This window comes from Lygodium microphyllum, chromosome 25 (genome assembly GCF_053477565.2).
Source record: "Lygodium microphyllum isolate KBCC chromosome 25, Lygodium_microphyllum_v1.1.10, whole genome shotgun sequence".
Classification (NCBI taxonomy): domain Eukaryota; kingdom Viridiplantae; phylum Streptophyta; class Polypodiopsida; order Schizaeales; family Lygodiaceae; genus Lygodium; species Lygodium microphyllum.
In genome coordinates, this window is record NC_141159.1 from 94,746,407 (window position 1) to 94,890,585 (window position 144,179).

Genomic DNA, 144,179 nt, shown 5'->3' on the forward strand with positions numbered 1-144,179 from the left:
CCTCTGTTGCTCCCGTGTCCTCTTGCATATCTACCTCTATTCTAATGGTTTTGGGACTGATTTTGTGGCTGATTTTGTTGTCCTTGATAGCCACCTCGACCTTGGCCTCTTGCATTACCACCATGGCCACTTGTAGCCAATGCATGCTCTTCTCTCTTGCCACTAGAGGTACCACTTGTGCTTGCAATGAGCCTTTCTTGATCAATCTAGTTTCCTCATTGATCAATAGGGGAATGAGACCATTAAAGGTTGGTATAATCTCCCTCACTTTGATACTCTCCTTGCCTAGACCATGTAGGGCATATTGCAACCACATCATCATCATCAATAGTGACTCCAATATTACCAAGCTGGTCCCTAATGCTTTGAATATTCAAGACATAATCCTGAATGTTGCTTGTTTTTCCTCTCAACATCATGCAATTCCTATTTAAGTTGCAACTTTTGAGCTTTGGTGCTTATCTTAAACAATTTGGCTATCACATCCCATACAACTTTTGCAATGGTTTTGTCTTGTATGTGGCCCAATATGCTGTCCTCATCATCACCTTAAAATTGATCCAAAAATCCCAAAAATGAGCCCCAAATACTTGTCTTACCTCTCTCGAGCTCCAAGGGTGGAGATACGGGTGTATGGCCTAGCCTATAGTGCAATATCTTTCCTTCTTCGCTCCAAGTATTTTGTATGTCTTATTTCTCCTTCTTTATGAATGCAAGTGCCACTTTATGCCCTCCAAGGATTCTTCTTGGCTATGGCTTGCTGCTCGCTCTCAAATGGTTGGATTCTTTGTCTTCACATCTACTCAATAACTTTGAGCATAGATTTTCCCCAAGTGAGAAAATCACACACCCACTCAACCCGTAATGGGCCGCTTTGGTACCATGTCAAGAATGTAACACATGTATCATGCACTCATACATAGCAAACAAGATATGGCGGAAGGGAGCTCCTTAGGGCTTGCTCTCTTCAATTATTTTGGTGTGTTCTCACTCTCACACAGAAAAAATGACTAAGCGTGCCTTATATACGGGCACCACACATACATACTACAAATAGTGTGAGTAGCATAGTGCTACATGTCTTGCTTATTTATAATATGCATTGCTCCTCCTTATCATGTACAACTTGGTAGATATAGCCTAACATCACATGTGCCAAATATGTCAACATTGCATAATGAGACCATTGAGGTTAAACACAATAAGAAAACACCTTACAGAACAACTTGCATTTTTTGGTGCAAAATTAGGGGATGTTCCCTATATCCCCTACCTCAATCATTGGCTCTTATTGCTCATGTTGCTCATTGTCAAGAAGTTGGGGGTTTTTCCTTGGACTTCCGAATTTTTCTTGGGCATGATTTCAGGTAGAGATGATCACTCATTGACTTATTGTTATGGACATACTTGTTGTTCATAGTTTGGGACAGTAAGCTCTTGAAGATTAGTGCTTCTCGGATGCTTATGCATTGAAGATTCAATGCTAAGATGATGTATTAATGCTTGAGAAGGCTTTATGGATTGGTTAGAGCTTGCTTTGCTTAGCCATTGGAAGAGTTATTACTGTAATGCCTTGTGGGACAACAAGCATACAACTTGAATGCTTGTATAGTTGATGTATATGATGCCTACATGCTACCCAAGGATGCTACATGCACACATGGATGCTTGTCACTGATGTATATGCATGGTTATGCTCTTGTTGAGCTTTGAGATTTGGTTTTAAGCTCAGTTATATACCTACTTGTAGTGGCTACTTGGTTCATTGGTTTCACAATCATGGGCTTAAAGAACTCTTGTATGTATATGCTTCCAGATGTATAGTTGATGTATTTGGGCTTCTTGGATGCTATGAGATCTCTATATTGAGCTTACTTTGACATTCTAGATTTGCTTCAATGGGAGTATCTTGGCATTTCCTTTTGTAGAGATTGGTAGACAGTGAGAGTTTCTTGTTTGTGTACATGCTTAGTTGGTTTATGCATACATTGTCCTTGCATAAACATTGTTTAATGTGGGTTGATCTACTTTTGCTTTGGATACTAGGCACTTATTCCTGTTGATATTTTACTCCAAAGTAATCTTCTATATATATATATATATATATATATATATATATATATATATATATATATATATATATATATATATATATATATATATATATAACCACAACTTCATTTGGAATGAAATTTTGAATTTGGTAGTTCTAAAACTTATTCCCTACATTTTAGGGATGCTTCATGTATTCTTAACCAATCACATCCTAAGGGCAATGGAAAATGTTGACGTGGAAGGAGATACACTATATGATACAATGTTTGACTTGCTAATGGTATTGACACTATGGCTTGAATGTACGAATGATATAAGCTTTAAGAGCCTCCAAAAAGGACTGAAATGGGTTTAGCACCTTGTGTTTTAGGATTTAATTTTTGTGCTAAGGATGGCCTAATTGATGAAAACAATGGTCCTAAATCTAATAAAGTTGTGATTGTTGTACTACAATTATTAGAGCTACTAGGTGATTCTGTGTTTGAATGTTGGAGGCTTGAACATGTGAATGGTTGTGCCTCATTATATATTCACTCAAATGTTTTCTTGAATTGCTATCATCATTGAATCTTCTTTATTGAGTTGAACATTTTGAACATGTGTTCACTTGGTGTTTAGTCTCTTACAATTTTTTTTTACATGCCCATATTTGTTGCAATAAAAACATTTTGGCCGACCTTAGGCATCTCTAGTTGGTAACGTTCTTTAGTTCGCTATTTGAGAACTTTGCACATCAATATGCATTGGTGTTTGACTATCTAATATTACTTTTGTTTAAATTTTTGGTTAAAATACTTCAACATATTTTATAGCCTATTTGATTCATTGTGCTATTTGTATAGCTTCTTGTAAAGATCATTTGATCTTGTGCTCTTTGGGAGACATTTAGATGTAATTGGTACCATAAAAAAAGCAATTTCATAGATTTTGACATTGGTGATGGATCCGGACCTGTAATTATTTGATCAAACTTATTAGCAAATAGTGCAACTATTTCTCTTGATAGTTGTTCACATTTCCTCAATTTGTTTCAAGGAAGACTCTATAGTATTTTGATTTGCAAAATGTCTTATCATATGATTGTTTTAGATGTTGCCAAATTTCTTTTATGTGATCTGGCTATTGAACATACCAGGTGTTTGCTATCCCTTCCAACAATGTTCAGTTTTCCCTTGTTTTTGTTTGTTTATTTAGGCATGGTACCAATCTTGCCACATTGTCAAAATGATTTAACCATGAAAGAACATTCTTTGTTTGGAAGTGCTACAAAAGAGTGTGGCCTTACTCTTAGGTTGGAAGTTGAAGATTATTGTTGCCACTGATTGAAAGAAGCCACAAGTTTGTGATTCGTGGCATTCATTTGGTGCAACATACAGCTTATTGTTGACATCATTTTCTCCATGTAAGTTGCCACTTTTGGCTATGTTATCATTGGTTCATCCTGTGAAGGATAATGTGGACTGTGAGGATTGCTATTGTGCTGTCTCTATCAAATTTCTATAGTACCACACATTAGCAAATAGTAGAGTGTAGAGCAAGAGTTCTTAATTAGTCTATTTCCTAGAAAAGGCTGTACATTCATTCTTCTCCACCCCTTTTATGTGGACACAAGATAATTGCCATCCTAATCATAATTAAATTGACATGATCGTGGTTAGTTGATCATGATATGGTGTCCACAATGTATAAGAAGTTGAATGTGTTTAGAAAAACCAATTAATTTTGAGTTTTTAATCTCTTTGGGAGCTTTCATAGGCTGTGTGTGTGTGTCTCCACTCTCTTCCTACAAATTGGCAATTCTATTTGGGTTTTGAAATGCTTTTAATGGAAGGCTTGGAATTTGAAAGACGTCTCAAGGGTGTACCCAAGGTTTGAACTCTACCCACCGAGTGCACACGCACATGCACACGCTCACAAACCACTCAAGCTACAACCTTGTTGACAGGTCTTGTAAGTTTTAAAGTCATGTGGACTATTTTGTAAACACACAAGTGCATGCAGGATAGTCATATGGATTTTTGGGCGTGCAAGCCTCCTCACAAGTCACGTGCATGGTGGGACCGGAGAAGTTGAAGAAGCCTTGCGACATCACTTCTTTCTTTTTTTATAAAAAGAGGGGAATTGGGAAAGCAAGACTCCAGAGTCGAGCGTCAACAACCCGCCTCACTCACGCTCCAACAAAAGGGCCTTCGTGACGTGTCAACCGACGGAATATTCCCCAACCCCAGCCCGCGGCCCGCAGTAGAGAGGTTCATAAAACGACGTTACCATCTAGAGCGGATAATTGCCTTGCAAAATATCGCAGAAAAAAGTAATGAGAAACTATTAAAGCGCGCTCGCTCTTTTTCAATTTATTTATTAAAAATAAAGAAGCCAGAGGTGCTGCATGAGTCTTCGGGGTGTTGGGAATACGATCTCAAGGTCTCTTCATGGTCAAGGCGATCACACACACACCTCTCTGTCTGTCTGTCTGTCTCTCTTTCACACACACACAGACAGACGCACACAAGTGCTCCATACGTGGATATTTAGAAGGCTGACTCAATTCTCCCTCTCGTGAAGCCCCTGCACCATGGATTTTGGAGGCTGGCTCGATTCCGATCTCTTGTCTTCTTTGTAAGTAGTGTAGCCAGAGAGAGAGAGAGAGAGAGAGAGAGAGAGAGAGAGAGAGAGAGAGTGTGTGTGTGTGTGTGTGTGTGTGTGAGTGAGTGAGTGAGTGACTGAGTGAGTGTGAGAGAGAGTGTGTGTGTGTGCGTGCGTGCGCTTTCATGCGTATCCCCTTTGCACATTGATGAATTCACGAACAATAGTTTGATAAAAGAATGTGTCCGTGTTGCTTCTACCTGGTAGCATCAGTCCATTCTAATTGTAACTATAAATTAACTTAATCAGAAATCATTGGTTTGCCCGGGGAGTTTTGGGGGGGGGAGGGAAAGAAAAATGTGTGTATGGTGTCATGTTTGCTAGCTTCTTCTGCAGGCTAATCTGGGCTTGATTAATTGGCCTTCAATCCTTGATGCAGGCTTTCTTCAAGCGTCAACCGTGAATTGAGTACCTTTACTGTATTTGTGTCACGCATCCCGCCCATCGATCCCAGTACAAGCTCTCTCGACATCCACACACGCAACCTCGTGAGCTGCATTGAAGCTGTGGTTGGAAGGGGGAGCGTCCTCCACTGCAAACTCGGCACAGAGAGGAACAGTGACAGGTTCTCTGGTTGGGCGTTTGTGCAATTTAAATCTGAGGGCTCCTCAGCCTATTGTTGCAGCTTGGCTCGCTCTGGCCGCTTACTTTTCCACTCTTCCAAGCTTGCTGCCCGCCCAGCAGACATCAGAAGCAACAAACAGAAGAGCAGGAGGAGGGGTGTGAAGCCAAAGGCAACCACTCTAATCTCAGGGGTCACCCTGCACATGGGGTGCCTCCTCAGGGACGACCAGATGTGTGTGCTCAAGAAGTGCTCTCCCATCACTATTGAAGCAGACAACTCCAGGCGGCGGTTTCAAATCATTCTCAAATACCAACTCAAGACATACAAACTAGAATGGCGATTCGGGAGCCTTTATGAGTTACGTAAATGCAGAGTTCATGGGCACCCCAGTGTATTGCTCAAGGTGTGCAGAAACAACATTGGCAGTTCATTGTTAATCAAAGGGAATGAGCATTACTTTTAAAATTGAATAGATTGTTTATGGTCATGGCCCAAGGGAAAAGGTGTCAGTTTCCAAGCTGCTTTTCATCATACACGTGTGATCTGAGATTTTTCTAAGTTGCTTTTCTGCATGTAGTATTGTGTGGAGTGGTGCACTAGGGCTTTCTTTAATAAGGGGTGGGTAATAGTTTTATCTACTCTGCTCAAGTGTTATCTATTTTGTTCAGTTGGGAAATAGTTCTATAAATTCTGTTCAGATGAGGTGTTAAGAGTAAGAGAGGAAGAAATAGCTACATTCATCATGGGAAGAAGAGAGGTTCCAAGTGTAGAAGGGTTGGCTGAACTCTCAATCTCAGAGTATATCCTTTATCTCGCTTTATAATGGTGCATACTGTTTGAGTTATTGAGAGAAAGAGAGGAACAAATAGCTACATTCATCATGGGAAGGGGAGAGGTTCCCAGTGTAGGAGGCTTGGCTGAAATCTCAATCTCAGAGTGTATGCTTTATCTCACTTTATAATGATGCATACTATCCAAACCTTCTTCTTGCAAATCTACTAATGAGGTAGACTGCTTCACAAGTCTAGTTGCTTGGTCTTCACACCCCCTTTATCCAAGGTACAAAGGTAGTTACTAGTCCTTGAGGCTAGCAGTGAATGCCCTGTTTGAAAAAAAAAAAAGGAAAACAAAGAAATGGTGATGTTCATGACAACCTGGAGCTCCAAAATAGCTCAAGGTTAGAGCAGCAGCTGCATGCAACCCATCACAGAATTATGCTCAAAATATCAGCATCATGGCGGATATCCATGGATAAGTCATGTTGTTTTGTGATGTTGCAGTATGGAAGCAACAAAGAACACACAGACATAAGATGAAGATTAAAATGAAGGAAACAAAAGACTGATCTGAACGAAAACAAGGAAAGATGAATACACAACCCCTGCACTTGTGGTCACTGCCATGTCAGTGAGGGCACCAGACTGCAAAAGCAAGAGAGGGAAGACCTGTCTGAGGAGAGAGGTGAAGAGACGGTGGCTAGAAGATGACTGTGGCACACCTAATCTGTCTAACCTGCATTAAATGCCGTTCAGAATTCTGTTGAAACTATCAACTGCCCACAAAAGAGGCCCCCTGCCAATTTAACACCATATTGGGGAATATGGGAATTTCCCATAAGTTTGGGAGACGAGGTTGAATCTTTGAGATTTGCCATAACTTGAACACTATAACTCCAAATTAAGCGCTATATAGCTCAATAGATTCCATTTTTCAAGCGCTTTCCAATGATAAGTCATATCATATGGTTTTGAGAAACTTATAGGCATGTTATCCAGGTGCTACCTTTTTAGTATTAAAAAAATGGGAATTGGGAGACTCCCAAACTCATTAATATTGTGTTATTTCGAAATATGACGCTGAACTGGCCTGGGAATGTCCACCCTCCTGTTTGTTCTGATTTGGAGCCCAGGAATGGCCATGAAGTACAGAAAAACCATGTCTCCTGCTGTAGAAGAAAACCATGCAGGCTGTAAGACATGCTGGACAGGATTGAGATTGCCATGGACAAGACAGAAGCCCTAATTTCCATCTGATATGCTTATGATGAATGTTGCTGTCATGAAAAAAGGACTGATGGTCAGAGAGAGTGTCACAGTGTCAAGATTGTGGGAGAGAAGGAAGGAGTCTCACTTGTAGCTTTCTTGCTTGCACAATGGGGGAATACACACACAGGTAGAGGCTGAAAACAGTTTTCCTCTTCTTAGTTGTGTAAGCCAAAAGAACTCAAGTACAAAAGAAATAGAAGAACCCTATATGTGGGTCTCAAACCAAACTCAACTAACTAAGGTGGCATACTAACTGAGCTACGAACTAGAGTAGATAAGGATAGCTGTCATCTAGCTATTATTCATGGGCGGTGTACCAACCGCATCTGCAGCTAACAAGTCGGTGACATAAATGCACAACGGTCACCCTGGCATATTACGAGTGGAGCTTGACATCTCAACACTCCCCCTCGAGCTCAACCCCAATTCCTGCACACCAAGCAGGTCTCTGAACTTGCGCAGCTTCTCTGCGCCCAATGCCTTCGTGAATATGTCAGCTACCTGATCCTCTGTGCTGACATAAACTAGATCAATAAGACCTAGTAAAACCCTCTCCCGCACATAGTGATAATGCACCTCAATGTGCTTTGTTCTAGTATGATAGACTGGGTTATTTGCCAAGTGTATACTGCTCATGTTGTCACAATAAATGACAACTGGCCCATCTGTAGGCTGATGCATATCATAAAGTAGCTTATGCAACCAAGCTACCTCACATGCAGCCATTGCTGCACCCCTGTACTTAGCCTCTGTGCTCGACAAGGCAACTGTAGGCTGTTTCTTGCTGCTCCAAGTGACTGCAGCACTTCCAAAAGAGAACACATATCCACTGGTAGATTGTCTATCAGAAATACTACCAGCCCAATCAGCATCAGTGTATCCATGCAACTGTATCTGAACCCCAGTCTCATAAAATAGTCCATACTGCAATGTGGACTTCACATACCTGAGTATGTGTCTAGCCGCATCCAAATGTGGTTTCCTTGGAGCCTGCATAAACTGACTTACCAATTCAACAACATAGCTCAAATCTGGCCTGGTAATAGTCATATAAATCAAACTTCCTACTATGGGTCTGTACATAGTAGGGTCTTCCAGAAGCTCACCTGCATCTGCGCTCAGCTTCACATTCTGCTCCAAAGGAACTGAAATAGGCTTACAACCTGTCATCCCATATTTGGACAGCATGTCCAGTCCATACTGCCTCTTGGTGATCTAATCATCTCAATGCCCAAGAAATAACGCAGCTCTCCCAAATCCTTCATTTCAAACTTCTGCTTCAATAGCATTTTCACATGAAGGATATCTTCATCACTATCACCTGTGATAATCAAATCATCAATATAAATGACAAGCAGCATAATACATTTCTCTGTTTTTCTCACATAAAGTGAGAAATCTGCCTTGGAAATCTGAAAGCCAATAGTGACAAGATACTGTCCTATCTTGTCAGACCATGCTCTAGGTGCTTGCTTCAAGCCATACAAGGCTTTCTTCAACTTGCAAACAAACTCAGGATGAACAGCATGCACATAACCTGGTGGCTGCTCTATATAGGCCTCTTCTTGCAAATCACCATGCAAGAAGGCATTCTTTACATCCATCTGATGTAAAGACCATCCCTTTGATGCAGCCATAGCAATGACTGCTCTTACGGTTGCCATCCTTGCAACCGGACTGAATGTTTTTTCATAATCAATGCCATATGTTAGTGCATACTCCTTAACTACTAATCTTGCCTTGTATCTGTTCACAGAACCATCTGCATTGTGCTTCACCTTATAAACCCACTTACAACCAATTGCATTCTTATTTTTAGGCAAAGGTACCAATTCCTATGTAGCATTTGCTTCCAAGGCATCCATTTCTTCATCCATGTCTTTCTTCCACTTTTCTTTTTCCATGGCTTGCTCAAAAGAAGTGGGTTCTGGTTCCTGTATCACTTTGACCATATAGGCATAGTGAATGGCTGTAAATCCATCATATTTCAGCCTATCCACAGGATACCTAGCTCTAGTAGACCTGCGCAAAGTAGGTTCACTCCCAGATGCTCTCAAAACATCCCTGGTCTTCCTTACTCTAGGTGTAACAATAGAAGGAATACTCAACTCATCTTTTTCGTGAAACCTGTATACCACTATCTGCATTGTTTTGAGGAGATTCTCCTGATCTCAATCTGCTTGTCCATGGCGAAGAATGTGAACCACTGCTAGAGGACACTTCAGGTCCACTAATATTTTGTGACTGCTGCTGTGAATTCTGTGCAGTATTACCATTTTGTGCATCTACATCATCAATCACATTTACTGGTTTATACCAGCTACTCATCTTATAAAAAACATCTTTGCTCACTGTAAACTTACGAGTAGAAGGGTTATAGCATCTATACCCTTTCTGTTGTAGAGAGTAACCAATAAAGATGCACTTCTCAGCTTTTGGATCCAACTTGGATCTCAACTCATCTGGCACATGGACATAGGCAATGCAATAAAAAATTTTCAAATGAGAAATATCTGGTTTCCTACCAGTATACCTCTCCTCTGGATTCATCCCATGTATTGCTGCAGTGGGAGTCCTGTTCATTATGTAGACTGCTGTAACAACTGCTTCAGCCCAGTAAAAATCTGGCAAGTCTTTTTCGTTGAGCATGGCACGAGATACCTCTCCAATATGCCTGTTTTTCATTTTTGCAATTCCATTTTGTTGTGGGGTATGACTGCATGAATATTGTTGCTTTATGCCATGCTCCTGCAGGAACCTTGCAAACTCATTTGAGAGGTACTCTCCCCCTCCATCTGACCTAAGGCATTTTATTTGCAGGCCTATTTCTTTTTCAACCATAGCTTTAAGAGTTTTGAAATGCCCAAACACTTCACTTTTCTTTTTCATAAAATACACCCAAACTTTTCTGCTATAGTCATCAATAAAAGTGACAAAATAATGATAGCCTCCAATAGATGAAGCTTTAGTAGTCCACACATCAGAGTGGATTAATTCCAATGGCATCTTATTCTCTTGAACATGTCTAGGAAATGGTTTCCTTGCCTGTTTTTCAAATTGACAGGCTTCACATACCTTATGCATTTCTGCAACCTTGAATTTAGGCAATCTTGCAACAATATTTTGGGCTTGCATTGATTTAAATCGCTGTACATTAACATGACCAATGCGTTTATGCCAGATATCAATATCTGCAACTACACCGGTCCCATGTGCAAACATTGCTGCACTCAATTCAGGCATGTTTGCTTCCAACGTAAACATTCTGCCTTTCTTATTTCCTTTTGCTATCAAGCGACCTTTATTTTTTATATCCTCAACAAAGAATCCGTGAGAATTAAATCTGACCTGCAAGCCCTGCTCAACCATTTGACCAACAGAAACCAGGTTCTTGGTGATATTCGGGACATGAAATACATCCGATAGGTATTTCTTTTTCCCATCCTACATAGACAAAGGAATTTTTCCAATCTGCACAATAGGATGTGCAGTATTATTACCAGTCTCCACAAATCCTGGTTTTTCCATTTTCCTTGCATCCTGGATCCATTCTGCATGACCTGTCATGTGGTTTGATGCACCTGAGTCAACATACCACACATCGTTGCTTTCTTCTGCACTTGTCACAGAATTGGTCATGTGCTACACCATAAACAAATGCTTATTTCTGTCATCACCCTGTCTACTAGAAGATGCATAATTCCCTTGTTGCAATTTTTCATTCATGTGTCATTTTGCTTTTTATAGCAGTCTTTAGCCATATGACCCATTTTACCACAGTAGTAGCATTCAACATTGCTGTTTGCATTTTTGCCTCTTTGCCATCCACCACGACCTCTTTGGCTCCCCCTGCCTCTAGAGTTACCACGTCCTCCTCCATAGGATTGGTTTTCTTGAGTTTGCTGCATATTCTGATTTCTACCATGGCCTCCAGATCGGCCTCCTCTACCTCTGCCTCTACCTCTTCCAGCATTTGAGTAGAAGACAGCTTCTTTTGAAGTTCCTCCTGAAGAAGATGCACCACCATTTCTCTGCTCCTCAGAAATTAGAAGAGCAATCAACTTCTCAAAATCAGGAAATCTTTCACGGACGGAAATGGATGTTCGGAACTGTGCATAATCCTTTCCTAGACCATTCAAGGTTACAGAAACTAAATCATCATCTTCCACTGGCGATCCAATGGAAGCAAGTGCATCTGCAATCTTCATCACCTTCATGTGGTAGTCATTGATGCTCATACTGTCTCTTTGCACATTGTGAAACTCTTGCTTGAGCTACATTTTCCTGGCTTGCGTATTTGTGCTATACATTTTTGACAAAGTATTCCATGCCTCCTTTGGCGTACTTGCATCCTGAATATGCACAATCATAGAGTCTAAAATACTAATAGACAGCCAGTACATAACTTTTTTGGCTCTCTCATGCCATCCTTTAAATGCCTGCATTTGTTGTTGATTGGGAACATCAGGAAGAACTGATTCTTCTTCGTTTCCTGCAACGAATTCCCAATATCCTTTTCCCATAAGGAAATTCGTCATTCTAAACTTCTATGCTTGGAAGTTGTTCTTGTCAAGCTTTTCAGTGACAATCTGTGAAAGAGAATCAGACGCCATTACAGAACACTACAAAGAATTCTGTCACTGCAAAAAACACAGCTTCAGTCTCACAAGGGCAAATCTGCAAAACTGATAAAAGTGGTATTTGACCACAGAGTCACTTCCTAGTGACGATTTTGCATCAACAGGCAACAAGGATGATTCTGTAACTCCCAATGTCTTTGCGTATAGGCATACGATGCAATTTCTACAGTAACTTTTCACCGACCTGTAGAACAATGGTTGCACAGCAAAAAACAGGGCCTTTTCCTGAGTGCGTGCGGAAAACTTCCGCCTCCAAAACAGGCCCCGAAATGGCCTCAAATAAAAAAAACAGGGTAACCAAAGGCTAAAGCCCTTTCCCGCAGCATATACTGCCCTCTTGCTTCACCGCGAAGGGCGTCTCAATCTGAGACAATGCACTCTTGCACTTTCCGGCTGTGCTACCTGCAGAGACTTGCTCCCAAACTCGAAAAATGAAAGCAACACTGGTCCTCTTACCAGAACGCCGTGAACTTGGTTTGCTTTCTTGAGCTCCTTACTACGAACCAGGCTCTGATACCATGTCAAGATTATGGGAGAGAAGGAAGGAGTCTCACTTGTAGCTTTCTTGCTTGTACAATGGGGGAATACACACACACGTAGAGGCTGAAAACAGTTTTCCTCTTCTTAGTTGTGTAAGCCAAAAGAAATCAAGTACAAAAGAAATAGAAGAATCCTATATGTGGGTCTCAAACCAAACTCAACTAACTAAGGTGGCATACTAACTGAGCCACGAACTAGAGTAGATAAGGATAGCTGTCATCTAGCTATTATTCATGGGCGGTGTACCAACCGCATCTGCAGCTAACAAGTCGGTGACATAAATGCACAACGGTCACCCTGGCATATTACGAGTGGAGCTCGATATCTCAACACACAGCTCTAGATGTCCTTACCTAACTTTGGTAGTGGCTTACAACCGAGAGATAAACATAGAAGACGATAACTGAAAGTGGTTATGGAACTATGGTATTTATAGTATTTACTGGAATTCATTATAAAAATCATCTTATTTTCATAGTGAATTCTAGTAAATATGGTATTTTACCCGAGCTCATTATGGAAATAAGATGATTTTTAATTTTATTTATTGTTGATTTTGTCTATTTGCTGTATTATATCTGACTTGTTGCACGAGTGCACATGTGACACTGGTCGCATTATGCATGGTAGATAGATGGGAGAAAATTAATGTGCTTTGTGTTGTGGTGAGTGGATTATTAGACGGGGTTATGTGGAATAAATATTTTTGGGAAACGCATTTTAATGCATGGTAATATTATATTTTTGTAGGGTCTTAGAAGCATAAGGACTTTGCATATGTATATGTACAATTGATTTATTGTAAAAGCCTAGAAAGACTAAAAAATTATCCTTGGATGTAAAGCTATGGAAATAAAAACCGGGTAGAATTTAACGCACATTGCACTCTCTCGATCTGTTGCCACCACGTCAAACTTTGCATAACGGTGCGTTCCTATCACCTCTAGCATCACCAACCATCCTGCCATGCGACGCATCCCCATCCTAGTGCCTGGTGCTATCATTTGCTCCCCTACTACGCTTTGCACCGGTAGTCCCTTGCCTTGTCCTTCTGCAGCTCTCTCTCTCTCTCTCTCTCTCTCTCTCTCTCTCTCCTCCCCAACCCTCTATCCACTAGATGAGAAACACACCATCATTGTATGTACTGCTTTGGTCTCATAGGCCACATTGGCCTTTTAGAGACGTTAATATACTCTCTCTCTCTCTCTCTCTCTCTCCTCCCCTCCCCAACTCTCTATCCACTACAAGCCTACTAAATTGCACCATTGTTGGGTCCCTCCTCCCCCCTCTCTTGGTAGTCTCTTTCTCCTTGGGCATTCGATAGCACACTTGAAAGGTTCCTTGTGAATACTTACAATGAAAACCCTTGGTCTGACGTTGGAGCACTCGACGAGTGCCCCCTAGATACACGCCTTGTGCGTCACCCTCATGGAGGAGCAGCTCCCGTCTGTTCATGCCACGTAAAGAGAACTAGAGAAGAGTGCGATTTTCAGTAAGGTTGTTGGGCACTCTCTATCTAGGGTATAGCTCTGTGATTGACTCCTTTCTACCTTGTGCAGCCACCGGTTAATTAACACAATCTACATTGTTCTCAACGCCAGATGGCACGTGAAATTATTTTGCAAAGGCTCATATTGTCTTTGTAGAGATATTTGAGGATGGGAGTCTCATTCACATTTATGAGTTGTCTTGCAACGAGGTGACTGCAAAGGTCCACTTGTCACACATGAGTACTTCAATTCCTCCTTGGATTGCGGGTAGTGGAGCTACTCATCATATGACCCTCGTCTTGGATATTTTCATCTCTCGAGTCCCTGCAGTTGGGATAGTTCATGTTCGCAATAATTCCTCGGTCAAGATTTAGGCTCATAGTTGTGTCTGTTTTGCCATTGAACGGGTCCAAATTGCGCTACACTGGATGATATAGACTATGTCTCTCAGCTTGGGGTGAACTTGTTCTCTCAGCTTGGGGTGAACTTGTTATCCGTTCAACAGCTTTGCCGGTTGAGTTGAGTAGTCTTCTTTACAACGATCACAGTTAAGGTCCTTGACTCTTAGATTGGTTTTAGTGTCCTTTACCACGACTCAGTTTGTTTCTGAGCCTATAGCGGAGGGCTCTAAGTTCCACCATTTCCAAGCTTTAGCCACTGCAGGGGAGTCTATGGACACTCAGCATCTTTGGTATTTTCGCTTAGAACATCTTGAATATGACTCTCTTTGAGTTGTTGTGTTGCTAGATGGTTGAGGGCCTTTCATGCTTGAAGCTATCTTGAGATATTTATAAAGCATGTTAACTTGGAAAATAGTACCATACCCCATTCCCTCAGTAGTCCACACATAGAGTTAAGGTATCTCTTAGATTGATTCATGTTGATCTTTCTCGGCCGACATTCACTATTGCCTTAAATGACATGTTGTACTTCTTTTTGATAGTGGATGATCATTCTAGATACATGTAGGTATACTTTCTCAAGCATAAGTCCGATGCATTTATCTATCTCTTTGCTTGGGTGCTGCTAGTTTATAACCAAACTGGTTTGTCATTGTTATGGGAGCATTAGACTAGATGCAAGATTTGTTACAAGAATTATGATTACAAGATAATCCCACGTAGGGGCATAAGGTACAATGATAACTTAACAAGATACGAAAAATTCCTCAATCTAGGACCGTAGGTATAAACAACAGGTCTCGATAGGATATGAAGGATCCCACGACACGGTACCATATGTATGAATAGAAGATATCAGAATTACAAGATCTCCATCGACGGGGATGAACAAGATACAAGACGGTACTAGACAAGATCTCATACTACATGATTTCAAGGTGACAAGACAACAGGAGTATAATGGAAGTCAAAGACAAGACTAGATATCATGACTAGACAAGAACTATAACTGGAACTCAAAGTTACTTACTTGGAGGTCTTGACTCCTTGAGCTCCCAAGACTTGCATTGTCAAGACTGAGGAGCTCTATGGTAAGCCCCTTCTTTTATAGGTTTTGGAGGGCGGCTAAAGATATTCTAGAATGTTTCATGATGATATCATTGATGATGCAAGCAATGACATGGCATTTCTTCTAGAAGGTTCTATGATGACATGGCAAGGGTGGGTTTGTATGGTTGGCTCAAGGATGTCCTGTTAAGGGTGCATTCGTATGGATTGTGGATTCATATGGCACGAGCAAGAATTAATCCGTGCACTTGATCACGGCATGTCCGTGATATCACCCCCTCCTCTAGCGACGAGTTCCACGAGGAGCGGCTTGGTGGTTTGGTCCAAGTTTCGTGGGATTCCTCTTGTGAAATTCTTTAACTTTAAGAGGTGCTCTTTGGAGATATTCTGTAGGTTCCCAAGTGCGATCGTTGATGTCATATTCTTTTCAGTAAACAAGATATTTCAATCGACCTTGGGAGATCCTAGAGTCTAAGACATGCTTGGCCTCAAATTCTTCATGGTCTTCAATCTGGACAGGTAGTGGGGGATTAGATCTCTCCCCTCTCAGTGGTGAGCTATGGTATGGCTCGAGCAAGGAAACATGAAAGACTGGGTGGATCTTCATGGTGCTAGGGAGTTGGAGTCGGTAAGCAACTGGGTTGATCTGGGCTACGATAGTGAAGGGCTCAAATCTCTGGTGGTCTACCTTGGTGGAGGGCCTTGTTGTCTAGAGGTTATGCTTGAGTAACCATACTTTATCACCAACTTTGTATGCTGGATGTTGGAGAAGATGCTGGTCCGCATAGTGCTTGTACTGATTCTGAGCCTTTTGGATTTGTTACTTGAGTTCTTAGTGTATATCTGCTAGGTGTTGATCTTTATCTCGGGCGGTAGGGTTCTTTACTTGATTGGAAAGATGTACATCCATCCTTGGATGCTGGCCATAGTTTGCAAAGAAAGGAGTTTGCTCGGTAGATGCATGGATACTATTATTGTAAGCAAACTCTGCAAAGGGCAAGAGCTCAAACCAATCATTTTGATGGTAGTTGATGATGCAATGGAGATATTGTTCCAAGACTTGATTTATTCATTCTGTTTGATGATCTGTCTATGGATGATTGGTTGTGGATAACTTAGCTTGGACTCCAAGGAGGTTACAAAGGCTCTTCCAAAAACTAGATATGAATTGGGGACCTCGATTGCTGATGATGTCGTCTAGGAGTCCATGTAATCTGAAAATGTATCTGAGGAAGAGTGTAGCGGATGCTGTGCCTGTGATAGTCTTGGTGGTAGAGATGAAATGTGCCATTTTTGTGAACCTATCTACCACAACAAGAATGAGTCATATTTGTCCAATTTGGGAAGATTTGTTATGAAATCCATGAACAGAGAAGACCAGGGTCGTGCTGGAATGGGCAAGGGTTGCAGGAGGCCATGTGGTTTGTGACGAGGTACCTTGGCCCTGTTGCAGGTATCACATGATTTTATATATTCCTTAACTTCTTTCCACATCTGGGGCAACAAAAAATCTCTCATTGTTGGCCAAATCATCATTCGGCAGGGCTTCATGGAGATTAATTGGATCAAGGTAGGGTCATCTTGGTGAAAACTGGAGATGGTAGCTAGTTGGAGGTGCTCTGGCTTGAGTAGTATTGCTCATTGTTGATCAAAAGCTTCTTCTCCCTTCTTAGGTGCCAAGTAGGATCTTCTTGATAAAGCATCTAATTGACATTGTTGGCGTATTGGGCGATAGGTGATGACAAAGTCAAACGTAGATAAGAAGTTACTCCAGTAGGATTGTCTTCGATTGAGGATGCGGATGGTCGTAAAGTATTCTAGATTTTTGTGATCTGTATAGATGATAACTTTATGGGCTGCACCCTCTAGATGATGACACCAAGTATCAAAGGCATCTACAATGGCAGGGAGTTCTTTGTCATGGATCTCATAGTTTATCTCTGGAATGCCACTGGATGCATATGACTATCATCTCCATGCTGGGAGAAGATGGCTTTAGTTTGATGCATCGGTCTCCAAGAAAAATGACTTGGTAGGATCTAGATGGACTAGGATGGTGAAAGTTGTTAGAAATCAAGCTCCAACCGTCAGTTTGTCTTGGTGTGTAACCGACATCTGTGACAGCTACTGTATACAGCTGTCTCCATGTGACTACATTAAATAAGTCGGGTTAGTAGTTAGTCAGTGACTTGACTAGAGTTAGTCAGTCTAGTTTACTTTACATTGTATTGTGTGGTTTAGTATTATTCTGCATAATGAAGAAAACACAATGAGAGCCTGAAGGCTCATGGATATGGAGTTTTCCCTGTCTCTGTCTCTCATCTTTGAACATGGTATCAGAGCACCCATAAGACTGGGCTTTGTGGAGTAGAGCATTGCAGAAGATGACTTCAAGACTGACCTGAAGGGCTGGAAAAAGAAGAGGACTGACTATCATTTTTACCATTTGGTCACACAGAGGTATGCATTGTTAAAGGAGACTAGCCATTGATCAAGAGGTTGTTGGTGACCTTGCTGGAGCATTTGAAAGGCCTTATTGAGCCTATGCAAGCCTTGTATAGGCTCATATTAGTCATCATGTACAGCAGCAACCCCTGCTCATTCTGCGTGAACTGCGCCTGTAGGGCAGAATGGACTACAATGTGTGAAACATCAAATGGGGCACATGAACAAGACCCATTAAGCATGAATGCTCACTCTTGAAGGTACTTGAAGAGTACAAGAAGCAAATGCTTGTGTGGGAGCTCTATTATGAGCTGGAGTAATCAGACACAGACCTGTAATCAGTTCTGAACTGCTGTGAAAATGAATGGACAGCATGCATTCTGTCATTATTGACATACAGGAGCTTTGTGTTACACTCAGAAGGCATCATTAAAGCACAAGAATGTGTCAAAGCATGTATACATTGGATCTAATGTCTTGGAGCTGAGATTTTTTGCTCAGAATACTCAGATCTGAAAGCCATTGACAGGCTGGAAACTGTTATTAAATAGTGGACAACAAGCATCACTTTCCACTGAAGCATTACATGCTACCTTGGGCACCCGTCATCTACATGAGGTGACATATGTATGCTGAGTTCTTAGAGGATCAAAGAGAGCTTTGGATATTACTGAATCCTGAAGTTTTGGAGCTGAAGCAAATGCAAGTTCATCTTCTTGGCTGAATATAGACTGTAAATGCAATGTATGACTTGGCTCATTGAAGGCAGGAAGCCTAGAGTTACCCGCATAGTCATGTATTGACTCTGTCACACTGGAGCAAATGTATGACATGATTTGAAGACATTTTGGAGCTGCTTAAAGCTTGTTATGCTGATTTTTGGTTGACTGCAACCTGCAACCAAATTAGTTGACACTTGTACTTGCTGTTTATGCACTGTTTTGTGCTTCTATGCCTATGTATGGCTTGACACATGTACTAGCAGCTATCTGGGAAGTTCTGGGACATGTATGACATGTATGCATGTTGTTTTTGGACTTGAAATTGTTGCTGGTTATACACAGTCTACAATTTTCAGACTGCATCTTTGGTCCTTGGCAGTGAGGTTGCAGGAGTTTAAACTGAAGCAAATACATAGCATATGTATCGACTGTTTTACCTACGGGTTAGACCATTTGTTTTGGGACTTTTTTGGGTTATCAGTGGGCTGAAATACCCTGGTTTTTTACTGCAATTAGTTGCAGAAAACTGTCATAAACTATTGTGGACTGAACTTGGTCAGTCATACTTATTGGTTTACAGGTAGTTAAACATCTGACAGACAATCTATTGCATCATGGCTAATGCACATGGGACTGATAATATCACTTAGATAGTTGGAGAGAAGTTAGACAACAAGAACTTTGCATTATGGAAATTCAGAATGAAGAACTTTCTAGTTGGCAGGGGTTATTGGGATCTATGTACAGGAGATGAGGCTGCTCCTGAGTTGCCTGCAACGAATCCAACTAATGAATAGAAAAGAGCTCATAGGCTATGGAATGAGAGAGCATGCAAGGTGCTGCATTGGTTTTCTCTATGTATATCTGATGCTATGGTAATTCAAATCACTGGATGTGAGACTCCGAAGGATGCTTGGGACATACTGATGAAAAATTATGGAACCATGACACATGCACGAAAGATCCAGTTGAAACAACAATTCAACAACTTGTCTAGGAATGGCAGGAGCATCCAGGTGTATACCACGGAGATTAAGACCATAGCTGATCAACTTGCTACCATTGGCTCAAGTGTATCAGAAGATGATATGATTGCTGTTGCCTTGAATGGATTAGGGAAAGAGTACAAAGCTTTTGACACATCCATTTCTGTTAGAGAAGAGCCCCCTACCTGGGAAGAGCTAGTTGCTTTGTTGCTGCATGAGGAGGTCAAACTTGGTTTGAATACAGGTTCTAGTGTATCTCAGAGTAGAGACACTGTGTTATACTCTAGCCAGCGTGGCAGAGGATTTAGAGATTGTGGTTCATTTCGAGGTTGTGGTGACACTAGTAATGCTTATGGACAGCAACAGCAGCAGGGTAATTGGCATGGTACAAATACACAAGGCCAGCGTGGATCTGGCGGGTTTAGAGGCAGGGGGAGGTCACCCCGAGGTAGAGGTGGTGGATCTGGTTCATGGCAGTCATCTGATCAGTCCAACGGGGACAAGGATTGCCATTATTGTGGCAGGTATGGGCACATTGCAAAGGATTGCTACAAGAAGCAGGGAGATATGAAGGCAAAGGGTAGACAGCATGGGCACTATGCATCTTCCAGTGGTGCTCAAGTTGATAGACTCTTTGCCATGCAACATGTATCCAAAAATGCATCGAGACATAATAGAGATGATAGATGGTACATTGACTCTGGAGCGTCAAACCACATGACACCGCATGGAGAGTGGTTTGATGAGATGGTTGCAGGTACACATGGTCATGTATGTACTGGGGATGACATCCAACATGACATAAAGCATAAAGGGATTGTTCCTCTCATGATGCCTGATGGCAAGAAGAAAGGCCTGTATGATGTATTACATGTACCGACCATAACAAAGAATCTTTTGTCTGTGGGTCAAATGGCAGAATAGAATCTGCAAGTGAGATTTAACAAAGATGGATGTTTCATTGAGGAGTATGGAAATGGCTGCAAGTTAATTGCCAAGGGCAGAAAGGATGGCAGGATGTTTACATTGGATGCGACCATTCCGGGACTTAAGGCAGCCATGTTTACTCGTGATGAGAGTGCCATTCGGGATGTAGAGATTTGGCACAACCGGATTGGACATGTCAATGTACAAAAGCTGAAATCTATGCAGCAGAAGGAAGTAGTACTTGGATTACCTAAATTCAAGTATAATGACTTTGGTCATGTATGTCCTGCATGTCAGTTTGGGAAGCACGCACGGTTTCCTTTCATGAGACATGTAAAAAACAGTACTAGGCCTTTACAGTTGGTGCACTCTGATGTCTGGGGTCCTTCACATAATGCTTCATTTGGAGGTGCACGGTATTATGTCTCATTTATTGATGATTTCAGCAGGTACACTTGGCTTTATGTTTTGAAGCATAAAGATGATGTGTTTGATGCATTCAAAGACTTCAAGAAGCATGCAGAAAATGAGTTGGGCTGCTACATATCCTGTTTGAGATCAGATGGAGGAGGTGAATATGTCTCTAATTACTTTGACAGGTATCTTGCTAAATATGGGATCAGAAGACAGCTTACTTGCAACTATACACCGCAGCAAAACGGTGTTGCAGAGAGGAAAACAGGGTCCTGATGGAATGAGCTAGAGCTATGCTGAATGAGAAATGTCTACCAAATGGTTATTGGGCTGAAGCAGTGATGACTGCTGTCTATGTACTGAATCGAACCCCTACAGCAGGGATTCATGATGTCACTCCATATGAGAGGTCGTATGGTCATAAACCTGATATTTCGCACTTGAAGGTATTTGGCAGCATTGCATATGTGCATATACCAGATGAAAAGAGGAAGAAATTGGATCCTAAGGTAGTGAAGAGTGTGCTTGTGGAATATGCACAGGAACGGAAAGCTTATAAGTGTTATGTACCTTCTATGCATGAGACACTCATAAGCAGAGATGTGGTATTTGATGAGTTAGGATCCTGGTATGGGAATCCTGTTGCAGTGCCTACTGATGGCTCACCTAGTATGAGTCGTGCTGAAAATACTCCTGTAGAGAGTACTTCCATGAGTGGTCCAACAGGTGATGTATCATCTATAGTGAGTCCTTGGACAAGACGATTGCGTAGTCACACTATTGCATCCACTGACACGGATATGTCAGTGAGGGGGAGAACAAATAAGGGAAAAGAAAAGGCTTTTGAAGATGTAAGAGGTCCACTCACTGCAGGTTATGAGTCATCTAGCAGTGATAGCTTAGACAGTGAATTGGGGATTCCATCTATTATGACGCCAGGTGCTAGGCAGAGTCGTTATGTGCCGCCTCATGAGAGGCAAGCTCATAGTGAGCCACAGCTCAAGAGATCAGAGAGGGTCAGACGACCTATTGATAGATACACTTACACTGGATATTCAGCCCGTCATTATGCTTATATGACGAAAGTAACAGGTTTTAGAGAACCAAGTAAGTTTGATGAGGCAGTTGCAGATGAGGATTGGCGTGCTGCTATGGATGAGGAATATTCAGCTTTGGCTGAAAATGGCGCATGGGATTTGGTACAGTTGCCTGAGGGCAAAACACCTATTGGCTGCAAGTGGGTGTATAAGGTAAAATGTAAATCAGATGGATCATTGGAAAGATACAAGGCCAGGCTAGTTGCAAAAGGGTATGCGCAGCAGTATGGTCTTGATTATGAGGAGACTTTCAGCCCTGTAGCAAAGATGGCTACAGTTAGAACTGTGATTGCTTTGGCAGCAGCTAGAGGCTGGAAACTATGTGGAACAGCTTGAAGGCTATGTGCATCCAGAATTTCCAGCATATGTATGCCGACTGAAAAAGGCATTATATGGGCTGAAATAGGCACCCAGAGCATGGAATGCTCGCATCAGCAGTTATTTGAAGCAACATGGTTTCTGATTGGGTGATGCTGATCATAGTTTGTTTGTGAAGAAGACAGATCGTGGTTATGTATTCCTAGTTGTCTATGTTGATGACTTAATCATTACAGGAGATGATGAAAGCGGGATTGCTGAAGTAAAGATATGTTTACAGGCTGAGTTTAAGGTCAAGGACCTAGGAGAGCTGAAATATTTTTTGGGGATTGAGGTTGTCTCTACACCTCAAGGCATATGGCTGCTACAGAAGCAGTATGCTCAGGACACGTTACAGAAATATGGTATGGCTGATTGCAAGCCTATGGATACGCCTTTAGAGCAGAATGTCAAGTTGCAGATTGATGTTGGGACAGAGATTGAGAATGTTACCATGTACAGACAGATGGTAGGTAGCTTGATCTATCTCACGATCACTAGACCTGACTTGAGTTATGCTGTGGGGCTGATGAGTCAGTTCATGCAGAAGCCTCGCAAACCACACTTGGATGCAGTCAGGAGAATTCTGAGATATGTAAAGAGTACCACAGATCATGGGCTGTTTTATGCATATGGGAAACCCCTTGACTTGATGGGGTATACTGATGCTGACTGGGCTGGTTGCACTTATGACAGGAGGTCAACCAATGGCTATGCATTTGGATTGGGTAGTAGTATGATCAGTTGGCAGAGTAAGAAATAGCCTACAGTTGCACTGTCCAGTACGGAAGCAAGAGTATCGTGGTGCGGCCTTAGCGGCCTGTGAAGCTATGTGGTTACAGAAGTTGCTGAGTGACTTGGGAATACACTTGGACAGCAAAGTAAGGCTGTACTGTGATAATTTAAGCAGTGTCATGTTAGCAAGTAATCCTGTTTATCATGCAAGATCGAAACACATTGAGGTTCACTACCATTTCATCAGGGAAATGGTTTTAGCAGATCAGATTGACTTGGAGCATGTGAAGACGGAAGACCAGGTAGCAGACATCTTTACCAAATCACTTGGTAAAGATAAGTTCATTCACTTTAGACAGCTACTTGGAGTGATGCAGATGGTTTGAGTTTTTGGTTTGAGCTTGAGGGGGAGTGTTAGAAATCAAGCTTCAACTGTCAGTTTGTCTTGGTGTGTAACCTTCATCTGTGACAGCTACTGTGTACAGCTGTCTCCATGTGACTACATTAAATAAGTCGGGTTAGTAGTTAGTCAGTGACTTGACTAGAGTTAGTCAGTCTAGTTTACTTTACATTGTATTGTGTGGTTTAGTATTATTCTGCATAATGAAGAAAACACAATGAGAGCCTGAAGGCTCATGGATATGGAGTTTTCCCTGTCTCTCTCTTTCATCTTTGAACAAAAGTGGTCTTTAGGGTGTGAAAGGCCTTCTGGGCTTCGGGGTCCATGAGAACTTTGAGTTTCCTATGAGTCTGGTGAGTGGTGTGACTATCTTTGAGTAATCCTTGATAAATATCTTGTAGAAGTTGGAAAAGCCAATGAAACATTGGACATCGCGGACACCTGTGGGTGTTCACCAGTCAAGAATAGTTTCTATCTTCTTGGGGTCCATGAAGATTCCTCTCTGGGAGACATCATACCCCAAGAATTTCACTTTTGTTTGATGGAAAAAATACTTTTCAAGTTTTGCATATAGCCCTTTCTCTTTGAGCTTTTTCAAAACTAAATTTACATGGTCCTCATGCTCCTTTGGATCTTTTGAGACTATCAAGATATCATCTAAGTATATAACTACAAAATCATCTAGATGCTCTTAGAAGATATCATTCATCATATGTTGAAACATTGCAAGAGCATTGGTGAGACCAAATGCCATAACAACATACTTGAAGTGACCATACCTTGTGCAGAAGGCGTTCTTCCATTCATCTCCTTCTCTGATCCATACAAGATTGTAAGCCCCTTGTAGATCAATCTTTGTGAAGATCTTGGCTTTTCCAAGGTGTTCCAAGAGCTCTAGTATCAACGGCAAAGGGTATCGATTCTTGATTGTTATCTTGTTGAGTCCTCGATAATACACCCACATTCGAAGTGACCCGTCTTTCTTCTTCACGAACATAATTGGAGCTCCAACAGGAGACTTCGAGTACCTAATGAACCCCTTGGCTAAGTTCTCATCAATATTCTTGCGTAGTTTAGCTAGTTCATCAGGGGATAGCTTGTAGATGGGTCCAAAAGTTGGTTGAGCCCCCTCATGGAGTTCTAGAGCACAATCATATGGTCTGTGTTCGGGCAAGAGATCTGCATTTGTTTTTTCAAAGACATCTTGGAATTCTTGATAATAGCTTGGTAGCTTGACTGACTCATCCTTACTAGATTCTTGAGCTGGTATATGATATATCATGTAGGTCGATTCTTGCATTGCTGTGTGCATAAAGGCTTTGGCTCCTAGATATACCGACTTTGCTTGATTTTCATAATGTATAATCTTTTTCTTAATCCAATTAATATGTGGATTGTGTTTCTTTAGCGAAGGTATCTCAAGGATGAATGGATTTGTGGGACTAGATATGACATTAAAGTATATACGAGATTTGTGATTGCCAAGAGTTACCATGAGTGGTCGGGTTTCCTTGGTAATATCTCCAGATGCTAGAGGTCTTCCATCCACAACTTCAGCAACCCCAAGAGTTGCTACAACCATCCTGGATTCTTTATCAATTAAAAGATGGAAAGTTATAAAAAATGAAATGTTCCAAAATACATAACCTGTGAACAGTTGGTTTTCATCTTTTTTGAGTAAGTCCTAGCTGCATAAGGACAGTACAGCATGACCAGAACAACATCCCTTTTAGGAAAGAATTTTCTGTGACCATAACTCAATGATTCATGTGCAGAATTGCAGTCTGCAGAACTCTGTATTTACTGCTCTTATTGTCTTGCATAAGAATAACATCCCTTTTAGGAAAGCATTTTCTGTGACCATAACTCAATGATTCATGTGCAGAATTGCAGTCTGCAAAACTCTGTATTTACTGTTCTTACTGTCGAGCATATCCAGAACAACATCCCTTTTAGGAAAGCATTTTCAGTGACCATAACTCAATGATTCATGTGCAGAATTGTAGTCTGTAGAACTCTGCATTTATTGTTTTCACTGTCCAGCATATCTAGAACAACATCCCTTTTACCTGACATCATTCCAACAGTAAAACAGTCCCATAAACAGCACTAAATCAAAGCTGAAAAACCCTGTTCCTGTGTGGCATGGTCATCACTTTCTTTAGTTACTGCATTGGAGAAGCCAATAGCTGCTCCTGAACCTGGACAGTGAGGCTCTTGCCTCAGCTGAAGTGCAAAGAAAACACAGAACTGTACCTTCGATGGAATCAGCTCATCATGCAGAGCATTTCCTCTGAGAATAGAGAGAGAGTTGACCAGAGGGGCAAGCTCTACCTCCATACACGAGTCAGAGACGAAGAAGTACTCTCCATAGCTGATATACTTGCAGCCATCTGCCCTCAGCTCCTCAAAACTTCATTCTCAGATCTATCCCTTATACCTATTACGTTTTTTTTAAATGCTCTCTCTCTCTCTCTCTCTCTCTCTCTCTCTCTCTCTCGGGAATCTATGCCACATGGCATACATGTAACAATTTTCCCGTTTAAACCTTCCGGTCTAAAATTCTCCATGATCAGTGCAAAATTTGACCTCAGTATAGACCAGAGAATTAATCCTCGTGAGGAGCTCTTTTCTGTTTAGCTTGTGACTTTTCTAAGGCATTCTTGACCTTTTTATATGCTTCTTCCCAATCTTTTACATAATGATCTGCTTCAAAAATGTTATCTTTTGTCTGCAAAATGGGAGGCAGTTTCTTTCCACCTTCCACAATCTTGAAAGGTGCTTTGCTAGTAGATGAGTGCACTATATTATTGTATGCATACTCAACCAATGGCAAGTAGTGTTCCCAAGAAGTCTTATGGTCTGAAACATAACACTTCAGTAGATCTAAAATAGTTGAATTTGCTTCTTCAGGCTGTCCATCAGTTTGTGGATGGAAAGAAGATGAAAATTTCAAGGTAGTGCCTATGTTTTCAAACAATGCTTTCCAAAACAAGCTAGTCATTCTTGGGTCCCTATCATTGACAATTGACCATGGCATTCCATGGTACTTGAAGATATTATGCATAAATAACTTTACCATGTGTTCTGACTTAACCTTTTTCCTTGCAGGAATGAAATGTGTCTATTTGCTGAATCTACAAATGATAGTCCAGATTCCATCATTCCCTAAAGAAGTTCTTGGAAGATAAAAAATGAAATCCACGGCAATATTTTCACGTGGCCTTTTTGGAATAGGCAATGGTTGCAATAACCTTGGTGCCTTCTGTCTATCAAATTTGACCTTTTGGCATACAAGGCAAGATCTGACATATGCATCAACGTTAGATCTCAAGGCTGGCCAATAGAAGAAAGTCTCTACCGCTTTGACTATAGCATCAGTACCACAATGTTCTGCATACGGTGGAGCATGACTTTCTAATAAAACTTTTGGCCTTAGCTATTTTGTAACGCATAGTCTTCCATGCATCATGATAAAGCCTTCTTTGAACACATAATGATTATGATGTTGGCTATTGATTAATTGTTCATAGATTTCAGAGAAATCTTCGTCATCAGCATACTGCTCTTTCATATCATCCAATTCATGGTGATAAGAAGTTGAAACAGTTGACACATGTGGTTTGCGAGATAAAGGATTTGCAACTACATTCTTCTTGCCTTCCACATGCACTATCTGAAAATGAAACATAGATAGGAAATTTGCCCAATGCATGTGTTTCTCTGACAATTTAGCCTATGTGAGAAAGTATCTAAGTGTTTGATGATCCCTTTGTACTACAAAATCAGCACCAAGCAAATAGTGCTTCCAACTAGAAAGTGCATGGATCACAACCAATAACTTTTTCTCATAAATTTGGTAAGTCCTTTCAATGACAGAAAGTACTCTACTCTTGTATGCCACAACTCGGCCATTCTGCATTAATATAACACCAATGTTGTTTCCACATGCATCACACTACACTACGAATGGCTTAGACAGATTTGGCGAAATAAGTACTGGATCTGTAGTCATTTTCCCCTTCAAACATCTAAATGTTGATTTCTCTTTGTCAGTCTATTGCCATTTGATATTCTTCTTTTCAAGTGCATGTAAAGGAGAAGCAATCTCTGCAAAGTGTCTTACAAATCTTCTGTAGTAAGAGCATAGGCCAAGAAAACTACGGACATCATGAACGGTTTTCAAGTCTGGCCAAGAGACAATTGCTTCTATCTTTGCAGGATCCATCTTCACACCATCTTTAGAACCTATGGACATCATGAACGGTTTTCAAGTCTAGCCAAGAGACAATTGCTTCTATCTTTGCAGGATCCATCTTCACACCATCTTTAGAAACTATGTGCCCAAGGAAGTGAATCTCTTCCAAAAAGAATTCACTCTCCATTAATGAGCAATCTGTTATGCTTAGGCTCATTAAAGATTGTAACTAAGTGTTTTCTATGCTCCTCTTTATTCTTTGAAAAGATAATCATATCACCAAAGAATGTGCCAACGAAACTTTGATAAGGGCGGAAAATTCTATCCATCATCCTATTAAACGCAAGAGCATTGGTCAATCCAAATGGCATGACTAAAAATTCATAGAGACCAAATGTCGTTCTAAAGTAGTCTTATGGATATTGTCTCGCCTGATTTTGATCTGATGGTATCCACCTTTCAAATCTATCCTGCTAAACATTCATGCTCCTTGTAATCGATCAAGAATGTCATCTATCCTCAGAATCGAAAACCTATTCTTGATCGTGTTCTTATTCAAGGCTTTGTAGTCAATACACATTCGCCAAGAGCCGTCCTTTTTCTGAACTAGCAACACCGGTGAACAAAACGAAGAACTATTGGGCTGAATCAGTCCCTTCTCTAAAAGCTCATTAACTTGTTTCATAATCTCTTTTTGTTGTGCTGCACTGACCCTATACGGTGGTCTATTGGGCGGACTAGTCCTTGGAATAAGATCTATGGTATGATCTTCAGGCCTCTTAGGGGGTAACTCTCTTGGTAACGAATCTGAGAAACAATCACTGAATTTATCCAAGAAAGCCCTTCTACTTTCATCTAGTACAGACACATTACAGTCAACTTCATTAACTTGCTTTGCAAAAACCAAGTACGTAGAAATATGATTTTTCATTACAGAAGTAATGGCAGAAGCAAAAACAATTGGGACAGACTCTCTTTTAAGCTTCACATCTAACACATGAGTCTTGCCCCTATGTACAAGAGTAATCATTCTATTGTAAGTATCCAAGATAACATGCTTCCTGTGGCACCATGGAATACCCAACAGAATATCATAGCCCTCTAAAGGCATAATATGGAGCTTCTGTGTGTCCACATAGCTCTGAATGTGCATACGGAGTTTGCCAAGAATGGGGGTGACAAGTCAATATGTCTTGGGCATGCCAAATCAACCTGTCCAACTGGTCCCATTTCCTCAGGACGTATACCTAGCTTAGCTGCCAATGCCGGTGAGATAAAGTTTGCACAAGCTTTAGGATCAAAGAAAATAAGCACTATGGAATCTCTGATCTTTTCCCAATTTCTGCACAATTCTGTAGCATCATCAACTGATTGATCTCCCACCATATCAGGCACTAAGCCAATGCTGGGCTTCTTTTTACTTGGCGCATCTTTATCCTTCGCATCTTTAGAAGATTGTTGTGGGCACTTAGAAGCAATATAGCCTTTTTGTTCACATATAAAGCATTTCCTAGCCATCATTAAAGCCTTTCTTTCTTCAAATGATTTGCCAAAAAGTGGCCTATTCTGTCCTTTGCCCTGTTTAAAAGAAGTTTGAGGTTGCTGCTGAAATCTTTTCTTCCAAAAAAACTTTTGTAAAGTTGGTCTTTTCTGGAAATTGCTTCTTTTTTTTTGCCAGGATCTTGCTTAAACTGAGAATCCTTCTTTTCAGCGCCTTTAAAGCTGTCAGCTTTTCCTTTCAACAATGCATTTGCCACACCAACATTTTCAATTAATTGTACCATATTTGTAACCCTAGTCTTGGTACAATAATCCTTGATGGCTTCGGGCAACCGCAACAGTACTTTTCAATTTGTTCTAAGAGGGGTACTGTCTTGTAAGAACTCATGGGCAAAAGTGCTTCCCAAAATTTCTTATTGTACTCTTCTAAATCCACACAATTTGCCGCGTCCAATTTATGCCATGCAATCATGACATCTACTTCAAACGTATTAGTTAACCATGAGGCTACAAATAACTGTTTAAAATGGAGCCAAGTGGTAGGTGCATATCCTTGCATCAACAATGTGTTCCACTAGTGCAAAGCATTACCTTTCAAAAAAGTTGCAGCCTTCCACGCCTTAGAAGTCTCAGTAAAATTCCCTCCAGTGTAAGTTGCATCAAACTGCTGTATAAATGTCAAAGCTTTCAGCTTATCTTGCATACCATTGAAGGTTTCAAACTTTAATACATGACCACCCTCTTTATAGTCTTTAGGCTTTGCACTTTTTGGTGTCAGGTTGTCATAGACAGGTGGATATAAAAAGGGGAGTCCCTTAGGCGCATTTTCAGCATTCATTTCACCTGTCTTAGCTGCCATATGCCCACTAGGCTGAAAAAAACCAGCCGCTGCATTTTGTACTCCAGGCATCAAATAAGGACTCTGCAAAGTCTGATAATCGGGCTGTAGACCAATATTAGCATAAAGTGGGTTCACTGCCTCAATAGGCATTATTCCTGGTGGCCCTCTAGGCAAGTATCCCTGATAACCCGTAGGTAATCCAGCCATTGTTTGAAAAACTGACCCACCACCAAAGTAACCAGGATAAGTAGCAAACTGAGGAGGAATAGTCTATTGTGCTACTTGTGCATAACTGCCTTGACCATTCACTCCTTGATCTTGTGCTTGTGCTTCTTGTTGCATTGGACTAGTCTCCATGTTTGGTGTCTTTTCCACATGCTCACGCACATTAGAGGTTTGCCTTTTTGAGCACTCCATGGTATGATGTGATGACTCAGCCTGAGAATCCTCATTATGTAACTTGAAAATTTTTTGCATTCGAGGATTCTTTACAAGCTGTTGGAAAGAGCCAAACATACCGAGGAGTTGTGCCATAAACAAGTCCTCCTGTTCTTGCTTCTCATCCTGTGGTTCAGTCTCGGTTCTAGAAGGTGCTGACACCTGTTCACCAATACTCTCTCTTTGGTGTCTATGAGCAGAAAAAGAACTCTCTTCTTCATGAGGAAGTTTTCCTTTGCCTATATCCATGTCTGCCATCTCTCTAGTCCTGTAATCTTTGTAAAACCTGTGTGTATGGCCTTTTCACCCAAAACTGTCCAAGCTTAAATTCTTACAGAAAAGAATTCAAATCATGGGGATGGAACCATGAAACCGGTCTATGACTCACACAAAGCGGTACTTCCTTCAATTAACACCTGGTCTTTTCACACACACATACACAAATAGAGACCTCAGTCCCTCGCTCAACACCAGATTGGCCCCGAAGACCGGTGCCTCTCTCGGTATTTCTTTATCAACTAAAAGATGGAGAGTTACAAAAAATGAAATGTTCCAAAATACATAACGTGTGAACAGTTGGTTTTCATCTTTTCTGAGTAAGTCCTAGCTGCATAAGGACAATACATCATGACTAGAACAAAATCCCTTTTAGGAAAGCATTTTCTGTGACCATAACTCAATGATTCATGTGCAGAATTGCAGTCTACAGAACTTTGTATTTACTGTTCTTATTGTCTAGCATATCTAGAATAACATCCCTTTTAGGAAAGCATTTTCTATGACTATAACTCAATGATACATGTGTAGAACTGCAGTCTGCAGAACTCTTTTTATTGTTTTTACTGTCCAGCATATCTAGAACAACATCGCTTTTACCTTGACATCATTCCAGCAGTAAAATAGTCCCACAAACAACACTAAATCAGAGCTGAAAAACCCTGTTCCTGTGTGGCATGGTCATCACTTTCTTTAGTTCCTGCATTGGAGAAGCCAACAGTTGCTCCTGAACCTGGACAGTGAGGCTCTTGCCTCAGCAGAAGTGCAAAGAAAACACAGAACTATACCTTCGATGGAATCAGCCCATCATGTAGAGCATTTCCTTTGAGAATAGAGCGAGAGTTGACCAGAAGGAGCAAGTCTACCTCCCTACATGAGTCAGAGACGAAGAAGTACTCTCAATAGCTGATATACTTGCAGCCATCTACCCTCAGCTCCTCAAAACTTCATTCTCAGATCTGCCCCTCATGCCTATTACGTTTTTTTTAAATGCTCTCTTTTTTTTCGTAAAAGGTTAAAATGCTCTCTCTTTTTTTTTCGTAAATAAAATGCTCTCTCTCTCTCTCTCTCTCTCTCTCTCTCTTTTGGGAATTTGTGCCACATGGCATACATGTAACAATTTTTCCGTTTAAACCTTCCAGTCTAAAATTCGCCACGATCGGTGTAAAATTTGACCTCGGCATAGACCAGAGAATTAATCCTCGTGCAAAAACAAAGATAATGATGTGAATAGATTTTGGGGTCCAAAAATGGTAACTCCCTAAATTTTAGGGATGGTGACCCCTGCATTCCTCAAGTTGTTCTGAGAAACTTTATCATAGAAACCATATCAAAAAGTGTAATGTGGCTCAGTTACGGTGACTTTTATTCTGTGAGCATTCTCACATGTGCATCTTCTGTCTTGGCCAAGCTCATTGTCCTGCACCATCTCCAGTGGCTAAGTACACAGTCCTAAACCACTGGCATTCTATTCTTCAGTGCCCATTCAATATGGAACCTGTCCTAAGGCTCAGATAAATCATTAGTCCAATTTATCCCAATGGCTACCTCTTCTGGCCATGCAAAGATCTCGGCTTAATCCAAGAGAACTCTAGGGATAAAAAGCAACAGCAACTAAAGAAAAAAAAAATATTTATATAAGTAAATAAGGAAAGAAACTGCAAAAAGTATCACCTCCTGGTGACAGGCATAGTGAGCATGAGGTCCTCGATGTCATCTTGAAGACCCCATCAGAATTGGCTGATAAAATACTCCTCATGCCAAGTGAGGTCGCACAATAATTACCTAAATTCAGATGCATAAGCAAATGCACGGTAGTTACCTTGTCGTAGCTTCCGGAGTTTTGTTTCTGCTACTCAACCAATGTTTGCATCTCCAAATATGGAAGTGAGCTCGCAAAGAAATGCCTCATAGTTATGAAGTACTGGCATATTCTTTTCCAAGATTAGGGCGAACTATGATAAAGCTTGACCACAAAGCAAAGTCCCAATGAATCCTACCTTGGAAGCATCATTTGAATACTTATCTGGTTGCATGCGGATATAGAGCTTTACTTATTGCAAGAATCCCCTGAACTTCGAACGGTCACTATTGAACCTCTCTGGCATGCTTATCTTGGGCTCTTGTTGGGGGTTGATAAACACGTGGAATCATTTGATCACTTTCTTTGTTGTTCTGCAAGTCTCGGATCTGGTCTTGCATCTCTTGAAGCGTAGGGCCTAGATGCATAGGGTGTTCTATTTAAAGTTGCTCTTGTCGTTCATTCAAGTCTTGAATTTGCTGTTAAAGGTTTTTAAAGGGAGGCCATGATTCTTTCAAGGGTCACCTCCATGGTGCTTAGTAGGGCTAGAAAGGAGTCTTGCCAAATTGTTGTGGGAGCACTAGATTGTGCTTGAGAGACTAGACTAGATGCAAGATTTGTTACAAGAATTTTGATTACAAGATAATCCCATGTAGGGGCACAAGGTACCTGGGACCGTAGGTATAGACAAAAAAACTCGATAGGATATGAAGGATCCTAGAACCCAGGACCATAGGTATGGGTACAAGATATTAGAATTACAAGATCTCTCTCAACGGGGATGAACAAGATACAAGATAGTACTAGACAAGATCTCGTACTACAAGATTACAAGGTGACAAGACAACAGGAGTATAATGAAAAACAAGATAAGACTAGATACCATGACTAGACAAGAACTAGAACTGGAACTCGAAGTTACTTACTTAGAGGTCCCGACTTCTTGAGCTCCCAAGATTCGCATTGGCAAGACCAAGGAGCTCTATGGTGAGCCCCTCCTTTTATAGGTGTTGGAGGGCGACCAAAGATTTTCTAGAATGTTCCATGATGACATCATCGATGATGTATGCGATGACATGGCATATCTTCTAGAAGGTTCTATGATGACATGGCAAGGGCGAGTTCACATGGTTGCCGCGAGTATGCCTTGTTAAGGGTGCGTTTGCATGGGGTGTGGATTCATTTGGTATGAGCAAGAATTAATCCGTGCACTTGATCATGGTATGTCTGTGACAATCGTGTAGGAAGCATGAGGAGTGATAGTGGTGGCGAGTTTACCTCCTGCGAGTTTTCTGAGTTTCTATAAGAGCATGGTATCTCTCACCAGTTTACCTCCAACTCCTCTCAAAATAGAGTTGTAGAGTGTAGGAACCGGACTGTCATGAACATGGTATGCTCTATGTTGTTTGTAGCAGAGCTTCTTGAGCGCCTATGGGTTGAGGCCATTAACACTTCTATGTACATTCTCAACCGGTGCCTAACTACGACTATCCCTCAGAGGACTCCAAATGAGGTTTTTTTTTGGGTCTCGCCTATCATTTTCCACTTTAGAGTCTTTGGGAGTTGTGTGCATTCGCATACCCTTGATAAGATAGGAAAGCTTACTCCCCATGTTGATCTCTTGATTTTTAAATGACACTCCTTCGAAATGAAAGCCTATTGCTTGTTTGATTTCCGAACAAACAAGGTGATCGTTCGGAGAGATGTAGTTTTTGATGAGAGGGATATTGTGCAGTCTTCTACACTAGACTCTGCATTGTATCCTAATTTTATTCCATTGGAAATAATGCCTTCTAAGCCGGGTCTTCTGTCTGCTTTTGACCTTTCCGCAAATTCTTCAACTCCCAGGTGCACTTTGCGAGACCCATTACCTCAATGATACTAGCAAACCATGTGGGATTTGGGGATTCTTCCATTGGACTCCACTCCCAAGGGCCCTAGAAGATCTACCTAGCTTGCATCTTCGACTTCATTTGCGTCGTTGTTTATAGTTGATTACATAGCGCATTCTGAGCTAGATAGTTGGCAGGAGGCTCTTCGGCACCCCCAATGGTGAGAGGCCATGGAGAAGGAGCTAGAGAGTATTGACCAAAGTGAGATTTCGATTGGTGTTAAAATATCAGAGTGGCAACATGGAAATGTGTACACAAGAGAGAGAAGAGAGTTCAAGTACAAGAAAAAGATCTTGCTTATTTAGTTGCTCAAAGTATAACTAGAGTACACTCTCATCTACTTGAGGGTGACCTTTGGGCTGTTTATATAGCCACTAGAAGCTAGGGTTAGTGTTTTCCCTATCCTCTAGTCCATTTACACATTACCTTCCCTCATATACCCTTGCTTGTATAGGTTTCCTATGCTACACTTATAACAACCCCCCTCAATGCCAAGGTGGCATTGGATTACATAGCATATAATGGTTTTCCCTCTCAATGAATCAAAGGGATGTCTTTATAAAGTAGGCTACAAGGATGTTTATGGAAAGATGATACAAGAGATACTAAAAAGGTGGTCATCAGGTGCTTTGGAGACATAGTAATCCTCCAATTCTTTTGGTGCTTTAGGGGAGTTAGGACATTTGTTGGTGATATGTCTTGTTTGCTTACATTTGTTGCAATTGATCTTGTTGGGATATTTTTTCCAGCAATTACTTACAATATGTCCCTTTTTATTGCAAAAGGAACATTTAATAGGAACAATATGGACTAAGAGTTGATCGCGGATTGTTGAGGTAGATGTTGAACTGGTGTTGTCTTTCTTTTGATATCTTTTCTCCTCATCTAAACAAGATTGTATGATACCTTCAAGTGTAGGATTTGGTATATTGTTAGGGTAGTTACAAGAGTTGAAAAGACTTTTCTTACAGCTTTTAAAAGTATTGCAATAGCATCTTCTTCAGCAATTGGAGCTTGGACTAAAGCTAGTTGGGCTATCAATCCCTTCATGTGGAAAATGAACTTTCCCAAGTCTTCTCCTTGCTTGTATTCCAAGTTGAAGAACTCTATTTTGAGAAAGATTTTGGAGTTCTTTTCTCTTGCACCATACAATTTCTCGAGCTCATCCCACCTCTCCTTTGTAGTCGCAAGCTGATCAATGTGGTGGATTTAAGGATTCATCTCGGTGCAACATTATTATGGTTTGGGCTCTTTCATTATCTTTGACATCTATAGCGTTGGATAGGTCAATGGCTTTGGTCCATTTGATGAAGGTCCAGTAACCCCTCTCCATCATTTCATATTTCAGTAATACTTGCCATGGGTGAAAGTCTCTTCCATCAAACTTGCAGATTTGAGGTATTACATCAACATAGGTCATGATAGAAAGGTGTTATTGGCTACATAGGGCAATGGTAGTGTCTAATCCTTTACAAGGTGGGCAACAAGAGCAGAAGCAAATGAAATGATCTTTACATCAAATGAGTAACAGGTTGAAAGTAATTAAGAAATCAGCAAGACAACATTTGGAGAGGAGATGAAATGGTCTATATGTTTATATTTGACACATAGGCTTACAATGGCCAAGAGAGAGAGACGATGATAGTAAAGCACTTAGTGAATATACTTAAGGATTAAAAACCTTTGGATTGTTGAGAATAACCAGCAAGCAATGATAACTAGATTGATCAGTAGTGTTTAAAAACACTAATATCCAAGCCTTGTGAAATGCTTGTGTTGGAATCCAATTGAATGATAGGCTTGAGAGTCACCTTCGGGGCAAGAAGCTCCGAGTTTTGAGCCTTCAGATTTGCAATGAACTTGAATCTTGCTCAGTCAGTGATTAGAATAATTGTTAATGACTTCAGTAAGAAGAACATTGACAAAAACCAAGCTTCAAGCCTTTTGGCTATGTTTCCCAGATAGGGTGACAGTTCGGGTTTTGCTTTGTGTGAGCAACAAAGAGGGAATTAGGCCAAACCCTTTTAGGTTGAGGAGGCCTACTTGGGGGGCTTTCAATGCCCCATGAAAGCTCAGATGATTGTGCTCCTTGCGGCCCGTGGCATCACACTGAACTCCACACTGCCAAATTTGGGCCTTTTTCTAGGATTTCTTCAATGCCAGCCTCCTAGCTGCCCAATGTCGGGCTTTGAAGAGCCAGAATGGTGTGCCTTGAGCTGAAGAAGAAGTCTCTAGAAGAATTCATGGGCTAAAATGGTCTCCTTTGCCCTCACCAGGTCCTCCACTGACTGCTGGTCCAATTTTGGCTATGGAGGTTGAGAGATTAAAGTGAGAAACCACACACTCATGTGTACTTAGGTCAAGATGGAGTTAGAGGAAGCTCAGTGGATCAGAGGTGGCTTTGATACCATGTTGAAATATCAGTGGCAACAAGGAAATGTATGCACAAGAGGGAGAAGAGAGTTGAAGTACAAGGAAAAGATCTTGCTTATTTAGTTGCTCAAAGTACAAGTAGAGTATACTCTCTCATCTACTTGAGAGTGACCTTTGGGTTGTTTATATAGCCACTGGAAGCTAGGATTAGGGTTTCCCCTATCATGTAGTCTATTCACACCTCACCTTTCCTCATGCATCCTTGCTTACACAACATTTCCATGCTATACTTTTAACAGGTGGATTGTTCGAGTCACAAGAAAGTCATCGGGATGAAGTGGATCCTTGGGACCAAGCTAAAAGCTGATGGGACTTTAGACAAGTACAAGGCTTCCCTTATAGTGCAAGTGTTTTCACAAAAGAAAGGTATTGACTATGAAGAGACTTTTGTTTCTACTGTGTGATTGACATCATTTTGTTTGTTGGTCTTACTAGCCACTCATTGCGGTTGGACGATCTATCAAATGGATGTCAAAAGTGCCTTTCTGGATGATTATTTGGAGAAGGAAGTATGTGTGGAGCATTCAGTTGGGGTTTTTTTCTTATTGACTGAAAAGATAAGGTCTTTTGCTTGTGGAAAGCTCTTTATGGGCTGAAGTAAACCTCGCAGCCTCGGTTCTAGAGGATGGATGAATTCCTTCAAACTCATGGATATCATTCTACTCCTTATGACCCGAACTTATATATATGTATCACTTCATAGGGGGTTAACTATATCTTGATGTATGTAGACGATTTACTTCTCACTGGCTTAGATTTTGCTACCATTGCAAAAATTAAGGCCAAGATTTGTGCTACTTTTGAGATGACCAACCTCAAAATTTTATCTTACTTTTTGGGGATGGAGGTAGTTCGATGTGGGGGATGTATTTTTGTGTTAGAGCAGAGGTACCTTTTTTAGTTGGTGGAACAATATCACCAAGTTGCGACACGGCTTGTGGCTACGTCTCTTGATCTCATTGTCCATTTGTCTGAGGATATCCTAGGTCAACCCTTCGACGAGTATACCTATAGATTTGTAGTAGGAAAATTGCTTTGGTTAATTCATACTAGGCTAGATTTAGCATACTCAGTTAGTTTGCTCAATTATTATTTCACTGCACCTAGGATGCCACATTGGATTCTATATCTTTGTGTTTTGAGATATTTGAGGTGTACTATTTGTATGGATTGATTTATGGTTCTGGTTTATGTTTATAGGGATACACAGATTCTGATTTGGCAGTAGATCTTGACATTTAGTATTTCCATGGTGGCTACATCTTTACCTTGGTTATGACTTCCATCTCTTGGGCTAGCCATTAGCAGGAGATAGTGGCGGCTTCCACAACCGAGATTGAGTATAGGTTTCTCTTTGATGGCACCATGGAGGTTATCTCTATGAGGAGCTTACTAGCGGCACTTTAGTTCCCATGTGCTGCAGAGACTGTCCTCTACTGTGATTATTAGAGTGCGATTGTACTAGCTCCCATTATCACACATGGATGTGGCATATTAGAGTATGTTTCCATTTCACCAAAGAGGAAGTTGAGCTAGGCACGATATGCCTAGAGTTTGTGCCTTCATCAGATAATTTTATAGACATATTGACCATAGAAACATGGATTGGCCGTTCTAGCCTGTAGGAACGGCCTAATGCATTTCAAACCCTCCGAGGAGGTGAAATGGCCAGGGAACGTTCCCAAGGCTGTTTCCTACCGTTCCTTGTTTGGAACAGCCGTTCTAGGCCTTTTGACAAAAAATTGACGTTTTTTCTAGTTTTTTCGTCGTGCTTGTGTCACACTCCTAGCATATGTTCATCCATCTCCATTGTCTAATGTGCACACACTAATCTCTTTTTTTTTTTTTGTAAAAGGTAATTGTATTAATTACGAAAAAAAGGTACAAGTTTACATGATTACAAGATACACGATGGCTCTAAGCCATCGTGTGTAAATCTCTCTCTCTCTCTCTCTCTCTCTCTCTAAAGTACTAAACGACAAAAGAGTTACAAAAAGTCATGGCAAAGACGCAGAGGAAATTGCCATATGCTAGGGAAGTAAGTCCTCTTGAGGGAGTAAGTCAGAGTGCCGAATGAGATCTATCTGCCAATGCAAGAGGCCTTTAAGCCTAGCAATATGTCCTTGAACATTATAGGCTGAATCAAAAAGAAAAGCATTCCGCATGGTCCAATTGTGCCAACAGCCCCAGTATCTAAGAAAGTGAAACAAGATCTTCATATGCGACTGAGCCGATGTGGGGTATTTGGGCCGCGCAAAAACCCAGTCAAAAGGGCTTAGCGAGAAACCAACCATTGCTCGCCAAATTGCCGACAAGAGTGACCAGATTTTCTTAGTAAGAGGGCAAGAAATAAATCGATGACGGGCCGATTCCACACTGGTGGTGCAAAAGAAACAATTGCCGTTGGAGATTCGACGCTTGGAAAGGGCTGAAGCAAGAGGAAGACCACCGATCATCACCCTCCAAAGAAAGACCTTGCATTTGAAAGGTGTCTTGTTCAACTATTCCTCCATCATAGTTACCTTCCACCATGACTGAGATTTACGCAATCCCCATACAGTATTGGCTTTAGTAACCAGCCGTTGATGATCTTTAATCAGAAGATGATACACCTGGCTAGCTGAGGCCGTTTCCAAATTCAGCCGGCCTGCAAGGTCCCAGTCCTGCCAGGGACGATCCGAAGCAAGGGCAGGAAAGGGTTGTTTGCTCTAGAGCACCATCAAAAGCTGTTCCCATAAATCACGGTATCCACGAGGGATCCTGAAAAGCCTTCTGGCTGTACGAAACGATATCAACACATTGCCACTAGCAAGGGTGGCATCTGCAACTGAAGCCAAGCCCAAACGTGCCATACGATTAAATTTTGGTCTGAGCTCATGTTTGCCTTCACAAGAAAGTAATCACGAGGCTGGCAACAGTTCCCTTTGAAAAGAGTTAGTAGCTAAGCGGTCCTCTGCTGGATGCCATTGAGTCTTCTGGAGAACCAATTTCCAGGAACATACCAAGTGAGCAAGCAGGGATGATGAAGGACTAGAAAACTGAGAGTCTGCATTAAGAACATGCCACCAGGAGCTTCGAATTTGAGTATTACCATGCACAAGCTCGTGATTCTCAAGAAAATAACGGCTATCTAGACCCATGGGTGATGATCCAAGCACATGGCACGAAAAAAGACCAACGGAGTGCGAACATATGAGTTTCGGCATCCAAAATAGCCCCACCACCCATGCGTTTGGGGGTACATGCATGCGACCAAGAGATCCATGAAATACCTGCATGTAAGGAGTCCTTCCATAACATGAAACGAATGCACTGAGTAAGAGCATTCAATGTAGTAGTAGTCCAAGGCAACAATGGCAAGAAATATGTGAGCATTGGCAACATAATTGTCTGAGCCACTTTGAGGCGAACATGCAAAGGCCAAGCCTATGACTTCCAATACAAAAACTTAGCTGTCAGTTTCTGTGAAATCCACTCGAGTAGTTGCTTCGGCCGAACATCAACACCCAAAGGGTACCCAAGATGCCTGACAATGAAACCACGGGGAACAACCATTCCCTGCCAGTCCAGTGACTGCAAATCTGACTCCGTGCAACTGAGAATGGCTGATTTCAAAGCATTGATATGAAGACCAGAAGCATGACCAAAGAGAGTCCAAACATCTAATGCTTTGCGAAGATTATCCTTATCCGTACGCAAAATCATAAAGCTATTATCAGCCAAGGATTGACTAATGAAATGCTGTTCAAAAGGAAGAGACAATCTAGCCAACTGAGTAGAAGCTGCCATATGAGATAACTTCGAAAGAACCGGATGAGTCGCAAGGGCAAAAAAGAGAGGACTCAAAGGGCAACCCTGTCTCACAGAGCGTGCAAGGACAAAAGGCTCGGTAACACCACCATTCAGCATAACTCGCAAAGAAGCCGCAACACTAATGGTGTAGATCAACATCCGAGTACCAAAGCCCATAGTAGACATAAGGTCTGCAATGAAGGACCAGTCTAAATAATCAAAAGTCTTTTCCAGGTCCAATTGAATCAATACCACCTCCTGATTAGAGTGCCTTGCATAGTCAATAGCCAGTTGCACATTCAAGACATTATGCAAAATGTTTCAGCCCTTAATGAAACCATATTGAAGAGGATGTACAATGGCAGGAAGATGCTTATGGAGCTGATTCGCCATTACTTTGGAAAAGATTTTATACATAGAACCCATCAAAGAAATTGGGTGCCAATGTTTCAACATAGACGGCGAAGGGACTTTTGGAAGCAGTTTGATAAGTCATTTTTTCCATGAGGAAGGCATGAACCCTGTTACCCAAACCTGCTGAAACATAGCCGTCAATGGTTTCACCAGACTGGTAGCAAAAACCTCAAAGAATTCATTAGTGAGACCATCCCAACCGGGACTTTTATCCTTGGGCAAGTGTAACAAAACATCCATAATCTCCGCCTCACAAATATCTGTCTCCAAAGTAGTTTGCATGTCGTGTGGAACCTGATTGCGGACCAAATCATAGAAAACTAAGCGAGCATGAGTAGTTTGGTCAGAAGGTGAAAGAGTATAACCAAGAAGGTCTAGAAAATAATTCCTACACATATTCACAATAGTCTTAAGGATCAGTGACCATTTGACCTTCTGCATCCTGGAGTCTAGTCATATTCTCTCGAGCAGGAGATGCATGGAGAGCACGAAAGAACTTACGAGTCTGACAAGCACTATCTTGCAAATTCTCCGTCAAATTTTGCAATTTGGCCTGTTGATAAGATTTCAACTGAAACTCTTTAAGAAGATCAGCCAAACGTATAGCCAATGGCAGCAGAAATACATCATCTGGAGTCTCTACCAGTAGAGAATGAACCAAAACCAATAATTCCTCCGCTGCATGTCGATGCCGCCGACAAAGAGAGGCATGATGGATCCCATACTGCCGTACAACCCACTGCACATTAGAGACCAATCATTCAAAAGAAGCATTGCCCTCAGAAGGGAAGTCCAATAAAAATCTATCAATCAATTGCTGCATATAACCGTGAAAGATTGAATGCTTCAAATAAGACGAGTTGAAACGCAAAGGGAGTTTATCAAGAAATTGCTTAAAAGGTACAATGGGTTGTGCAAGCATCTCAAGCTGTAGAGGAAAATGGTCCGACAAGGCGTATTGCTGCAACACTTTCATTTCCAGCATCTCAGGAAGAAAAGCATCATCCTACATGATGTACATGCGGTCCAACCACGACCATGTAGATGTATACTATGCAGAATGAAAAGTAAACCCTGTAGAAGAAGGGTGTAGCCATGACCAGAGATCTTGCTTAAGTATGGCAAGAGCAAACGCATTCCACACATGGCTTTCCGGAGTATCCATCACCGAATGCTCTGATGTGGACTGCGAAGGATCAACACACATATTAAAATCCCCCATCAAGAAACCCTGTCTGCCAAGTGACAAGGAGGTCTGCAAAGTATTCCAAAGATCCCGGCGGGATAAAGGGTCATTTGGAGCATAGAGCCCAAGGAACCATAAGATCTCTCCTTCAAATAAAACTTCAATCACCACAAAACCATGTACATCATTTTTTATAAGAACAGGTTGATATTTCTCATGTACAATCATAAGCACACTAGAATAATGCATGGCATGGGTCCCTGCATAAAACAAGCGAAAGCCATGGCAATCCACAACTTTTCCTGCTTCGCCGTGACTCTTGTGCTCAACAGCACACAAGACATCCAACTGATTCTCATGCAATAAACTCCACATGGCATGCTGCTTATTGCGAGAACAAATGCCTCGCACATTCCACGTGGCTATCTTCATGTATATTCAAAAAGAAGATCAGGAACGAGGCAACGCTTGCCTCGATTTAACCTTTTCTGCGAGAATGTCAAGGACTCCCTCATCCAAAAAATCAGCCAACACGGCAAAAGAGTTTCGACGGGCAAATTTAGAGGTAGACGGTGTATCCACTGACTTGGGGATAGAACGGGGATAACGCCGATCCCATGGGGTAATCACATTACCTCTAGCATCAAAAGCCAACTTAGCAGGTGGGCCCTTCGGACCATCTGTATATACTTTCCTACTGGGCTGATTGCGAGGAACAGAAGAAACCATAGCATGAGAAGGGTGCTCTGACGACAACATGTCTTTCCTGCGCGTATAAGTACGCAAGGAATCTTGTGAAGCATTAGGCACAGTATCCGCCATGCCAGCATCAAACCTTTTACCTTTTTTGGCACGTACATCTACCCAATCATTGTCACGGGAATCCAAGCCCGAAACATGTTGTTTGCCTTTATCCAAAACTTTAGGGGGCTGGGTCGCATCCTACGACGAAGCATTAAGCACCATATCTTCCCTGGGAGGCAAAACATGCTCCGCATCTGAAGTCGGTTGCTTTGCTGGACATTCGGCCATAAAATGCCCCAATTTTCCACACGAAAAACAATAGCCTGCAAAGTTATTCCATTTTAGAAGAAAGTGCAAAGGATGCATGTCAGAGCAGTTAAGACGTAACCAAGCAGGCCTTTTCGGGGTAGTGTCTCATAACATACACAAACGGTTACGATTCGTGGCCCTTAGGCTCGGGGGGACCAAAACAGTGCCCACAACGGCCATGGCATCCTTTAACAGTGGCCAATAGACAGCCAGACAGTTTTCCACCTCAACCCACATCGGGCATTCATGTTGAAGCAAGTGCTGAAAATCTGCCATTGGGCGCCCTGACACAACATGGACTAAACGGCGATCAAAGAACAATGGCAGTTTAGTCAGCAGATCGGCACGATGCTTCTCGGATTTCAACAGCACCTCATAAAAGCCTCGGGGCCCAACAAAAATCTCTTCAACACACTCCCCTTGTAGTAGACTTTGCAGCCACTGGCGAATATAGGAAAGCACTGGAATCCTACCAGTGAAGAAGAGTATAACAGCACGTTCATTAAACACCGAGAATGAGCGCAATACATTTTTCGGGTCCACAGTGGCTTCCAGAACATCTTCAATTCCAGAGTCAGAAAACGCTTCATGATTATGTTGAACATAATTGCCAAGCAGAGTGTTGGCAAACTCCAACAAATGCTCCCAATCAACATCCCGAGAATCCACAGAATCAGAAGCAACCTGCGCATAAGAACGTTTTTGATGATCCATTGTCTCTTCCGAAGTATGCTTGGTGCGTTTGCCCGCAGGCTGGAAGTCAGGACCAGGGAGCATCTCCTCCGTACAAGGAACCATATCCTCTGGTTCCTCTGTATCAGATTTCGGACCAAGGGCTGCCATCGTTTGGTTGAGAAAGGCCATATCCAGACCAGCCATATTGTATCACCACTTGTGCAGGTCGAATGCTGAGCCAGGAGCTCATGGAAGATAGAAACAGCACAGGCCTCTCTCTCTCTCTCTATGTGTCTGTTGTATCACAGATCTCTGTCTGCTATGTTAGAAATCTGCACCTCTGTAACTCTCTCTCTCTCTCTCTCTCTCTTTCTCTCTCTCTCTCTGTGTACAGGGGCAGTCAGCTCTCTGATCTGTGTAGGGTTGCAGTCACATGCTCCCAGGTTATGTAAAAAGAACTACAAGAAGAACTAGAGGAATACAAAAAGAAACTGGACACACAAAAGGAACCACAAACCACACCGGAACTACAAAAAGAAATGGATGTTTTAAAAAAGGACATGCACACCTATGCAAGTGTGGTGGAAGGCACCCAAAAGAAAATGGAGAATGTTGAGAATACCGTCAAAGAAAATGCAGAATGGATAGATGTGGCAAAAAAGAACAAAAGAATGCATGGCAACAAAGTGGAAGTCATGAATGCCACCTTGGAAGAAGAGGCAAAAAGACGGGTACGCGCACTCCACGTAAGAGTGGTTGGACTAGACGAGAAAAGCTCCCCAATTGAAGATGCTACAGCTCTTGCCACCAAAATTGGAGCTACAAATGTACCCATCATTGGGGCTTGGCGAGTCGGGAAGGCTGACACAAAAACAAAAGTCCTCATCTTGAAGTTTGGAGACCTGGATAAGAAGAGAGCCTTCCTCTCTAAGAGGATCGCTCTCAAAGGAGAAAAGATCTACCTAGATGAAGACCTCACCCCAGCCCAGTTAGCCCACAGGAGGGAAAATATGCCACGTGTTCTAGAGGCACGGAAAGCAGGTAAATGGGCTGTATACAGAGATGGAAGAGTCATCATCACAGAGAAAAGGATGGCATGACGGTGCGCGGCCTATGAGACCCTGAAGTTCACACTGTGGAATTGCAATGGCTCCCTTAAGACAGATGTAGGTTATTTTGAGGATACTTTCAAAGGTATAGACATTGCTATGTATACTGAGACACATCAATGTAAAGACAGCCGTTTACCTGATGTATATGGATATAGATGGGAAAGTGTATATTGCCCTCAGCCTAGACGGCCTGGAGGGACGAGGGGATCAGGAGGTGTGGCAATTCTATTTAGAGAAGAGCTCCGAGATACAGTCCAAGTGGTACATAAAGATGTAGAGGCAAGATACATGTGGATCAGGTTACGTACAAGCAGAACTCGAGACATGTATATTGCCATATGCTATTTTCCCCCTGCATACTCTAAGTTTGCCCCTAAAGAGGCATCCCCGTATACACCACTATATGAGGACATAATGGGATACATGAGAATTGGGGATGTTCTACTAGCAGGAGACTTTAATGCACGCACAGGAAACAACCAATCTGCTTTCTTTGACACTAGTGATGAGATGTTCAGAGATATTGCATTAGATGAAGTGGGATTAGTTAGATCAGCCCAAGATAGAGAGATAACAAAATATGGAACACACCTACTGGCACTGGGAAGTGCACATGGTTTGGCCATCCTTAACGGGCTACCACAGTGGCCAAGATCTAATGGCTCACATGTTGGAATAACAAGAAAGGGTCAAGCACAGTGGACTATTTGATTGGATCACCCAACTTGCTACCTGACATAAAAAGTTTTGAAATCTCAGACAGACCAATTGGATTAGTAGCAGACCATGCTATTCTAGCTTTCACAATGCAATATGGGCATATACACGAAGCACAGTCACACATACCAAAATTACCACGCTATGATTTTGTGGAAGCGACCTCACACATATACAGCATTACTGTGCGAGATGCATTGAGGGAGCTAGACACACAGGCCTCTTTGGATGAGTTTACAGGACAGTTGGCCGAGATAATACACAATTCAGCAGCATACGCTTTCCCACACACTACACCGTCAGATAAACCTCCACGAGGTAATGCTCCACAGAATGGCTGGTATGATGATGAGTGCAGAGGGACACGAGCACGTTTTCAGCGAGAGCTGGCACTTGGTATATGCACACATAAGCATGGTCGAACACTCTTCAGACGGTTGGTACGCAAAAAGAAGCGGGAATACCTGAGCAGACTAGAAATAGAAATGTATTCCATGTTCTTGGGGCAGGACAGCAAGAGAGCATGGAAAAAGATGCATGAGAGCCAGCCACCCCTACAAATTACTAGACCGGATGATTGGCATGGATATGCTTGCACACTCTATGATATCCCTGGCCAAGAGCCTATGCCACTCCCCTCAACCTCAAGACCAGCAAATTGCAGATTTTTCACAGAAAAAAAAGTGAGGAATGCCATATGGAAGCTGAAAAATGGAAGAGCCCAAGACCATGAGGGTTTAGTGGCTGAACACTTCACGCATGCCTGTGATATTCTGGCACCAACGCTGGCTCACATCTTTAATAGGGCAGTTTGTGAGGGATTTCCAACCTGTTGGTCAGACCATATTATTGTGCCGCTTTTTAAGAGTGGAGACCCCGCGCTACCTAGTAACTACCGAACTATCATGATTGGACACATGCTGGCCAAGATATATGGCTCTATCGTGGAACAAGCGTTGAGTGAATGGGCCGAGATGCATGGCCTGAGGTCAAAAGGCCAGGCTGGCTTCAGGAGGGGATATACAACTCTAGACCATATCTTTACGTTGAGGGCAATCATTGAAGAAGGCAAGGTATTCAAGAAAAAGATCTATTGCTGTTTTGTGGACTTTCGCAAGGCCTTTGACACAGTGCCACGTGCTAGACTCATGAATAGAATGCAAAACATTGATGTGCCCGTAGAGATACAGTGGAGTATCTATGCCTTGTATGAGACAGTGACAGGCAGAGTACGAACACCTGAGGGCATCTCAGATACAATCAATAGCACCATTGGGGTGAAACAAGGCTGTTCACTTTCACCGACACTTTTTGGGCTGTATATAGATGAAATTTCAGAATATGTGGATAGGACGGGTGGGGCCGGAGCCAGCCTAGCTGGAGTGCTGATACCATTACTGCTTTATGCCGATGATATTGTACTTATATCTGACTGACCTGAGGGACTAAATAGACACTTGGATGCATTATCAGCTTTTTGCAGAGATAGAGATCTTAAGGTGAACCTTGGGAAACTTCAGCTGCTTGGGTGACAAGAGCTGAGCACCAGTTTACTTTTGACGGAGAGCCAGTGGAGATGGTTAGGCAGTATGTTTATTTGGGGGTCACATTGAAGGGACCACAGTTCTCTTGGAGAGAGACATCAGAGGCTCGTTTGGCAAAAGCATATGCAGCCTTAGGTGCATTGGAGAGGCAATGTGCTCACATACAATTTCATGAGCCGCGCACCAAACTGTGGCTTTTTGACACCTTGGTTACACCCACACTCCTATATGGGGCAACTATTTGGGGTCCGAGTCTGTTTCACACGAGGAGACAGCCTTTGGGAGACCAGGATGGACCAGAGAAGGAATACTATGATGGATGGGAGCATATGGAAAGACCACTGGTCATGATGATCTCACGCATGATACGAGCGAAGAGCTCGACCCCACATGAGATTATCAGAGCTGAGTTGGGGGCATCACCCATGGTGGCTGAGGCCTTGGTTCAGGCAGTGACTTTCATACATAGACTATGGGAGCTCCCCCAAGATAGATACCCACGGCTAGCCCTGGCCTCTTCTAGACAACTAGTAGCAGACGGTGACAGACACTATTGGTATGCTCAGATGAGTACATGGATGCGTCTACATGGTCTGCAGATTGACAGACTACCCCCCTTTGACTATAGCCTGGATTGCCCTACACTTGACCTAAGCCGATCAGAGCTAAACCATGTGATCAGAGCAGACATACTGAAGTTAGATACGGAGAAGACCTGGATCCGACCCCCCTCGCCCCATGGCACGAGGATGGCACACTACCAGACCCACTTCCTCCAGGTATCTGAGGATGGTTTCATCACCCGACCCAATTACATGGACACACAGCTGCCTCATGGACTACGCACAGTTATTGGTCAGATCTGCACCTCATCCCACCACCTGAGGATTGAGACAGGCAGATGGGAGGGTATACAGACAAAAGAACGCATATGCCCACTATGCGACAGAGAGCCAGAGACAGAGGAACACTACATCTACCGATGCACTGTATATTACGACATACGAGGTAGATACCACTGTCTGTTTCGAGAGGGTTTTGGACCCCTGAGACGGATCATGCAGTCTGAGGATCAGAGATGCTTGGGATTTTTCCTCTTGGAGCTCTAGAGGCGCAGAGCAACAATTCTACGGAGTAGGAGGCCCCCACAGCTCGGCTCACATAGACAGAGAGTAGTCACTGACTTTTTCATTGATACACGACAGAGTATGGCAGATACCACTACTAGTGCCACACAGCCTACAGGAGTACATCATCATTGGACCTCATCTTCTGTAGGTGTCCCTTTGGATAGAGTAGTGGCACTTAGCCGGTCTAGGCGCCCACGTCCACCCGGACGAAGGCCTAGACATCCACACCACAGACAAATTAAAGCCATCATTGAGCGCCACAGGAGACAGATGCCAAGACGCCTCAGCCATGCAGAGATACACCTCCCTAGAGAATAGACATATCATTGATGGAGAGTTTTCCTTTCTCTACTCTCACTTTCAGATCACTGACATGTTTCCCTTTTATGGGACACTATTTCATTTCCTTTTTAGTCTTATAGGCATGTTTTTCATCTTTTTTCTCGTTCCAGATGAGAAACACACCATCATTGTATGTACTGCTCTGGTCTTATAGGCCACATTGGCCTTTTAGAGACGTTAATATACTCTCTCTCTCTCTCTCTCTCTCTCTCTCTCGGCACATCAAGATGCACATTGCAGGCACTCACGGGCAGCAGACGCAGTGCAGATGGTTGAAGGGGCAGCGGATGAAGTATACCTGTTTCTGCAAAAACTGTGGCCTGTCGAACTGTCGTGTGGACACTTGTTTGCCGGCTGGACTGAATGCCACGTCAAATGTCTCTTCTCTTGGCGGCTTGCGTCGTCTCCACCATCCAGAGCCTAGGCGTCACCCCGTCCGCGCATTGAAGTGAACGATTTGTCGCGTCCCTGCTCTGTGCCCTACTGCTCGCGAATGTCTGGTGGAAGCGAGCAGTTCAATAGGCGCCGTGTTTAGACGGGTCAACAGGGCGAAAAGTCGAGGGCACGATGTTGACGTCAAGGCAGAATGAACCGCGCGCAGGTCTGAAGTCTCCCACAACGCAGGAAGCACGTCATGTGGTCAGGGGGGAACTAGATCCGCCATCGCTTCGCCGACTCTCTCCTCTCCTCTCTCTCTCTTTCTGTCTCTCTCTACTAATCTCTCTCTCTCTCTCGCTCTCTCTCAGGTTGAAGATTCAAAGTGCCAAGACAAGCCACAAGCCAATCACGAGTCCATGCAAAGTTCAAATTTGATTCGTTATCAACTCTTGCAAATCACAATCAAATTTCAGCCCTATTTTCAATTCCAAGGTAATCATCCATTTATATTGTCTAATTTCAAGGGAAATTGGGATAATTGGGACATTTGGATCAATTTAGGGCAAGTCGGAGCTATCGGGGTAATTTAGTCAATTTTGGGACATTTGGATCAATTTGGAGCATTGAGGGATATTGGGGCAATTAGAGGGACTTTCGGGGCATTTGGAAATCTGTGGCATTATGGGGCATTGAGAGCACTTTGGAGCATTTTAGGCAATTTGGGCGATTTATAGCATTGGGGGGACTATTGGGGCAATTTGGGTCATGCAGGGCATATTTGGGGCACTTAAGACATGTGCCATTCCGTTCCCGTTCCCTGATCTTGGACATTCCCCCCGTTCCAAGGATCGCATTTCCGTTCTCGTTCCCTGTTTCAAGTAACCATGATATTGACTAAGGCGGTGTCGTGCTGCTATGCGGACACAGTGTGAAAAACTCTAGAGTGCATTGTCATTCGGATTTCTTATTAATCTAGAGAGTCAATGCCATATTAGTCATTAGTGTCAGTGTCCGTAGTGTGGATGGTTCAAAAATACTAGATTTTTGGACAAGTTTAGCATATTTTTTATATTTTAGATATTATTTCTTGTAAATATCCAAAAGCTGTAGACAACTTCTAGAAAAGGATGACATGTAACAAAAGCAAGTGGCTTTTAGTCATTTTTGGGAGATTTTATGCAAAAAGGATTGGCAAAATCACATGATATACAATCGCAATTTATAGGCAGCAAACTATACTCTGAATTGGGAGAAGAAGGAGTGATCTGGTGGTATTCTTATCAGGTGTCCTGGTATTTTATCCCCCTTTCGGAGCCAACGGAAGCATCACATTGGTAGTTTGAGGAGCAGAGAGGAAGCTATTGTTTTATGTACGTTTTTGGTCTATAAGAGATTTATCTTCTCAAGATGCAGAAATGAATTGGCAGGCTTCACCTCTATGAGTTCTTCTATATCTTCTATTTCTTTAAACTCCTTTTCTTCCGTCTACTCCTCTCCTTGAATCTCCCTTCACCCTACTATCTCTTACCCCCTTGGTAGACTTTCGACCCAATCGCTCCGACAGTGGTGTACCCGATGTGAAAGTCGGCAGCACGTGTGTAAAGATGGGGGATTCTGAAGGTTCAAGTAGTAGTAATGTTTTACAACAAATGATTGCTTTGTTGCAGTAACAACAATAGCAGCGGTTGTTATAACAACAGATACAAACTCGGCAGGAAGTATAAAGAATTGATTCCTTAGCTATGAATGCATTGTAGGCTGTGGGACAAAAATTGAAGTAGTTTAAGGGTCAAAATGTTTTGGCCTTCATCCGATTGTATGAGGAAAAGATGTTGCTTCATGGGGTATCACAGTATGCATGGAGTTAGTATTTCTCTTGTTAAACCATGCATGCATTGCATGATCGGATTAATGAGTTACATAGAAGAGATGCTGACTGGGCAGGTTTTGAGAAAGCTTTGGAATAAGAGTTTTTCTTGGAAGATGCAAGATTAGTAACTAAAAAGACATTTATAGATTGGATTGAAAAGCCCAATAAAGGGTTGGCTGCTACATCTTTGCTCCGTGAATTTGAAAGTTGGTATGCGCAGTTGGATGCTGATGAGCAGCAATCATTAGAGAGTCAAAAAATTGATTTATTTTTGAAGGCTGCACATTCTGTCTTGCAGGAGAAGTTGACTGATATTTAAAAGATGCCTCTTCTGAAACGAGACTGAAATCAGATTAGGCTAATGTAACTGAGGCAGTGCATATATTGGTAAAGAGAGAGCGGATGAAGTTAAGATGGGGTGCATGCACCACACCTGCCAGTGCTCAGAAGGGGGCTGAAAATTGTAGCCAAGGTGCCCGTGGCTATGGTAGGATAACCGGCTATACCTGTTGGTCCGGCTTTTACAAGTGATGCTGTGGATGAATTAATCAAAGGCATGCGTGATTTGAGGTTGAATTTCATAGAAATCTATGCAAAGGTTGAAAAGTTGGATGCTAAGGTAGAAGAGAAGGGTTGGGCAACAGCCCAAAGACCGTATAAAGAAGGACACAAGAGGAGATGTATTTGGTGTGACAATTTACAGCATGAAAAGCGAGACTGTATAGCCTACCATGAAGCAGGAGCGAAAAGGTTAGTCTTTTGGAAAGATGGCAAAATACATGCAACAGAAATTGGTCTTTCAATAGAGCCAAATTTTGGAAATGGTGGCATGCAGAAGAGGTTGGAAGAAATGGCAGCAAGGACAGCATTTGTTGCCATAGATGTAGCCACATATGGGTTGAGAATTGAAAGGACCGAAGAAGCTCAAAAAGGCATGACTGAATCGAAATCTCGCATTTGGATGCAAGCATTAGATTGCATGGAAAAGGGCAAAACAACAAAGTCTGAATTGACTGATGCAAGTTAGAGTATATGAGGGAGAACATGATGGAGTGCACCAGTGGATTCATTTTCAGCCTATGCTTATTTGGCTGAGGTTCATAATCAAGCTCTTATGGAAGAAAAAAGAAGAAGAGATGAGGACACTGTTGGTCCTTTCTCTTCAGGCTCATCTAAATGCGTAACACAAAGTAAAATGGAGCAATAGAAAGAGGTTGAAAAAGCCATATCTAAGCATGTTATGGAGGATGCATCTTAAGAGAAAAAATAAGAAGGGAAGAAAAGGAGCAAGTAACCTGGTTACAGGTTACAATTGGATCTTGAGACTGCCACAAACCTTAAAAAGGTCCTGGAAGATCGCATACTTGGCAGTAGAGTGGAATTCACACTTAGCAAAGTTCTAGGAATCGCGAAGGGTGAATTTCATGATACAATCATTGATATGTTGAAATGAAAAAGACAATTTGATGGTGAAGTTTTGCAAGCATTGATATAGGTTGACAAAGACATAGAGAAACAATTTCAGAGAGAATATGATGATGCATGTAATGCTGATTTGGAGCAAGCTAATGTTGTAAATTGGTTAAATGGGAGTGTGGATAGCAAGCTTATGGCTGAAATTGGTTTTATGGGTAGCAGTATAAGCATAGAAAAAAGGGTATGTATAATGGGGATGTCCATCAACAAGTACATAAAGAAGAAGATGCTCATTTTATTCCAAGCAGTCATTATTCACGAACGCATTGGGCTCGTGCTACAACATAGATAATTGTTAAAGTGGGAGAAAGAGAGACGCCTTGCACAGCTCTCTTGGATAATGGTTCCAAAATCAATGCTATGGCACGTAGCTTGTATGAGAATGGAGGTTGGCCGATTGATGTAGATCTAGGATGGCGCACGCGGGCAATAAACAATTCATCAAGGGATCTTTATGTGGCTTGTCCGAATGTACCCATGAATATTAGAGATGTTAGGAATGAATTTTTTGTGCAGGATTCATGTAGTTATTTGGTGATTTTGAGGCAGCCCTATATTTTAGAATCAAGGCTGGAAACAAAAGCCTTGGATGATGGTTCTTCATATGCTCGGGTTCGGAGTAAAGAGAATACGAAGGCGGTACAGTTTCTCACTGCTTGTTTGAATCATCCCCGCAATCAGAATAGGCTGTGGGATAATCCTACGCCACATAATGCACGAGATTTTAAGGGTTTTTAGACAGCACTGTTGTAGTGGAGGCTATGGCGGTGCCTCTAGGAAGATAATTATATCTCCAAGAAAGGGGGAAATTGTGTTTGTGTTTGGATTGCAGGAATGGATAGGATGTAGTCTTGGTAGTTTTAAGAATATTTTAGCCATGTGCAGGATTGAAAAGAAATATGTAGGATGGGCTCAAAAAGAGCTGAAGACATATGGTTTGATGGCTGCAAATGAAGGTCTTTCAGGACTGGTTGATGTTGATACAATGGCTGAAATTTCTGCAGTAATTAATGCTAAAAACAAGGCAGAAAAAGAGGTTATTTATATTGACACTTTAGAGATGTATGAAGTCATTCGAGAGTTTGCTGAGCATGAATGTTATGGGCCGCAAAACAGGGCTGAAGCAAGGGTGGATACAAAGTACAAAACAATTGCAAAGAAGGTTAAGCCTGTGGCTTTGCCTTTACCACGTGAAAGTGATGGGTTGGCTGAAAAAGTGTCTCAATAGCCTAGTTTGCAGGATCCACATGGAGTAGGACATAAATTTGCAGCTGAAACTTTACAGAAGTTGAAAATTGGTAATACAAGCTTTCTTTTGCCTGCAAAAGGAGCTTGTTTCTTGCAGATATTGGCAAGGCATGGGAAAGCCTTTGCATTTCAGCCAGATGAAATTGGATGTGTTGATCCGGTTGCACCTATGGTGATCTTTATAGTACCTCATGTGCCATGGAATTTAAAGGCTATTCCAATACCTCGGGCATATTTGCCCAAGTTGCTGGAGCTTTTGAACGAGAAGATCAAGATGCAAATTTGGAGCCCTCTTCAGTTCCATATTTGAATCGGTGGTTTACTATTCCAAAGAAGAATGGTTCTTTGAGGTTTATATAGGATTTACAACTAGTTAATAAGGTCACCATAAGGAATGTTGGATCATGCCCGATAGTGGATGAATTTGCAGAAGCATTTGCAGGCAAGGCAATTTACTCTATGGGAGATTTATATTCATGATATGATAAGTTCGAGCTTGCATTAGAAAGCCGAGATATCACTACCATGAAGAAACCACTTGGATTGGTTAGGATGTGTACGCTTCCACAAGGAGCAACCAATTCAGTGGCGCATATGATGAATGCTATGTATAAAGTCTTGAGGGAGTATATCCCTTAGTTGACCTTACCCTTTCTTGATGATGTGCCGATAAAAAGGGTGTGATATCCATGAGAAGAATGAAGAGCTGAATGAGCAAGGATGTAGAAGGTTTGTGGCTGATCCTATTGTTGATTGTGACAGGATTTTGAGCCATCTTGAAAAAGTGCATTTGACTCTATCAGGAGAAAAGTCCGTTTTTGGAGTGGAGGAAGTATTAGTTGTTGGACATATGTGTGGACCATATGGAAGAAAGTCCTCACTAGTAGAGATTGATGCCATAAGCAGGATGGGGGAGACATGTTCGAATGTATCCAAGGTAGAGAAAACCCTATGGTTGACATGCTTTCATGAGCAAGGTTTGAAGATGAAGAGGAGCTGATGGAAGATGAAGAGGGCGATGTGATAGGTGTTGAAAACGACTTTATGACAGCAGGGAGTGAGTATGCAGCTGCTGTTATCACATGTAAAATTGCCGTAACAGGGATTTCAGCAGTAAGAAAAGAGCTTACAGCCATGGAGAAGAGATGGGCAATAGAGAGAAAGCATCATTAGTGTTATGCTTTAGTGAGAACACAATTTTTGGAAGAGTTGTATGAGGATGATTGGCTGAAAATAGGCCAATATCTTAGCCTCATGACAAAGAAGACTGAGTGGTCTGAAGTTGAATTCAAAAGGATTAAAAGCAATGCTTATGGGTTTTTCTTGAAAGACGGATATTTATGGAAGCATGCAAAGAAAAAGAGATGAGCTCTAGCACGTGTATTGGGAGATAGGGCTTCTCAACAACAGGTGATGTAAGAGTTTCATGAAAGCTTATGGGCTGGACATAGAGGAGTTTGGGGTACATTTGCCAAGATCAAAGAGAAGTATTGGTGGCAAAACATGTATAAAGATATTGAGCATTATGTGGAATTATGCAATGTTTGTCAGATGTATTCCACGGTAAAGCATAGGGATGGATTGCAATCGACTTATCCATTGTCTATGCATTACAAATGGGTAGTTGATTTAGTTACTATGTCTACAGGTTTATAGAATATGAGATATCTTGTGCTTGCATGAGAAGACTTGACAAATCAAGTGGAAGGTCTAGCTCTTAGTGCAAAGACTACTCAAGCAATTTGCAGGTTCTTATTGGAAGAAGTCTTTTGCAGGTATGGTTGTGTTGGTAAAGTAGTTGTAGATAGAGGAGAATTGGATGTGGATGAGGCTCGTGACTTCTTTTCACGATTGGGTATCAAGCTGGCTTTAACTTCAGTCTACAATCCTGAAGCAAATGGCAAAAGTGAAAGAGGTCACTAGCCTATCATTAAGGCATTAGCAAAGTCATGCAAGGGCAGGATGAAAGAGTGGCCAAGAATGTTACCCTTTGCTTTATGGGCAGATATGATCACTCATAGTGCAGTTACAGGGTATATGCCTGCTGAATTAATGTATAGACAACAGCCAATCATGCCTATTGAGGCCTATTGAGGAGACTATAGCTACTTGGAGTGTTCTACATGGGAAGAGGGTTTGAATAGAGAAGAGTTGCTGGTCCTACGTATTAGACAGCTAGAAAGAAGGCGTGAAGACATGGAGACAACCATGAAAAAGCTGAAGACTACATGGATTAAGAACAAGAAGAGGTTTGGCAAGTGACACAGACTTCGACCACGAGCTATACAGAAAGGAGACTAGGTGCTGGTTCATGACAGCAGTTGGAAAATCAGCATAGTGCCAGTTGGAAGATGGCAAAGTGGTGGTTTGGTCCATATGTGGTAAGGTTTGTTTTTGACAATGCTACCTATCCATTAAATGAGATGGATGGGACAGCTCTAAGGATTCCAGTAGTTGGAAAACGTATCAAGCTCTTTAAACGTAGGGAGTCTTCAACATATGAGTTGATGGAGTTGGATACTGAGCATAAACATGAGAATATGGAAGAAGAGTGCATCGTCATTCGGCTTTCTTATTGATCTAGAAAGTCAATGCCATATTAGCCATTAGTATCAGTGTCTGTAGTGTGGATAGTTTAAAAATACTAGATTTTTGGACAAGTTTAGCCAATTTTTTATATTTTAGATATTATTTATTTGTAAATATCCAAAAGATGTAGACAACTTCTAGAACAGGATATCATGTAAAAAAAGCAAGTGGCTTTCAGTTAATTTTGGGGGATTTTATGCAAAAAGAAGGATTGGTGAAATTGTGCGATGCACGATTGCTATTTATAGGTAGCAAACAACACTCTGAACTAGGAGGAGGAGGAGTGATCTAGGGGTATTCTTACTAGGTGTTCTAGTATTTTACCCCCCTTTCAGAGCCAACATAAACATCAGATTAGCAGTTTGAGTAGCAAAGAGGAAGCTATTGTTTTATGCACGTTTTTGGTCTACGAGAGATTTTTCTCAGGATGCAGAAATAAATTGAGAGGCTTTACCTCTATGAGTATTCTTCTACATCCTCTATTTCTTTAAACTCCTCTTCCGTCTACTCCTCTTCGTGAATCTCCCTTCACCCTATTGTCTCTTATTCCTATGGTAGACTTTCGACCCCAAACACTCTGATAGCAGTCAATCGGCCGATGTTATAGTATTTACTACCTAGGATCGGCTTGGGTACTTCCTCCCCTACTTCTTCAGATTGACAGGAAGAGGGTGCTTTTCTCTAGCTTTCCCTTTCAATTTAAGAGGGGGTAGCTTTCTTCTCTTGTTGGTGATAGGGTGTTGATTACAGATTTTGCTTCAGCCATTATATATATTGTACTTTGTATCTTCGTCCACATCATCAGGATAACTATGATCGTAAAAGGGCACTTGGGCAAGTAAACAATTCCTATGCAAGGGCACTATCTAAGTGGCAGTGTTGCATTGTATTTTGCATTAGCATGATCACATTTGCATTGTCTCTTGCATAACTCTAGTGCCTTGGTATTCTATTCTTGTAAACATGCATCTCTACGCATTTATCCCATTTTAGTCTTTGGATTGGTCGATTCTAGATCCACCATATTCATGGCATTCTCCAAGACAATCTCCCTTGCTTGCTTAGCTTGTCTAGCTTGCTATACGCATCTCTTTTTTGCCTCTCCATGTACCCACAATATTTGCTTTATCCACACTTAGTCTACTTTCTTCGTTATTGATACCTAGTAGTGGTTAGGATAGGTTTGTTATTTTGTGAAGGTCTCAGGGATGATCATTCCTATCTTCCCTTGGGGCACTATTACTCGATCAACTGAAAACTTATTTGAAACCTTAATCATAAATCTTTGCAAAACAAAATAAAGCCCTTAAAAACAAAAAAAGTTGATAGTTTATCGTGTTTCCAGTTGCCTTTGCAGGACTTAGTAGGCACTGTTTGTCCGATGCTTGGTACTCTTTGGGGTGAATAATTGGGCTCCATTGGTAAGATAACCATCGCCTTTGTAGTTTTGGTAAGTCACTAGGTAGTCGACGTACACTCTTTGTCCGATGCCCTTGCTGGTTTGGGGTGGGATGCTTTGGGAAAAAGAAAAGAAAAAGGGCTTGGACTTATTTGTAGCTCCTTTGTGGTTCTAGTTTTGGGCCTGAGAGGAGGCGTTGAGCTAAATTACCATTAGCTTTAACTAAATAACCCCAAAACTCAAGTTAAATAATGAGTTTTAACCATTTTTTTAAACTGGGAGTGGTTCAATAGAATTTTAGTGTCCCACATGTAAAACCGTGATTTGGGAGGCTCCAAAACTTTCTATAAAGAGACAACCTGCCTCCCATTTAGTCAATCTCGTTTTTGTAGGCTTTAGGTGCTCTAGCTTCATTGCCCACACTCCATTCATGGAGGACACCTCAGTCAAGGCTAGCTAACATGGTCTGCACCCATCCATGTCTATTTCCAGCCTCCCCATGTAGGTTTCCACTTTAGTTTGCTTCTGCTAGCTGTCACCTCCTTTCTTGAAGGCTGTCGCAGTAGTGGTACAGAAGAAACAATTGCCATTCGAGATTCGACGCTTGGAAAGGGCCGAGGCAAGAGGAAGACCACCAATCATTACCCGCCAGAGAAAGACTTTGCATTTGAAAGGTGCCTTATTCCGCCAGCCCTCCATCAGCGTCGCCTGCCACCATGACATCGATTTCCGCAGTCCCCAAACAGTATTAGCTTTCACACCCAGCCATTGGTGATCTTGAATGAGAAGATGATACACCTGATTAGTAGAGGCCTTTTCCAGACTCAACCGGCCTGCAAGGTCCCAGTCCTGTCAAGGACGATCCAGAGCCAGGGCAGGAAAGGGTTGCCTACCCTGAAGCTCCAACAAAAGCTTTTCCCATAAACCACGGTATCCGCGCGGGATCCTGAAGAGTCTCCTAGCAGTCCGAAACGATGCGAGGACATTGCAAGTGACAAGGGTAGCATCCGCAATCGACGTCACACCTAAACGGGCCATGCGGTTAAATCTCGGTCTGAGCTGATGTTTGTCTTCCCATGAAAGTAATCGGGATATTGCCAACAATTCCAGCTGAAAGGAGTTAGTCTGCAAGCGGTCCCCTACTGGATGCCAACGGGCCTTTTGGAGCACCACTTTCCAAGAGCCGACCAAGTGCAGTAACAAAGAAGAAGAGGGACTGGAAAATCGAGAGTCAGCATTAAGGACATGCCACCAGGAGGCCCGAAGCCGTGTGTTACCATGGCGTAGCCCGCTGTCCTCAAGAAAATAACGGGCTATGATGGTCCACGGGTGATGATCCACACACATGGCACGAAAAAGAGACCAACGAAGAGCCAGCATATGAGTTTCTGCATCCAAAATAGCGCCACCACCCATGCGTTTAGGGGTGCATGTATGTGACCATGAAATCCATGAAATGCCTGCCTGCAGGGAATCCTTCTTCCATAGCATGAAACGAATGGGATGAGTGAGAGCCTTCAAAGTAGTAGGCGTCCACGGCAGCAATGGCAGGAAATAAGTTAGCATTGGTAGCATAATTGTCTGAGCCACTTTAAGGCGCACATGGAAAGGCCACGCTTGCGACTTCCAATACATAAACTTCGCCGCCAGTTTTTGTGAAATCCACTCCAGTAGGTCCTTTGGCCGTACATCCACTCCCAACGGGTATCCAAGATGCCTGACAATGGATCCACGGGAAACCACCTGGCCCTGCCAGCCTAATGACTGTAAATCAGGCTCCGTGCAACTGAGAATGGCCGACTTAAAGGCATTGATGCGAAGACCAGAGGCCTGACCAAAGAGCGTCCAAACATCTAATGCCTTTCGAATGTTGTCCCTGTCTGCCCGCAAAATCATAAAGGTGTCATCAGCCAAAGATTGGCTAATGAAGTGCTGCCCCAAAGGAAGAGACAATCCTACTAGCTGAGCAGAAGCCGCCATTGAGGATAACATTGAAAGGACCGGGTGAGTCGCCAGGGCAAAGAAGAGAGGACTCAAAGGGCAACCCTGTCTGACCGAGCGTGCAAGGACAAATGGCTCTGTAACCCCACCATTGAGCATAACTCTTGAAGAAGCCGTAGCACTAATGGTGTAGATCAATCGGGACATCCGGGTACCAAAGCCCATAGCAGACATGAGATCTGCAATGAAAGACCAGTCCACATAGTCAAACGCCTTTTCCAAGTCCAATTGAATCAATACCACTTTCTGACTGGAGTGCCGCGCATAGTCAATAGCCATTTGCACATTCAAGATATTATGCAGAATGTTGCGGCCCTTGATGAAACCGTATTGGAGAGGATGCACAATAGCTGGAAGGTGCTTGTGAAGCCGATTCGCCAGCACTTTGGAGAAGATTTTATACATGGAGCCCATCAAAGAAATTGGTCTCCAATGTTGCAGCTTTGACGGCGAAGGGACCTTGGGAATCAATTTGATAAGGCCTTGTTTCCATGAGGAAGGCATGACCCCTGTTTCCCAAACCTGCTGACACATGACCGCCAATGGCTTCACCAACTGCGTGGCCGAGTTCTCAAAGAATTCATTAGTGAGACCATCCCAACCAGGACTTTTATCCTTCGGCAGGTGCAACAAAACATCCATAACCTCCTCCTCGCAAATATCCGCCTCCAAAGTGGCTTGCATATCAAGTGGAACCTGCTGGCGGACCAGATGATAGAAGACCGAGCGGGCATGCGTAACCTGGCTAGAAGGCGAGGGAGAAGAACCCAGAAGTTCCATAAAATAATTTCTGCACATAGTGACAATGGTCTGCGGATCAGTGACCATGCGACCTTCCGAATCCTGGAGTCGAGTCATATTTTCACGAGCCGGAGAAGCATGCAAGGCGCGAAAGAACTTATGAGACTGACAGGCACTATCTTGCAATGTGTCAGTCAAGTTATGCAGCTTGGCCTGCTGATAAGATTTCAACTGAAAGACTTGAATAAGATGGGCCAAACGCCTTTCCAGTGACAGTAGAAAATCATTATCTGGGGAATCCACGAGCAAGGAACGGACCAAAGCCAGTAAGTCCTCTGCTGGATGTCGACGTCGCCGGCAAAGAGAGGCATGATGAATCCCATACTGCCGAGCAACCCGCTGCACATTAGAGAGCAGCCCGGCAAATGCAGCCAGGCCGTCAGAGGCGAAGTCCAATAAGAACCTCTCAATCAATTGCTGCATATAGCCCTGAAAAATGGGATGCTTTAAATAAGAGGAGTTGAAACGTAAAGGGAGCCTATCCAGCAACTGCATAAAAGGTGCAATAGATTGTGCCCGCATCTCAAGCTAGAGGGGGAAATGGTCCGACAACGCATATTGCTGCAAGACCTTCATTTCCAGCATCTCGGGCAGAAAATCATCCCCTTGCATGATATACATTCGGTCCAACCACGACCAAGTAGTTGCATATTGTGCGGAATGGAAAGTAAAGCCTGAAAAAGAAGGGTGAAGCCACGACCAAAGATCTTGCTTAAGCACGCGCAAAGCAAAAGAATTCCACACCCGGCTTTCCGGCGTATCCATTACCGAATGTCCTGAAGTGGACTGAGAAGAGTCAACACACATATTGAAATCTCCCATCAAAAACCCCCTTCGGCCAAGTGACATGGAGCCTTGCAAAGTCGACCAAAGATTCCGTCGGGAAGCGGGATCATTCGGAGCATAGAGGCCCAGCAACCATAAAATCTCTCCTTCAAATAAGACTTCGATTACCAGAAAGCGGCCCTGCACATCATTTTTGACAAGAACAGGCTGGTATTTCTCATGGACAATCATCAGCACGCCCGAATAGTGCGTAGCATGTGTCCCTGCATAAAACAGACGGAAGCCATGACAATCCACAATTTTCCCTGCTTCAGCGTGACTTTTGTGCTCAACTGCACACAATACATCCCACTGGTTCTCATGCAAGACAGTCCACATGGCATGTTGCTTATGGCGAGAGCAAATGCCTCGCACATTCCACCTGGCTATCTTCATATATCTTCAAACAAGGGAGTCAGGAACGAGGCGCCTGTTGCCTCACTTTCACCTTTTCCGCGAGAGCATCTAGGACGCCCTCATCCAGAAAATCAGCCAATACTGCAAACGAATTCTGGCGACCTGCTTTAGAGGTAGAAGGAACATCCATTGCCTTGGGAGTGGGGCGGGGATAACGCCGATCCCAGGGTGTAATCACATTACCTTTTGTATCAAACGCCAGCTTAGCAGGTGGGCCCTTGGGGCCGTCTGTATAGGCTTTCCTTGTAGACTGATTACGGGGGCCAGACGGGGCCATAGTACGCGCAGCCGGCTGTGAAGTGAACATTTCTTTCCTGCGCATATACGTGCGCACGGAATCCTGTGAAGTAGTAGGCCCAGGATCCGCCAGGCCTGCATCCAACTTTTTACCTTTTTTTTGACGTGCCTCAATCCAATCAGTGCTACGAGAATCCAAACCCAGGACCGGTTGTTTGCCTTTATCCACGACATTTGGTGGCTGAAGGGCCTCCTGTGTCGGGGCATCAAGCACCATGTCATCCTTAGGCAGCACAACCTGCGCATCCTCGGAAGACGGTTGCCTTTCAGGGCATTCAGCCATGAAATGCCCCAATTTACCACATGAAAAGCAGTGGCCTGCAAAGTTGCCCCATTTTAAGCGAAAATGCAAAGGATGCATGCCAGAACAATTGAGGCGAAGCCACGCAGGCCTTTTCCTGGCTGTGTCCCATAACATGCATAAACGATTTCGATTCATAGCCCTGAGGCTTGGGGGCACTAGCACTGTTCCCACAACGGCCATCGCATCCTTCAACAATGGCCAATAAACCGCTGGACAATTTTCCACTTCCACCCATACCGGGCATTCTCGTTGAAGCAGACGCTGGAAATTGCCCATAGGGCGCCATGGTACAACATGGACCAAGCGGCGATCAAAGAATAATGGCAGCTTGGACAGGAGCTCAGCTCGATGTGTTTCCGATTTCAACAGCACCTCATAAAAGCCGCGAGGTCCAAGGAAGATCTCTTCAACACACTCCCCTTGCAATAAATGGTGCATCCACTGGTGAATATGTGAAAGCACTGGGATCCTGTCCGTGAAGAAAAGTATAACTGCACGGTCATAAAACACCGAGAAGGACCGCAAGACTGATTTCGGGTCCACCGTGGCTTCCAGCACATCATCAGTTCCCGCGTCAGAAAAAGTTTCATTGTTGTGCTGGACATAATCGCCAAGCAGAGTATTGGCAAAGTCCAGCAAATGCTCCCAGTCAATCTCCTGCGAATCCACTAGATCAGAGGCAACCTGCGCATAGGAACGTTCCTGAGGACCCATTGGCTCGTCAGAAGTATGCTTGGAGCGTTTGCCCGCAGGCGGCAGTTCAGAACCCGGAGGCATCTCCTCCGTGCAGGGCACCATATCCTCCGGGTCCTCTGTATAGGAATCAGGGCCAAGGGCTGCCACCGTCCGGTCTAGAAAATCCATATCCAGGCCAGCCATACTGCTTCCTTAGCTCTGCCCGCGGACGAAAAGCAGGGGACCACAGGCGAACAGGCGTGCACTCGTTCAGGCATCTCTCTCTCTCTCTCTCTCTCTCTCCCCCTCTGTGTACAGATCAGGGGGCGCACCACCCGGCTGCAGTAACAGGACTACAACGGAGAACCGGGCAGACACGCGCAGATGACCCGGGGTGCCGGGTAACAGGAGAAACACGGGGGAGGCGTAAATGTGGCTGCGGCAGCCCCGCACGCTGACACAAAGAAGTCTACCACAGGCGGAGCAGATGTCAGGCAGGGCGGACGACAGGCGGGGCAGGCGTCAGTCAGGGCGGACGTCAGGCGGGGCAGGCGTCAGGCGGGGCGGTCGTCAGGCAGGGCAGACGTCAGGCGGGGCAGCGTTCGACAGGAGGGGCAGACGCTAGACGTCGAGGCAGGCGAAGTCACAGCAGGCGTCCAACGAGCAAGCACGAGGCGCAGACGGCGGTGGCAGCTGCGACAGGCGTGGGCACGCGAGACTGACGGGTGCAGCAACGGCACGTGCTGACGGGGTTCGCGGCCGTCAGTAGGCAAAGTAGGCGGAAGGTCCAGGCGACGGCAGGACGTGGACGTCAGGGCCGACAACCTCCACGCAGGTCCGGGGGAAGATCGCCCGCAACACACAGGGGGTTCGTCGTCAGGTCATGGGGGAAGCAGATCCGCCATCGCGTCGTCTCGACGAGCTCTCTCTCTCTCTCTCTCTCTCCTCTCTCTCTCTCTCATTCACACACACACACACACACTCTCTCTCTCTCTCTCTTCCCCTTCGGTTTCCCCCCCCCCTCCCTAGTAGATCCTATCGATGGATGTGATCGAGTGGCTACTTGGCCCATGCAAGACAATTCTATTAGATGACAAAGTCTCATCTTTCAGCTTGGCTCATGGATGCCTTGGTTGTGCAACTAGGAGCGTCTATTATTTCCCTTGTATACCATAGGTCTACCATGGGGGAATGGAGTTCACCCTCTAGGCATGCATGCGGCAAAGCGAATGCGTAAGCCCCACAGTTCCTCTTCTTGCTCAACTTCTTCCATGCCGAACTACTAGACCTATCCATGAGTTTACATCTTGCATCATCCTGGAAGGTTTCATTGGTGTTTCTTTTCGTCTTGTGTGGTTCAACTTCGCTACCTTGTGCGGAATTTTCTTTGGGCTGGTTCGGATGGGTCTAGGGACTCTTGAGCCAAGGTGGTAGGGGTGACTATTATCTGACATTGGTTCAAGAAGGCTTTGGTGATCATCGACCCAAAGTACTAGAGTCTGACCCTCTTGGGAAAGTTGGTGGTTCGTGGGCTCACGCTAGGGGAATAGACAAGGAAGGTTATTCTCTAGAAGGGCCTTTAGGAGTGTAGGCCATGGCTCGGCAAGGAGTAGAGGCCATCCTTGAGATGGATCTTCACGTCAGTATATAGGTCCAATGAAACTAGGCTTCCTTCAGTGGATGGGTGGTAATTCCTTGATTACAACTTAGTTATAGTAGCAACATTTATTACAAAACTGAGAAATGTAAATTAACTCAGAATCTTGGACAATGGACACCCTGTTGGCCCCAAGACTACTGCCCTTTTGGTATTGCTTTCACTTAATTGAATAAGAAGTTGATGTACAAAGGGATTTTCCCAATTCCTTTCAGTACTTCAACCCCCCTTTCTGTCGAAAATGACCAGTAAGTTTTCAATCTGATTTGCCCCTTGATTCAGATAGTCAATTGACCTTCACTTACTTTGATGGAGATGGAAAATGCCCCTAATTCATTGATTTGTTGATCCCTCCACTTGAATTTGACTGAAAATATCTTCAACCCCGTTGAATCCAAGTTTTGGCGCTTCCAATTTTTGGCACGCTTCTCGAAGTTGTTGCTAAACCCTAATTTTTGCTACAAATTAGAGTTTACAGCAGAGAAATCTGAAATTTCTTAGTTGTTGGTGATCTCAATGCCGTTATCTTCAAAGCAAGGCTATAGAAAGGTTGGGAGATGAGAGCGGATGCGAAGGAGAGAGAAAATTCAGACTTTCTTCGCGAAGAAATGAAGAAAATCAGTCATTCATGGCTGCTGCCTTGTCTCAACAGCTTGTAGATACTGTCGCCTGCTACAGATTGGTCTTTTCTTACCCCTAACTGCCTCAAAAGGTCTTCCAATGGCTGCAGATCAGACCAGCAACATCTCCTCCCTCTCTTGCAAGCTGAATGCACTAAAATGCCTCTCTCCAGCCTCTGTAAAGACGTTTTTTAGTCTTGCATGCGCATTTTTGACAAGTAGCAGCCTTTCCAAATGGTTTTTTCAGCATTATCCATAATTAAGTATTGATTTTCAGTTTTTAAATACTAAAAATTAATCTAATAATTATTTCGGTGCCCAAAAAAATAATGGCTGGCCAATAATTAAATTGACTAGGCAACTTACATTCATGAGTGTATCTGCGTCACCTTTGACCATCAGATTGGCGTTAGGTACCATTAAACACTACTTCTCTAGTGTAACCAACTAACACTTGTGGCCAAATGAATGACCTAGGCCAACAATTGGCACCGGATACCACCAAGTACTTGTGCAGCATAACTTATAGCAACTTTTGCCTTTGACATCTTGTGATTTTCTCAGGTCCCAAGCTTGTAAATTTACTCTAACCCTAGTTACACCTCACATGTGCAACATTTACTTAACCATGTGATTAAAAATTAATCCACATATTAAGTGAGGCTTCAAATATACATGTCCTCATGATAGCCCTTCCTCTTACAATCCTTGCAATCGAGGACGATTGCATTGCCAGATGCATCAAAAGTAAAATAGTGGATTGGAATTTTCACAAGGCATCATAGTTAACACAACATTGTGCATTGCTGCTCGACCATTCCATATGCCCAACACGTGCTGAAAATTACCAGCCAACATAACATAAGACTCACAAAGAATCTCAAAAACGGTGCCATATTATCATGTGACATGTCTATTTCTCATGAGTTCAACTCATCTAGCAAAACGAAACCATAGCATAGCATAAATCATGGCTAAAACATCAATGGCATCATAACATATGTTGCTGTCCACAAAACCAACTGAATACCACTAAATATTAATGATCATACACTGAAAACCAACATTCATCAATCAATCCTCGATGATCATTAATCAATGCAAATGTACAATTTCAGAGTTGCAGTGGAAACCGTACCCATCTACATACCAAACATAGTGACTAGTACATTGAATAGTGATCTCCTGGTAAAAATATTGTCAGCTATAGTACCCTAAATGTATGTTGAATACATTCAAGATCCACGACATCTAGAGCTGTAAATCATTGAGGAGTAGAGGTGCTACCTCCCTCACGAGTCATGAGCATCAAGCAACACTCTGGACCCCTGCTCTGCTGAACCTGATTGAGCTCGAACTAAAGTTGGCTTTAACTGGAAAGCATCAAGGTAAAGCTACAACAATTGAGGATGGTTTGCCAAGTCCTCCTCCTCCATCCATTTGGCATCCATTCGTGAATAATTCTGAAACTTCACCAGGTACCTTTTGGAAACCTTACCATTTTCAGCTTTGTTTTCAAATTTATCCTTTTTCTAAGCCTTGACCTCAGTGATTGTGGCTTGGCATCACTACCTTGGAATCCTCCATTCTTTCCATGCAGCAATGTGTCAGCTATAGTAGCAATTTCTATAAGCTGAGACATGTTGAAAATAGTGGGCTTAATGCAAAAATCCTGAATACCCTTTGGTAAACTGCAAATATACTTCTCCACCTGCTCATGGAGGGGTACCATGCGATAAGAAGTAACTAGCACAATGCATCCCAAAATTTCTTATTATACTGATCCAAGTTCTTGCAATCTTTGGAATTCAACTGATTCCAAGTTGTCATAATGTTTACCTAAGAGGTTTTGCCAACCAATTTGAAGCAAACATTTGCTTGAATCGGACCCCAAGTGATAGGTGAATTCCCTTGAATAAGAAGTGTAGACCACCACTGCAATGCATTTCCCTTCAAATATGTGGCTGCCTTTCGTACCTTAGATGTCTCTGTGAAGTTGGTTCCATAGTAGGCTGCATCAAATTGCTGAATAAAAAAAGTGCTTTCAGCCTATCTTGTGCATCGCTGAAAGACTTAAACTTCACACTTTTTCCACCTTCATCAAAGTCCTTTGGTGAACCTATGCGAGTCAAGTTATCATAAGTAGGCTGTTGCAAAAAGGGTGCATTTGTTGTATTTACATGATAACCAACACTATTAGATGCTCCTTTATGACTAGCATCAAATCCTTGTGCTTCAATAGTCCCTGGGGATGTATATACATATCCATATGGCTCGCTTTGTGCCTTAGGCATCATGCCTATGCTGCCATACATGGGATTAAGCATTCCACTTGCATTACCCGGATATATTGGGTGTTGTGAGCCATGCATTGGCTGCTGTGTACCATAGGGATTTGAACCATACATTCCCGTATGCGGTGCCTGTCCAACCATAGCATGAAAAATGGTACCACCACCAAAGTATCCTTGCTGTCCCATGCTTGCATGTGCATAATTACCTTGCTGCCCATATTCCCATGAATTGGCACTACTAAGTTGGCCATGCATTTGCACTTGCTGCCCCATGGGTACCAACTGTTTGTGCTCATTAGGAATTTCTGGCTCTTCCAAACAAGGCTTAGGCATTTCCTTTGGTTCTTATGGCTGTCTCGAAGCTATAGAAGGTGTCTTCTTCTCTTTGCCTTTGCTGTCCTTCCTTGGGGCATTGATGAATCGAGAAAATTGGGGATTATTTGCCAATTTAGCAAAAAGATTTGCTGCTGTACGCATTCGATCCTTGAAGCTATCATCGAATTCTTCAGCCCCTCATTGGTCATCAACCTCTTTATGCATTGAAGTGCCAACATTTGGGTCATTTTCCACATTTTCAACTTGCTGTCCATGCTGAGAACCATGCCCAGCATTGGTTATTGTATTTCGCCTTTTACCACGTGACTGACCAAGGAGTGATGCATCCTCTCCACTTGATCCCATATCACCGTGTGAAGACATGCTTGCTGTAATTCATTGCTGAGAGTAATTTGTATTGTTTTCAATGTTGAGTTAATATTTTGTTGTTGTATGGTAAAGGTCGTCAAAAGAAAGCATTTTTGCTAACACTCTCTCTCAAATCTTGGGGGGGGGGGGGGGGGGGGGATTGTAGGCCAGAAGCAAAGAAGATGGAGCATTGGAGGGAAATGACTTGCAGAAGAGGAATCTTGAAAGTCGTGAACAATCCCCAAAGAAAGCTCGAAGGATCTGCAATGGACACGAGGATAGTAGAAGCTTCAATGGAAGATTGGAAATGCCAAGGTGATGTAGTTCGTCAAGTATGAAATCTAGTCAAGTAGCATGACCCCCTCTTCATATTAATTCTCGAAGAAATAGGTGGCAAGAACATGCCGATTGGAGTGGAGAGGCCTCAAATGGGTCACACAAAGGGTGTCCAATTGGAAATGAGCAAGCCTTATCATTGGCTCAACCAGACAATGATAGTGAGAAGCTAAGGTGCCGAAAAGGAGTCCCACCAAAGATGGACATTAGGGACCAAAGGGCATGAGATGAGGATGCTAGCAGTAAGGAAGGGTGGCTTGAAGAAAAGGGAAAGTAGTTGTTGCATGATGTCAAGGCCTTGTGATTTGTGAAAATGGAAAACCTTGAAAGAGCTCCTCATGATCTCAAAACCCCCCCTCTAAAAGTGAATGAAGGATCAAGAAATCCATAGGCACATCACTGATATTGCTATTCTCCTTTGAAAAAAAGAGGGGTTTTAAGGGAACCACGAGAGGAAATGGTGGGGGATGGGAAGGAACATGTGGGATGGAGGTAACTTGTACAAAATGGGTGAGGCAATAAGGAGATGTCAAGGAGGATCTTGCTCAAGAGTAGAAATAGGGAAATAGAAATGATAAAGCCTAGACTTTTGACTAGTCGAAAGGATGGCTCATGAGGTAGCATTCTCCATGAAGGATGCCTAGTCAGTAGTAAAGGTAACTTAGGTATTAAGCCGAGTAAGGCCGTAAACTGTGAGGAGATGGAAGCTGAAATTCGGAATATGTTGGACTTTTACTATGGAGATTGAATGAGGATGGTCAGGAAGTAACAACATATTGTGCCCACACCACTAATAAGTACAGATGTAATGTCACATGGTGGTGAAACCCTTCTAATGATGGAGGTCTTAGAGCCAATGGCACTTGAAAGTCATATGATTGGATAGTAGATGTGCCACCATCCGTGAGCCAATGCTTCTCAAAAGATGGGCAAGCTGAAGAAGAATCCTCCATGTAATGAATGTGAAGGAAGATGGACCCCATCGTAATGGCTAGAGTTGATGTGGATGAAGAGATAGGCTCCTTCACTCCATCCCTTACACTGGGATGATGGTGAGGGTACTTTTAACACTTTTTCCTCAAGGTGTGAGGTCTTCCAATAGTAAGGACACTTGGAAAACCCCTTATGTCTTTCCTCTTTGTTAGATTTAGAGTCATATGATGACTCTGATTTGATTGTCTTTCCTTTCGTCTTTCTTTTTTCCTTTCTAGGATGGATTAGCTAGGAGAGCACAACTGAGTGTACTTTCTTTAATTGAATTTGTCTCTTTGTGACATGCATCCTTCTCCAAAATCATTAGGATTAACTCCTTCTATCATAGAAACAGGGAACGGCCGTTCCATCCTGTAGGAATGGCCTAACGTGTTCCAAAACCTTGAGGAGGTGAAACGGCCAGGGAACATTCCGTGCTGTTCCCTCGGCGGTTCCTTGCCATTTGTTCCCCCTGCTATTCCCTGTTTGGAATGGCCATTCCAGGCCCATTGACCAAAAATTGACGTTTTTTCTTCTTGCTTGTGTCACACTCCTTCTACTACATGTTCACCCATCTCCATTGCCTAATGTGCACGCAGTCTCTCTCTCTTTTTTTTTCGTAAACGCAGTCTCTCTCTCTCTCTCTCTCTCTCTCTCGCGGGTTGAAGATTCAAAGTGTCAAGACAAGCCATAAGACAATCACGAGTCCATGCAAAGTTCAAATTTGATGCATTCTCAACTCTTGCATATCACAATCAAATTTCAGTCCTATCCTCAATTCCAAGATAAACATCCATTTATATTGCCTAATTTCAAGGAAAATTGGGATAATTAGAGCATTTGGGGCAATTAAGGGAAATGTGGAGCTATGGGGGTAATTGAGTCAATTTTGGGACATTTGGGTCAATTTGGAGCATTGAGGGATATTGGGGCAATTAGAGGGACATTCGGGGAATTTGGGAATTTGTGGCATTTTGGAGCAATATTGGGCGAGGCAATTTGGGCAATTTGTAGCATTGGGGGGCTCTTGGGGCAATTTGGGTTATGCAGGGCATATTTGGGGCACTTAGGATGTCACAACCATGAAGACTCCCTCGGGGTTAGTACGGATGTGTACTCTCCTGCAGGGTGCAATAAACTTAGTGGCACACATGACAAATGCTATGAATAGGGTGCTCAGGGATTTTATACCACAATTGACAATGCCCTTCTTGGATGATGTTCCAATCAAAGGGTGTGTAGTGGATGAAAATAATGAAGAGATGGATGCCCATGGGTGTAGACAGTTTGTTGCAGACCATATTGTGGATTGCAAGAGGATTTTGACGCATCTAGAAGAGGTGCATTTAACTCTTTCTGGACAAAAGTTTGTCTTTGGAGTTGAAGAGGTTTTGATTGTTAGGCATATGTGTGGGCCCTATGGGCGAAGACCATCACTAGCAAAAATAGATGGGATGGATAAAATGCAAGATGTATGCACGAATGTATCAAAGGTGCATAGATTCTTGGGTGCATGTGTGTTCTATTTGATATGGATTCCTCACTTTACACATGTAGCTGATGCTCTATATCAGCTTTTGAGGAAAGGTCAGAGATTTCATTGGGAAAGGAAGCATAAAAAAGCAATGAAGAAATTGAAGCAGCTCTTAAAATCTGCTCCTACATTGAGAAAGGCTGACTATTCACATGGAAAGCCTATCATTATTACTGTTGATACAAGCCCAAACGGGATTGGATCGGCAATTAGGCAAGATGATGATGGGTTTTTCTTAAAAGATGGATACTTATGGAAACATGCTAAAAAGAAACAGGGTATGCCATTGTGAGTTTTGGGTGACAGAGCTTCATAAGTAAATGCTATGCAAGAAGTTCATGAAAGCTTGTGGGCTGGCCATAGAGGTGTTTGGGGTGCTTTCGCAAAGATCAAAGAAAGATATTGGTGGCAAGGTATGTTTAAGGATATTGCTCACTTTGTGAAAACATGTACGACATGTCAAATGTATTCATCTGTGAGACATCGGGATGGATTGCAACCCACATATCCATTGTCTCTTCATTTTAAGTGGGTGGTGGATTTAGTCACGATGCCTACAGGTCTTTGGCAAATGAGATATCTTGTGCTTGCCCGTGAAGACTTGACTAATCAAGTGGAAGGGAGAGCTCTGCGTACTAAGACAACAAGTGTAGTGTGTACTTTTCTCTTAGAAGAGATCTTTTGTAGGTATGGCTGTGTGGGTAAAATTACAGCAGATAGAGGTAAGCTGGATACAGATGAAACTCATGATTTCTTTGCACGGTTGGGGATAAAGCTTGCTTTAACTTCAGCCTATAACCCTTAAGGAAATGGAAAAAGTGAAAGAGGTCATTCACCTATTGTGAAGGCATTGGCAAAAGCATGGGGAGAGAAGATAAAAGAGTGGCCATGATTGCTCCCTTATGCCTTGTGGACTGACAAAATAACTCATAGTGTTGTTACGGGATATATGCCTGCAAAATTGATGTATGGACAAAAACCTATCATGCCGATAGAAGAGATGACAGTCACATGAAGTTGCTACCTTGGGAGGAGGAGTTGAATCGAGAGGAGTTGTTGGCCTTATACATTAGATAGTTGGAAAGAAAGTCAGAAGACATAGAGGCAACAATTGCAAAGTTAAGGGCGACAAGGATATAGAACAATAAATAGTTTGACAAAAGACATAGATTGAGGCCAAGAACCATACAAGATGGGGATTGGGTATTGGTTTATGATAGCAATTTAGACAACCAGCATAGTGCCATGCGTAAAGTTTCCAAACGATGGTTTGGACCGTGTGTGGTAAGATAGGTGTTTGATAATGCTACTTATGCATTAAATGAGTTGGATGGGACAACCATAAAACTTTCGGTAGCAAGGAAAAGAATCAAATTATTCAAGAGGCGGGAATCTAATGCCTATGAGTTGCCAGAATTTGAAGAAAATAGTGGCCATGATACAGGGGCTAGTCAGGAAGATATGGAAGATGAAGAAACAAAGGATATAGTTGCAGAGGATGAGGAGGACTCAGAATCCGGTGACAACTAGGATTTTGGCACATACCGGAGGATGTGTAGATTCAGAGGGGATGGATGTCGTGCCACTACGTGGACATAGTGTAAAAAACTCCGAAGTGCATCCTCATCCGACTTTCTTATTGATCAAGAGAGTCAATGACATCTGAGTCATTAGTGCTAGTGTGAGTGGCATGGATGGTCCAAAAATACTAGATTTTTGGACAATATTAGCCTATTTTAGATATGTTTGATATTATTTATTGTAAATATCCAAAAAAGCTAGGAAAACTTCTAGATTAGGATAGCATGCAAAAAGCAAGTTTGCTTTTTCAGCCAATTTTGGGATTTTTCATAAAAAAGAAAGATTGGCGAAATTGCGCATGTTGCAATCGCAGTTGACAGGTAGAAAACAACACTTTGAACTGAGAGAGGAAGAAGAAGTGATCTGGGAGATCCTTGATCAGGTGTCGTGCAGTTTTACCCCCTTTCGGAGCCAACGGAGCCATCAGATTTGGGTTCCGAGCAGCAGAAAAAAGCTGTTGTTTTGGATGCACGTTGTTGGTCTACGAGGGAGCTCCAAGAGATCTAATGCTTGGAGATTGCTTCTGAGTAGTGCCAGACAAGGAATTTCAGGTTCTGTCAATACATATTGATTCAATTCATTGTGCTTTGTCTTTATCGTGTTTACCTCTTGTCTATTATTTTTCTTCTCTTCCATCTCCTATCTCTACTTCCTTCTATCTCTGATCCCCAGTGGATACAACCCTTCGACAAAAACCCCTCCGACAATGTGGGGATCAAGGCAAGGACCAAAGTTATCATGACATGATTGGGATGCAGACCATGACCGGTCTTCCTCCCATTCCCTATCCATTCACATTTTTATTCCCTTCTCATTTTCTAAGACCTCTGTTCCATGTCTCACTCTCATAGTACCCCAAGTGCACATGCCCGTCCTTCCAAAATCTTTCCCCCAACCAGAGGATGGATGGTACTAACTATACCATTCATGCAAGATTGAAACCATCCTCAACACCTTTGACCTTTGGGATTTCATTACCGTCCCTCATCCCCAACCTCTAGTGGATTCCATTTAGGTGCTTCCACACATTCGGCAACCCTCTAAGACACACTCATTTGACAAGCCCGCTCTTTCTCTTCTTGCACCACTATGATTTTTGTCCTTGTTCACATCAAAGCATATGCACAATTGTCGAGATCTAAACCCAATTATTATCCTTACACCAGGTCAAGTCAATTGCTATTTGGATGACTCTCGAGATAAGGCTACAACATATTTACCCCTTATTCGAAAGTGGGACTTGGGAGATTTCCAAATTCTCTAATATGGTGTTCTTCTCGAAATTTGTAGCAAGGGGCAATCCTGTCGTACTAGCATGAATCTTGCATTCTTTCAAATTTTTACACAAAGCCTCTCTATATAAATCATTGTCTCGACGATTATGATTTGGACTATCACACTAAATATGCATGGAGAAAAATCTTTCCTTAGGTGGATCCTTTGAAGCTACTGATCTTTCCAAATCTTCAAGCTTTGCAAGCTTAATTTGCGAATTCGTGTATTCTTGATTTGATTATCAATTACATTATTCTTTGATGGAACAGCTCTCCTAGACATTGATGGTAGATACATCCCATAAACATACACATGAAATCCTAGTAAGAATAGATATCCTATAAGGTTTCAATCTATAGACACATAGAGTGTCATGACCCTATCAGCAATACAACCAAGATATTGATTATTGCATTGGTAAGCTTGAATTTTAGTGGTGAACTATAACTTTGCAAAGTGATTCAAAGATTGAGATGCTTCCTTTCATACATAAGATATATGCACTTAAGAAACACAATAAATCTTGTATGGTTTATGTCACTAGAATTGAGGAAATTGAATCTTCTACTTTTATTTCCATATAAAACTATTTCCTTGATACTTAGTCACTAAGATTGAAGAAATTGAATCTTCCACTCTTAGACCCACAAAACAACATTTCCTCAATACTTCTAAATGTTTTTGTAAATTTTCCCACTATGAAGAACCACATCGATACTTATGAAGGAGATTCAAGATAAGTTAGCATCCCTTGGGGAGGGTCATCTAGTCGGAGGACTGCTTGCGACACTCTTGTCACATCTTCTATCCCCACGCATCCATCTCTTCTACACCAGCCTCCTCAGCTCACACGTGGCACACCATCACATGCAAGGCATAGTTACTTGGAATGGGAACGGGAACGGGAACGGGAACCCTTGGAACGGGGGGAACGTCCAAGGTCAAGGAACAGGAACGGTAGGAACGGGACAAGTTGAAACTCATTATAGCCCGAGTAAAGATCACCCAAAGAATAGATCGCTCTGCCTACAAAAGCCTCTGCAAATTCATCAACCACGGGACCTGCATCCACATTTCTTATGGTCACTTTATTGACCGGTTGCATGTCTTGAATAAATCTCAAAACCCCATTCTTTTTGGGCACAGTAAACCAACGATTTGAGTACGGGACTGAAGAGGGCTCCAAGATCTTCATGCGAATCTTTTCATTTAGCAAATCCATTAGCTTTGGCAAGTAAGCTTTAGGCATTGGAATAGGCCTCAAGTTCCATGGTACATGTGGCACAGTAAATATTACCATAGGAGAGAGAACATTTGGATCCACACAACCTATTTTAGTTGGCTGAAATGCAAATGCCTTTCCATGCCTAGCCAACATCCACATAAAACAGTCTCTTTCAGCAGCTGGCAAAAGAAACCCTTCTGCACCAACTTTCAATTCTTGTAATGTTTTAGATATAAACTGATGACCTATATCTTTAGGATCCCATAAGCTTGGTTGCCTTGACACTTTTTCATACAAACCCTCACTTTTTGGTGGAAGTGGCAAAGCAATTGGTTTCACCTTTTTGTCAACTGTTCTTATACTTTGTCTCCACAAGTGCTTCAGCCCATTGTAATTCTTCCTACTGAGCAAACAATGCTATAACATCATACATGTCCAAAGAACATACTGACAACACTCTGTTTTTGGCCTAATTTTCTATAAATTTTAGCTATAGTGTCATTAATATTCAGCCCATAAAAGACGCGTGAAATGCCTTCATTTTCAACTAATAGTCCCAATGCTCTCAGTTCCTTGGTAGCCCGTTTCATAGATATGCGTTTAGCCTTGTATATAGCTTCTAGAGGCTGAAACCAACACGAACTGTTTGCTGTAAACTGAGAATACCCAATAGTACATACATGCTTCATTTCATCAAGAGGTGAGTATATCCTCTGAACAACATTATTGTAGCCCCACATTACAGCAATACTTAATGAAAATCTAGATCTTTAAATTTCCTTGCATTTGGAGCCAAAGGAGACTCTTGAAGCGTATCTCGATTTCTAGGATGATTAACACAAATAGTAAGAAATTGGACTGCTTTCCTTCCATCCTTGCTTTTGACTCTTGCATAAGCAGAACCATCATCAAGCACCTTTGTTTCCATATGTACTCCTGTAATACAAGGCTGTTCCAAAATCACCACATATGAGGAATTACCTTGCACAAAGAAGTGTTGCTCTTCTTGTACATCACCAATTGTCACTTTTACATTAGGACATGCAGCATAGAGCTCTCCCGAAGAATTATTTGCAGCCCTCATACGCCAACCATGATCAATGTCCACAAGCCATGTACCATTTTCATACAATCCAGGCTCAATGACATTAATCTCAGACCCATGGTCAAGTAAAGCAACACAAGGAGTTTCACGTTTCCCTATTTTCACTATCGTTTCAATGGTAGCCTTGGTCTAATGATTTTTTGTGTAATGACTTCGAGGAATAAATCCTAGAGTCTCTTCCCCATATCGTTGCATCTGCCTTACTCCACCATGCATATTGCTACAAGACAATGCATTTTCAGCCACTTTCTTATCTTTTTCACATGTTGTCCCCTAATTAGTAGCATCCTGCATAGATAATCCAGTACTTACTTCATGCTTATATTCAGCCGGAATACCCAACAAACCAGTTTCCTTTCAAATTGCAGCAATGCACTAGTGGTATCACTGAGAAACTGACGCTTCCTCTTAATTATGTCAATGATCTCATCATGAAATTCTCGCTTGGCGATGCCAAGCACCTCTCCCAAGGTGAATTCCACCCAACTGTTTAAGATCCATTCTTCAAGAACCTTCTTAAGATCTGTGGCTGTGTCATTGTTAGATTGTAACTTATATCCTGGCTACTTTCCTTTCTTTTTGCCCTCTTGTTTGTTATCTTGTTTTTGCTTCTGACTGACCTCTTCCATAACATGCTTGGGAGGTGGTTGATTTGTAGCTTTAGGCTGATCCACACTTCTTCTTGTTACTCTTTTAGATGTTCCTGCATTATCTTCATCTCTCTTTCGTTTCTCTTCCACAAGCACATCCGTGTTTTGTACCTTTGCTAGATATGCATACACTGAATATGCATCTACTGGTGAGTCCCAACTAGTTATGTCACGAATGTCTTGCCTTGCATGAGACATTTCACTATCAGAAACTTTTTTCTTTTCAGCTGCATGCAATGCATGCGTCCATATTGCAGCCTTTGGACCAACTATTACTTGGCCATGCATTCTATCCAACTGTAGATCAAAAGTAGAAGCATGTACAGCCGCATAAGCATTTTGGACAGCCAAGTCTTCCAACAACTTCTGCATACCTCCCTTTCCAAAATTCAAAGCAAGAGGCAATCTCGTTTCTTGTGCATGGATCTTGCCATCTTTCCAAAAGATGAGCTGTCGTGCCAAGGCCTCCTAATAGACAGCACAATCCTTTCTCTCATGCTGCAAACTATCACACCACATATATCTTTTTCCTGGCTTAAGGGTTGTTGCCCATCCCCTTTCCTCTTGTCCTTTTTTATTCAATTTTGCAACCTTCAATTGAAGATCTCGGATATCTTTGACCAATTTGTTTAAGACATCTTTCCTAACAATGGAAACAATAGCAGGTACAACCATAGGTTTAGCCACAGAAGTGAGTGGCTTACTGGATACATCAAGTGTTTTGCCCGTAACAGTGAGCAAGCTAGAGACATGCAATCTTTCTCTTCTTCTATGCTTTTTCACAAGTGCAGTAACAGCTTCTTTGATATGTCTCTACTTTGTTTTAAGACCTGTCTCTGTAGTCTGATCCTCTAGCAAATCACCAAGCTTCTCTTAAAGCTCAAGATTTGCTACTTGCAAAAACAATTCAATTTTTTGACTTGCAAGAGCTTGCTGTTCTACAAGATCTAACGGCTCAAATCAACTTTCAAATTCTCTTAACAATTTTGTAGCCACAAGACCCTTATTGGGTTGTGTAATCCACTCCTGAAAAGTCTTACGCGTAATCAATGTAAAATTCTTCCCTCAGTGTCTTCTTGAAAACTACCCAGTCAACATCTTGCATGTACAATTCAATAATTCATGCTTTTAGTTCATGTACAGTAACACGTACAAAATACCGGCTCCATGCAAGCTGAGCCACTTCAAAGAATTTCATCTTTTGAGCATAGGTATGTATATATGCAGATACATTTCAACTTCATTTCATGCTCAATTGCTTGCAGAGCATTCATCACAACACTTTTTCTTTGAGCAGAAGCCTGCATCACCTGTTGTTGTTGTTGTACCTCCATAAGCATATTCATATTCTGCACCAATTGTTGCAAAACATCATTGGAAATTGTGCTCGAAAGTTCTCCTATCTTGTCTTTCCTTCTGATAACCTTTCATGTCGGGTTCATCAATGTCGGAGGGGTTTTTGTCGAAAGGTCGTATCCACCGGGGATCAGAGATAGAAGGAAGTAGAGATAGGAGATGGAAGAGAAGAAAAAGAATAGACAAGAGGTAAACACGATAAAGACAAAGTACAATCAATTGAATCAATGTGTATTGACAGAACTTGAAATTCCTTGTCTGGTACTACTCAGAAGCAATTTCCAAGCATTAGATCTTCTAGAGCTCCCTCGTAGACCAAAAATGTGCATCCAAAACAACAACTTCTTTTCTACTGCTCGGAACCCAAATCTAATGGCTTCGTTGGCTCCGAAAGAGGGTTAAAACCCTAAGATGCCTGGTCAAAGATCTCGCAGATCACTCCTTCCTCTCTCAGTTCAAAGTGATGTTTTGCGATTGCGACGTGCACGATTTTGCCAATGTTTCTTTTTTATGAAAAATCTCAAAACTGGCTGAAAAAGCAACTTGCTTTTTGCATGCCATCCTAATCTAGAAGTTTTCCTAGCTTTTTCAGATATTTACAATAAATAATATCCAACATATCTAAAATAGGCTAAAATTGTCCAAAAATCTAGTATTTTTGGACCATCCGTGCCACTCACACTAGCACTAATGACTCAGATGTCATTGACTCTCTTGATCAATAAGAAAGTTGGATGAGGATGCACTCCGGAGGTTTTCACACTGTGTCCATGTAGTGGCACGACAACGTATCCTCATGATCATGATGGTCTTTGTGATGATCCTCCTGATCTGGACAGTACTTGGGATAATCCTCACCATCTTATTGGCCTTCACAGCAATCCTCTTGGACTCAACTGAGCTCCTGATCCCTACAGTCCTGCCAATCAGAGCGGTCAGACATCTCAAATCCTTTGAATCTGCTAAAGAAAGGTTGGTTGCAAATGATCTAGTAGTTGTGTCCTCAATGGAGCCTGCATGGGACCAGCATGATCAGGCCAAGAAGAGGGCAGAAGGGGGGAAAATGCAGCAGGCTGGGATCTCTTGGTGTCACACACTAGGCAAATGATACCATGTGAGAGTGCAGTACAGAAGCAAGAAAGAACACACACACACACACACACACACACACACACACACACAGATCGCAGATAGAAGTGAAGGAAACAAAAGACTGATCTGAACGAATGTAAAGAAAGCTGAATACACAGCTGCTGCATGTGTGTCCACTGCCACATCAATGAGAGCATTGGACTGTGAAAGCAGCAGAGGCTAACTGAGGAGAGAGGAGAGAAGATGACGCTGGTGGCTGGAAGATGAATGCCGCAGTGTTGAGAAGAGGGGAGGCTGATTGCAATGATGGAGCAGCAGGAGACCAGTCTTAAGAATAGGGAGCACTCACATGATCTGTTTAATGCTGGTTGGAACGCAGTCAAAACTGCTGACTGCCCACAAAAGTGGCCACTTGCAAAATATGCTGCCGTCCTGCTGTCTGTCCTGATCTGGAACTGTCTGTCTGACCTGGGAATGGCCATGAATTGCAGAAAAAAAGTTATCTGCTGTAAAGAGGGAGCCATGTGGGCTGCAGGACATACTGGACAGGGTTGAGAATGCCATGGACAAGATGGAGAAACCCTAATCTCCACCTGATATGCGTATGACAAAGGTTGCTGTTACAAACAAAAGACTTACATACACAATGTGTCAGAGCTCCAAATGTCCTCCCCCCACTTTAACAGAGGTTCACAACCAGGAGATGAATGTAGAAGAAGACAGATAAAAACATGTCTGTTAACAGTTTTGAGCTGATGGGTAGACTTCCTCACAGCTACTTTGCTGATCATACCCCAAGTTACAGGTCAGAAACTTTCAAAGAGTTGAATAGTTGTGCTGCAACTTTGAGGAAATGCTCAAAGAGTTGAATGGTTGTGCTGCAACTTTGACTATTAAGCCGCTACTGTTAGTTTTTTGTGTGGTGATTACTAAACTGCTGCCTTGACAAGGGGTCAGTGTAGTGTCCAGCACAGCTGTTGTGCTTTGCTTATGCTGGAAAGAGAGGAGACTGGAAAGCAAATTTCTTTCTACAAAAAAAATCTGGTGAATTGATCAATGAGAGCCAATTCTCTGTTCCTTCAAGTGTTCGAATGTTTCCAATTTCTGAAGTGAGGTGTTTGACCTTTCATAACATGCAGCAGATGTGCTATCCTAAGGTTCAAATCAATTCATAGCTCTGAATACAATGTGGTATAGCTTAGTGGCTTGGACAGAAATAAGATCCTGTGGGCTTGATTGCAGGTATGGAGTGCTCCCCTCGTTTTTCAGCAGATCCAAGGTCCGGAGTACTTCAGTAATGATGCAAATGATTTTATCTGCGAATTTACTGAGGTGGAGTGGTTTCGCACAAGAGACTTTCTAGAAGAAGGTATCATGGGGCAATCCTTTAGCTACTGTATGGAACTCCCCCAGGACAAAGACAAGGCATTGGACCACTTGATCAGTGCAGAATTAGACTTCCCTTTACAGGAAAAACACTTATCAATAACACCTGGATTCCCTTACAGCGTACCTCAAGCAGTTGTTACTCCCATTTTGTCTTCCTCGTATGTCAACAGACTACCTTTCGAGGTGATATTTTCTTTGAATTCCCTTGTTCAGCATGGATATCTGAGTGGACCTGACCTCAACCAACAATTCATCCAGTTGCTTGAACCCAGCATGGAGATGCCTGTGCAAAGCATAGTCTTCTTGTTGGAAAGGTTAAAAAGAAGAAAAGATACATGCTATAATCCAGAAAATTGGTTCAGATCTCAGAGAAATAAACTTTTGCATAGAAAGTCTCGCAGTAATAGGTTCACAGACTGGTTAGATGATGATCTAGTATGGATACGCAGAGTGTATGTTAGTCCATCTAGGGTTTATTTTGAGGGCCCAGAAGCTGATATCTCCAACCGTGTGACAAGACACTACATAAAGAATATAGATAATTTTTTGCGAATCAGTTTTGTGGATGAGGATTATGAACAAATCCCCTCAACTGCACTGACCCTTCCGAAAAAGTTGCAATCATCATCTCCTATTGCCTCTTCAGATATACAAAAACACATTTGTTCCGTCCTTTCCAGTGGTATCACAATAGGTGATAAGAAATTCGAATTTCTTGCTTTCTCATCAAGTCAATTACGAGAGAATGGTGTGTGGTTTTATGCTTCTGATCAAAATACATCAGCTGAAATGATCCGAAACTGGATGGGTGACTTCCTAGAAATCAGAAATGTGGCCAAGTGTGCAGCCAGAATGGGTCAGTCGTTCAGTTCTTCAACCAAATCACTGGATGTCTACCCTGGTGAAGTTTGCAAAATTCAAGACATTTGGGATGAGACCCATACGTACTGTTTCTCAGATGGAATAGGCAAGATTTCTGAAAGCTTTGCAACTGCTGTAGCTAAAAGGTGCAAGTTTCGGTGTGGTATACCTTCCCTATTTCAGATCAGGTATGGTGGTTATAAAGGTGTGGTTGCTGTTGATCCTAATAGTTATTACAAACTTTCTCTAAGGCCAAGTATGGATAAGTTTCCATCAAAACAAATTGGTTTGGATATTCTCAGCTGGAGCCATCCAATCCCAAGCTATCTAAACCGGCAAATCATTATTCTCCTTTCAACTCTAGGAGTGCAAGATATTGTGTTTGAGAACATGCAGAGAAAGGTGATGCAAAACCTGGATCAGATGGTAGAGGATCATGGAGTGGCTCTTGATGTCATGCAGACCTTTGGTAGTGGTGACTGTCAACAGTTGATAATACAAATGCTATCAGCTGGATATTACCCAGGCTGTGAACCATTCCTGAAAAGAATATTATATGCTTTTAGAGCAATGCAGCTTATGGATCTTCAAAAGAAGTCACGAATCTTTGTTTCCAAAGGTCGACTTTTGATGGGTTGTATGGATGAAACAGCAACATTGAATTATGGTGAAGTATTTGTGTGTGTTTCTGCTTTGCCAGGTGGTCCACATAAGTTTTTTGGTGACGGTCTTGATCCAGTTCAGGTGCATGGGATAAACAGATCCTCCCAACCTGTATGTATTGTACGAGGAAGAGTTATTGTGGCAAAGAATCCTTGCCTTCATCCTGGAGATGTTCGTGTATTGACTACAGTTGATGTTCCGGCTCTCCATCATATGGTTGACTGTGTGGTGTTTCCACAAAAGGGTGCAAGGTGAGAACTAGTTAGGAATTCTAAAATTTTTCTTTGAATGATGTTAATGTTGTGCAATATGGATGCGATTTTCATTTTGTGAGTGGCAAGATAATTTCAAAGGAGTTAGTTGGTCATGATGTTCTATAATCACTATAAGGGCTATGCCATATCATATTACTAGGTCACACATTTGTGCATGGATTATAGGGCCGTTAAGGAATATTAATATGACCTGTGTAGGAGCTAGCATATCTATGACAATGCTACCTGGGATGCTTACTTTAGTGCTAAACTGAAATTTCTGCAAGATGTGTAATTTCCATATATGAAGATATGTGACCACCAGGGAAAAGTGTAAGATTTTGTTCTAATTCACAGATTTCCCCCCAAGTGTTGTGCTAATATACAAATTCACAACAGGAACTTTAGTAAAACTTTGAAAATTTGGCTGCAGGCCCCATCCGAGCGAATGTTCTGGCAGTGACCTGGATGGAGATCTTTACTTTGTGAGCTGGGATGAACAGTTAATTCCTCCTCAGGTAGATCCACCAATGGATTATTCACCACCTAAACAGCAAGAGCTGGATCATCCAGTAACAATTCAGGCATGAGATAAGGAATCCCTCTCTTTTTCTTCTTTGTAAAATGTAATGTATTAAAAAGAATCCAGCATATTTGAGCCATCCAGCCAACACGCTAGTCCTATGTAAGTGATGTTAAAACTCAAAGAGAGGTTAATGTGCCAAATCTAGTATCCTGACCGCCTGAAACCATGGTTGAAGCTTCTCCTTTTCAATCACCCAAGCTGCTCCCAGAAAACAGAGTTGCCAGAGTAGTAATGTTGAATCCATGCCACACACACGAAGAAATGCCCGATTCAGAATAAAAAAGTAAGTAATTCCTTGTCAACTATATATGCTGTAATTCCCACCATCAGAAAAATTGAAGAGGATCTGATGTTCTGCTTCCAAAGGTCCTCCAGGAAAGTGTCCAAATATCCAGTCTGCAGGCTTGATGATGTGCAATGGCCTGTCGCATAGCAAGATAGATAAGACCATACTTAATGAGCCACTAGGTATGAGTTGAATAAATAAGAAAGTCTCCATGCGAGTCATACAAAAGACACAATGACTTGGGTTGATCTTTCTCTGGCTTAGCTGATGACCAGTTGGTAATCCTCTCACAAGTCCCCAAAAGACACTTTCAAAATGATAAACTTTTTAAATGCGCTCAATGACGGACCCTTGAAAGGTGCCACCAATGATCCATGGTGCTCAAAGTTGTAAGGCCCCTATTATGAGGAGATCCCATGTGTGAGCTTGGGTGGCCCCTTATTTTTGGGGGGGTCCTAGGGGGAGCAACATCTCCCCCCCTAGTGGGGGGTCAGGGGCGCAGGACCCCTGACCCAATGGTAAAGGGAGTATTCCTTGGCTAAGTAGCACGGGTTCATAATATAGTAGGTTGGTTAGGTGAACCTAACCGTTTTTGTGGGCTATAAAAAGGCAATCCCCTCAAAACCATGATTATCTATCTAGTCAAATTTTTTCCAATTAGCTTTAAGCTCATGTGTCGTGATTGCTATCTAAGCTTCACAGTGGAAGCACAAGGGTGGTGGATAGAGCCATCTTGTATTAGTCTATTTGGAATGAAAGAAATTTCTGTTCTTCTCTAATTTGTTGTGTAGTCTCTATTCCTTGCTCAGATTTTGCAGAGTGTGCTGTGTAATCTTTATAAGACTGCACTTGTAGATCTATCTATAAGAGCTTCTGAATTCTTAGACTTCTAGTTGCTTCATTGTCCCTTTTCAACAAGGGCAAGAATGGGGCTCAAAGTCAACACATGCTGAATGAGATGGTACCAAAGCGCCAATAAACTGTAGGCACATTAGATATCTATCATGCCCTCTTGAAAGAAAGCAATCTTTAAGGTGCACAACTCTCAATCTTGTATTAATTGATGTCTAGCACATTGCTTCCGAGTTGACTTATTGGAACAATAGAGCAGGAGTCAGTACAATAGATTACCTCATGGGTCACCTACACTGATGCAAGACATATAGGACTTCTATTTCAGGCAGACCTCTTGGGCTAGTAGTGCACTATGCATGTGACATCTGCTCCATTATCTAGATACTAAAATGACCACTTCACCAAAGAGACGTCTAGAATCTATAGCGGTACAGTTTATAATGGGCTTTCACTCTCTATCCATACATATCTTTAGAGAAGCTCATAGCGAGCTTGGCAAAGGTTTGAAACATTGCGAAACTTATGCCTTCCCACACGAAACTCAACAAGGACCCCCCACCCCACTCGATTCCCCAAAACAGCTAGTATGATGATTGATATTGCAGCATGCGAAACAAAGTACAGCAAGAAATCACACTTTTGGCCACACAACACATAAGCAAGCAAAGAGGCTCATGTGAGGCCTTGTACAAAAGAAGAGGTGTAACTACCTAGCAAGGATAGAGAACGAAGTGTATGAAATCTTTCTAGGGAATTACAGCAAAAGAGCATGGAAGAAGCTTCAGGAGAAAGGACTCCATCCCCATTGTGGCACCAGAGATATGGCACAACTATATATACTAGGGATCCATATGATGTTCCACAATAGCCATTGATTACTGCATCTCACTATAGTCAATTCAATAATGGGCAATTTCTTTACATAGAGCATGGTTTTAGAGGCCATTAGCAGATTGCACACAGGCAATGCTCAAGACTTAGATGGTGTAGTGATTGAGCATTTTTCATATGCCAAGGATATAGTGGCTGGGCTCTCAGCACACATGTTTAATAGAGCCATTAGTGAGGGTTTTCCAAGCAATTAGACTAAGAACACGATCATGCCACTTTTCAAGAGTAGAAATGCTATGCTCCCCAACACTATCATGAGCGCAAACTAGCTAGCCAAGATTTACCTATTTGTCCTGGAGCATGAGCTGAGTATTTGGACAAAGAAGCATAGATATAGAGCCTTGGGGCAAGCTTGCTTCAAGAGAGGCTACGCTACCTCAGATCACGTGTTTATACTTAGAGCCATCATAGGGGAGGGATGGGTACATGGGAAGACAATCTACTATTGTTTTGTGTAAGAAAGCATTTGATATGATACCGTGTGCCAAACTATTGAAGTGGTTGCAAGACCTAAGAGTACCAAATAAAATGCAAATGGGAGAGAAAGGCACTATATGAGTCTATGATCAATCAAGTACGGCCACCAAAAGGCATTTCTATTACATTAACCAATACTATTGGGGTGAAGCAAGGCTATCACCTACACTATTTGGACACATATGAGATAGCAGAATGCATAGGAAGACTAGGAGGCCCTGGAGCAAGACTAGTTCGAGTCTTGATTTCTAGTCTCTTGTACACAAATGACATAGTGCTAATTTCAGACTTATCAGAAGGCTTATTGTGACATATGGATGCTTTGTAGACTTTCTATACTAACAGAGACTGATCTGGAAATCAAGGGAAACAAATTTTTAACACTACTCACTCTTGGATGACTAGATCAGATCATCAGTTTACTCTTGGTGGGGAGGTCATTGAGATTGTTCGATCTATGTGTATCTACGCATTACTTTTAGAGGACCATGTTATTACATGAGAGAGGCTGCCGTACTAGATTGCACATGGGTTTGCAGCCCTTGGTGCCCTAGAATGACAACATGCAAACATACAATTCCAGGAACTACACACTAAGTTAAGGTTATATGAGACACTGGTCACACCAACCCTTCTACATGGAGCAGAGATCTTGGGACCCAGCTTATATTGCACCAGAAAAGAGCGGCTGGTATGGCAGGATGATCCAAAGAGGGATCGTTATGATGGATGGTAGCCCATATAGAGACAATTAGTATGATGATAGCACGCATGAGTCGCAGCAAACCGTCAATGCCACATGAGATTATCATAGCAGAGCTAGGTGCAGCACCCCTCATGACAGAGGCTCTGTTTCATGTGGTGACATTTCTTCATCAATTATGGGATCTTCCATACCAATTGGTATGCCTAGATGCGCACCAAGATGAGGCTTGAGCTTACATGAGATCAGAATAGAGGCTCTACCACATTTTGATTAAAGTCTAGATTATCCCCACCTCTTACTCAGCCATCCAGAGTTAAACCAAGTGATTAGAATGGATATTGTATGAGTGGACATAGAGTATGACTTGGATGCATCCTGTACAACAACTTGGCAAGAAGATGGAATATCAAACAAACATTTTGCAGTTATTTGAGGATGGCTTCAGCATACGACCATATCCCAACCTCTTACTCAGCCATCCAGACTTAAACCAAGCGATTAGAATGGATATTGTGTGGCTGGACATGGAGTATGACTTGGTTGCATCCTGTACAACAACTTGGCAAGAAGATGGCACATTATCAAACATACATTTTGTGCTTATCTGAGGAGGGCTTCACCATATGACCAGCCTATAAGGACACCCTCTTGTCACACAGCCTCAAATGCACCATAGATCAACTCTGTACATCTTCCTAGAGAGTTTTTTTTCTTTGGTGGGGCGGGGGACAGGAGGGTGGGAGGGTGGGAGAGGCGGGTAATGTGTGGGTGGGTCACACCTAAAATGAAAAAAAACCCTTTCTTAGACCCTTTTTAACATACAAACCCCCTTCCCGGCCCGCTGCAAAAAAAAAATATTCACATTAGTTGACGATAGAGACTAGGAAATTTGAGGACATATCCCCAAAACATCACATGTGCCAGCTCTCTAGAGTGGAGGTTTAGTTCAGGGAACGCTACACTTGCCGATGCATGCTGCATTCTGCAATCAGAGGAAGATACCATGACCTCTTTAGGAAGGGTTCTGGACCTCTATGCTGGATCATGGAGTTTGAGAATCAGAGATGTTTGGGCTACTTCTGTTAGAGCTTCAGTGACACAGGGAGACCTCATGAGAGATAGGAGGGAAGCACCATCAGAGTGACCCAAACAAAGTTGTGATTGACTTCTTTACTAGGGTGAGAACTAGTACCTGCCAACACCCTCCCTAGCCCCTCATAGGAGACCACCTCTAGCTTAGGGCAAGACAACATTGCGAGGCATCACCTTGGAGCAAGCGTTGGCCCTAGGTTGAGTGAGACGCCCTAGACCCCTTGGGAGACGAGCCCACAGCTCTCACCATCATGAATCCATGCCATCATTACCCACTACAAGAGGTACCAATCGAGACACCTCACCTCTAAAATGATACATTAGATCCTACAACGTCCCATGATATGGATCCTAAAGGCTAGACCAAACATGTGAGGACATTACCTTAGTCATTACTCTATTACTTCGGCCAGCCTTTTCTCAGAAGTAGATTGTTTTTTGACTTACCTTTTATCCTTGCATAGACATAGGAGCTCTCATGTTTTACAACTACATACCTTTGTCTAGATTTTCTTTTTGCATAGCCTGATATCGTAGTTTTCACAGCCTCACAATGATGCTTAATGTCAGCTGGTTTGATAGTGTTGTGCTTTTATATTCCACAACAAGAACACACCTCTCATGCACTACTTGTTGAGGTCTCATCGGCCACGTTGGCCTTTTGTAATGCTAATAAACTCTACCCCCGCATGCCCCACACACACCCCCCCCCCCCCCCCCCCCCGCAAAAAAAAGAAACAACAACCCATCTCTTGTCATCCAGCCGCGTCTTCAGCCCACATGCTCCAATATCATTCCATGTCCATCTCCTGGTTATGAACCTCCATCTATGCAAGACGAGGAAGTTTGGAGCTCGAGCACTAGTCAAAAGTCCATCAACCCTTTCCATCCACACTCAACAATCTTCATCTACGATGTGGTGGCACTAGCCCATATGGCAGTCAATCTTGGTGGTTGTGCAGCCCTAGTAATCATGCAGCAAACCAGTCATGATTCTCTCCACGTTGCTGCCATGTGGCCATTTTCACCCATTCTCGACTCCGAAGGGTCAATCATCACTTTTTTTACCTTTTTTCACAACCTATCCACAGGTTTTCAGGTGATCCCACCTGTTTATAACACGTCAGCCAGTTTTGATCACTTCGCCTATTTATGCCTGCTAACTTTTTGCCACTCATGGTTACCTCTTTATCTTTGATCACAGTCACTTTCTTACTTTCGCAGTATTCTTCATGCAGCCATCAGCATTTTCAATCCTCTCTCACTTATCGCCAGCTTTCTCATCCTCCCATTGCTCCATCTTGGTGCCCTCACTGCCCTGCCCTCTTTTGGCACTCAGGCAGGGGCTACTTTCCATCACATCAGTCTTGTGTGCAGTCCTCTTTCATTTAGCATTATACAGGTTCCTGAGCGTTGCTAGAATTCCACCCACTAAGGATTTAGCATGTTAGTAGTTGAATGGAGGATCCCTCCATATGTGACAATACTTCCCCTCCAGGAGACCAAGAGATAGCAAGACTGATGAAGAGATAGTAACACCTAGTTGTGATCCCACCTAAAGTGGCAAAATTTCCCATGGATTCAATCCAGCCTGTCCTAACAAAGCCATCGCCTTTAACATCCAAGGATGTGGAGTCGTATGTAGATCTTGGAATGATGCAATCACACATCCAATAAAGCCACTCCACTTGCAGTTTGGGAGTAGTTAGATGATTCCAAGAAGCTCAAGCCTAATCTTTTGTCATCTCGTTTCTTCCAGACCATGAATTGGATGTGCTGCATGAGTGTCCAAGGGTTTGTTTTACTATGGCAATAAACGTAAGAAAAAGGAGACGATGCTGATCAGGAGTATTAGAGAGCACGATGTAAGTAGGAATGTTGTCGAAGTGTTTGGGGTCGAAAGTCTACCACGGGGGTAAGAGATAGTAGGGTGAAGCGAGATTCAAGGAGAGCAATTGATGAAAGAGAAGGGGTTTAAAGAAATAGAAGATGTAGAATAATACTCATAGAGATAAAGCCTGTCAATTTATTTCAGCATCCCGAGAAGATAAATCTCTTGTAGACCAAAAACGTGCATAAAACAGTAGTTTCCTCTCTGTTGCTCAGACCGCCAATCTGATGCTTCCGTTGGCTCTGAAAGGGGGTTAAAATACTAGGATACGTATATTGAAGACTCCCTATGTTTAAAGAGGTTGATACATTTTCTAGCCACTGGAATCCTTAGAGCTGTCCCATCCATCTCATTTAATGCATAGGGAGCATTGTCAAAAACAAACCTTACCACATATGGATCAAACCACCGCTTTGCCATCTTTTAACTGGCACTATGCTGATTTTCCAAGCTGTTGTTATAAACAAGCACCAAGTCCCCTTCTTCTATAGCTCGTGGTCAAAGTCTATGCTGCTTGTTAAACCTCTTCTTGTTCTTGATCCTTGTAGTCTTTAGCGTTTTCATGGGTGTCTCAATGTCTTTAGGCCTTCTTTCTAACTATCTAATGCGTAGAACCAGCAACTCTTCTCTATTTAAACCCTCTTCCCATGGTAGAACACTCCAAGTAGCAATAGTATCCTTAATAGGCATGATGTTTGGCTGTTGTCCATACATTAATTCAGTAGGCATATACCCTGTAACTGCACTATCAGTGGTCCTATCAACCCACAAAGCAAAGGGTAATATTCTTGGCAACTCTTTCATCCTGCCCTTGCATGACTTTGCTAATGCCTTCACGTTCATTATTTGCTTCAGGATCGTAGGTTGAAGTTAAAGCTAGCTTGATACCCAATCATGAAAAGAAGTCACAAGCCTCATCCGCATCCAATTCTCTCTATCTACAACCACTTTACCGACACAAACATATCTGCAAAAGGCTTCTTCCAATAAGAACCTGCAAACCGCTTAAGTAGTCTTTGCACTAAGAGCTCGACCTTCCACTTGATTTGCCAAGTTTTCTTGTACAAGCACAAGATATCTCATATTCTATAAACCTGGAGGCATAGTAACCAAATCAACTATCCATCTGTAATGCATAGACAATGGATAAGTCGGTTGCAATCCATCCCTATACTTTACCGTGGAATACATTTGACAAACATTGCATGATTCCACATAATGCTCCATATATTTATACATGTTTTGCCACCAATACTTCTCTTTGATCTTGGCAAATCTGCCCCAAACTCCTCTATGTCCAGCCCATAAGCTTTCATGAAACTCCTACATCACCTGTTGTTGGGAATCCCTATCTCCCAATACATGTGCTGGAGCTCATCTCTTTTTCTTTGCATGCTTCCATAAATATCCGTCTTTCAAGAAAAACCCATAAGTTTTTTTTTAAAATCATTTTGAATTCAACTTCAAACCACTCAGCCTTCTTTGTCATGAGGCTGAGGTATTGGTCTATTTTCAGCCAATCATCCTCATACAACTCTTCCAGAAATCGTGTTCTCACTAAAGCATAACACTGATGATGCTTTCTCTCTACTGCCTATCTCTTCTCCATGGTTGTAAGCTCTTTTCTTACTACTGAAATCCCTGTTACAGCAATTGTACATGTAGTAACAGCAACTACATACTCATTCCCCGCTGTCATAAAGTCGTTTTCAGCACCTATCACATCGTCCTCTTCATCTTTCATCAGCTCCTCTTTATCTTCAAACCTTGCTTGTGCAAGCATGTCAGCCATAGGGTTTTCTCTACCTGCAATATGCTGAAAATCAGGGTTAAGTGACTTTATATATGCAATCCACCGTAACATGCCAATATCAGGAGTTGAACAATTTACTATCATGCCCAATAGAGGTAGACAATCAGTCTCTACCACTACATCAGCTCCCATAAAATACTCCCTATCACACTTAAGGGCTGTCACTACACCCCAAAGCTCTCTTTTGACTTGAGAATACCGCCGTTGCCATTCATTGAGGACCTTTGCTCCAAACCGAATGGCATAGCTATTTCCATCAGCATCTTCCGTACCCACTGCCCAACCAATGCTAATTGGGCTTGTATCCACGGTGAGAATAATAGGTTGCCCATTCTCATAATTTGCTCTCTTTATTGTTGGGGCTGAAATCAATAAACTCTTTAACTTTTGAACTGCCTTTGTATGTTGTTTACCCCACCAAAACTTTTGCTCTTTTCTTAAGAGTTGGTATAAATTTCAGCCACATGAGCAAAATGTGAAATCCATATCAAGTAAAAGACACATGCACCTAGAAATCTTATTACCTTGGATACATTCGAACATGTCTTCTGCATCTTGCTCATGGCATCAATCTTTACTGGTGAGGGCTTTCTTCCATATGGTCCACACATGTGCCCAACAACTAATACTTCCTCCACTCCAAAACCGACTTTTCTCCTAATAGAGTCAAATGCACTTCTTTAAGACGGCTCAAAATTCTATCACAATCAATAATATGATCAGCCACAAACCTTGTACATCCCTTCTCATTCAGCTCTTCATTCTTCTCATAGATATCACACCCTTTTATTGGCACACCGTCAAGAAAGGGTAAGGTCAACTGAACTCCATGCATACTATGGTACCCCATGAAACAATATCTTTTCTTCATAACCGGATTTGACCCTTAAACTGCTTCAATTTTTGTCCCACCATCTGCAATGCATTCACAGCTAAGGAATCAATTCTTACTGCTTCTTGCCAAGTTTGCATATGCTATTGTAACAATAACTGTTGTTGTTGTTGTTGCAACAAAGCAATCATTTGCTATAAAGCATCACCACCACTTGAACTTGTAGAATCTCCCATATTTTCACACTTGCTGCCGACTTTCACGTTGGGTTCACCACTGTCGGAGCGTTTGGAGTCGAAAGTCTACTACAGGGGTAAGAGACAGTAGGGTGAGGGAGATTCACGAACGGGAGTAGACAGAAGAGAAGGGATTTAAAGAAATAGAAGATGTAGAAGAATACTCATAGAGATGAAGCCTTTCAATTTATTTTTGCATCGTGAGAAGATAAATCTCTTGTAAAACAAAAATGTGCATAAAACAATAGCTTTCTCTCTGCTACTCAGACTGTCAATTTGATACTTTCATTGGCTCCGAAAGGGGGGTAATATACTAGGACACCTGATAAGAATACTCCTAGATTACTCCTTCTTCTCCTAGTTCGGAGTGCTGTTTGCTGCCTGTAAATTGCGATCGTATGTCGTGCGATTTCGTCAATCCTTCTTTTTGCATAAAATCCCCCAAAAATGACTAAAAGCCACTTGTTTTTTTTTACATGTCATCCTGTTTTAGAAGTTGTCTGCAGCTTTTGGATATTTACAAGAAATAATATCCAAAATATCAAAAACTTGTCCGACAATCTAGTATTTTTGAACCATCCACATTATGGAAACTGATACTGATGACTAATGTGGCATTGACTCTCTAGATCGATAAGAAAGCCGAATGACAATGCACTTTCGAGTTTTTCACACTGTGTCTGCGTAGCGGCACGACAACGTGACATGGAGTGAGGAGAGAAGATAAGAGTTAAGATGAATACAAGTGAAAGGAACACTTTGATTTGAAAACTGATACAAGGCTGCAAACAGTCAGCCCTTGCACGTGGAGGAGTGTTAGTGAGGATGCTTGACTAAGGTCAAGATGAGGAATGCATGCGATGGCAGGACGATGGATGTGATGGCAAGAAAATGATGTTGGAGGGTGGTCAAAGGGCTGGAGAAGGACCAACCTGCTCATGATGATATTGACTAGCTGTTGAAACTGGCCAACCTGCTGCAGTCCAAATAGTCACCCACAAAGATGGCCGACCAGTTGTGAAATAATGCCACCCATGTGTGAAATGGCCTGTCCAGGAAATGCACCTCAAAACAAGCTGAGTTGAATGACTGCACTAAATGCATGCACATACCTAGAGCATGTCAAAGCATCAATGTCTATGTTTGACTTTGATAGAGCTCACAACTAGGAGATGACAACATGACACAATAAATGTTAGCACCCTCTCTTAGATCCTAGGAGTTGCTACAAACCAAGGATATGCATGTGGTGGAGCATGTTGGGTATTTCACTCACGCCTCACTTACGTCTATGCTCACATCGGAGTGTCGGTGATCATTAGGACCCTGGGGCACTTTTTACTCTCGATAGGAGAGGTTTTTTCCCCCAGACTTATGGTATTATTTTATATGTGCTGATGACACACTCTTACGGGCACTTACTGTGTTCGGGTGTGAACACCCCCCTACAACCCCAAGGTTTAAGGGTTGTACCTTGTACTTTCAGTTTTACACTCTTTCAGTCTATTGCATTGGGTGCCGTGCTTCACTCTCTACTGTCTACTGTTTTCTGTGCTGAGCTTCGATCCTACCTCCACTCTCACATTTGGTATCAGAGCAGCATTGGCTCTGTTTAGCTCAGCTCCGTTCAACATTCGGGACTCTCTGCTCAGGTCCAGCCTCAACCTTCAGGAGACACCTTGCTCTTCTGCCTGCATCGTCAGTACCCTGCTCGTCACGCCCAGTACCAGTGCCTTGCCAGTCTTCAGTTGCCTGCGTCTGTGGTCAGTCCAAATTGTCCCGCTCGTTAACGTCAGTCGTCCACCAGTTAGTCGTCAAACACGTGCCACCAGACAGCCGTCAAGTATCTCGAGTTTGAAGCGCCGCCAGACAGCCTCCCATCGACTTTGCCTCTGTGCTGTTCGTCACGTCATGCCAGTTCGCCTGTGACGCCTCTGTTTAGCGCCGCGTTTAATGCCTCCTGTCCATCGTGCTGCTGCGCCACGTCAACGACAGCCCGTCAGATGTGAGGTATTTTTTGAAATTTTTCTTTATCCTTTCATTCCAGATAAATTTCTGGAAGAGGGGATTCCTACTCAACAGGCACAACATTCAGTAACGTGTCTGGGACACATTGAATGTAAATTTCTGGCCAAATTTATCAGACATTTTGGGGCTTTTATGTTTTTTGAGGACATTGGCATATGAACTACAGCTACAGTCACAGAAAGATTGTTTTGAACACATTTGAGGTAAGAAATTTTGGGGATTTTGTTGGTACAGTGTTGCTGAACACTGATTGCACATTGGACTGCGTGCATAACAGACAGTTTTGACAGAGTGCACCTCTGTACACTAATTGCAGAAAGTTATTTCCTGCAATTTTTAGAAATTTTCAGATTTCCAGTGAAGTTTTGCTTTGACATTGCTCTTTTGCATTTTCGGTAATTAAAAAATCATGGTAAATCAAGGAGGAGATGTTTTCACCTATGTATCCAAGGTGGACAAATTGGATGGAAATAACTATTCACTTGTGGCCAAAAATCTTTGGGATTACGTCAGTGGAGAAAAAGCTCAACCTGGAGTTGTGACTCCAGCTACTCCTCCTCCAGGAGGACGTGCACCACGGGCACCTCAACCTGCTCCACTTCAGCCACTTCCCCAAAGAACAGCAGCTCAAAAAGCATGGGATACATGGGATGCACACTCTTTGTTGTTGATTGCATTGGCAATTCAGCGGTCAATCATCCCCCACATTCGTTTAGCAGCTTCTTCACAAGAAGCTTGGCTAACTTTGGAGTAGATGTTTGCAGGCAAGAATGAGACTCGCATCTCTTTCTTAAAGAAAGAGCTAGAGACATTGAAAATGGATGAAGGTGATTCTATTCAGGATCACTTGAACAAAATTCAGGACTTGCGAGAGCAACTCATGAATGTTGATGAGTACTATTCGGATGCGCAGATGATATCCACTACTTTGAACTCATTACCTCCTTACTTGGCTTTTCATACGGCCTTAAACCTCACAATGAGGATTGCCGCGCAGCCAATCACTTTTATTCAGTTAGTTAGTTTGCTTCTAGAGGAGGAGCAAACACGGAGGAATAGTGGTGTGGATACTATAGCCTCTGAGCAGGCTTTTATGGCTAGATAGAAGGGCAAAGGCAGCCAAGTCAAGAATGCTCCGTAGAGTTCTGGAACTTCTGGCACATCCCAGGCAAACAAAAAACAAGGGGGCACACAAGCCAAAAAGGGTAAATGCCATTACTGCAAGAAGCCAGGCCACTACATTACTGAGTGCAAAAAGCGCATTGCCAAAGAGAAGAAAAACGAATCAAGAATGTCTATTTCTGATGCTCCTTCCATTGCTACTGAGTCTGCGTCCTTTGTTGCAAACAGGGACTATTGTTTTTACACATGCAGCTATGACACCTCTTGGGCAGATCGAGCATTCAGCTCTACTGAGGATGCAGACACTTGGTTTTTTGACAGTGGTGCTTCTAGGCATATTACATCTCGCAGAGATTTATTTGCATCTGTTCATGCAGCTCCAGTTGGCAAGTCTGTACAGTGTGCCAACAATGCATCATACCCTGTTAGAGGTATTGGGGAGATTGTGCTCACAGCCATTGATGGCTCTATTCTCCGCCTACATGATGCTTTATTTGTGCTAGGCATAAAGAAGAATTTGCTTTCTATCTCTTCTTTGGCACGTTGTGGATTGCAGGTCACATTTGATGATGACCGATGCATGGTGAGAGACAAAGAACACATGAATTTGGTCTTGACAGGCACTTTATGTCATGGGTTATACGAGTTGGATGCTCTTTCAGTTGATCAGTCAGCGTACTTGGCATCCACTCTTACTCCTGCTATGCTATAGGCAGAGTTATGGCATGCTTGGATGGGGCATGTGAACTTTGGCAGCTTGATGCTCTTACAGCGTACGCAGATGCTAGATGGATTACCTCTACTGGAGAGGCCTCTTGAGCACTTGTGCGAAGGATGTATTTTGGGGAAAATGCATCGTTTTTTGTTTCCCCGTGATGTTGCTTTTAGAGTAACAGCCAAGTTGCAGTTAGTGCATTCAGATGTATGTGAACCTATGCAGACAAAGTCATTGGGAGGATGTTACTATTTTGTGACTTTCATTGATGACTTTACTCGATTTTGTTGGGTCTACTCTATGGTAAAAAAGTCAGAAGTGTATGATTCATTCTTGGCTTTTATTGCACTTGTTGAAAACCAGTCTGGTTGTAAAATTAAGACTCTCCGTTCGGACCAAGGGGGGGAATACATGTCCTCTATGCTGAATTCTTTTTTGAAGCAGAAGGGCATTGTCCATCAGTACACTTGCTTATACTCCACAGCAGAATGGGGTTGCAGAGAGAAAGAATCGGTCACTCATGGAGATGGCCAGATGTATGCTGAAGGCAAAGAGCTTGCCTCACAGTTTCTGGATGGAAGCCGTCATGTGTGCTTGCCATGTTTTGAACAGATGCCCCACCAAAGCATTGAAGAAAACTACACCTTTTGAGGCTTGGAACAATCGGAAACCTTCTGAGGCTTGGAACAGCCGGAAACCTTCTGTTGGACACTTTCGTACCTTTGGGTGCCTTGCATATGCACATATTCCAAAGGTACTCAGGAAAAAGTTGGGTAACAAGGCTGTCAAATGCATTTTTATGGGATATAGCAGTGAGAGCAAAGGCTACAGATTCTATGATCCTGTTTCTAAAAAGGTGTTTGTCAGTAGGGATGTAGTATTTGATGAAAAATCAGAATTGTCCCTGGCTGGTTTAGATACATATCAGGCTGCCCGTGATGTATTTGAAGGGCTGTTGCCCATTACATTTGGTGATTCAGATGGAGTTTCAGCAAGTGAACTCAATGTTCAGCCAGCTACTCCTTTGGAAAATGCAGAAAATCAGCCATTGGCTGATCTGAATATTCAACAAAATGCTGAAACTGAAATTCAGCCAGAGCTTATGCACAGTCAGGAGGCAAGTCAAATGCCTAGATGGTATTTACAGACTATGAAAGATAGTCATTTGGATGCACCCATGGCTGGTCGTACTAGAAGGCAAGCTCGTATGCATGATACTGCACATACCGTGGAGTTCGTTATAGTAGCAAGCACCTTCGATGATGAGGAGCCTGAATGTTTTGAGGATGCACAACAGAGTGTGCATTGGATGGCAGCAATGAAAGCTGAATTGGATTCTATCACTAAGAATCAAACATGGGATTTGGTGTCTTTGCCATTTGGGAAGAAAGCCATTGGAACAAAATGGGTTTACAAGCTGAAACGGAATGCAGATGGATCCATTGACAAATACAAGGCAAGGCTTGTAGCTAAAAGCTATGTACAGAAAAAAGGCATTGACTATGAGGAGACATTTGTTCCTACCTCCGGTATGACGACCATAAGGTCTATGGTTGCTTTAGTTGCTCATTATGGATGGACTGTGCATCAGTTGGATATTAAAACTACATTTTTACATGGGGAACTTCATGAGGAAGTATATGTACCGCAACCCATTGGTTTTGTAGTTGAGGGCTTGGAACACTTGGTATGCAAGCTGAAAAAAGCTTTGTATGGTTTGAAACAAGCTCCTAGAGCTTGGTATGCAAAGATAGATGCTTTCTTGCTTAGCCAAGGGTTCATTAACAGCTCATGTGAGTCTACCCTTTACGTATGTAAATAGGGGGATCCATGCTGATCATTTGTCTTTAAGTTGATGATCTCTTGCTTACAGGGATACATGCTGATCAGATTTCAGTATTTAAATAAAATTTGCAGAAAACTTTTGACATGTCAAACTTGGGGTCTTTGCATTATTACTTGGGCATTCAGTTCATACATGATGCTAGAGGTATTGGGTTATCACAGTCAAGATACATTGGTAAACTTCTTGAGAAGTTTGGCTTATAGGATTGCAAGCCAGTTTGTACACCAATGGAACCTGGACTTAAACTGTCATTACATGATGACAGTGATTTTTTTGATATACACACATATGCTCCAGCAGTTGGATGTCTTATTTACTTATGCAACACTAGGCCAGACATACAGTTTGCAGTTTCAGCCCTGAGCAGATATATGCATCAGCCACGCATGTCACATTGGCAAGCTATTAAGCGTGTCTTCCGTTACTTGCAGGGTACTAGATCTCTTGGATTGCTTTATGCCAAGGGGGGACCACTGCAGTTACATGCTTACAGTGATTCTGATTGGGCTGGTGATTATGATTCACGTCACTCCACTAGTGGCAATTGTTTCTTTCTTGGCTCGTCTTGCATATCTTGGCTTAGCAAGAAACAGTCCACTGTTGCCACATCATCATGTGAAACTGAATACAAGGCAACTTTCATACCACAGTTGAATGTGTATGGATTAGACGCTTGCTTGTTGATCTGGATGTATCTGTTACGGAGCCTACTCCTTTGTTCACTGATAGTTAGAGTGCCATTGTAGTGGCATGGAACCCAGTGTTTCATGCATGCACGAAACACATTGAGATACATTATCACTTTGTCAGAGAGAGGCTACATGGAGGTGATATCAGTCTTGTCTATTATTCTACCACCAGTAATGTGACAGACATCTTCACCAAAGCTCTTCCACCTGACAAATTTGAAGCATTTTGCCATGCTTTAAATTTGATCTCCTTTGGTGACGGATGATCCTTGTACTCTTGATCACTCTTCACTCCAGGGGGGTTTGTTGGGTATTTCACTCACGCCTCACTTACGCCTACACTCACATCGGAGTGTCGGTGATCAGTAGGACACTGGGGCACTTTTTACTCTCGGTAGGAGAGGTTTTTTCCCCCAGACTTATGGTATTATTTTGTATGTGCTTATGAGACACACTTACGAGCACTTACCGTGTTCGGGTATGAACACCCCCCTACAACCCTAAGGTCTAAGGGTTGTACCTTGTACTTTTAGTTTTACACTTTTTCAGTCTATTGCATTGGGTGTCGTGCTTCACTCTCTACTGTCTATTGTTTTTTGTGCTAAGCTTCGATCCTACCTCCACTCTCACAAAGCATAAAAGGCAATGGTAGGGCCTTTGTGAAGATGTCTGCCACATTGTCCCACATAGAATGATAGACTAGCTCAAACTCGCCATCCAAAATATGCTCTCGGATATAATGATATTGGACCTCAATACACTTCATGTGAGCATGAAACACCGGGTTCTTCGCAAGCTAGAATGCTCTGAATGTCAACTTGAAGAAGAGTAGGTCTAGCATTTGGGAAGCTAATATTTGCAAGCATGCAATGGAGTCATGCTCCCTCCCAAGCTGTAGAGCGCAAGGCTCAATATTTGGCTTCCGTCAAAGAAAGAGCAATGATGGCCTGCTTCTTATTGCTGGATCCAAGGGAGAGCATATCCAATAGTGGATCTAGACGTGTGGTTCCAATTTGAATCACTTGTGTTGGGTATGGAGCTCGCGTGTGATTGGTAGGCTATGACAGATGGAATACCATGGAGGTGAGAGAGAGAGAGAGAGAGAGAGAGAGAGAGAGAGAGAGAGGAAAGAAAGAACAGAGAAGCGTGATGGATGATCGAGCGATGGTGATCTGACCCTTTCCGTTGACCCCGTCCACGCCTGAACGCCTGCGGTATCCTGCTCTGTGTCAGCATGCAGAGCTGAGGCAGCCGCGTAGAGAGAGAGAGAGAGAGAGAGAGAGAGAGAGAGAGAGAGAGAGAGAGAGAGAGAGAGAGTCTTGTGACGATGTGTTCCTGCCCCGTGCGCCGCCTGTTTCCCTGCCTCTGACTAGTGCAGGGTCCCGTTTTGCCCTGCCCGACACTTCGTCTCCTGCCCTTGCCTTCTAGAGGCCTGTCTTCTGCCCTGCTCGTCTGTCTTCTGCCCTGCTCGTGCTCTGTCCCAGCACGACTGTCTATCATCGTCGACCTAATTTGACATTCTTGTGGCGCCCTGCCTTGCGTCTACTGCTGACAGCGAGGGTCTGACGACTTGCTCTCATCCCGGGCAGACTGTGGCAGCAGAGAGAGAGAGAGCGCGCCTTGCAAATAGCTTCAGATCTCTTGTTAAAGTGGTGATACAACATGGCTGGCCTGGACATGGCCTTTATTGACCAAACGGTGGCAGCCCTTGGTCCGAATTCTGAAACAGAGGAACCATAAGATATGGTTCCCTGCACAAAGGAGATGCCACCTGGTCCTGACTTCCAGCCTGCGGGCAAATGCACCAAGCATACTTCGGAAGATACTATGGATCATTAGGAATGTTCTTATGCTCAGGTTGCTTCTGATTCTATGGATTCTCAAGATGTTGACTAGGAGCATTTGTTGGAGTTTGCCAACACTCTGCTTGGTGATTATGTTCAACATAATCATGAAGCGTTTTCTGACTCTAAAACTGAAGATGTTGTGGAAGCCACTGTGGATCCTAAAAATGTTTTGCGCTCATTCTCAGTGTTTTATGAACGTGCTGTTATACTCTTCTTCACTGGTAGGATCCCAGTGCTTTCCTGTATTCACCAGTGGTGGCTGCAAAGTCTACTACAAGGGGAGTGTGTTGAAGAGATTTTTGTTGGGCCCCGAGGCTTTTATGAGGTGCTGTTGAAATCCGAGAAGCATTGTGCCGATCTGCTGACTAAACTGCCATTATTCTTTGATCGCCGTTTGGTCCATGTTGTGCCATGGCGCCCAATGGCAGATTTTCAACGCTTGCTTCAACACGAATGCTCGGTGTGGGTTGAAGTGGAAAACTGTCCGGCTGTCTATTGGCCACTGTTAAAGGATGCTATGGCCGTTGTGGGCACTGTTTTGGTTCCCCCAAGCCTAAGGGCCACGAATCGTAACCGTTTGTGTATGTTATGGGACACTGCTCGGAAAAGGCCTGCTTGGTTACGTCTTAATTGCTCTGGCATGCATCCTTTGCACTTTCCTTTGAAATGGGGTAACTTTGCAGGGCATTGTTTTTCGTGTGGAAAATTGGGGCATTTTATGGCCGAATGTTCCGCGAAGCAACCGACTTTAGATGCTGAGTATGTTTTGCCTCCCATGGAAGATATGGTGCTTGATGTTGCGTCGCGGGATGCGACCCAGCCACCTAAAGTTTTGGATAAAGGCAAACAATATGTTTCGGGTTTGGATTCCCGTGACAATGACTGGGTAGATATACGTGCCAAAAAAGGTAAAAGGTTTGATGCTGGCATGGCAGATACTGTGCCTAATGCTTCACAAGATTCCTTGCATACTTATATGCACAGGAAAGACATGTTGTCTTCAGAGCACACTACTCATGCTATGGTTTCTTCTGCTCCTCGCAATCAGCCCACTAGGAAAGTATATACGGATGGTCCGAAGGGCCCACCTGCTAAGTTGGCTTTTGATGCTAGAGGTAACGTGATTACCCCATGGGATCGTTGTTATCCCTGTTCCATCCCCAAGACAATGGATACACCGTCTACCTCTAATTCTGGCCGTCAGAACTCTTTTGCTGTGTTAACTAATTTTTTGGTTGAGGGAGTCCTTGACATTCTAGTAGAAAAGGTTAAATTGAGGCAAGCTTTGCCAACTTTGTCATTAACAACTCTTAAGCTAAATGGTACCTTTCTAGTCCACATTTTTCTTAATGGTGTTTTTCTTTAGCATAATTGGTCCATATTTTTGATCAAGCAATATCAAACTTTAGAAAACCTTATGGCACTTTACAATCCCTAAAATATGGACCATAATATCTAACAAATAGGTTTTCATGTTAGATCTTAAATGATGCAAGAAGAAATTAATATTAACTTTTTGTATTCTCTATAACAAATAATGTATTATTCAAATAAAATATATTTTATCTAATGAGCAATATTAGGTCAACATACATTATGTATGCTTGATGAAGATGTAGATATCAAATGTATTTTGCTTTAGCTATTGCTACACATAGTAAGCTTGCTCTAATTGTAAATGTCCTATGAGAGGATTTATGTTAAGGGTTAAAAAACCCTCAAAAGAAGGCTCATGCCTCTCTCTCTCTCTCTCTCTCTCTCTCTCTCTCTCTCTCTCTCTGTGTGTGTGTCTCTCTCTTTCCCTCGATTTATTCTCCCTCTATGAGTCCCTCTCTTCCTCTCTCTCTCTCTCTCTCTCTCTCTCCTCTCTCCAAAAGAAAATAAATACGCCAAAAAAGTAACCAAGCCATAATTTTCTCTCTCTTTCCCTAAAGCAAAAAAACCATAATTTTTCATCTACTCTCTCTCTTATTAAAATATCAAATTTCACGATCCAGGACCTAAAAATTGACAACAAAAAAGTATATTATTGTTCTGGCCTATCAAGATCACAACAGAAGATGCAAGAAACATCAAACTGCCTGAAACAACTAAGTTACTACAGAAAACTTCTGACATGATTTACAGCCATTCCACACATTCATTCTTCAAGAACACTATGCAAACACAACCTACATATTACATTCATTAGCACAGAACTACTAACCTGAAAACTATCACACAATTCTTTATCATCAAGACCACTCCTAATCAAATAACTTGAAATAGATAGTGTAAATATTTAGGAAACGAGTACATACTGGGGCTGTTGGCACAATTGGACCATTCGGAATGCTTTTCTTTTTGATTCAGCCTCTAATGTTCAGGGAGATATTGCTAGGCTTAAAGGTCTCTTGCATTGGCAGATAGATCTCATTCGGCACTTTGACTTACTCCCTCGGGAGGACTTACTTTCCTGGTATATGGCAATTTCCTTTGCGTCTTTACCATGACTTTTGTAACTCTTTTGTCGTTTAGTACTTTATAAGTATAACATCCATTACGAAAAAAAAGGAAGGAGAGAGAGAGAGAGAGAGAGAGAGAGAGAGAGAGAGAGAGAGAGAGAGAGAGAGAGAGAGAGAGAGAGTATTAACGTCTCTAAAAGGCCAATGTGGCCTATGAGACCAAAGCAATACATACAATGATGGTGTGTTTCTCATTTGGAACGAGAAAAGATGAAAAATATGCCTATAAGACTGAAAAAATGAAATAGTGTCCTATAAAAGGGAAACATGTCAATGATCTAAAAGTGAAAGTAGAAAAAGGAAAACTCTCCATCAATGATATGTTTGTCCTCTAAGGAGGTGTATCTCTGCATGGCTGAGGCGTCTCGGCATCTGTCTCCTGTGGCGCTCAATGATGGCTTTAATTTGTCTGTGGTGTGGATGTCTAGGCCTTCGTCCGAGTGGACGTGGGCGCCTAGACCGGCTAAGTGCCATTGCTCTATCCAAAGGGACACCTACAGAAGATGAGGTCCAATGATGATGTACTCCTGTAGGCTGTGTGGCAGTAGTAGTGGTATCTGCCATACTCTGTCGTGTATCAGTGAAAAAGTTAGTGATTGCTCTCTGTCTATGTGAGCCGAGTTGTGGGGGCCTCCTACTCCGTAGAATTGTTGCTCTGCGCCTCTGGAGCTCCAAGAGGAAGAATCCCAAGCATCTCTGATCCTCAAACTGCATGATCCGTCTCAGGGGTTCAAAACCCTCTCGAAACAGACAGTGGTATCTACCTCGTATATCATAATATGCAGTGCATCGGCAGATGTAGTGTTCCTCTGTCTCTGGCTCTTTGTTGCATAGTGGGCATATGCGTTTCTCTGTTTGTATACCCTCCCATCTGCCTATCTCAATCCTCAGGTGGTGGGATGAGGTGCGGATGTGACCAATAACTGTGCGTAGTCCATGAGGCAGCTGTGTGTCCATGTAATTGGGTCGGGTGATGAAACCATCCTCACATACCTGAAGGAAGTGGGTCTAGTAGTGTGCCATCCTCGTGCCATGGGGGGAGGGGGGTCGGATCCAGGTCTTCTCCGTATCTAACTTCAGTATGTCTGCTCTGATCACATGGTTTAGCTCTGATCGGCTTAGGTCAAGTGTAGGACAATCCAAGCTATAGTCAAAGGGGGGTAGTCTGTCAATTTGCAGCCCATGTAGACTCATCCATGTACTCATCTGAGCATACCAACAATGTCTGTCACCATCTGCTGCTAGTTGTCTAGAAGAGGCCAGGGCTAGCCGTGCGTATCTATCTTGGGGGGGGGGGGGGGGAGAGAGAGAGAGAGAGAGAGAGAGAGAGAGAGAGAGAGAGTACATTAACATCTCTAAAAGGCCAATGTGGTCTATGAGATAAAAAGAAAACATGTGGATGATCTAAAAATAAAAGTAAAAAAAGGAACCTCTCCATCAATGAGATGTTTGTCCTCTAAGAACATACATCTCTGCATGGCTGAGGTGTCTCAACATCTGTCTCCTTTGGCGCTCAATGATGGCTCTAATTTGTCTGTGATGTGGATATTTAGGCCTTGTCTAGGTGGGCATGGGCGCCTAGACCGGTTGAGTGCCAATGCTCTATCCAAAGGGACACCTACAGAACATGAGGTCCAATGATAAGGTACTCCTTTAGGCTGTGGCAGTAGTAGTAGTATGTGCCATTCTCGGTCAGCCCTTGTCGTGGTATGGCTCCGAACGGGGGGTAAAATACTAGGACACCTTGCCAGAATTCTCCTAGATCACTCATTCTTCTTCTCCCAGTACGGAGTGCTGCTGCCTGAAAACTGCGATCCTGCGTCATGAGATTTCGCGAGTTATTCTTTTTGCATAAAATCCTCCCAAAATGGCTGAAGCTACGTGCTTTCGTCAAGTTAGGCCCATAGGCTAATTGTTCTTTAGGTGAAGGACTTTTTCTAACTTCCTCTGTTGCATACTTATTAGGATTTTCTTTGCATCTCTATCTTTTCACCAAAAGCATCTTTGTATGAACCATTGATATACAAGTTACCCAGTCTTTCTCCTTGATACTTACATGGTAGACTTATATTTCAGTTCAGGACTAACATTGTGGGTCCAGTGGTTTTGATTGGGTTGGAGACATGGATTTTGAGCCCTTCCTTGCTAGCTCTTTGTTCTCTCTTGCTTGATCCTTGCTTCCTTCACCAGCATGTAGTCAAAGACTCTCTGGTTCCTCTCCGAAGGCCGAGTTTCAGGGGCCCTCTGGGCCTTCTTGATGCTACTGCTAGAGGCTGTTTTGCCTTTGGAGTTTCCAGCTAAGATACTTCTTCTACCCTTCATTGAGTCCTCGAGGCTCAACATCAGAGCCAACTTCTGCTCTTTCAGCATTTGCTTGTTGGTTCGAGAGGGAGTTGCTTTCCCTTCTTGATACATTTAGGTTTCGGTTTGCCTTCCATGGTCTTCAACATTGACATCCTTTTCCTTTTGTAACCATGCAGTATTTTTCATAAAATGACACTTGGGCAAGTGAACAATTCCCCAAGGCTGGCACTGCTCAAGTGGCCTTGTTGCACTAGCATTCATTCTGATCGTGGGTTCTCCCTTGCGTTAGCATTGCCTTTATGTGAGCTGGGCACTTCAAAGGGTGAAAACCCGTTTGGGTGGCCTTCTTAGTGAAAACTTGTGCATTGTGCAGCATGCTTCCCCTTTGACCTCATCAAGCGAAGACTTGTGGGCATATTGCTCACCACAGATCTTGGATAGACCAATGGTCTGTTAGCATTTCATGTATTTCATGCTGTTCATCTCCTGGTTGTGAGCTCTGTTAGGGTCTAATGGAGGCCTAGGAGCTCTGACTGTCAGTGCATTACATTTTCCAGTCAAGTGTTCACACTTGAGAGAGTTGGCAGCAGCATTTATGACAGGTCAGCCTGATCTTTGGCACTCCTTTGCTGCTGACCGGCTAATTTATGCACCCATCAGCTATTTATAGCTGCTGCCTGCTGCCTCTCCACACTCAAGTCAGCTGATCACTATTATTCTCTCTCCTTGGCAGACAGACCATTCCGGTGCCCTCATTGTTGCATTCCAGCTGCATGTAGGGGCTGATCAGGCCCAGCCTTGTATTCAGCTTTCTTTTGCATATCAGTTCAGTCCATTCCATCATCTTTCTGGGTTCTTCTCAATCTCTTGCTTCCCCTCTCTCTAGGTCCGTGTTTCTCTTCCATTGTGCATTCTCGCATGGTCATATGCACTATTTGCTCCTGAGTCCTTACATGATCAATCTTCTTCCCAACACTCTCAACAAGTAACCTAAAGATAGGGTCACCATCCACCGAACTCGTCCATTGCATCATCCAATGTTAGGTCTTTGCCATGGAAAGTTGTTTGAGTGGGTGACTCATGGACAATGGATGCATCATGATCTGCATAAGGCAGACCAAATGGGCTTGGAGGCCAAAGTCCATAGGAGGTCTGGTAGACCAGCCAAACAAGCCTTCAGGTGTTGTGTGAAAGATGCTGATTGATAGGCTGTCTGTAAGCCACATTTCCAGTGGGTCTCGAGTAGGTCATTTGGGCACCATGGGGTGGAGGAAGGGTGGGATGAGGTGTGGGAACAGAACAAGGGGGAAGTAATTTGGTTAACTCTTGATGTCCTCGAGGTCTCTGAAGGATTGTTGGGAGATTTAGGAGGGATACCTTGAGCCTTGGAGCAACATTCCTTGTCCACATGACCAGGGCATTAGCAGTTATTACCATATCTGTTATTGTTTGGCTTTACTATCTATGTTTCATTTATGGTGGCTTAAATTTACCATATTCATGTATTCGTGGTTGTTTATGCATAGGACTAGGAGAGATTCATTTTTCTCTAGCATCAACTAGACATCAGGCTTTCTGGTTATCGTTGCAGTTTCACTTTCATTTGCAGCAATCATTGCGACAATCCTTGTATAGAGACCAGGATTGTAAAGTTTTGTATGTATAACACTGCATCAATACAAACATAATGGTTTTATGCAAAATGCGAAAAATTTCGTTACTCTGGAAATTACCGTATTAAGGCTGTGTTAGAAGCTATGTTCTTCTATTGCAGGAAATCCAGCAACACTTTGTGATGTTCATGATAAACAACAGTCTGGGTCTTTTGTCTAATGCACATCTTGCTCTGGCTGATAGAAGGCCTCACATGGCTCGTGATCCTGATTGTCTAGAGCTAGCTAGATTATGTGCTGTTGCTGTTGATTTTCCGAAAACGGGGTTACCTGCTGTTTTGCCTTGGGAATTGAGACCAGATGAGTACCCTGATTTTATGGAAAAGAATGATAAACCCACATATAAATCAGAAAGGGTCCTTGGTAAGCTATATAGATCAGTTCTAGGAGAGAACAGAGAGAGAAAGATTGGTTCTTTTACGAGGAGAGAGGCTAGTAGGTGCTATGACAGGGAACTTCAGTTAAGTGGCTTTGAGCATTACTTGGACGAGGCACAGGCATTAAAAGAGGGCTATGATGAGAAACTACTTTCTTTGATGCACCAATTTGAGGTGAAAACTGAAGCAGAAATTGTTAGTGGATATATACGTAAGTTATCGAGATGGTATCAGAAGAGGCCTGGGGAAGCGAAAGAAAGGATTATGAGAGCAGTGAGCTCTCTGAGAAAAGAAGTGAGAAGCTGGCTTAAAGGTGGTGAAAGGAGCTCCAGCTGTGATGGGGATAGCTTTGGGTCTGTTGCTTATGAAGAATTGGCAAAAGCATCAGCCTGGTATCATGTCACATACCACCCAGATTATGTGGAGGAGGATGAGGAGCATGAGCACTTGCTTAGCTTCCCTTGGGTGGTTCATGACTGCCTACTGAAGATAAAAAAGATGCACAGCAATTGACACAGTCCATGGAGTGGGTGTTGTAGCCCATGGCCACTTTGGGCTACAATGTCAAAATAAAAAACTTTGTAATATAAAGGACAGTTCAGGTTTTGGTTTTCATGTGAAGGACAGTGAACTGCAGATGATAGACATGGTAAAATAAGAAGACACCTCAAACTTGGGCTTCATGTGTATATACTAGAAACAATATCCCTCCTTGGAAACTCCAGGCATACAAACAGCATGACAGCTAGATGATATTTGTTTTGTCTAGTTTTCAAGGTAAACAAGAAGCATGATAAATTACAAATGAAAACCATCAGTAGAACAAGAAAAGTCCCAACTGTAGAAAAAATAGCACAAATTAGAAGAACATGAACTACCCTGATGGCAAGGAACAAATAAATGGGAAAATTGAACTACTATAATGGCCTTGAAGGGGCCTATCTTAACAAAATGTATAATGCTAGATGAAGACATTAATAGAATGTTTAAACTGGATGAGCACCTTCAAGGGAAACTTTTTAATTGAACACATAAAATGAGATGATACATTTTAATGGCTAAACGTGTGCACCATGTGTACATACTCTAAGAACACCCACAAATGCACATACATTAAAAATAAGAATTTTATTTTAGAGAAATAAAATGATATTTTAATGGTTGTGTCTATGTAATGTGTACCTATTTTAAAAACACCTACAAATGTACATATACTAAAAACACACACATAACATACATCTTATAAAAACAAACACACAAAATACATACACATGTACACACGAACATATATATGCAAACACATTCACACAATGTACATACATGCATACATGCCCAATTATATGCAAACATGAGCTAGAAATAATGGAGAGAGAAGGAAGATCAAAAAATTTGATGAGAAAGGAGAGGAAATGAAGGAGAGGTGAGAATGGATACAAACTTATAAAACATGTGCTTATATACATACATACACATGCAAACATATGCATCCACACACAAATACATACTTGCATAATGCATGCACACATATGCGGCGAAAAAAAATGAGAGATGGGACTCATGAGAAAAAAAGAGGAGAGAGGAAGATAAAGAGAGAGAGAGAGGACACACTTATGAGACCACAAAAATAGGAAATGTGTTAAAACACATACATATATATATATACATATGCATGCACACATGTACATGTAGAGAGAGAGAGAGAGAGTACAACAATGGCTTGTGGGCAACACAAAATAATATAGAGTATGCATTATATTATGTTAATAACATAGAACACACACACACACACATGTATATTCTTTTTGCTCTCTCTCTCTCTCTCTCTCTCTCTCTCTCTCTCTCTCTCTCTCTCTCTCGCATGTGTGTGAAAGTGCATGTGCATGTGTTTATTGCATGACGTATATCTTAGGATGTATAAGTGTCCTAATTTTTATTAAAGCACTATTCATTCTCCCAATTCTTTCCATGTAGAACAGGAGTGACAGAATGAGTATGCAATTAAAAGAAAGAATAGATGAAAATTTAATTGAGTATTCATGGATGTGTATCACATGTGCCCACACACACACACAAAATACATGTGGTATAATGAAATTATTGTAGAAGCATGTTATTATATTACACAATTTCTTCTAGTAGATTTTATGTGATTTAGAGTGCAAGTCATAAATTGATTCAGTTGAAGGGAATACAATAGCAGTGGAGAAGGAGAAGAGGAAGATGTAGGAGAGAAGAGCACACACAATGAAGGTGCTATCTAACTGAACTGACAACCTTATTACACTATCATATTATATATGAATAAAGAATGGGCGGTCAGAGTGTACATGGGCAGGCCCAGAGACCTTTTATCTCAACAACCTTCCATTAAAAGACCAATGTGGTTGGGGAGTGAAAACAAAGAAAAGAAAAAAAAAGATAAGGTGAGGAATCATGACTTCTCACCTAACGTCCAATCGGAAAGCAAGCTATGCAAGAAGTGTCGGGAACCTCTGTAGAAGAAGAGTCAAGCATCCCTAAGTCCATGATATCCAGGAGGTAAGTAATCCCGAAGCTCCATACAACAGAGCAATCCAAGAATGCTTCTTATGAAGCAAGCACAACTCATCAGTGCATGGTTGTAAAGCATCAAAGTCGCGCATAGCATCAATGTGATGCATACAAGAGAGTGGAGAGCAAGCAGTCAAACTCTCCAGAGTCAATCACTAAAAGAGAGCCAACATCTCGGATACTCGTCCAACGGGGTCTTAAGACTACATGTGGCCTCAATAAAGCGGAATATTGACATATGGTTCGTTGTCCAGCCTACAAAACTACAAGAAAACGGTGCCTATAAGGGGTCTAGCAACTGACCACCAACATTTTGACCCTGACTGTTATGCATAGCTACGTCATCTGCGCCAATAAGTGCCTCATTTTCAACATAAATAGCTTGTTGTAATGGCACTGTAGCTGATATAAAATCAACCATAAAGCGTACTGAACGCTCATCAAGAGGCCTGAGAGATGTTTGCGTCTCATAAAAAACAGCATGATAGCTGTGTATGACATGCTGGGCATCCAAATCCCATAATCTGTAGGCCTTAAAGTCACCATCTCCATAACCAAGGAGGATATATCTACATGACATAGGCTCATGTGGCATACGTACATACAAATGTCTAGCAGCTAAACATCCTCAAGTAATCATAGGAGGGATACATGCCACTCCATGCCTCATGGGGTGCAATACGATCCAAGGTCAAGCACGGCATCCTGTTAACCAAATAAACTCCCGTCATAAGGGCCTCAACCCAAAAGCCATAAGACAATCCAACTGTGGTGAGCATAGAAGCAACCTTTGCCTGTAAGGTCAGGCACATGCCATGAGCAATCCCAAAATACCGTGGGCACAAGAAATCAATGTCATACTGCTGACAAGAGGTCCGAAAGCTGGGGGAGAGAGCATGACTCTCATAATCCATCTACAAGCACCTAGGCTTGCTACTAGCAGAATCCATAAACCTGTCAAGCATAGCTACAACATCCTCAATCTACACCAATGGAAAAGCCCAAATACGGTGGGTAGCATGATCAACAAAGGTCATAAAGTACAACGCTCCACCAAGTGACTGGGAAGGCATAGATCCATATACTACACAATGGACAAGATCTAGAGGAGCATGCTTTGTACAATCCCCATAAGCCAAGCTACAAGGACCAAGTGTGTAATCAGGGCAAGCATCAAGATCTGTAAGTGACATAGGAGGCATCAATGAGTTTGAACGAGACAAGATCTCCATCTCTTTGTGGTGCATATGGCCTAGGCGATAATGCCATAACAATGCATGTGGTATCCGGATAATTACAACCATAGAATTTTCCACATGAGAGACATGCACTGGGTAATGAGAACCAACTCTAGAACCTCTGGCCAAAACCAAGCAACCACGAAAAATCTTCGATGACCTATCCTAAAGAGAAACAGAGTAACTTGCATCATGCAACTAACTGACAAAAATCAAGCTCTTACTGAGCATAGAAACATGTAAAACATCCCTAAGCATAAGAGACGTTCCATTAGGCAAAGTTAGGTGTATGTCCCCTATACCAAGAATAACATAAGTCTGCTCAAGGCCCAAAGAAATGCATCCATCAAACTCCTTGTAAGTAGAGAACCATGCTCTATGTGGAGTAACATGATAAGATGCCATAAAATCCAATAGCCAATCTGAGGCGTAGGCCGTATCACTGACCAAGAAAGTTGTAGGGAAATTAGATGACAGGAGTGCATGCTCAAATGTATCATCATGGGTAACAACATGTCACTACTAGTAATAATGGTAACACCCGTTGTATCTCCTGTATCTCTAACTCTTTGCTCGTGTCGAGTCCGTCTCTGTCTTTGCTGCTCTTTAATCCATCTGAAACATTTTCTTTTAGTATGCCCAAGCTTCCCACAATTGAGGCATACATCTGTAGAAGAATAATCTCTAGAAGATGACAAGGAATCCAAGTCATCATGAATAGGGCTATCCATAGCATCCACGGAGCTCTAGGAGTCGAGGACTGTCCCAACATAGGGAACTTGCTCATCAAGTCAACTGTCAATAAAAGCATAAGTGGTAGAAGCATGCTGTTGCAAGTACTCTTTCATCCTCACTAGAGAGGAAAGCATAGAAGCATCAACTGGGGATGTAGAAGCTCCTATATAAAAAAGACTTGTAGCTAAGTGCATGACATAACCAACCACAATAGTGTAAAGCATAAGACATCTGTCATAAGAGCATACGGTATTCAGCCACCATGAAATCAGCCCATAACCATACACATGCATAGCTCTGCAGTACATCATGCCACCTAGGAACATCCAAGTCAAGTAAAGACCGACAAGTGGCAAAGCATCCTGCAAGAGTTAAGCTCCAGGAGAAGCCCAAGTATCTATACAACGACATCCAAATAAGTGGCTTTGTAAAGCACATAATAGTAGACAAAGTGGATAGCTGGGTAAGCATCAAGAGTAATTACTCTCTGACCTGTATGGGAAAAAGCAACCCAACTAGCATAGAAGCTAGGCAACACAGAAGCAACAAAACCATAACTGCTAAACCCAAGCACTATCAAGAAGTCCACTGATCAAGGAGTAACCCATAAAGAACCAAGCATCAATGAGCAATGAAAGCTCAATAATCAACTGCCAAGACAATGGAGCAAGCACTGCTCAAACATGTATCTGCATCCAAGTAATTCCAAGATCCATAATCGGGGCATTAAGGGCCAAATAGCATCCAAGTTGCATAAGTGATAAGCCAACCAAATGCAAACTGCTCCACAAAATTCTCAAATGCAAGTCAATTCAAGCCCAAACATCTGTCATATTGCAGAAGCCGAACCCAAAAGCATCCACATCAAACATCAGTCCCATAATGGATAGCACGGGGCATAAATCTTGTCAAGTGAAATGCCAGCTGCAAAGAAAATAACAGTGAACCAAGAATTGAGCTCTACTCTTTTCTCAAGAAGCATCCAAGAGCATAAACATCAAAGTGGCATCATCCAAATGCATCAACATATCATCCCGAGTAGTCGGGAGCACCCATAGACCATAGGCATAACCCAACTAGAGGTAAAATAACCTGTCAACCAAGATAGCATAAATCCCAACCAACAACGAAGTGTCCACATCTAAATTAAGGCTCAATAGCTCTCAAATAGCATATCCGGGCATAAACCATGATAACCAAGCATCAATACATCCAATAGGACACCCGAATGTCAACAAAGAGCATTATGCATAAGCCGTCCCTGATAAAACCTTGTTGCCCAAACAATATACAACAGTAAATCCTTGCATAAATTGAGCTATGGAAGCTCAAACCAAGTCCCAAAGCATCTCAAAACATTGGATAAACATCCCCAAAGCATCTAGGCATCAAATACCAAGCCTCGGGAGTATCACATAAGCTAAGAGCATGACATTTTCTTACTGTAAATCAACTCAGATCTGTTACAGAAAATGTTGTGATCAAAATTTGGTAGATTTGACATCGCCATCGTGTCCGGAGCGTGTCAAAACCCCAAGTTAGACTCTTACCTTGCCTAAATCGGGTTTTGGATGCCTGAGATATGAGAAAAAATGGGATTTTTTAGCCAGATTTTAAAACGGCGCAAAAAAACGTGAGCTGCTACTGTGGGGCCTACTGGTTATGCTAAGGATAAGGGGGCAAATGGGGGCATACAAGGTGCCCAATGAAGCCAAGGAGCACTTGCAAAGAGCCTATGAGGGCCCGGGAGAGGCGGGAGATGAAATCTTACCTTGGGGGAAAGAAGCCATGGCTGGCATTAAAGCTCCACGCTCTAGGTTTTCAATCTCGGCTGAAGTAATGCCAAGCCAAGATCTAATCCAAACCTTTGATACCAGTTGAAGGGGATGCAATGGCAGTGAAGAAGAAAAGGAATATGCAGGAGAGAAGAGCACACACCATGTAGGTGATGTCCAACTGAACTGACAGCCTTATTGCATTATCATATTATATATGAATAAATAATGGACGGTCATAGTGTATATGAGCAGGCCCAAAGGCCTTTTACCCCAACATTAGTATGTGATCTAGAATACAAAAGTATGATGCTCATGTGAGAATCCTCTTGCTGCATGAAGTGTGTCTTGGACATGAAGCATCCCAAACCACATCGATATGGAGCATTGGTAGCACCTAGTGTACTTTATTGTGGTGTAAGTGGAGAGTTTCCTTTGTGAGCTATAGTACAATAAAATCAATACATTCATGACCTAGTATACTATATATTTAATACTTTTCAAGCAACAATGTATATATGTATAGTAACATATTACAAATATTGGAAGCATTTGTATGTAGGGTATGAGAGCAAGTATAGGACTAGTTTTAAAAAAAAACATTTTTTGGGCAGAGGGATGTGGCCTTTTCGTTTTATGGAAAATAAATGTTTTGATTGCATAGGTAGATTCTAAAGAAATTCATGGATAGCATTAAATGCATGATAGTCTCGTTATTTAAATATATTAGGAACTTTGTATGTCTCTTTCAACCAATGAAAATTTAAAAAATCATATCATGTTGGTTCAAATTTACACTTGGGTGACATCCAAACACTTAGAATGGAGCCACCACTATGAGCATTATTGAAGAGCACCTTCTTATTAGCATAGTTAACACAAATGAATGTGCATATGGATGTATGTGCCACACACACACACAGAGTGTGCGTGCTTGCGAGTGTGTGTGCAACACCAAAAAGATGGGCACCAAAACCTTAGTTTGTGGGGAAAGAGACTCGTAAAGAAAGGAGAAGATTAATATATTCTTGGTGAAGTCTCCCAAAAATAAGAAAGAAGCCAGCTTTAGTATCTACGAAATGATTATAACATTGATTTTTGAATGATGAATCATTATTTCTTTGGAAAAGTATTTATTTTGGCCAAATATACTTGGCTTGACTTACTGCTCTCTAAAGCAAATTCTTAAGCACAAAATGTACATAAGATCTAGGTCTATGTAAGCAAAATTTGGTACAAGGAAGCTAATGCAACCAATAGCAAATTGGAAATGATGCATTAGAAAACCCCAAAATCCACTAAAAGACCATCTCACATTAAAAGAACACAATGTAGTTGCATAAAATGTACATAAGATCTAGGCCTCTATAAGCACAAAATATATATACAATCTAGGACTCTATAAGAAAAATCTAGTACAAGGAAGCTAATGCAACCAATAGCAAATTGAAAATGCACTAGAAAACCCCAAAATCCACTAAAAGACCATCTCACATTAAAGGAACACAATGTAGTTGCATAATCTTGATCCTTGCAACATCTCCAAATCATATGGTTGTCATAATAGGACAATGGATTTCAATGGAAGATAAAAGTATGGGATAAGTCTTCATAGGGATGAACTTGATGCACAAGAATGAAGAACTCGAATAAAGTTGATCAACTTGGGATCGAGATAATCAAAATGATTAAATACAAAATATATTGTATTACACCATCCTCTTAATCAAGAATGCAACAATTATGGTGATATTTTTCTTGGAAATTTTTCATTTGATGATTAAGAGATAAAATCACTACTAGATGGTTATTTTTTAAAAGCATAAAGATGTAGGATATCTACTATTAATATTTACACCCTTAAAATGAATTGCCTAGACAAATACAAAAGGTGATCTTATAACATTAACATGATTTCTTCAAATTCTTAAAGAGTACTCTAAAGCTTAGTATCTTAGACTTTCTTTCCTCAAAATACCAAGAACTTGTCTTATTATAACATTGTTTTCCAAACACACGTTGTTGGTAGATTTTTTACTGTACCATAGAGTTCTTAAAGTGCCAAATCACCCTTAGATTGAAAAGCATGATGATTTGCCATGCATCAATGTTTTGTTGTCAATTTCGCCTTAGTTGCATGCGCTACATTCTTAAAGTTGATGCAAGCATTTAAAGATGCATCATTCACCTATTTCTTAAGATAAGCATCCACAACATGCCCATTTCTCTCTTGTCCTGGTAGAGGTGAGGGACATCTTCATCTACCCTATCATAAAATTTGCGTACTGGAGTACATGCAAATTTAGCCAAGCTAGACTTAATTGGATGTCTTGCAGCCATGACCCTTCAATCCATGAAGTAAACTCTATTAGAGTTAGTAGTATTGTTGGCATTTTTGAGACTTGATCTCCACATCTTGACCTTATTGTTGGGGTATTTCTTTTTCCAATGCTCTTTGATATTTCAATACTAAAGTAGATGTAGCCTCAATATCCTTATCTTTGCAACCTTAAATGGGTTTCCCTTTGGAATTGATAATGCCCTTTATCCAAGGCTTGGTGCTAGGAAAGAAAGATGTGCACTATTTCTCATTGAGCCTTGGCTAGAAAGCCTTGTAGCCACATTGTCTTCTCTTGAGAGCTCAAATGTATGACTAATTTCATTAGTTCCAAGGAAGAAATTTTATTCTCAAATATATAGTCACCTACGAGTTCCTTTTATCACAAGTTCGTGAATTTTTAACTTAATGCTCTTCGGATGCTTAAGTTGGGGTAAAGTTTTGCACCTATGAGGTGCACATGTGAGATTAAGTGAATGTGTATCACAATGGACAGATTATCCAAGCTTGGGTAGTGGGGGTGGACATTGGGAGAAGTTGTGATGACAAGTACTAGTAGGGTATTGTAATCGGCTCAAGATTCGAGACGTGGTCGCCAAGTGCAAACTAGTTGCACCAACTCTATGGAACAACAGAGCATTATCACACCTAGACTCAACGTATGGGTATGCTGGCATTTCGGACCTAACAAAAAAGTACATCAGCAGAGTTAGCTACCATATTGTACTATTGAGACAAATAGTTCATTTTGAAAAGAGAATGCTCATATATTCCATCAAATGTGTATAGGGACTAATATAGACATGAGAACACAAAGTTCATTATCGAAGTAATCTACTTAGAAGAAATACATGACAATGGAGTAGACGAACTCGGTTACTTTCCTTCAGCATTACATAGTATGAAAGGCTTACAAGGTGTTCGACCAGTCTTTCATGCAATAATGCGGACTCCACTACGGCACATTTATACTGGTCATGCAGGGACTGCTTGGAGATCTTTATAGGGTGGTTGTGGGGACTGCTTGGATGGTGGTTGTAGCACCAGTGTTGGTAGATTGGCTGGTAGTCTGTGGTTCCTCCTCTCTGGGGGACTTCTCAGCTCAGGGAGATTGCTTGAGCAGAGCAATCCAAGACTTGAAGGATGATTTTCACATCATGTTACACCGAGATTGTCTCCCATGGGAGGGCAAGGAAGGTGCCAAGGAGTAGGCTATCCACCCATGGGATGATAGGCTCCTTTTTCTCTAGGGTGAGATGGAAAACTTTGTCGAGGCCAAGGATGGAGGAGAGCAACACCATTAGTGGTGAGAAGTGAGCTATTGCAAGGAAATGACAAGTGTGATAAGGGTTGAGAGCACAGAGAGTCAAAATAGAAGTTGCAATGACGAGAAAGGCAAATAAATTTTTACTTATGAGGGGTTGATGCATGACGAGTGGGTGGTTTGAATGTGGCCAATGCATGTTTGCCTGTCATAAGGATCATGTAATGGTATGATGAGGAGTGATTAATAAGGGCCACGCCACCATAAGTAGTGGTATTGAAATCACTTTCAATTTGGATTATGGCAATCATTTGGTATTTGAAACTGCATGAAGAGCTCATTCAGGCTTGTGCGGATTCTGGTGCAATGGGGTCAGCAAGGCACTCCGGAGTAAGCAAGAAGGGGCGCACCAACCCGTCTACATAGCAATGTGGCAAGCTCAATCCATTGACGAGTTACGAAAGAAGATTTCCTTGCAAATCATTGAGGTATCTTGTGTGCACTCAAAGGATTGCTTCTTGGAGAGGCAATATGCTTGGTGCTTTTGCTTGGATTGGAATTCAGACACAAGGTAAGAAATTTGAACAGGTCTTCGTCTAGCTCTACCAGGTTTTCTATCTGGAATGGGAGGGATTCATGAGAGAAAAAGGCCATCTTCACACTAACTCAGAGACTCGGGGCTATAAATTCCAAAGGTGCAATTGCATGAATACCAAAGACAAGTTTGTATGGAGTGATGCATGTAGCCACTTTGAATAAAGTGCGGTAAGCCCAAAGTGCTCCTGGGAGCTTGGTATCCCAATCTTTTCGATAATGCTCGACCAGCTTGGTAAGTATTTTGCGCAAAGTTTTGTTGATAGATCCGTCCATGCCGTTGGCTTGTGGATAGTATGAGGATGATTTCTTGTGAATCACCGTGAAGGTGGATGCCATATGTTTGATGAACTTATTTACAAAATGACTTCCTTGATCACACTGAGTAATTCAACTGGAAAACCATAGCGGGTGAAGATGTCCTTGAAGAGGCACTTGGCTACTGCACATGTGGAATTGTTGGGTAGTATCCATGCTTCGAGCCACTTGGTGCAAGAGTCCTGGGACAAAGTTTGACCAAGTCATTGATAGGCATTGCACTACTCGACAAATATATTGACATCTCCATGCGTAGTAGGCCACCATAGTATGGCTTGTTGGATCTTTCAGATTGTAACATTTGCTGGAAAGCGACCTCTGGTGAGATTCTTTCATTACCACATCCTTTTCCATAGGTAGAACCACATGTTGTAGCACTTGGGACAATGTCTATGGTAGAGTTGGTACAAAATGTCAACTCTGGATAGCCAGTCGCTTGCGTTGGTCCATCTCGTACAGCAAATGGCACCAACGAACCCTTCGTAGCCTGTTGCCAACTATGCCAAGGCCAAGATGCCAAGGTCTATGCCTTGGTTTCCGTGGGCGAGGTGCTCACCCATATATTCATAAATTTTTATCTTCGTGCTACAAAAATGGAGCCCCCTCTCTGACGTCACCGATGATGTCATCAAAGATGCTAAAAGAAAGCGTTCTCTCTTTATCATCGATAATGTCATCGAAAACACTAAAAAGCAAGCATTCTCTCTTTTACCCCCCCCCCCCCCCATTACTATATAAACAGGGGTAGAGCATCACGTCAAAGGGAGACAACAAACCTTGCAGAAGCCTCTCTGTTGTTGACGTGACGAAGCTCTGTTGCAATCAATCGAGCCTCCCTCTCCACACCTATGTGGAAGCACTGCTCAAATACATCAACCTTCTTCCATGGCTCCCAAGATACGTCGAGATGCTGGGTGAGGTCATGCTCGGAGAGCTCCCAAACACGAGAAAGTAGCCACTGCTAAGGGAACTCAACATGATGCTGAAGTGCAAGCGGAAGTTTCCCCTAAATCCATTCAACCTAAAGGACCATTTATTCCACAACAAACTGAGGTTATGGCCATAACCCGTAATCATGATGGATGGCTGAACAGAGATAATCAGGCTTAGTACATAAGAAAAGGATTGCTTTTAAGATATTAACTCTACAACTTCCTAATGAGGGATAAGTTAGTCCATTACATATATTACGATAAATTAGAACGTACTTAAACTTACAGAAACATGTTAGTATTATCAATTGCTTTTTAGGAAGGAACACAGGAATTGATGGAGAGGATAGATTCTATGCACCATATACATTGACAAGTGTGTTAAAAATATTTTATGGTTATGACTACTTTTGGATTTGTGAATGATGAATTATGGCTCTTAAAATTTCATGCTTACACAGACAAACGAGTTATGGATTGTGGTGGTTCAGGACGTTGGGGTCCCCAACCCAATGCTCCCTAACACTCTGTGGAGTGTGGAAAATTTCACATGCGGGTAGGGATTCTATGCTCCCGAGGGAGGTAGGTGTTTTCAGTTTTTGATCACTCGAGCACCTGAGAGGACAAAGGGCTAAGTGATAAGTATCCCTATTATGTAGGATGGCTCCTGAGGCTTAGAGGGTCTCTGATCTTTGACCATTGACAGAGTGCGATCACATATAGCCCTTCAATCTTGAGGGATTGGAAGCTCCTATCCTAGGTTGGACAGTGTCTTTCTATGGAAAGATGGATTTTGTATCACTCTATGGAGTGATGGTTCTGGATGTTACTATGAAATAAAGTATTTGATTTTTTAATTGTTTGTTATGTGCTAAAGATTAAGTTTAACGAGCTCGATTTAACGAAGTAATAAAAGGAAGCTGATTTTATATGTCCAAACAGCATGGTAGTATGGTTTGCTAATTAGAAAACTAAGCAAACCCAATCGAGGAAAGTGGGAGGCTTCCATCTTGATGGTCGAACGCCTATGTGGCTGGGTGGACCTGATAACTCACGTAACTTTTCAACATTAGATAGAGCTGATTAAATCGCGACCCTCCCAATATTTGTAGGATTATTTACTAGGTTTAACATCGTTTTAGGGGGACCAGAGCTAAGATTTTACCTTATGGATAGGGGGATCGAGTTACACTCTTCTTGTCTTTCTCTCTCTTTGAACCAAGTGCAGTGTTAACCTCACTCCTACCTTTGATTGATTACAAAATGGTCTTTCTTAGGTGGGCATTAGATTGCTGCTAGGGGTGACTTGTCCACGCTTCCCTTGTGAAGTAGAACTAAGATTCCAATGTTCAACTAAGTCCTAGGTTTCCCATGGGGAGATTGGATGGTGATGTGTATGGATATGAATTTCAGTCGACTACTAAGAGGACTCCTCCGGGTTTGTTGGGGGAGGAACCTCACAGTAGATGAGAGATTGAATGCATTTTCTTCTTGGAGCACCAAGAGATATGCTCCATTTCTAAGAAAAAAACAATTGCTAATATTCATACCATTTTTATTAACCAAATTAGTTGCATATGAAGTCACTAAATACATGTATATTTAGCTTATCACTTATAAACTGTTTGAATGCTGAGTACCTTTCAAGTACATGCACCTCAGTAAACTTTTTCTTGCCACCCAATGAGACATCCTTGGACTTTGCATAAACTAAGTAAGTGATTTGACTATAGCAAATGCCGGTGGGCATTGTGATAGTTAAATAGATGATAAAATGGATGAATTTCCTATATGAAATAGCATCATAAGAAGCACCATTTTCATCTTTAGTTAGATTGAGGATTTTTTATGGATAGCTTTGGAGCTAGCCTAAATCTATCAAGGGTATATTGAAGATATTTCTAATTGAGAAATGAAAATGTCTATTGAATTCATCCTACAAATTTCAATAGCTAGGATATCATTCAAGTATCCAAGGCCTTTCATTTGAAACTGATGGGAGAGTTTGGACTTTACAAGATGCACCAAGCATCAATGCTTTCTATTAAAATCACATCATCCACATATCCAAAACAAGTACAATAGCATTTCCTTTAATCTTTTACCTGAAACTATGATAAATATTACTATTTTGAAGACCTTAACATATGAGATGGTCAAGTATTCTTCTATACTAAGCTCTTTGAGCTTGCTTCACTTCACCTACTACAATATAGCCATTTGGTTGGTGAATGTAGACCTCTTCTTCAAGTTGTCCATTGAGAAAGGCATCATTTACATCCATCTACCATAGGTTCAAGTTTTGAAGAGCATCCAAAGAGAGCAATAACTTGATGGAGCTCATCTTGGCTACAAGTGCATAAGTATCATCATAATCAATACAATGTTTTTGAGCAAATCCTTTGGCAACCAGTCTATCTTTATAACTATCAATCAATTCTTGTTAAATTTTACATTGTAGATCCACTTACATCCTATGGATTTCTTGTTAGCTAATGTCATTCTAGGTTCATCATTTTGTAAGATTGAGGTGAGAAGAGCAAAGTTACATTGCTTAAAGACTAATTTGATATGTCAATCTTTCGCGTGTCCTTTTGTGACTTGTAGAACTCCTTAAGGTTGCTTTATATTCTTCATCTTCTTCCTCCAATTCTTCAATAGTATCTTCTTCCATGGGTATTGCTACCTGCACTTTGAGAGTTGTGGAATAGTGTATGTCCAAATCTAAGTATTGAGGCATAAATGGACTACCCTTAACCTTAATTTATGCATTGTAGGTGTAAGGTTGTCTTTAATATTCATGTGACATGTAATTTGCAAGATGTATCCCTTGAGAGAAAAATATGATACTATGTGTGTTGGGGGAGGGGTTGAGTGTGTGGAATTCTATAAATACTCAAAGATCATTCTTATCATATTTTATCATTTTTCTACTATTTCTCTTCTATTCTTTGTTATCTATGGTTCGGATTTACATGTCCATAGCCAAAATCTATGTGATGTATTTGTTTCTAAGTAGTGATATGTTTCTTGCAATAGTTGGTATGTGTTAGATTAGACAATCACACTTGGTGACCTTGAAAGCTTCTATTCCATAATTTTTGGGTGAGGGAAAGGTGATATTTTCCATGCAAGGATAGGAGATATGACTATTTTTAGCATAACAAAAGCCATGAGATGTTTCAAGAAGTCAAGGTGTTTTTGTATCTCCACGCATTTTGTGAGTTTTTATCAGTGCTGAATATTAGGTCCTTGTATTAAAACACCCTATATTCAAGCATTTTATATGGCATACAAGCATTTAGGTTATTTTAAATTGATAAGCATTCATATGTTTTGTAGGGTCGACAAGCATTCAAGTGTTTTGCAAAGCAAACATGCATTCATGCATTACAAGTAGTGCAAGTTGTCTCACGCATTTTGATAGTGCAATCAATCTCAAACAATGTAGGTAGTTTCAAGTGTTCGGATATAGTGGAGGTGTTTTTGGGCAGTGCAAGCATATTCAAAGAGTGTAGGTAGTTCTAGGTAGTTTCAAGTATCTAGGCAATTCATGCTATTTCTTGTAGTAGAAAAATTTGTATAGCTTCCTATAGTGTAGAGTCCAAATCATACATTAGATAACTTTCAAGAAATTAGTTTATCCATGGATTTTTCAAGAAATTTATACATCCAAGTTTTAATGTTGAATTTTCTTGCTTTAACATCTCTTGATGGCTAAGAAGAATAATAAAAGATGTGATATATGCTATGAGCATGAGCATCATACAAAGAATTGTCCATATGTGCATCGATCCTATGCCAAAGGAAAACCATGCAAGTTCTTTTGCATATTTGATTTATATAATGAGTTACTTAGTATATGCAAGAAGTTTATTTCCACATCAAAGCATGAGTCAAGTTCAAAGATAGTGAAAGCATGGGACAAGTTAGATTCCTCTGAAATTTTCCTTGAAGAAGCTTATGATGGCATGAGGATTGTAAAGGTGAAAAGTTAAGTCTTGCTTGAATTTAAAGTGCATCAAAAGATTGGAAAGAGTTGTTGCAAAACTCAAAGAGAATAATAAAGATGTTTTAGATTCAAATTTGTATTCGAGTTCAAGTGAGATTGATGATTGGTGCCTTCTACCCATTGTCTTGCCAAAGATTGAGGAAAAGGGTATGAGAGAAGATAAGAACCAAATAAGCCAAGGATCCTTAAGTGTCCCTTACCTAAAAAAGGAGGTTGCCAAATGGGGGAGTGGAACATCACATTACTTACATCGACAAATTCAAGGTATTTCCACTATTTTGGACTTTTTGACCAATTGTAGTCAGCCTTCAATAAGCTTTATTCAAGAAGGAAGCAATCAATACAAAATTAGAAAGAAAGAGGATCAATTAAGCAATCAAGAAGAAATCAATAAGAAATATGAAAAGTTAAGTGCTCAAGGAGATAGGTTATGTAGTCAAGATGGTGATGCTTTCATGGACAACAAGTTTAAAGATCATGGTTTCTAAATGAGGATATTATCATGGATGAATTTATTTTTTCTCTTATTAATCTTAAGCAAGGTGATGTAGCCACTAAGTTGGATTAATGAAGAGACTTTAGAAGTACTTGAAAAACCACTACTTGTAGTGAAAAATGTATCATTTCTTGATATATCTATCCAATATACCCATATTTTCAACATGCAAGTTATGCTTTTAGATCATTGCACTATTAAGCTTGAAGAGCTTTAGCAAGTTTTTGGTGTTGTAAATATTCAGGTTGTCTACCTTTGTGAATAGTATTTAGGACATCAAGTCTCACGATAGTAAGCAATCATTTTTCAACAATGTTCAAGTTTACAATGTTTGGTTGAACATCATGATTTATAGATATCAATCAATTTGTGTGCTTTTCTTAAAGATTTGCATGATGTATGTTTTATGAATCAATCTTCAATCGAGAAAATGCAGTGACTTTTTTTAAAAACTTGAAAAGGAGAGGAATGCATCATAAATTACAACAGTTGAAGCTTTATCTATTATCAATCAGTTTAGGAAGAGAAAGCATTGCTGCAACAAGATATTTCTCAAGTTAGTAATGCAATAAATTTGCAAATTTCTCATTGTGTTAAGATTATTAATGCTCTTGGAGAAAGTAGTTTTGTAGAAGGATCAAAATGATATTTGTGAATTTTTTTAGGAATCTAATCAGTTTATCAATGAAGTTGAAACAAACAAAATTATGCAAGTGTTGGAAGTGGATATCTATGCATTTAATGTTATAGTAGGAATGGTTAATATTGTTTGGATTACTCAATCTTTGAGCCTATCACATCAGAATTGTTTCTAGAGAAGCTAGATGAAAATAGTAGAAGTATGTTGTAGTTTTTGTATTTAGAAGTGTTTCAATCCATTATTTGCAAGATGATTTTTCTAGTTTGCTAGAATTTTCATGTTGATAGCAAATTTTATCAATTCAGAAGTTTTTAGATCCATTAGAAATCTCATATTTATAAGAGGGACTATAGATACCTGAATTACTACAATGTGAATCCTTGAAACATCAACCTAAATCCCTACAACAACAACAACAACAAATGTTACAACAACCTAAAAAGAAAGAAATGTAGTAAAAAGTGTTGCAGTAGCTTGAAAAATGTAAATGCAACAACAACCTAAAGATCAAAAGTTTCATAAATTTGAAAATAGACTTGGATGTTAGCAAATACTAGTGTGGATGAATGGCTGGAAAGCATGTTATGTTGATAATTCTTTAGTGAAGCCATTTCTTGCTTAAGAAAATCTCTGAGCAAAACATATATGTGAAGCATTGGTTTGGAGTGATGTTGTCAAAGAATTTGTAGATGATATAATGCATAATGAAGTCATGGAAGACTATGATACAAAGGAAAATACAATGTTGTATTTTTTTACAAAAAATTGCAAGCTCACTTGGATTAACTTGCATATTTCTTTGGTGATGAAATATCTTGTTTGAGATCAAGCTTGTGTGCTACATTGCCATAGATTTCTTATGATGGAGATGTTCTAGCATCATTGGTACTAGGTGTGCAATGTACTTATTCAATCATGGTTCTATGTCTTTATTCTCTACAATGTTCTCCGGATGTTATTGTATATAATTAGTTTCCATAATATTTTGAGGGGATCTTGTGTGTTGGAATTAGTAGAAGGTTTTATGGGAGATAAGCAGAGGTTGGAGCATTAATTATAACAATTGTAGAATGTGTATGTAGCTCTGACAATTTGGTTGAGTTTGGCTAAGAGAAAAAAGAGAGTGGTTGAAGATCATCTGACAAAAATGGTTGTTAAGAAGGAAGTGATCAATGAAGTAGTGGACGTGCATGCAAGTCAATTGTTTGATGCTATTGATGGAGCGAGGAAAGTGATCAAAGTATGGTCAAGAATTTGAAATTAGAGAAGTCAAAAAATTAGGAACTACAAATTTTAGGAAATGAGGAAGTGTAGAATTTAGAGAAATAGAATGTGCAAATGACTAGCAGTGCTGATTTTTAGATGTCTACAGCCTCTTAGAACTATTTTCATAGAAAGCTTTATTTATCACTAATTGATCTAGTCATATATGATAACAAACTTATAGTAGTAATATGCATGGCATTCTAGTTTCCTTTTTTTATATATGTAATGCATTAGCCATGCAACTATGCAAGAGGGTTGCAAGTACTCCTAGTACTACATCTAGGCTTTGCTTATGACTACTCGATCTGGCTCATTCTAGGGTGGAAGGCTCTAGATGGAGTCTAGTTAATTTGTCTCTCCTTAATTTTTCATTAAAAAAGATTTTAAAAATTAGTGGGTTCAAGTCTTGGCTTTCACAAAGCCAATCCATTGGGCTATGCCAAGTGTGAGGCATAAATGGACCACTATTAACCTTAGTTTATGCATTATAGGTGTAAGGTTGTCTTTAATATTCATGTGGCATGTAAGTTGCAAGATGTATCTCTTGAGAGCATAATGTGATGTTGTGTGTGTGTATGTGAAGGCTAAGTGAGTGCAATTTCACAAAGAAGTAGAGATCATTCTTGTCACATTTTACCATGTTTTTGCTATTTTTCTTATGTTCTTTGTTATTTAACAAGTCCATAATTCCTAAAAGTTGTGTGATGTATTCTTCTTTGAGAAATGATATGTCTTTGTGAAGTGTTTACAGTGTGTTAGATTAGAAAACTACATTGAGGATAGAGCTAATTTCTAGCTTTCATTCTCATCAAATATTACATCTCTTGATGCAAAAGTTTTGTTTTTGATTGGACCATATAGCTTGTAAGCTTTACTCACACTACTATATCCAACAAACACACACTTTCTTGACTTGTCAAATTTCTTTATTTTTTTGTTAATAATAGGAGCAAAATCCAAGCATCCAAATACTTTGAGATGAGATAATTGAGGCTTCATATGCTATATCACCTCTTAGTACTTTGGTAGTTGATGATTTATCAAGTAGTAAACAATAGTGATTACTTCATCCCAATAGCAACAATTAACAAGTTGTTTATCTTACATCATACATCTAGATACATCCAACAAGGTTCTATTCTTTCTCTCTACAATACTATTTTGCTAAGGTGTATAGTTGTATCTTCTTATTCCACATGAGTTAGGAGGTATTGGATGAACTCTTTGGATAAGAAATATCATTTAGTATCTAACCTAAAGAGCTTGATTGTTCTACCTATCATAGTCTCATCCATAATATGAAAGCGCTTGAAGATTTCAAATACTTCAGTCTTGGATTTCATGAAGAATACCCTAGTATACTTGAAAAAATCATCACTAAAATTAGCATAGTATGTAGGTCCACTTAATGAATGTGTATGGATTGTTTCACATAAATATGCATGAATGAGATCAAGGACTTATTTTGACCTAGTTGTACTCCTTGAGAATCTAGTTCTTGACTTCTTCCCAATGAAAGATGCTTCACAAACATTACCAAATCTTTATACTAAAGGTATGCCCAAAAACATACCTTGATACTTCAACATACACATGCTTCAGAAATTCAAGTGTCTATACCTTTTATGTCATGGTTCAATATGAGAAAGAGATGAACTTTCATTTTTTATTGCTGTGAATGTTAAATATATGCCCAAAAACATGCCTTGAGACCTCAACATATACATATTTCTAAATATTTTGTGTCTATAGTTTTTATGCCATGGTTCAATACGAGGAAGAGGTGTTGATCTTTCACTTTGTATTCTACAAAGGTCGAAGGTGATCCTTCAAGTTTGAAGAGCTTTCCATCCTTCTTTCCTTCAACATGAGAACTCATGTGGGAGATTGCTTGCCTATCAATCCACCATAGTTATTCTTTGATTCCAAGTTATATACTATTGGTTTGTGTAATCTCCTCAATAGAACGTAGAGAGTTCTATTCAGACAATCATTGATAGCTTTCTTCTCCCCATCAACAAAGTTGGCTGATTTTCCCATCCAATTAGCTTGCTTCTTCGTGTAATCTTTCTCAAAATCTCCACATTTTGAAAAACAATGACATGGAATTAAAGTATGATAGCCTCTACCTTTGCCTCTTCCTCCACCTCTAGAGGAATGATCTCCTCTTCTATGAGAAAGCTAATTACCTTCTTGTTATAGGAAATCATTGTTGTGGCTTGGCTAGTTTGATTGGTGCCTTTCTCTTTTCTAATTTTAGATCTTCCTCTTGCTATTTATGAAAAGAGGACTTTATCTATTATGCTTATAGAGATACTTGTAGAGCTGCTATTATAAATGTTTTCATACCTTCATAACCTTCCTTAAAACCATTCATGATGATTGTAGATAGATTATTCATTGTCATTTTATCTACCATAGAAATCACTTACTGATATAGATCCTTGACTATTTTGATGCGTTCTGTAGGAATCTCTCCTTCATTTCTTTCTCCATTGGTTAGTTCAGCTCTTAAGGCTATTTGTCTTGATGGAATTTTTTATTCATATATGTTTCTCAAAGTCTTCCAAGCTTGCCTAAGAGTCTTCATATCCATTAGATGGCTAAGAATATTATCCTTGACACTAAAATTCATCATGTGGATAGTAAACATGGCATTCTTGTCCCATTTGGCCAACTCTTCTCCATTGACCTCAATTGAGCGTGATTTATCCATTAAGACTAGCTCCCAACAATCTTAGAAGAAGTTCAATGAATCCATTTCACTTTTCAAATGAAATATTTTGTGCCATTAATCTATTTAGGTCCCTCCAAATTCAAACTCTGTAGATGATATCATCTCCAAGCTCAAGCAAACAGTGCAATGAATAGATGCTTTCACACAAAAACCTAACACTAGGCAAGATCTATGATGCTTGCTTTGACACTATGAGAATGAATATGATTGCTAAGAGGTTCAACTCAAAAAAATAATTAATAGTATTATAGTCCCTTTTTAATACTTTTTTATAGCTTGTATAGTGCTTATATTGTGCTTTCATAGTACGTAAAAGCACTCTTACAATAGCAAAGATTACTCTTGATACAATTAGGTATTTAGTAAAGGGTGCTAGTAAAATGTGTCAAGTTGAGAGCAAGACACTAATACAAATCTTAATTTTTACAATCAAATCTATAATGGACAGAGTCACATTAAATCAAAACCGCAATTCTCGAGAAGATGCCTCAATATTCCCAGCCAACAGAAAGCAAAGACACCTCATAAATAATATTATGACAGCTTGATCATATAAAATTTTCGGCATTATATTTGATTTGGCGTTCTTGATTCCATTTAATGCATCAAGGATCACATTGTTTTTGTAGTTGCAAGAAAAATCGCAAAAGCCTTAATCGGTAGATGAAGAATGCACAAGAATGAGTATGATATTGAGTAAGTTAAGTATCAAAGAGTATGATATGACTTTATATACTAGATAAGTCATGAAGTAAATAGGCCAAAAACCACCAAAAGAAGTCGTTTTGAAGAAAGAAAGAGGAAAGAAAGACGTTTGTGAAAAAATAGGCTAAAATACATGACGTTTTTGACACCTGGAGGGAGAATCAATCTCAATTGGCTCTTGACAAGTAGCCAAAAGAATCAATCAACTGTATACCCCCCTCATACCTATAAATACACCCCCTCTCCTTCACAAAAAAAGCAAGAAGGAAGACGTCTTGATGATGGAAAAATTTCTCTACTTCTCTTATCTATTGAAGCTTGAGCCTTGAAAGAGGAAAATACCTCCCTTGTACTTCATTTTCATTTTCTCTACCCCCTACTACGCCTTCGCTCCATATGACCATACCGCTAAGCGAAATGTTGGCAAAATTTTTCTGGACAATCAATAACTCTCCCTGAATTGCCACATCAATTTCACCTGACATTCATGGCTCCATGAGGTCATAGAAATTCGAAAGGCACATTTGAAGCAAAGGAAGCAAGAAATGTGGTCGATGGAGAAAATAATGCGATAGAAATTAATGAGATCCACGTTATAGTAAACCTGAGAGAGGTAACTTCTCATCAGTTAGGTCAAAAAATTAATGTTTTATAAGCTTATCGCTATATTTGACTTTAAATGATTATAAACACATTCTAATGAAAATGCACATGAACTGTCGCTTAGAAAATAACCTGAGTAATATAATAATTAGCTATTTAATGAAAAGAATCTTTCACTTGAAAAATGATTATATGCTTGTCATTAAGAAAATATCTTAATTATGGTTTATTTTGAAATATTTATTATTATTTCATTAATGACGCATGTGATCCACGAGGGATTCACTAGTAGTAATAAGGAGACGTCACCTGCGTGCAAAAAATATATGAAAATATCCCTTATCTATCCCTTATTTATGGGACCTTACCTTATAAAATGTACCTTCCTTTCCTTAAATAACCCCCCTCCTTTACACTTACGTAGTACCATACGGTAAACCCTAATGGACCCCCCGAGATGTGATCATAATAACAGAAAAAAGGTAGAGGTTGTTCGGGAATAGAATATTTTATAATTTTTTCCTGGAAGTGACTATCTCTATTTTATTTTGCTCATGATAAACACAGCATATAAATTTTATAATATTTTATGAAAAATTGTTTAGATAATATCGTGAAATAATCAATGCATTACATTATGTGAGGTGGAAAAACAATATAATGCTCTCACATGTAAAAAGTGACTACGATATGTAGTGGCCAAAGAAAGTGAAGATGCTAGGGAGTTTGAGAAATGTCCAAGGCAAGCATGGAGAAAATTGCAAACCAAATGGTCAAGTGTTATGGGGGATTTTATAGATGCTGACATGCTATCGTATGTTACAGAACTTTACATGCATAAAGGGGTATAGCCCGTCGAATGTCATGTACATACACAGCCATTTAGTGCTCTGTTCACTTTAGAAACATTGGAGGCGGCCCTCAACAAGACGACTAATGGAAAAGCATGGGATACTTTGTAGTTGAATACGGAGATATTAAAATGGACAACAAAGGAGACGAGATTGTTTATGTTGCATGTGATACATCATGATTTTGCATATGGTTTTCCCCAAGAATGGCAAGAGAATTGGATACAACCATTGTATAAGGGGGGAGATTGCAATTTGCTCACAAACTACCACACGATTATGGTCAGTTCAGCCATGGCAAAGCTATTCAGCACTATTCTGGAAATGCAATTGAGTAAATGGGTAGAAAGTTGTTTACCGCAGCACAGAGGATCGAAAAATGGAGTAGAGGTGTGAAAAAAATGGAAGAAGGAGATAACCGAAAGGGCACAGAACAAAGGAAGAAAAAGGCCCCCCGGATGGAAAATTACATAAATAAATATATACTAGACACGCATAAATTAGGTGTGTGAAAATATAATTCGATGTCTGAAGATGAAAAAATATTACATTTATGCTTTTTGCATTGCATGGAATAAAATTAAAAAAAAAACAATTAGCATTGCACTTGGGACATAACTAAATGAAAATTGATATTTCTAGATAATGTTGAAAGTTTGGCAAATGGTCGGACATCATTGATTAAACCATAGAATATGAGTAGAATAAAATAAAAATTATTTTCTTGCTGAAAACACACATAATGTTAACATTAATGATTATATTAGCGAGAGCGTCAATATCATGAGTTGACCCATGTATGAATCAACGAGAAAACCTAACCTAAAATATCGAGAACATTGACGGAAAAACAACTATGAAATACTCGACAACCTTGAAACTTTCAGTATCAGGAAATTAAATAAATATCGAAAGTCTATAAGACTTATTGGACATTGATAAGAATTTGTTGATGCAAATTCTAAAGCCTAAACAGACTTGGAAAAGCATTTGAAATCCTGCTAAGCATGGGTTAGGGCAAGGCAGTGCATGAATTGCCTGCCATAGGAATAAATTCCCATATTATCTTTTAGAGTGGAAATACCAAATTTTTCATAAGGATAAAATAGACTTCTCATAATTAATCAGATTTACGAAATAACTTGCAGATCTCGAAAAAGAGTTGCAAGTAGGAAGTGAGACCCTAAGAATAAGGTGGGACCTTAAAAGAGAAACCCTAGATTTGGGTGGGGTTGCTTCCTATGCTAAAAACACTTGCTGATGTTTCTTTTTTATTTGTGCACACATTAATGGTTGCACAAGAAAGATTGATTATGCTTGCAACAATTAGATCGGATTGTAAATATATTATCAGGATAATAAGAGAAAAGATCGCACTATGCCTCCCCCACAAGTAGACATGGAATGCTGCTCCAAGGAAAATTGTTTTGTACCGCCGCAAGGAGCTTTGGACCAGCCCCGACAGCAAGAGGTTGCTCAGTGATGAATCCGTTAGGCAAGAGGAGATGGGAGTGCTAAGGGGACTCTGGCCGTAAATCGCTTGATCGCTCCTAGGAACTACATGACCCTCCCTCACACGAATTAGGATGGGATCCTAGAGTCCTCCGTACTAGGGAAGGGATGGAAATCTTGGAGGGTTTCTTTTCTTCTATGTAGACAAAAGGGATTTTTCGATGAACGGAGGTTTATCTTCTATGTAGGTAGAAGGAAAAAATCATTATAAATAACTTTGTAAAATATTAAATAAATATATTTTGCCAAAAGACTATTTTTCCTATTTTTGTGTTGTATCGTAAAATTACACTAAGGAACCTGTGATAATGGGTTAATTAACGAAGCTACTTCTATATGCCATAACTTAATGTGATAGGTAATTAGAAAACTAAAGAAAACCAATTGTGGAAAGCGGATGGGTGAGATCCCTACGGATCCGTTGTCGAAATGTTTGGGATCGAAAGTCTACAACAGGGGTAAGAGACAATAGGGTGAAGGGAGATTCAAGGAGAGGAGTAGATGGAAGAGAAGGGGCTTAAAGAAATAGATGATGTAGAAGAATACTCATAGTGGACATCAGGTTCACCACTGTGAGCATTTTGGGTGGAAAGTCTATCATGAGGGTAAGAGACAACAGGGTGAAGGGAGATTCAAGGAGAGGAGTAGATGGAAGAGAAGGGGCTTAAAGAAATAGAAGATATAGAAGAATACTCATAAAGGTGAAGCCTGTCAATTTATTTCTGCATTATGAGAAGATAAATCTCTTGTAGTAAAAAACGTGCATAAAACAATGACTTCCTCTATGCTGCTCAAACCGCCAATCTGATGCTTCTGTTGGCTCCAAAAAGGGGGGGTAAAATACCAAGATACCTAACCAAAATTCTACCAGATCACTCCTTCATCTCCCAGTTCTTCGGAGTGCTGTTCACTGCTTGGAAATTGCGATTGCGTGTCGTGTGATTTCTCCAATCCTTCTTTTTACATAAAATCCTCCCAAATGGCTGAAAGCTACCTACTTTCTCTTATATGTCATCCTATTCTAGAAGTTGTCTATAGTTTTTGGATTTTTTACAAGAGATAATATCTAAAATATAAAAAATTGACTAAATTTATCCAAAAATCTAGTATTTTTGAACCATCCACACTACAAACACTGACACTAATATTAGACTATTATGGCATTGGCTCTCTAGGTCAATAAGAAAGCCTCACTCTAGAGTTTTTCACACTGTGATCGCATAGCGAAGGTTGAGATATTTGCCTATGTTTAGCCAATCATCCTTATACAACTCTTCCAAAAATTGTATTCTCACTGAAGCATAACATTGATGATACTTTCTCTCTACTGCCCATCTCTTCTTCATGGCTGCAAGTTCTTTTCTTACTGCTGAAATCCCTGTTACAACAGTTATATCTGCAATAACAGCATACTCATTCCCTGTTATCATAAAGCCATTTTCAACACCTATTACATCATCCTCTTCATCTTCCATCATCTCCTCTTCATCTTCAAACCTTGCTCGTAAAAGCATGTCAGCCACCACATGGTTTGTGAAGTGACTTTATATATGCAATCCACCATAACATGGTAATAATGTGAGTTGAGCAATTTACTATTATGTCCAATAGAGGCAGACAATCAGTCTCTACCACTACATGAGTTCCCATAAAATACTCCCTATCACACTTAAGGGTTTTCACTACACCCCAAAGCTCTCTTTTGACTTGAGAATACCACCGTTGCCGTTCATTGAGGACCTTTGCTTCAAACCAAATGGCATACCTATTCCCATCAACATCATCCTCACCCATTGCCCAACCAATGCCAATTGGGCTTTATCCACAGTGAGAATAATAGACTGCCCTCTTTTAAGAGTTGGGGATGAAATCAATAAGCTCTTTAACTTCTGACTACCTTTGTATGCTGTTTACCCCACCAAAACTTTTGCTCTTTTCACAAGAGCTGATATAAACTTTCAGCCACATGAGAAAAATACAGAATCCATATCAAGTAAAAGACACATGCACCCAAAAGTTTTCTTACCTCGGATACATTCAAACATGTCTCCCACATCGTACTTATGGCATCAATCTTTACTGGTGAGGGCTTTCTCCCAGATGGTCCACACATATGCCCAACAACTAATACTTCCTCCACTCCAAAAACTGAATTTTCTCCTGACAAAGTCAAATGCACTTCTTCAAGACGGCTCAAAATCTTTTCATAATCAGCAATATGATCAGCCACAAATCTTCTACATCCATGCTCATTCAACTCTTCATTCTTCTCATAGATATCACATCCTTTGATAAGCACATCATCAAGAAAGGGTAAGGTCAATTGAGTAATATACTCCCTCAAAACTTTATGCATAGCATTCATAATATGCGCCATTGAATTTCTTGCTCCCTGTGGAAGCATACACATCCTAACCAATCCAAGTGGTATCTTTATGGTAGTGATATCCCAGCTTTCTAATGCAAGCTAAAACTAATCATATCCTGAATATAGATCTCCCATAGAGTAAATTGCCTTGCCTATAAATGCTTCTGCAAATTCATCCACTATCGAGCTTGATCCAACATTCCTTATGGTGACTTTAATAACTGGTTGTCTTGTATAAATCTCAAAGAACCTTTTTTTTTTTGGAACAATAAACTACCGATTCGAATATGGAGCTGAAGAGGGCTCCAAAATTTGCATCATGATCTTCTCATTCAAAAGCTTCAGCAGCTTAGGCAAATATGCCCAAGGTACTGGAATAGGCTTTAAATTCCATGGTATATGAGGTACTGTAAAGATCACCATAGGTGCAACGAATTAACACATCCAATTTCATCTAGTTGAAACGCAAAGGCTTTGAAGGGGAGCTACAAGCTCTACCCCAAGACCTACGGACCACTTATTGCTCAAGTGTTTCGAACCGAGCGGCCATGGCTACCTCTCACATAGCCGACGCGCAATGCCTACCCTACGGGTGTAGTGAGCTTACCTTGATGCTCGATTGAGTACCCTCCTCTTTCTTGCACACCGGTAGCTCCACGATCCTTGAGGCAAGCTCAAGCAAGCTCAAGCAACCTCAATCCCTCTCCCATGAGCTTCATCCTCCATAGCCACGCGCGAGACAAGAGAAGAGAAGAGAGGAGGGGAAGATGAAGAGAGAAGATGGAGAGCTTCTTCTCCAAGATCCCTCACTCTCACACAATCACTCCCTCACTCCCTCACACTCTCTCAATCCCTCTCTTAAGCACAAGCAAGAAGGCAAGAAACAAGAGAAGAAGAAGAAGAAGCTTTGGCCACACACAAGAATGATCTTCTCATTCACTTTTTGAACTTTATATACATGCCCTACTTTTCATGGGCGGTCATCCCCTTTTTTACATGGCCCGCCATTAGCCTAGGCTCATTTCTCATTTCCCACCGTTCTAATCTATCCTATTCCCAACTAATGCATACAATTTGCATAGGAGTGAGTCTGGCGCTCTTTTACAAGGATTCGAGAGCACTTTCACACTTAATGGTGCACTTTTTTACTCTTTTACTTTCCTTGGGCGACTCTAAGACTTCCTGAGGTTCAGGGTCTGGTTACCGGTTAAGGCGTCTTTTTCTTCCTTTTGTCCTGCGCCTTTTGCTATTTCCTTTTTTCCATTTCCCGCTCCTCTGTGCTGCAGTAAACATTACCCCCCTCCTAGCCAAGTGCCAGTCCCATGGCACTATGGTGGGAAGTAGTGGGATAGATGATGCTGTTGCTAGGTGGAATTGGTGGGTAGATGACACTGATGCTTGTGAATGAGAGGTGATGGAGTTTGATGACAATTTCCAGGAGAGATTCCAGCGTGCTTTAGACTTCATGAAAATGCTCAGGATTTCACACCCAGTTGTGGCTCCCATTCTACGAGGCTGATAGAGGTTCCAATTGGCTGGTGGAAAATAGGTAGTCGGTTAACCTTTGGTCAACAGAAACGCTTGATCAATAAGCAATCCCTTAGGAGAATGGTGTTGGAGGGATTTATTCGGAGAAACCCCCTTGAACTCTGTCTTGACAAAGGTTTGCTTTGTCTTTGCGCGGAAGATCTTTGTCTTTGTTTTGAAGATCTTGTTATCCTGAGGATCCTTGTCTTTGATTTGAAGATCTTCAGTTTTGAGTTGAAGGTCTTCAGGCTTGTGGAATCAATAAGCGATCCGTAGATCTTGAGGCGTTGGGCATGGATCATTGGACGATGAGGTTCCAAGATCTATGCCAATGGTAGATTCATCACTGGGTTTTCCTTCTGCTTGATTTGGTTCAGTCATGGTAGCCATCAGTAGGCGGATGATTGGCAACATGAAATCTGTTGAGCCATTTAAACCTTCGCAGCGAAGATCCTGAAGTTGCAGTAATGGAGTCATGTCCGACTCATGGAAAAATTCCTTGTCATTGGAGGATGTAGTGGATGATTTTCTTCAGCCAAGTAGCCAGTTCTTGAAACACGAACATAACCTGCAAGAAAAGTTGTGCACTTCCTAGGGGGTGTGTCTGTCTCACTGTGTAGTGCATGGTGCCCGTGCCAGTGGAACTGGGAGATGGGTCTAACTTTGGGCAAGCCCTTGGTAATGTCCCACACTTGAGGACCCAGTTCGTGCGTCGTTGGAGGTGCGGTGCAAAACTTAGGGTGATAGGTCTGAAAGTCCTGCCCTTGATGTGCCCTAAGTGTGAAGTGGGGAAGGGGCTAGGGAGAACCCTAGATGCAGTGAGTGTGGTGCACAATAACAATGAAGGGAGACTGCAAGCACATGTGAAGTGTTCTCCTTGTTAACTTGCTTAGTAGTAGATTCATCTTTCAGCTTTGCTATTTTTTGCTCTTGTCTTTCTCTCCAGTCACCTTGTCTTTGTTTCCTTGTGGCTTTTTCTCTCTTTGCTTTCTTTTCTTTTCTTTTCTTTTCTCTTTTTTTTTTTTGAGAATGAGAGAGGGAGTATAATTGTTAAGGCATATCACACCCATTTAATCACGGGGCAGTCGTAGGCATTGAGATAAGAATGCGTGACTTTGTAGATATTATTTAATATCGGCCTTAGCTCTCAGAGGAGTGGTTGACAAGAAAGGGTGATTACACCTTGTGAAGCGGGCATCACTCATATTTTCTAAGAGCTCTAGACAAAAGGAAGGAAGGAGAGTAGCCCGGATTGTTAACCTAGTCATAGCTCTACTATCTATTCCTAGGTTGATATCAAAGAAGAGTGGGGGGAGATGGGCTTCCTCTGCTATGGGTTTTTGGAGTAGCAAGAATTTGATAAGTCGGAGGTAATTACAAGTGGTCAAAAACGCTGGATCTGGGCAGGAAGAGAAGTCTGCAAAGAAACGATTTATAGAAGGAAGTATATCTTCTAACCTAAACACTAAGCATTCCTCAGGGCTCCTAGCATTTACATTATATATTTTTGGAAAGTCGTAATCCCCATGCAAGTCTCTATCATAGTCCACTCTATGCCTACGGGGGTAGGGCATGTAGATAGGATCATTGCGCTCTTCGGGGAGTGAATTGCAAAAGGCGATCCATGTATCAAAATTGGTGTTCCAAATCCTCCTCCGCCATTTCGGTTGTGCCTCGTAGCCTTGGATGGTTTTGGGAACCAGATTGACCTTATCTTCCCAGTAATCTTGTGGTTCTTGTCGCCACCTAGTTATTATCAGGATCCTCTCTTCAATCCACCTATTTGCAAGTTCATTAGCCAGATCCTTGATCTTGGCTAAGACTCCTAGGGGCAGGGCCCGGTCCAGAGAGTGTGGGAAAGCAAATGAGAGCTCAAACGGCCTTTTCTGGAACTCTCGCTGATGCCAGATGACCAACTCTTGGGGCTAGTCTACAGGATGTGCATCACCTCTCAATGGCATGGGCTCTTCAAGAAGTTGTCTTGGAATTGTGCGTGCTCAGCATTGGGCCTCCTCAGCTAATTCTTGTCTTCTCCTCCTTGCTGCAACTATATGCTCAGGTAGATGGGCATCCGCAGGTTCTTCCTATGGGAGATCGGGTTGAGGCAGACTCGGCATTCTTTGTTGCTCTTCTTCATCACCTTGCTCGAAATTCGGACCCTCTTCGACATGTTGCTCAACCACAGATGGGATGACTGGCGGTGGTGGTGGTGGCTGTTCATGCTCCTCAAATCCTAGCTCCTTGAGCTCAGCAGTGGAAAGGCCTGTACAGCGTAAGTAGTGGAATTGTTGCTCCTTAGTGATCCCTGTACTCGTTGGGAGCTCCTGCTCTTGAAGACCATATCTTAGAGCTCGGATGGTCAGCTCCAACTTTCTTTTCACCATTTCCACTGGATCATCGCCCTCAGCTTGTGTGACATGGAGTACCGTGTTGAGGAAGGCCTATCGCTGTGTTTTAGTAGTTATTTCGGCAGCTTCAACCCTAGCTTCTGCAAGTACCCTTTCGCATTCTGCCACACCACTGCCAAGCGTTCGGTCAAGTCTCTTACCTTGTCAAAATTATTCCTTTCCCAATCCATAGCTCTTTCTTCCATCTTTTTTCTCTCTTCCTCTAGTTGGCTCACCAGGGTGGTCACTACCTGTTGCTGCTCATTTGTTAAAAACCACAACTGGTTTCTTTCTCTTAACTTCTGAGCCAGCTGCTCTTCAGCAATCCCTTTCGCTTGATCTACAATGTTGAGGCTTTGGTGCACCTCGGCTAGTACTTCTGATTTTTCCTGCACCAGCTGCTCTTGGCTTTGGATCTTAACAAGGAATAGCCTTTTTTGATTGAAAGCCATGGCCATGAGGGCCTCTACATCTTTCTGGGAGGTCTCCAACGCATCTTGTAATCTTTGCGCTTCATCTTGTAGCCGTTTTGCTTCTGCTGGTGAGACTCCTGGCCCTTCACTCTTCAGAAACTCGATTTCACTTAATCTGTTTTGTTCTTCTAGATCCTGCCACAAACGGAGCTCCATGGTATGTTCTTGTGGTGTACTGGCTTTGCCTTCCTGAACCTCCTGTCTTAGCGTTTCCACTTGAGAGACCTTTTGTTGTAGATCATTGTATTGCTGCACTAGTAGCTTTAGAATCCTTTGCTTTGCCACCAGGTTCTTCTCTTCGTCTTCCAGCCTTTGTCTAAGGCGGCTTTTGTTATCCTGGGCTTCCTTTGCTTTTGCTACTAGCTGGTCCTGCAGGGCCTTCATTTCTCTTCGTCGGTTGACTCCCTGCCTTGAGACTTCCAGTCTAAGAGCAGCTGACGTTTCTTTTTCTTTTTTTAGCTCCATCAAGGCCACTTTCTTCTCTTCCTTTGCCTTGTCTAGTTGTGCCAGTAGCTCAGCCACATATGCATCATAGTCAGTGTCGGCAAGCATGGGAGTATGGGGTGTGGTGGTTGATGCCTCCAGCCTTTGTCTTTTAGGGTCTTGCCATGACTCTGCATCTGTGGCAGCAGGCCTTTTCAATCTGGTTTCTGGCACGATCTCGGCCGCTTTGCTCACTAGCATTTGCATCATGTTCATTAGTTGTGTCGTGTCGAGGGGAGGTGTGGGTTGTGTGGTGGTTGTAGTCGTGGTTTTAGTCGTTGCAGGCACAAAAAGAGGAAGGAAGTGGATGTAGTAGGGACTTGCCCTTGCCTATAGCCACTAGAGCTGCTTCCACACTTGAACTAGCGTCGGCTTTATGACGGGGGCTCACATGTTCGAGCTCTCCACCCCCGTGGTCTCTTCCACAGATCTTCATGTAGCCTCTGCCAGCTCCTTCAGTCTCTGCTCTTCAGCTTCTTCTTCCGCCCTTCTTTTCCTGTCCTCTTCTGCCTTCTTTGATTCTTCTCTTATCTTTGCAAGCTCTTCCTCCTCTTTCCTCCTTCTTTCTTCCTCAGCCCTCCTAGACTCTCTTTGAGCCCTCTTGATTTCAGCTCGTTCTTCTTTGCTTAATTCCTCTTTTCTTTCCTTCTATCTCCTGTCCCCTTTCTTTTGTCCTTCTGGTTTTCTTGCTTGTGTAGGTGGCACCTCTTGTTCTCCCTTGTCACTTATCGTTCTTTCACTTGATTCTTCTCCTTCGTGGTGAGGTGGGTTTTGATGCAGTGGGCTTTGATGTGCAACTTGCTCTTCCATGACTCCAGCATCCTTCATTGCTTCATTTATGATGGCTGTCAAAACACCACCATATCTAATTGTGGCCGCCTTTGAGGCAGGTTTCTTCCTTGTGGAGCGTGCTGTTGAGGCAGGGGATTCTCCTCCTATTGATGCTTCCACTGGAGTGAGAAGGGCAGCTGAGCTTTGAATGGTTTTTTGCACGAACCCATTCCAGTCTACCTCCTCAGGGACTCATGCTGCGATGCTTTCTAACAACGGGACCCCGATCTTGTTCATCAATGCGTTGTACCTTTGGCCCGAGAAGAGTGTGTGGATCATCTTCGCTTGCACCTTCACTGCTAGATCCGGGATGTCAGCCAAGCTGATTCCATCCACTGTGTGCACCTCTTCTTTCTTTACTCCCAGCATGGCGTAAACATCCCTTCTCGGTCGCCTCTCTTTCTTGGGTATGAGCCCCAATGCCTTCTCTACGATTACCGCATTGAGGGGCACTTCAACTCTTCTTTTCTGCTCCCCTGTCCTCACTGTGACAGTGCCACAGTTCCTGCCCTTGTCAAAGTTCCTCAAAAATTCAGCACACATGCCGTAATCCACGGCCTGCCCCACCTTTTCCACATACTTGTGGAGGTGGCATCTGTCCACCAATTCTTTGACTGGAGGTTTCTCCAAGATGGCCTCATCCAGTTTCAGCGTGTGCTTGAAGGTGAATTGACTGAATCCTCGTGTCTCGACACGCTGATGCCAAACTTGGTTATCTCTTCTTCAGAAAATGGGAGTTTGCCCCCTTTGTCTTGTCCTGCCATGGTGGTTACTTGTCAACACACCATGCCAACATTAACGCTTAAAAATCGGCTTATTTCTAACAAAACTCAATTTTGAGAGAAAAATGTATGTGTCAAAAATTGGTATACTTGCTTAGAGGCTTGAATTTTAGAGACAGGCTCACAACAGCAATTACTATTGTTTTCCCTTTGCAGTATCTTCCATTGAAACTCAATTAATCATAACATTCTGCTAGATAGCATGAATCTCATTTTGCTGACTCTCATTTTGCTCTGCTCTTGCTCACATTTCTCCCCCCCGTCTTGGATCTTTCAAGGAATCCTTCCTAGGATTAGCACAGGAAGTACGAGGCAAATGCTGTTTTTCGTGGATTGACTTACTTAGCCAATAACCAATCATAGAAGCTTTGATTGTATTCGAGTTGGGCATGACAATCAAGAGCAGATGGTTGGATGGAGACTTGGGAGATATAGGTTAAGACATCATGAAAGATATCTCCAGTATTAAGGTGGCTTGCAACATATAATTCCTCTTCCGTAAGGAATTGTTCAATGTAAGGGTGAGCGAGCACATGGTCGTCTAAATGCTGGTTGCGGCGGGTGATGGCCAAAACCCTAAACGAGATAGGTGCCACATAAGTAGGGTCATATTCGATGGTTTTAACTGTCCTGAGTTGCTCAGCATTGGTCATTATCCGGCAACCTTTTTTCTCCCATTGGATTCTCAGAGCAAACCACTGCTGCAAGAACGTGGAAGGCAAGCTTGCCATTTGTGTGAGCTCTTGCAAATCGTGCTCAGGAACAGAACGAGGAGGCTTATGATATGAAGTGATTAGTCTTCTGAGGGCAGCTTGCTCCTTTGAGATTTCGTCGTTTGCTATCAGTTCAGCAGAAATTTTGGAGAATTTACCGGACATAAGTTCGTATTCTTCCCAAGTGCATGGTAATGCACGAACATCCGAAGCAAGTGTTTTGTCAAGAAGACCTAGGTCTAGCCTCTCATAGCTTCTAGTGAATGTAGTGAAAGTTTTGTCCAACATCTTGATGCAGGTTACTAAGTCATCCCCAGAAGTCGCGGTGAGGTCTTTAGCCAAGGAAAGGAAAGGTCGTACCGCGTAGGAAGGTTTAAGACCTGCTGGTGGGAATGGTGCAAATGGACTGGATAGTGTTGACTCCAGCATTGGTGTCACATGTGTGGCTTTGCACTCCGAAGCACTTTGAGGTGCTTTAGGAAGCTCTGGGGGCATGGGAGTTGTGCTGGGTTCTGAGTGAGCAGTCATGGGGGTATTTAAGTTCTCTGGATTAGGTAAGTCTAAGGCTTGTGGCATTTGCTTTGGTCAATAGATGAGCTGGGGCTTTCTGGCCACATCAGGCAATGGTTTGCTGACTATGCCCTGGGCACCATGTGTGCAAGCCTCCCTCACTGGGGTGAGATTGCTTGTAGATGAGCTTTTAAACTTGCCATTTTTAGGCACCCAAATCCAGGGGTTGCCCTCGCAGTATCCTTGTGCTCGCAAGAGATCTTTGGGGATCCATCGCGGCGTGGTTGTGTGTCTATGTCAATAGCGTCTAGACTGCCTCTTAAGCTGTGATGGCTGATTATTTTGGCGTTTAGAATCACGTTTAGGTGGTCTACCCGGATGTAGTCTTTGCCGTTTTGGCACACATATAAGCTTGGACTCCTTGGCCTTGTGAGCACTCTTGGTGGGTTTGGGCCTAGGATGGAGAGCATGGCATGAGGCCTTAGTTTTCTTCTGTTTAGACTTGGGCTGAAGTGTGGTCGTAGGGGTTTCTACCAGTGGCTTCGTAATGGTGGAGGAGTCAGGACAGCCCTTGCTGAAAGTCGTCACTATACGCACATTGCCTATAGCAATATGAATGCGGTTTAGGTTATAATCCACATTACAGTTCGTTTGCTTCTTGAAAGTACGACCTAATAGTGACATATTACCGGCTCCTTTAGTGTTAGGCAACACATGGAAGAAAGCTGGTAAACTTTCAGACTTGATAGAAACGACTACCTTGCACTTCCCTAGGAGTGAATAAGCATTACCCCCAAACAGGGTGAGTTTGGCATTAGTGGGCTGTAGTTTTGGTTGACCAATGCATGTCCAATGGTCATGCGCCAAGATGTTGTAGTCGGCACCTTCATCAATCAAGGCATCGAAAGAATACGTCGCTCTTGATGTGACTGTGATTCGTAGATATGCCGGTGCCACTGCTTCTTCGTCCTGATCTGTAAGGTCGGTTATAGTAGCTATGTAGACGTTCATTGGGGATTCTAGCATGGGTGGCTCATGTAATGGATGGGAAGGAGGATAGTACTTCTTTATGTGGCTGCCATTAAAAAAGCCTATTCCTTCGCCTTCAAGTGTCTCTAACTCAACATTCCCTGTTCTACCAATCATGTGTACTCTGAAAGGACCTAGCCCCCGAAACTTCATCTTCTGTTTATGTCCTTTTACAGAGTATAGCAGAACAAGGTCCCCTTGTTCAAAGTCTCGTTGTTTGACATGCTTGTCAAACCACATCTTTCGTCGAGCCTTCTCACAAATCAGAGAGTGAGTGGCGAGGAGTCAGGTCTCCGTTAGGCACTCTAACTCCACTAAGCGATTGGTCCAAGCCTCTCTTCCCTCCCAATGCTCCTGGACTACAATCCTTAAGCTAGGAATGAAGAATTCTAAGGGTAAAATGGCTTCAGTTCCGTACGTCAGCCTAAAAGGCGTCTGTCCTACAACCGTTTTATAAGCTGTGCGATAGGCCCACAAGGCCGCCATTAGCTTGTTGTCCCAGTCACTTCTTGAAGTAGACACTACCTTTGTAAGCACATTGACTAAGATTTTATTCATGGATTCGGCTTGGCCATTAGCCTGAGGATAATAGGGAGAGGAATTCAGATGAATTATTAGGAAGGTAGAGAGCAGGTGGGAAATCACCTCATTAATGAAGTGCGTGCCTTGGTCACTTACAAGTTCGATTGGATAGCCAAACCGTGAAATAACTTGCTCCCATAAGAACTTTGCAGTGGTTCTAGCATCATTCTTTCTCGTGGCTCGTGCCTCTGCCCACTTCGTTAGATAATCGGTTTCCACTATGATGTAGCGAGCTTGGGAATATTGTGCCGCAGGACTGATAGGTCCAATAAAATCGATACCCCATTTTTCAAAGGGTTGTCGGGCTATGACAGGGGTCAACTCCATCTTGTCTTTCCGCACAGGCGCTTTGGTCCTTTGGCACTCATCGCAGTGCTTTACGAATTTAGCTGCATTGCGGAAAAGGGTGGGCCACCATAGTTGGGATTGTAGCACCTTTCGGGTTGTTGTGTCCGC

General features: G+C 41.8%; 1 protein-coding gene across 1 annotated transcript; it reads left to right on the plus strand.

Annotated features, from left to right (window-relative positions):
- Positions 1 to 4,381: 4,381 nt before the first annotated feature.
- Positions 4,382 to 108,487, plus strand: LOC148014516 (putative RNA-dependent RNA polymerase 1). The gene is made up of 5 exons (XM_087666643.1): positions 4,382 to 4,671; positions 5,078 to 5,666; positions 80,778 to 82,699; positions 83,136 to 83,286; positions 107,197 to 108,487. Exons 1-5 carry the CDS (start codon positions 4,628 to 4,630, stop codon positions 107,983 to 107,985), a joined length of 3,495 nt encoding a protein of 1,164 aa, XP_087522769.1. The 5' UTR covers positions 4,382 to 4,627; the 3' UTR covers positions 107,986 to 108,487.
- The last annotated feature ends 35,692 nt before the right edge of the window (positions 108,488 to 144,179 follow it).

Excerpts from the sequence above, each read along its gene's own strand:
- LOC148014516 (XM_087666643.1), top strand. The coding sequence starts at position 4,628 with ATGGATTTTGGAGGCTGGCTCGATTCCGATCTCTTGTCTTCTTT. Across the intron at positions 82,700-83,135 it reads TTTCCACAAAAGGGTGCAAG|GCCCCATCCGAGCGAATGTT; the intron begins GTGAGAACTAGT and ends ATTTGGCTGCAG. Across the intron at positions 83,287-107,196 it reads ATCATCCAGTAACAATTCAG|GAAATCCAGCAACACTTTGT; the intron begins GCATGAGATAAG and ends CTTCTATTGCAG.